A 121896-nucleotide genomic window follows, 5' to 3' on the forward strand; every position below is an offset into this window, starting at 1 on the left:
CCATTCTAAGCGATAATGGGCAAAGTCAGGTTTGCAGACTCGTCTGAGACGTGCTCACAAGTGAGATTTTTATTTGCTAATACATCTCATTATAATCTGTGTCATGTCACCCCTCCCTAACTCCCCCTACCCCCCAAATCACGTGGTGCAGAAGGTGTCTTATTTTATGCGCATTTTCCCAGTACGTATTTACCCTGTTGGATGCTTCCTTTACTCTTACACCTGTATTTAGATGACATTACAGCAGCAAAGTGTTTCTATACCGACACGCTTCTCAGCTGTAAGACATTGCACTGCGTTGCATCATGGCACTCGTGCAAAAACCCTGATGTCATGTGAACAGTTAAAAACACCTAGGGCAATAAAGCAAATAGACTTCTGCATCACTTTTATCTTAATATATAAAATCGAAAGGTTGGTACTAGCTGCGGTGAATGTGATTGGTCCTCAGCCTCTGGCCAATCAGATTGGTAGGTTTGACGTCACCCAACTGACACTCTCTTCCCCCTCGGGGACACACACACACACCTCTCTCTCTCTCCCTCCCCGGCGCTCACCTCTCTCCCTCCCCGACGCTCAGCTCTCTCTCTCTCCCCGGCGCTCAGCTCTCTCTCCCTCCCCGGCGCTCAGCTCTCTCTCCCTCCCCAGCGCTCAGCTCTCTCTCCCTCCCCGGCGCTCACTCACCTCCCTCCCCGGCGGGGGAACAGGCATTGGCCAGGCAGGCTGCAGCTGCCTCGCGGCGCCTTAGATGGCGGCGCCCGGAAGGACCCCCTTCCTCCCTCGCGGCGCCGAGTGAGAAGATGGCGGCGCCCGGAAGTAGAGGTAGGTGTCGCGTGTGTGTCGCTCTCCCACTTCCCCCCACCCCCCAGAGCATGCTCTCTGGCAGTGGCCAGTCAGACTGCAGCTGCCTCACGGCGCCTAAGATGGCAGCGCCCGGAAGGACCCCCTTCCTCCCTCGCGGCGCCGAGTGAGAAGATGGCGGCGCCCGGAAGTAGAGGTAGGTGTCGCGTGTGTGTCACTCTCCCACTCTCCCACTTCCCCCCACCTCCCAGAGCACGCTCTCTACGGCTCAACATCCCCGAGGAGCAGGAGGAGGGCGGCAGGGAGTTAATACCTCCTTTGTGCCACCGGGAGTCGGTGGAGGCCACGAGGGGGGAGAGAACCAGTGGCAGCCCGAGGAGCGCGGCATGCTGGCAGGTGGGGAAATGCAGGGGGAGGAATCCATGCCTTTGACGCCCCCCCCCTGCCTTTGACCCCCCCCCTGCCTTTGACGTCCCCCCCTGCCTTTGACGCGCCCCCCTGCCTTTGACGCGCCCCCCTGCCTTTGACGCCCCCCCTGCCTTTGACGCCCCCCTGCCTTTCACGCCCCCCAGCCTTTCACGCCTGCCCCCCTGCCTTTCACGCCTGCCCCCTGCCTTTCACGCCCCCCTGCCTTTCACGCCCCCCTTGCCTTTCACGCACCCCCCCCCTGCCTTTCACGCCCCCCCCTCCTTGCCTTTCACGCCCCCCCTCCCTGCCTCTGGGCAACGCCGGGTATATCAGCTAGTTTATTTATATAATGTGTTACCAGGAAGTAATACATTGAGAGTCACCGCTCGTTTTCACGTATGTCCTGGGCACAGAGTTATGATGACAAATACATAGTTACAAATACGGTTACATTAAATGAGCAGGGTATACATTATATACAAGACATTGCATGCACAGTTAGAGATAATATATATTATAGGCGTATGTAACAGTTACAGACCAGGTTAAAATGTTAGACAGCTTTAGGTTTGAAAGAACTTAGACTGGTGACGGCTGTGAGAGTCTCCGGTAGGTTGTTCCAGTTTTGGGGTGCACGGTAAGAGAAGGAGGAGCGTCCGGATACTTTGCTGATCCTTGGGACCACGAACAGTCTTTTGGAGTCGGATCTCAGAGGATAAGTGCTGCATGTGGTAGGGGTCAGGAGCGTGTTAGTATCACTGTCTTAGGAGGGGACCGGGTTACAGGCAGCAAACCAGGGAAGGGAAGATCTCACAATTTGGTGGAGTGTCAGCTTTATACCTGGAGGAGGGGCTTGTAAACCTGCCCCATAACAAGGCAGGTCCAGGTACTGAAAGGCATCACACCAACTGCATGTGACCCAATCAGGACCCTCCCCAGGCATGACACTCCCACTTGCCAGTCGGCCTACAACTGGACATGGTTACATTATAGTTATCCAGGCTGCAACTGGAAGCTAGGCCCTGTGCAGCAATTTAACCCCAACACTGCCTGTTCCTATCAGGACTTATAGTGTTGAGGCCAGTGGAAAAGCTATAGCCAGGAGCACTAGGCTACATCCTCCCCTTGGTGAAAAACTCCTCACGACCACGCATGATGAGCATAATTTATGCACCTCCAATAAATTGTGCCGGCCCACAGAATTACAGGACCACAGACCAATAAAAATACAAATATAACACATGCATAAGAGGAAAACATTGGTAGAACTGGTCTCTCCTAGGAGAACCCTTCATCCTGTGCAGTTACCCTAACAATCTTAACCCCGTAACCGCAAAACTTTAACTCCTTACCCTAAAAACCTTAACCCGTTAACCCCTTACCCTAACAACCCTAACGCTAATCCCCAGCCTCGGGGGCAGGAACGGCCAGAGGCTAGATGGCCGCGTATAAAAGTCCCACCCGTCCTTCTTCTACATGTAAGATAAAGGGATCTTCATTGGAATACACCACTCACCGACATCTACTAAGCGTGGGTGAGGGGTATTTGATTTTCAATGTATTCACCTGGCTTAATTGTTATAACCTGTTTCTGCACTTAATTTGGCACCATGTGACTTCATATGGTGTCTTATCCAACTGAGAAATAACCTTAACTGTTACCCTAACCATAACCCTAATAACCTTAACCCCTTACCCTAACCCTAATAACCTTAACCCCTTACCCTAATAACCTTAACCCCTTACCCTAACCGTAACCCTAATAACCTTAACCCCTTACCCTAACGGTAACCCTAATTACCTTGACCCCTTACCCCAACCGTAACCCTAATAACCTTAACCCCTTACCCTAATAACCTTAACCCCTTACCCTAACCGTAACACTAATAACCTTAACCCCTAACCCTAATAACCTTAACCCCTTACCCTAATAACCTTAACCCCTTACCCTAATAACCTTAACCCCTTACCCTAACCGTAACACTAATAACCTTAACCCCTTACCCTAACCGTAACCCTAATAACCTTAACCCCTTACCCTAACCCTAATAACCTTAACCCCTTACCGTAACCCTAATAACCTTAACCCCTAACCCTAATAACCTTAAACCCTTACACTAACCGTAACCCTAATAACCTTAACCCCTTACCCTAACCGTAACACTAATAACCTTAACCCCTTACCCTAATATAAAACCAGAGACATAACATAAAACACAGACAAAGCTCAGTGCACATCCAGAAAAACTTATATACGGTACAGTGCCTAAATATACATGTATAAATAACTAATAAATAAAATGGTCTTTTAGTCTAACATTTTGGCCAAATTGTTGTAAGCCCTTGAGCCAAACTTCACGGCAGACCACGTTCAAGGGTCCCTACACTAATATAAATTCTTAATAACCTGTGCATTGCCAGGAAGAATGATTTATAATAAATCTGTCAATATAAGTTGCAAAAGTTCTAAGTCTGATTGAAGCTTTTATTAACCTGTACATTACCAGGAAAAGCACTCTGTAATAGATTTGTCACAATCACACTGCATGCAGGCAAGTTCCCCTGATAGTTGGAGATGCCATGGAGTGAGCTTTTAACCATTTAAATGTGGGAGGGAGTGAGCTTCAATTGGATAGGAGGTTGCCACCCTCCAAAACAGCCAAGACTAGCTGCACAAGAATTATAAAACATACAGAACACCTACAAGCTCAAATTGAACCCCCAAAATACCCACAACATATATATAAGCATATAAGTTTCACAGAGGAGTGCTACTGAGCATGGCAATATAATTTAAAACCAGAGACATAACATTAAACAGACAAAGCTCAGTGCACATCCAGAAAAACTTATATACGGTACAGTGCCTAAATATACATGTATAAATAACTAATAAATAAAATGGTCTTTTAGTTTAACATTTTGGCCAAATTGTTGTCTGCCGTGAAGTTTGGCTCAAGGGCTTACAACAATTTGGCCAAAATGTTAAACTAAAAGACCATTTTATTTATTAGTTATTTATACATGTATATTTAGGCACTGTACCGTATATAAGTTTTTCTGGATGTGCACTGAGCTTTGTCTGTGTTTTATGTTCTGTCTCTGGTTTTAAATTATTTTGCCATGCTCAGTAGCACTCCTCTGTGAAACTTATATGCTTATATATATGTTGTGGGTATTTTGGGGGTTCAATTTGAGCTTGTAGGTGTTCTGTATGTCCTTACCCTAATAACCTCAACCCCTTACCCTAACCGTAACCCTAATAACCTTAACCCCTTACCCTAACCGTAACACTAATAACCTTAACCCCTTACCCTAACCCTAATAACCTTAACCCCTAACCCTAGTAACCTTAACCCCTTACCCTAACGTAACCCTAATAACCTTAACCCCTTACCCTAACAACCTTAACCCTTTACCCTAATAACCTTAACCCCTTACCATAATAACCTTAACCCCTTACCCTAACTGTAACCATAATAACCTTAACCCCTTACCCTAACAACCTTAACCCCTTACCCTAACCATAACTCTAATAACCTTAACCTCGTACCCTAACCCTAATAACCTTAACCCCTTACCCTAACCATAACCTTAACCCCTTACCCTAATAACCTTAACCCCTTACCCTAACCATAACCCTAATAACCTTAACCCCTTACCCTAATAACCTTAACCCCTTACCCTAACCGTAACCCTAATAACCTTAACCCCTTACCCTAATAACCTTAACCCCTTACCCTAATAACCTTAACCCCTTACCCTAACCGTAACCCTAATAACCTTAACCCCTTACCCTAACCGTAACCCTAATAATCTTAACACCTTACCCTAACCGTAACCCTAATAACCTTAACCACTTACCGTAACCCTAATAACCTTAACCCCTTACCCTAACCGTAACCCTAATAACCTTAACCCCTTACCCTAATCGTAACCCTAATAACCTTAACGCCTAACCCTAATAACCTTAACCCCTAACCGTAACCCTAATAACCTTAACCCCTTACCCTAACCCTAATAACCGTAACCCCTTACCCTAACCGTAACCCTAAACCTTAACCCCTTACCCTAACCGTAATAACCTTAACCCCTTACCCTAATAACCTTAACCCCTTACCCTAACCGTAACCCTAATAACCTTAACCCCTTACCCTAACCGTAACCCTAATAACCTTAACCCCAAGGTTATTAGGGTTACGGTTAGGGTAAGGGGTTAAGGTTATTACGGTTACGGTACGGGGTTAAGGTTATTAGGGTAAGGGGTTAAGGTTATTAGGGTTAGGGTAAGGGGTTAAGGTTATTACGGTTACGGTACGGGGTTAAGGTTATTAGGGTTATGGTTAGGGTAAGGGGTTATAGGACACATTACATGCGGCCGTGAAGCGTCAGCGGCTGAATGGCCGCATCGAAATGTTGTAGACCGAAGCAGGGGATCTCAGCAGCTGACTGGTGTAAATGTCCGTTCAGGGGAACCCCCCTACTTCCCGAGACACATACACATCCGAAGCTGCTTCCGTTCTCCATGCAGGTGTAAATCCCCTGCGTCACGCGGGAAAGGGGCTTGCTATAGGCCTGCGTGACACTGGAGCTTTAAACCTTCATCTTGTTTGGGGGGACGGTACTGGGGTTAGTAAGTATCTCGGGAAGCTGGGAGCGTCTCCAGAGCTGAAATTGACATGGAGACCCCCTGCTTCCTACACCATAAAAAACAAAACAAAATGGGTTAAAGCTGCAGTTCAGTCTTTTTTTTATTTTTTATTTATTTCAATAGTTCCATGTGGGCAATCTCTAATTACCTAAAGAACTGTATAGCTGCCAGTCAATTCATTCTCCATGTATTGATAGGCGAAATTTGGTGACATCATTAGTGAAGGGATCTGTTTTTCTTCTGCTTCTTTCTCTCAGTGGAAGCAATAAAAAGAGACTTGCGCTCATATGTGGTCTGTGATAAAATTAGTGACTTATAAATAAGATATACAATACAACCTTGATGGGTGAGGTTTTGTGCTGCTGGTCAGTGGGAATGGCTCAAACACCAGGCTACATGGAAACAAAAAAAAGAACAGCGCAAAAAAACCATTGTGTAGTATAATAAAATAATTATTTATAGTGTAAGGGTGAGTATTGCACGTACATCAACAAAAAGGGTTAATAGCATGACATGTTAGGGACATGTTACCACTCGGCAGGCACAGCAGGATACAGACACCGGTTACTGGACGTCCTCCCTCAGAATGCTGGTATCCGGTTTCGGAGTAAGCAGCTCAGCGTTGGGGAACCTTCCCGCGCCTTCACGGAGCCCTCAGCAGTTATTCTCAAGGGTTGATCGCCACGCTTCTTCCGGGTTGGTCCACTCCGGCGTGTGACGTCATCCGGCAGCGTCTCTCGGCCGGTCGCGTCTTTAATGCGTCACTGCTTCACGATAGACAGTCGAGCGGCAAAACAAGTCCCGAGCAAGTCCCGCAGTAAAACAAAAGTTCGAGTATAAAACCGCAATGAGGATATGAGTAAAGAGTGAAGGAACGCGCCCTCTCCTACGCGTTTCGTACTTCCGTACTTCGTCAGGGAATGATGGAGGAGGTTCCGAGGGCGGTTCTTATACGCTCAGCATTGCTGTTATTGGCCGGGCTAATTGCATTCAACTCCCCCCACCTGGAGAGACACTCAATCATCCCGTGGAGGGGCTCGGTCAACATAGACATTCTAATGAATTAACATACATGGGATAAAACACACTTATATTAATAATAAACTTTAATAGCATATATTAATGCGGACAGACTCTAAAAAATAAAGAGACAAAAATTAATCACACCATAAAATCACATTTGAAAAGATGTATAGTGCTATCTCCCAATTGTAAAAAATACCATAGATTTACATATGACTTCTAGCAAGTATATATAGCTTCATATGAAAATCTATATGATAATGAAATGGTCTAGGAATAGATCTTAAGGGATGGACATTGGTTGTAATAATTCGGAGAGAAAGGGTACCGTTATAAAACGTAAAAAATTTTTTACGTTTTATAACGGTACCCTTTCTCCCCGTTCTGATTCCCCCCCATGCGCACGTCCACGGACCCCGCCCCGCGCACTTACTGCACCGACACACTTTATTCGAGCAAATACCCGGTATGTACCTGGCAGATACCTGGAATGCGCCGCTCCTAACCTCTGACAAGCCCCGTTGCATTTGCCTTCCCAGCCTGGTTTCATGCCTGGCTGATGGGCGGCTGATCTGTTAAATGATAATGATTAGGATTTAATAGGCTGCAATGCTTCGCGTGTCTACCAGATGGCATAAATTCATGAATTGTAATGCAGTTTATATATATATACTGTGCAGTATTGCAGCCAGCGGGAATAAAATGCTTCAATCCCTGCTTGGAAAATAACTCAATGCACTCGGGCAGAAAACAGTCACAAACCTCAATACACCCGGGTATACCCGAATTCGTGGGACTAGCCAAGCTTGAATAAAGTGTGTCGCCAGTGTACACGGTCCTCCTCCACACACAGGCTGCGTCCTCGCTAGCGCTGAGCGTGCGGCGCTTGGCGAGGTGACTTGCATATATATATGCGAGCCCCCGCTCACGCGATGCGTAGGCGCGAGCACACACGCTCATCGGTGCTTAAACAAATTTTAGGCGGGGACGCTGCAGGGGAACCTAGAAAGTTTTTTAAAAAATTGTTTACTCAAGCGCCGGTGAGCGTGTGTGCCCGCCGCATACGCGTGCATCGCGTGAGAGGGGACTTGCATATATATATATATATATATATATATATATATATGCAAGTCACCTCGCCAAGCGCCGCCCGCTCAGCGCTAGCGTGGACGCAGCCTAATCCAAGCATCATTGGTCTCCTTGACTTCAATACAAGTTGTATGATTAACTTTTGCAGACCCCCCATAAAATGACTGTGTGATCTCATGCATCTCAAGTTGTCACTTCTTGCAGCTGATTGTGTGTGTGTGATTGTGGGTGGGTGATTGTGTGTGGTTGATATTGGGTGGGTGAGTGTGTGATTTTGTGGGTGTGTGAGTGTGTGTGTGGGTGAGTGTGTGAGTGTGTGTGTGTGTGTGGGTGATTGTGTGTGTGTGTGGGTGATTGTGGGTGAGTGTGTGATTGTGTGGGTGGTTGATTGTGTGTGTGGGTGATTGTGGGTGAGTGTGTGTGTGTGATTTTGTGGGTGTGTGGGTGTGGGTGAGTGTGTGATGTTGTGTGTGGGTGGGTGTGTGGGTGATTGTGGGTGAGTGTGTGTGTGTGATTTTGTGGGTGTGTGGGTGTGGGTGAGTGTGTGATGTTGTGTGTGGGTGGGTGTGTGGGTGATTGTGTGTGTGTGATTATGTGTGGGTGTGTGGGTGATTGTGTGTGTGCGTGGGTGATTGTGTGTGCGTGTGGGTGATTGTGTGTGTGTGTGTGTGTGGGTGGGTGAGTGTGTGTGGGTGATTTTGTGGGTGAGTGTGTGTGTGTGTGTGTGTGGGTGATTGTGGGTGAGTGTGTGTGTGGGTGATTTTGTGGGTGAGTGTGTGTGGGTGATTGTGTGTGTGGGTGATTTTGTGGGTGAGTGTGTGTGGGTGATTGTGTGTGGGTGATTGTGTGTGTGGGTGATTTTGTGGGTGAGTGTGAGTGTGAGTGTGTGTGTGGGTGATTGGCAGTGGATATTCAGAGTTGAGTGCAAATAGCCACACGGCTATTCACAGTTGAATACAAATAGCCGCACGGCTATTCGCACTCAGTAGAAAATAAAATGGAAAAAAAACATCCCAGCCAGGAATTGAACCCTGGTCCACTATGCTAATGGCCTGGAGCATAACCACTGAGCTATAAGACTTTATGATGCTTTTCGAGTGAATAAAGGCATAGAAGCCTAGTGAAATTACAGTGTTCATAGCAGCTCGGCTATTCGCACTCAGTAGGAAATAAAATGGAAAAAAATAAACACCCCTACCAGGAATCAAACCCTGGTCCACTCTGCTAATGGCCTGGAGCATAACCATTGAGCTATAAGACTTTCTGATGTTTTTGTAGTGAATAAAGACATAGAAACCTACTGACATTACAGTGTTCACGTCATGGCCACGCCCCCACAAACCTACCGCCACACCCCCTCCCGTCACAAACTTTCGCTCTCCCCTCAGACCGCAGATCGCGGACTAGCGCTGTGCATGCGCCGCCCCCCCGCCGGGCGCGTGTCACAGTGCTGACTGGGGACTCAGCCTAAAGCCGCGCTGATTACAGATGCAGGGGGTATAGAATGTCAATAGGGGAGTGTTCTGTCTTTTTTTTTTCCCATTTTATTTTCTACTGAGTGCGAATAGCCGAGCTGCTATGAACACTGTAATGTCAGTAGGTTTCTATGCCTTTATTCACTAGAAAAGCATCATAAAGTCTTATAGCTCAGTGGTTATGCTCCAGGCCATTAGCAGAGTGGACCAGGGTTCGATTCCTCGCTGGGATGTTTATTTTTTTTCATTTTATTTTCTACTGAGTGCGAATAGCCGTGCGGCTATTTGCACTCAACTCTGAATATCCACTGCCTGGGTGATTTTGTGGGTGAGTGTGTGGGTGATTGTGTGTGTGTTATTTCCCCGAACCTCCCCCCACTCAGGTGTGTGTGTCTGAGAGAGAGAGAGTGGGTCTGAGAGTCTGAGAGAGAGAGTGTGGGTCTGAGAGTCTGAGAGAGAGTCTGAGAGAGAGAGTGGGTCTGGGAGTCTGAGAGTCTGAGAGAGAGAGAGTGGATCTGAGAGAGTGAGAGTCTGAGAGAGAGAATGAGAGTCTGAGAGTCAGAGTCTGAGAGAGAGAGTGAGGGTCTGAGAGAGAGTCTGAGAGAGAGAGAGTCTGAGAGAGAGAGTCTGAGAGAGAGAGTGAGAGTCTGAGAGAGAGTCTGAGAGAGAGAGTGGGTCTGAGAGTCTGAGAGAGAGTGTGTCAGAGAGAGAGTGGGTCTGAGAGAGAGTGTGTCTGAGAGAGAGTGGGTCTGAGAGTCTGAGAGAGAGTGAGTCTGAGAGAGAGTGAGTCTGAGAGAGTGAGTCTGAGAGAGTGAGTCTGAGAGAGAGAGTGAGTCTGAGAGAGAGAGTGAGTCTGAGAGAGAGAGAGTGAGTCTGAGAGAGAGAGTGAGTCTGAGAGAGAGAGTGGGTCTGAGAGTCTGAGAGAGAGTGAGTCTGAGAGAGTGGGTCTGAGAGAGAGAGTGAGAGTCTGAGAGTCTGAGAGAGAGTGGGTCTGAGAGTCTGAGAGAGAGAGTGGGTCTGAGAGTCTGAGAGAGAGTGGGTCTGAGAGTCTGAGAGAGAGAGTGGGTCTGAGAGTCTGATTTCCCACCCCCCTGCCTGATTTGTGTGTGTGTGTGTGTGTGTGTGTGTGTGTGTGTCTGTGTGTGTGTGTCTGTGTGTGTGTGTGTGTGTGTGTGTGTGTGTGTGTGTGTACGTGCATGCGCACAGAAACCAACCCGCAGTCAGTCATAGTCACCCACCACCCAAGAGTCAGTCAGTCACCCAAAGAGAAGCAGTTCCAGCCATCACATTAGTGGTGAGTTCATTAAATGTTTGACCAAATATAGCAGGCTAATTTTTTAATTGATAATTTTGGATGGCCCTCGAATCTACTATATATTTCTGAAAGTGTTCTATGTGTTCGTGTCTGTATGTGTCTCCCTGTGTCCCTAGCGGCAATCCCATTGGCTCCCTTGGCCCGCCCCCGCACACCTCTCATTGGCCGGACACACATACACTCACACAGAGATACACACACACACAGGCAGGACACTGAGACACACACAAAGATACACACACACTGAGACACACACAGATACACACACACACACACACACACACACACACACACACACACACACACACACACACACACACACACACACACACACACACACACAGCACACACACACACACTGAGATACACACACTGAGATACACACACACTGAGACACACACAGATACACACACACACACACACTGAGATACACACACACTGAGACACACACAGATACACACACACACACTGAGATACACAGACAGGACACAGATAGACAGACAGGACACACACACACACATATACAGACAGGACACACACACACACCAACCCCCCCCCTCTGTCCCCCCCCCCCCCCATCACGTGCGCCGCCCTGCACCGGCCCCACACGGAGGGGAAGCGCGGCCCTCCTACCCCAGCCGCTCCCTTACCTCCCCGGCGCTACCTCCCCCTCAGGTAAGTCACTGCGCGTCCCGCCTCAGCTTATGGCGCCAGTAACTCTCCCATTTCAGGCGCAGCCTCGCGCCTCAGGCCCACACAGGCCCACACAGGAACACACAGGGCGCTTCCTGCCGCCGCCTGCACACGCCTCACTCAGCCGGACGGCACATCGGGGGACTGCCGGGGGGGGGGGGGGATGGAGCGCGAGTCACGGGGAACGGGGGGGGGGCGAGTCACGGGGAACGGGGGGGGCGAGTCACGGGGAAGGCGAGCCGTGAGTCACGGGGAACGGGGGGGGAGCGAGCCGCGAGTCACGGGGAAGCGACCACCCGCCAAACCAGCGGGGGGACGGACGCCCGGAGGGGGGGCATGCACGTACATAAATTATGACAATACATATGCCCACTGCTCTCCACCCCCCCCTCACTCCCCTTCCCCCCCCCACTCCCCTTTCCCCCCCCCACTCCCCTTTCCCCCCCCCACCCCCTCCCCTTTCCCCCCCCCCTCCCCTTTCCCCCCCCTCCCCCACTCCCCTTTCCCTCCCCACTCCCCTTTTTCCCCCCCCTCACCCACTCCCCTTCCCCCCCTCCCCCACTCCCCTTTCCCCCCCTCCCCTTTCCCCCCCTCCCCTTTCCCTCCCCACTCCCCTTTTTCCCCCCCCTCACCCACTCCCCTTCCCCCCCCTCACCCACTCCCCTTTCCCCCCCGCTCCCCTTTCTCCCCCCCCTCCCCTTTCCCCCCTCCCGTTCCCCCCCCTCCCCCACTCCCCTTTCCCTCCCCACTCCCCTTTTTCCCCCCCCTCACCCACTCCCCTTCCCCCCCCTCCCCCACTCCCCTTTCCCCCCCTCCCCTTTCCCCCCCTCCCCCACTCCCCTTTCCCCCCCTCCCCTTTCCCTCCCCACTCCCCTTTTTCCCCCCCTCACCCACTCCCCTTCCCCCCCCTCACCCACTCCCCTTTCCCCCCCGCTCCCCTTTCTCCCCCCCCGCTCCCCTTTCTCCCCCCTTGCTCCCCTTTCCTCCCCCCCCTCCGCTCCCCTTTCCTCCCCCCCCCTCCGCTCCCCTTTCCTCCCCCCCCTCCGCTCCCCTTTCCTCCCCCCCCTCCGCTCCCCTTTCCTCCCCCCCCTCCGCTCCCCTTTCCTCCCCCCCCTCCGCTCCCCTTTCCTCCCCCCCCTCCGCTCCCCTTTCCTCCCCCCCTCCGCTCCCCTTCCGCCCCCCTTTCCTCCCCCCCTCCGCTCCCCTTTCCTCCCCCCCTTTCGCTCCCCTTTCCTCCCCCCCTCCGCTCCCCTTTCCTCCCCCCTCCGCTCCCCTTTCCTCCCCCCTCCGCTCCCCTTTCCTCCCCCCTCCGCTCCCCTTTCCTCCCCCCCCTCCGCTCCCCTTTCCTCCCCCCCCTCCGCTCCCCTTTCCTCCCCCCCTCCGCTCCCCCCCCTCCGCTCCCCTTTCCTCCCCCCCTCCGCTCCTTTCCTCCCCCCCTCCGCTCCTTTCCTCCCCCCCTCCGCTCCCCTTTCCTCCCCCCCTCCGCTCCCCTTTCCTCCCCCCCTCCGCTCCCCTTTCCTCCCCCCTCCGCTCCTTTCCTCCCCCCTCCGCTCCTTTCCTCCCCCCTCCGCTCCTTTCCTCCCCCCCTCCGCTCCCCTTTCCTCCCCCCTCCGCTCTCCTTTCCTCCCCCCTCCGCTCCCCTTCCCCCCCTCCGCTCCCTTCCCCCCCTCACCCACTCCCCCCCTCCGCTCCCCTTTCCTCCCCCCCTCCGCTCCTTTCCTCCCCCCCTCCGCTCCCCTTTCCTCCCCCCCTCCGCTCCCCTTTCCTCCCCCCCTCCGCTCCCCTTTCCTCCCCCCCCTCCGCTCCCCTTTCCTCCCCCCCTCCGCTCCCCTTTCCTCCCCCCTCCGCTCCTTTCCTCCCCCCTCCGCTCCTTTCCTCCCCCCCTCCGCTCCCCTTTCCTCCCCCCTCCGCTCTCCTTTCCTCCCCCCTCCGCTCCCCTTCCCCCCCTCCGCTCCCCTTCCCCCCCCCTCCCCCACTCCCCTTCCCCCCTCCGCTCCCCTTCCCCCCCCTCCCCCCACTCCCCTTCCCCCCCTCCGCTCCCCTTCCCCCCCCCTCCCCCCACTCCCCTTCCCCCCCTCCCCTTCCCCCCCTCACCCACTCCCCCCCTGACCCACTCCCCTTTTTCCCCTCCCTCACCCACTCCCCTTTCCCCCCCCCTCACCCACTCCCCTTTCCCCCCCGCTCCCCTTTCTCCCCCCCCCGCTCCCCTTTCTCCCCCCCGCTCCCTTCTCCCCCCGCTCCCCTTTCTCCCCCGCTCCCCTTTCTCCCCCCTCCCCTTTCTCCCCCCCCTCCCCTTTCTCCCCCCCCCGCTCCCTTTCTCCCCCCCCGCTCCCCTTTCTCCCCCCCCCGCTCCCCTTTCTCCCCCCCCGCTCCCCTTTCTCCCCCCCGCTCCCCTTTCTCCCCCCCCCGCTCCCCTTTCTCCCCCCTCCCGCTCCTACGCACCGACATCACAGCCGCTGCACGCACTCAACAGACACCCGCCACACTCGACACATACCTGCCGCCACACACACCTGCTGCCTCCCGCCCCTACGCACCGACATCACTGACCCACCGCCTCACACCCTAGCAGGACCCCCACTCACAGACAGCACTCACAACCCACGCGCCACCCGCCGCCTCACACCCTAGCAGGACCCCCACTCACAGACAGCACTCACAACCCACGCGCCATCCGCCGCCTCACACCCTAGCAGGACACACGACTCAGATTTTTACATGTGTTATGTCACCAAAATATACATTGTACTGTGGTGTGTTTACAATAAACCATTTTTAAACAACATCGTATTACATTTTCTTCCATCTTTCTTTTCAATATTATTATCCAACCTTTACAACAAATAGTCATCTATTGTTCCACGATTTATAAATAATACTACCTATTACGCATTTACATCCCGGGCAACGCCGGGTCTCTCAGCTAGTGATTTTATAAATATCAAAATGGCCCGTGGCAGAAAAAAGGTTCCCCACCCGTGCTAGAGGGAGGACAGGGCTGACAAAGGGGTGTGCCAGGGCTTGTGACAGCACATGAAGGGGCAGTGCCTTAGCAAATGGCTGTTAAAATAGAATACAAGAAAATTGGTCTTTCAAAGTTGTTTTTTAAAAACAGAAAAGGCTAAAAGTATTTTTTCTTACTACAGAACTGATTTATTAAAAAAAACACACATGCAGGATATTGACTGAACTGCAGCTTTAATGTCTTTCTTAACTTTATTGCAGAAGTAGAAAACAACGGGTACTTGTAGGTGTAGTGTGAGTAGAGAGTGCTTCTCTATGTGGGATGCTTCTATGAGGTTAGACTACGGTGAGACAGAAAGGCCTTACCAGGGGTGGATGCAGACAGGTCTGTACTCACTGTGATCTTAGGGGGAAAAGGAAGTGTGAGGGAATTCTGGGTAGCAGGAATAGTCTTGGGACAGACTATCTGGAGACAAACAAGAGGGGAGGGCAGAATAGCCCATTCTGAGAAGAATCTCAGAGGTTGCTGTAGCAACTCACTGGCTGCCTGCTCACAGGCAGAAAGGGCAACATATTGATACATGACACAGGCAGGGTGTGTGTATGTGGAACAAATGCCTGCAGCTGAAATTAAGGAGCTGACAAGCAGAAGGGGGGGTCGGGCAGAATAGTGATCCTTGTTCCATGATAGTGAGTGCCTGTCTGTGTGTGTGTATGTGTGTGCCTGAGTGCGTGAGTGCCTGTCTGTGTGTGTGCCTGAGTGAGTGTGTGTGTGTGCCTGAGTGAGTGTCTGTGTGTGTGCCTGAGTGCCTGTCTGTGTGTGTGCCTGAGTGAGTGTCTGTGTGTGTGCCTGAGTGTGAGGATTTGAGGGGCTCAGCGGTTGAGGGGCTGAGGGCTGAACGGCTGAGGGGCGGCCCCACCCCCACCCGTTTTGGCCATGCCCCCCCCGCTCGCAAAAATGGTTCCTTTTGGACCGGAAAAAGCCCCAAGTGCCTTTCCACGCGCCGCCTGTCTGCAGTGCGGGCGCGTGGTCTGAGGCAGCGAGGCCTTAGCCTAAGGCTGCGGTCCCAGTAACAGCCTGTGCGCACGGCGCGGCGGGCACTGTGCGTGTAAGCACCGCCCCTCAATGGGGCTGGGCCCAGTACGCACCGTCACGCAGAAGGTGCAGCCTCGCCGTGCTGCAGGGTTTTTCCCAACTCAAATTGAGTTCAAACCTTGTGACGGGGGCGTGGCCAATGAGGGCGAACCAGCCGCGTGACGTAATGGCCACGCCCCCGCAAATCCCCGACCACGCCCCCCTCCCATCGCAAGATTCTCCTCTCCCTCACAGATCGCGGTTAGCGCTGTGCACGCGCCGCCCCCCCCCCCCCCCACAGACATTACTGGGACCGCAGCCTTAGGCTCAGGTCCCGCTGCAGGCTGCTGCACACGCGCCTCGCGTCTGGCGGCGCGTGGCACAGCTGAAAACCGCGATCTGCGGTCAGGGCCGTCTTAACGTATGGGCACGCTGGGCAGTTGCCCGGGGGCCCCACGCGCACCCACCAATGCTCTCCCCCCACCCGGCACCCTGGCTCGCTCTTAGGGTTGCCAGGTGTCCGGTATTTGGTTCCCGTGTCCGGTACTGTATATGAGAGATAATACCGGACATGGGATAGAGCAGGGCTGCTGCTGCTAGGGGGCTGGGCAGCTTCCGATTGGTTGCTGCTGTGTAATTCAGCCAATCGGGAGGTGGCAGGAGCCTGGGGGGTGGGGCCAAAGAGCGGAGGGAAAGCATGCAGCAGAGAGGTGAGGGTGTGTGTGTGTGTGTCTCAGGCCCCGGCCCATAGAGGGGTGAGGCGATCCGAGCCGCGCTGACGCTGAGGCTCGCCTGCTGAAAACTGGGCGATTTCATGCCCATACAGGCGAGCCAGCGGGCGCGATCGGAGCCAGGGGGCGGTGGTTGGAGGCGGGGCAGTGACGTCGCTGGGCCAATCGCCCGCGACGCACTGACGTCGACGTCACGGCGCGGTCGACACTGCTGTGCTGTGATTGGTGGTTTTCAGCAGACAGCACGCTGAAAAACAGCTTGGCGCTCGGCTGAAACCTCCATCTCCTCAGCACGCCTGCGGACGATTGTGTGAGCCCCCTCTCAAGGCATCCTCATTGAGGATGCAGGGGCTCAGCGCGGAGCGTCCGCACGCCTCAGCACGGCCTGTCCATCTATGGACTCGGCCTCAGTGTCGTGTGTGTGTGTGTGTGTGGTGTGTGTGGTGTGTGTGTGTGTGTCCATACTTTTCTTTTACTATACTAACAGTCTTCCCATTTTCAAGATCTATTAAAAATAACCAGCATTGTAAATGCTCAGAAAGGCTCCATAACTCAGCTCTCGTCACAGCAGCCATGCAATCTCTGCAGCACCCGTACTCACTGGTCATCCCCAAGAAGGCAGAGCAGGTTACTTATTCAATGGCATGATTTAATATGCAAGAGAAAGCTGGATTTTGAAGTCTAAATTTGAGAGCTACTGTACTCCTAATGACAGGGAGGAGGGGGGGCGGGGGTGAGGGGATGAAGTGATGGGGGGTAACAGAAGATGAAGGGAGGGGTGAGAGGATGAAGGGAGGGGGGATGGGGGGATGAGAGAGGATTAAGGGAGGGGGTGAGGACAAAGGGGGGTGGGAGGGTGAGAGGACAAGGGGGAGAGGATGCAGGGAGGGGGTGAGAGGACATGGGGGGTGAGAGGACAAAGGGGGGTGGGAGGGTGAGAGGACAAAGGGGGGAGAGAGAGAGGATGAGGAGGGGTGCAACAATCTTGGAATTGGTGGGAGGAGCAGTAAGATCAGTATTGCTCGCCATGTACAGTATGACTGCAGGTCAGTTATTTATAAATGATCTGACCATTACGTCATTTGTTATAAATTTCACTCCAAGCGTGCACCAATTTGCACCAATTTGCACTATTTCATATTCTATTTCCTAAAACAATCCTCGGAGGGGCGCTCCCTCCCAAGACTCCTCCCCAGATTTTTTACGAAACAGAATATAAATTGGTGCAAATTGGTGAATACTTGGAGTGAAATTTAGAACAAATGACATAACAGTCAGGTCATTTATAAATAACATTCTTCCCCACCAGCGATTCGCGAGCGCGTCGCACCTTTCACCATTGTGTCCAGTATTTTTGGACAAGCCGCCTGGCAACCCTACTCGCTCTCCCCCTGCCCGGCACCCCGGCTCCGCTCGCTCTCCCCCCGCCCGGCACCCCGGCTCCGCTCGCTCTCCCCCCGCCCGGCCCCCCGGCTCCGCTCGCTCTCCCCCCACCTGGCACTCCGGCTCCGCTCGCTCTCCCCCCGCCCGGCCCCCCGGCTCCGCTCGCTCTCCCCATGCCCGGCACCCCGGCTCCACTCGCTCTCCCCATGCCCGGCACCCCGGCTCCGCTCGCTCTCCCCCCGCCCGGCCCCCCGGCTCGCATCGCAACCACTCGCAGCCTAGCAGTGCAGCACTTCCGGTGCCTGCTGCTGCTAGTGAGCGCGTGGGAGGCTGGGAGCGACAGTGTAGGCCGGGCCCCCGTGCACTGCTCTGCTCGGGGGCCCCTAATGTTGTTAAGATGGCCCTGCCCAGGTCTGTTAGCAGCGATCGGGGGCGTGGCCTAAATGGGCCGGGTGGGTGCAGCCATGACAGGGGGCGTCAATACTTCTTATTATAAACGCAGAGTACCGATACTTTTTAGTTGCACATGCAGAGAACCCAGACTTTTATTTGCACTGTATTATGAAAGGGATTTATCCATGAAAGACTCGCCCCCGTTCTGTTTCCTAGAATATAACTCTGAGCCCGTCTTTCGCCTATTCAATCTTCTCCTCTCTAACTCAGTTAGAGTTGCTGCACTTTCATTGGCTCAGGCGATCTCCCCTCTTGATTGGCTCGCAGCGCACCATGTGACCGCGTCGCCGCAAGGGAAACACAATCGTGTTGTATCCCCTGCTGGCTGACGCGCCACAGCGCCTCGTGAGCCTTAACAGAAGGAGACCCCGGGGCCTGCAGCGACAGAGGTCAGTGACTGGTGCACACGCCGACATCACCACCGGGGATCTGGCCTAAACAATGGTTATCAACCCTCTCCTCGGGCAACGCCAGCTTTCAGGACCAGCCAATGGCATTTGCACTCAGGTTAACATAGCAAATCTGCATATGAGTGTGGGCTGAAGGTGCGGATCAGTGAGTAAAGACACTGACTCTATAAACAGCAAAGACATCCGAGTGTGGTTCAATTCCCGGTGTCGGCTCCTTGTGACCTTGGGCGAGTCACTTTATCTCCCTGTGCCTCAGGCACCAAAAACATAGATTGTAAGCTCCACGGGGCAGGGACTTGTGCCTGCAAAATGTCTCTGTAAAGCGCTGTGTAAAACTAGCAGCGCTATACAAGAACATGCTATTATTATTATTATTATTAATAATAGGATTTTAGTTTGGCTTTGAAGCAGAGCAGCAGAAGATTCCTGTTGGATCTCTTTATTATGGCTGCAGATCTGCAAACGCAAAGCTGCATCAGATGTACCAAGGGTTTGCCGCGGGATTCCTTTTTTTGATGAAATTCTTCAGGGCAGCCCAAAATATCCAAATCATTAATAATCTAATCACAAGAGAGATTATGTAAAGATCGCCAAGCATTGGGTTTCCTTGGAAACACCAGAGGTTCAGGAAATCATTTCAAGATCCATCAGTCATCTCCATTTACTGAATCCAGTTCTGTTTGACCCAGTTTTGTAGCGAGGGGACAAATACACAAGGAACAATCCCACATAGATGCCCCCCCTAACCCCCCCCAAAAAATATTGTCAATCATTTAACAATCTAATTGGCTTCCTTTAACAAATCTGACAGTGCTAAAAGCAAATGGTTTTGCTGCTTTTGTTTCTTTGGAGGTCAACTGCAAATTGCTTGAGGGTCAGAAAAGCAATAAAGATGAGGGGAGGGGAGAGAGGGGAGTTCTGCCCGTGCAAACTATTGTTAAACTCCCAGGGACATCAGGCAGAAGGGAGAAGCCACAGAAACCCAGACCCTTTTATTAAAAATACTTGCAGGTGTCAGATTTGGGTAGAAAAGGTATCACTCACCCAAACATGTCACTGGCATGCGTGGCTCACCCAAACATGTCACTGGCATGCGTGACTCACCCAAACATGTCACTGGCATGCGTGACTCACCCAAACATGTCACTGGCATGCGTGACTCACCCAAACATGTCACTGGCATGCGTGACTCACCCAAACATGTCACTGGCATGCGTGACTCACCCAAACATGTCACTGGCATGCGTGACTCACCCAAACATGTCACTGGCATGCGTGACTCACCCAAACATGTCACTGGCATGCGTGACTCACCCAAACATGTCACTGGCATGCGTGACTCACCCAAACATGTCACCGGCATGCGTGCACTTTGGTCCTAGGAGGAACAACCCTTTAACATGAGAAAATAAATGGCAAGCTCTTCGAAACAAGGATTCTTTGTGACCATGGAAAGAAGAATGGGGAACGGGCGGTAATTCTACAAATTAAGAATTTGTCCCTGACAATGCTCACAGCATCTGTGACTGAGTCTCGCTGATCCCGAGTCAGTCTCGCTGATCCCGAGTCAGTCTCGCTGATCCCGGAGTCAGTCTAACTGGTCCCGGAGTCAGTCTAACTGGTCCCGGAGTCAGTCTAACTGGTCCCGGAGTCAGTCTACAGTAGCTGGTCCCGGAGTCGGTCTCATCCCGGAGTCGGTCTCGCTGATCCCGGAGTCGGTCTCGCTGATCCCGGAGTCGGTCTCGCTGATCCCGGAGTCGGTCTCGCTGATCCCGGAGTCGGTCTCCCTGATCCCGGAGTCGGTCTCCCTGATCCCGGAGTCGGTCTCCCTGATCCTGGAGTCGGTCTCCCTGATCCCAGAGTCGGTCTCCCTGATCCCGGAGTCAGTCTCATTGCATTCTAGCAACAATGGAAAAAAACCCTAATACAACAAAAAACAAAAATGCCCAAAGCTACTTCCAATGTGACAAAAATACACAGTGAAGTACCTATATATCTCTTGTAAAAAGGGTCATTTAGTTGAACCCTTTGGCCAAAGCGTCTTAAGCCTGCTGCCACTTACAAGGCATGACCATAGCCGGGCCTAACACTCACCAGGGTTAAAATTCTTATTTACCTGTATAATTACAGGAAGAATGATCACATTGGATCTGTCATAACCTGGCAAAATGAAACTGACCTGCCAATTTGGTAAGTGGGGTGGGCTTAAGACCCTTTGGCCAAAGGGTAAAACTAAATGACCCTTTTTACAAGAGATACTGTATATAGGTATTGCACTGTGTATTTTTGTCACATTGGAAGTAGCTTTGGGCATTTTTGTTGTATACATTTAGCCATGCCCACTAGCACTCCTTTTGACACTTATATGTATATATATATATATACAGGAATGTATTATATATTGTGACAAACAGCTTACTCCGGGGCTCCGCCGCTTGTCCGGGACTGTTAGAACACGGTCTTTTAGGGTAGGTTAAATGAGGAGGCGTCACGTACTGTTCCTTTAAACAGGCTATGCCTGGTTTGTTCAGTCCCAGGCACTGAGACTGCCACAGTGCATACAACAAAACACATCAAAACTAAAGCTGCTCACCTGAGCGATAACTTAACTTAGAATTCCCTAACTCAGGGTGGAAGTGGCTTTTCCACTTTCCAACAACAAAACAAGGTACTTTTGCAGTCTTAGCCAAATGAACAGAATGATTGAACCTGTGTGGGGAAGAGGCTTCTCCCCACTGTAGTACAGCAGCCTTCCAGGCTCTGGGCAAGAGAGGGAGAGCAAACAGGAAATCAGTCTTACATACTTGATTTCTAATTAGACAGGTGACAGAAATCAGGAAGGCAGACAAACTCTGGTCTGGATCTCTCATCCCTCAGTTCCAGCGCTTGCCAAACTGTGGGATGGAGTGCATGTATTATAAGGCTGCACTCCCAGGCCAGACAGGATAGAAACTGTTCAGTATCCTGGGAGAGCTATATATGGAATTTATTACCATCCCCTGGTTTCTGTCACATATCCTCCCCCCCAGCTCAGACCTCGAGGGATGAGCGACCATGGATATTAGGGAGTGCATCCTTGACAACCCGTCAGCATTGCCATGTTTGTGCCCTGACCTGTGTTCCACAGAAAATTTAAAGGGTTGTAGGCTTAGGAACCACCTGGTCACTCTAGCATTCTTTTCCCTGTTTTGACACATCCAGGTAAGGGGTGCATGATCTGTGACCAACCGGAATTTTCTCCCCAACAGGTAGTATTTGAGCGTCTCTACAGCCCACTTTATTGCGAGACACTCTTTCTCTACTATGGAGTAATTTTTCTCCTGGGGATTGCCAATCTTCACTATGGATTACCACATCATCCAGGTAGGCGGAAGCATACCGAGCATGTGGTTTTAAAATTTTATCCATCATTCTTTGGAATGTGGCGGGAGCTCCATGTAAGCCAAAAGGCAGCACCCTATACTGAAAGAGGCCGTCTGGGGTTGAGAAGGCTGTCTTTTCTTTTGCCCTTTCTGTGAGGGGAACCTGCCAGTACCCTTTTGTTAGGTCTAGGGTTGTGAGATATCGGGCTTTGCCCAGTCTCTCTACAAGTTCATCTACCCTGGGCATAGGATAAGTATCAAATTTTGACACCGCGTTTAGTTTCCGGTAGTCATTACAAAACCTTGTTGTACCATCTGGCTTTGGGACTAAGACTATAGGGCTGTTCCACCCACTTTGGGATTCCTCAATTACGCCTAGTTTTAGCATTTTTTTAACCTCTAAACTTATAGCCTCTCTTTTGGCCTCTGGGATTCGGTACGGTTTAAGGTTAACTCGGACCCCCGGTTCAGAGACTAGGTCATGTTCAATTACGCTAGTTCTACCTGGCTGTGTAGAGAAGATTTCTTTGTTTCTTCTCACTAAATTCTGAACCTCTTGTTTCTGATGAACGGACAGGGTTTCAGCTATGCTAACCTCTGGGTCAGTTTCTTGACTCTCTGACGGACCTGGGGTTACTAGGGTTGACAAGACTTCTCTATCTTTCCAGGGCTTGAGTAGGTTTATATGGTAAATTTGCTCAGGTTTCCTCCTACCTGGCTGTCTTACCTTATAATTTACTTCTCCCACTCTTTCCAAGACCTCATATGGCCCATGCCATTTAGCAAGGAATTTACTCTCCACGGTGGGAACCAGAACTAGTACCCTATCACCTGGAAAAAAAATTCTGACCCTAGCACCCTTATTATACGTATTCCTCTGTGCTTCTTGAGCTTTCTCCATGTGTTCCCTCACTATGGGTAGGACTGCAGCAATGCGGTCCTGCATCTGGGCAACATGCTCTATTACACTTCTGTAAGGGGTAACCTCGTGTTCCCAAGTCTCTTTGGCTATATCCAGTAAGCCCCTTGGGTGTCGGCCATACAATAGTTCAAACGGGGAGAAGCCTGTGGATGATTGGGGAACTTCCCTAATGGCAAATAACAGGTACGGTAACAAACAATCCCAGTTTTTCCCATCCTTATCGACCGCCCGCCGTAACATGCTCTTTAAGGTTTTATTGAACCTTTCCACTAAACCATCTGTTTGTGGATGATAGACTGAGGTTCTGAGATGCTTGATTTTTAGGAGTTTACATAGCTCTTTTGTTACTTGGGACATAAATGGTGTTCCCTGGTCAGATAGAATCTCTTTAGGAATTCCGACCCGGGAAAACAGAACTACTAACTCTTTTGCTATGTTTTTAGCAGAGGTGCTACGTAGGGGAACTGCCTCCGGATATCGGGTGGCATAATCTAATATTACCAATATATGCTGATGTCCCCTAGCAGACTTTATTAGGGGTCCTACTAGATCCATAGCAATCCGGTCAAATGGTACCTCTATTATGGGAAGGGGTACCAATGGGCTGCGGTACGCCTTGAACGGGGCGGTGATCTGACATTCTGGGCATGAGGAACAATAATTCGTAATTTCTGCCAGAACCCCAGGCCAATAGAAGCTTCGGAGAACCTTTTCCTTTGTCTTTTCCACCCCTAGGTGTCCCCCCAATGGATGACTATGTGCGAGGTGTAATACTACGTTACGGAATGTCCGTGGTACCAACAATTGTTTAGTTGTAACTGATTTCCTTTTATCAACCCGATATACTAGGTCATTCTCTACCTCGAAGTAGGGGTAAGCAAGTGACCTATCTGGTTGGCCATGAGTACTATTCTGGTCCCGTATATTTCCCCTTGCTACCGCTAATGTGGGGTCCTCCCACTGGGCCTTCTTAAAACTCCCAGGACTGACCTCTAGGTCAGCGAGGGTCTTATCCGGTTCTGGGGTGGTAAGTGTCTGATCAACATCTTGATTTGGGGTATTCCCTACCAAAGTAGTGATGGGGAAGGGAATTTTACAGCACTCCTCCTTTTCCCCCTTCTTATTTGGGCCCTCGTCAACCTCCATTTCTGAAAAAGGGAAAGGATTTGTTTCTTCTAATACTTAGTTATGGTCCGCTATTGAACTCTGGGCGCTATTCTGAGCGGGGGACCACATTTTTAGAAAATGGGGAAAGTCGGTCCCTATTAACACATCATGTGCCAGTTTGGGTACAATACCCACCTTGAAATCTAAAGAACCAAACTCTGTTTCAAAAAAAACATCAACAGTGGAATATTCATGATTATCCCCATGTATACAACAAATTGCCACTCTTTGTGAACTGTTTCCCTGTTTCTTCTTAATGGGCAAGAGGTATTCGGACACTAGTGTGACCATGCTCCCAGAGTCAAGAAGTGCCCGAACCCTCTTACCATTAACCTTTACAAATGCCCACAGATGGTTATTCAAGGGGTCCTCTGGGCTAGGGCCCATACATTGGGACAACAGCGAATAAGGTTCCACGCTGTTGCATTGCATGGGCTCATCATTTAGTGGGCAGATTTTTGCTGTGTGGCCCCTCTCATGACAATTTACACATTTAGGTACATAGTCTGTGTCCCACTTAGAGCCTTTTCCCGGCTCCCCATGTTGGCTATTGCCCTTAGTGTGCGAACCACTGTTGCTGGTGCTGCGTGAAGGTGGTCGCCGCTCTTCAGCGCCCCTTAACCCCGGTACCCTTTTACCGTCTCTGGAAGAGTCCTGGAACCTCGGGTAGTGGGGTTGCTCCACGACTGTGGGTTGCGGGTGCTCTTCTGCTGCATTGTACCTTTCTACGAGGGCCACAAGCTCATCCGCATTGTGGGGGTCACTCCGACTGACCCAACGGCGTAAGGCAGAGGGAAGTTTCCTCAAGAACTGGTCCATGACCAACCGTTCCACGATGTGGCTTGCTGAGTTGATCTCGGGTTGTAGCCACTTCCGGGCGAGGTGGATGAGGTCATACATCTGGCTTCGGGTGGCTTTATCCATCGTGAAGGACCATGCGTGAAACCTTTGGGCGCGAACAGCCATGGTTACGCCGAGGCGGGCGAGGATCTCGAACTTCAATTTTGCATAGACGTTAGCTTCGGCTGGCTCTAGATCAAAGTAAGCCTTCTGGGGTTCGCCGCTTAGGAAGGGTGCGATTAGACCATCCCACTCAGCTTCTGGCCATCCCTCTCTCTGTGCCGTGCGTTCAAACGTGAGAAGATAGGCTTCCACATCATCCGAGGGTCCCATCTTCTGAAGGTAGTGGCTTGCCCTGGTCATTTTCGGAACTGGGGCTGCCTCTGCCAGTGGAAGGTTACTGATAGTCCCCCTCAGGATCTCGAGTTCCTGCTGTAAGCCCTGAGCGAACCGCTGTTGCTCCTCTCTCAGCAAGCGGTTTGTCTCTTGTTGGTTTGCATTAGTCTCTTGTTGGGCTATTAACAGCTTTTGCTGGGCTTCATTCGCGTCTTTCTGGACAGCGACATTGCGTACCAGCGCACTCACCACGTCTTCCATCTTGTTTGGAGAGAGAGGAAAAAAAAACTTTTTTTTTTTTTTTTTTTTTTAAAGTTCTTTAACCCACAGACCTTTTAGTGTTCTACCCGCATTCTCCACCATATGTGACAAACAGCTTACTCCGGGGCTCCGCCGCTTGTCCGGGACTGTTAGAACACGGTCTTTTAGGGTAGGTTAAATGAGGAGGCGTCACGTACTGTTCCTTTAAACAGGCTATGCCTGGTTTATTCAGTCCCAGGCACTGAGACAGCCACAGTGCATACAACAAAACACATCAAAACTAAAGCTGCTCACCTGAGCGATAACTTAACTTAGAATTCCCTAACTCAGGGTGGAAGTGGCTTTTCCACTTTCCAACAACAAAACAAGGTACTTTTGCAGTCTTAGCCAAATGAACAGAATGATTGAACCTGTGTGGGGAAGAGGCTTCTCCCCACTGTAGTTCAGCAGCCTTCCAGGCTCTGGGCAAGAGAGGGAGAGCAAACAGGAAATCAGTCTTACATACCTGATTTCTAATTAGCATGACAGGTGACAGAAATCAGGCAGCAGACAAACTCTGGTCTGGATCTCTCATCCCTCAGTTCCAGCGCTTGCCAAACTGTGGGATGGAGTGCATGTATTATAAGGCTGCACTCCCAGGCCAGACAGGATAGAAACTGTTCAGTATCCTGGGAGCCCTATATATGGAATTTATTACCATCCCCTGGTTTCTGTCATAATATATATATATTATATATATATATATATATATTATGTGGTAATGGTTGGGGTTTCTCAGAGCTTGTTGGGAATCTGTGTATTTTGTTAACTGTGTGCAGCTGGTCTCAGCTGCTTATGGGAGGGTAGTGGCCCCTCCCCCCCAAAGGTTTATGCTTGCCCCACCCCACTTTCCAAGTTGGCAGGTCAGTTTCATTTTGCCAGGTTATGACAGATCCAATGTGATCATTCTTCCTGTAATTATACAGGTAAATAAGAATTTTAACCCAGGTGAGTGTTAGGACCTGCTACGGTCATGCCTTGTAAGTGACAGCAGGCTTAAGACGCTTTGGCCAAAGGGTTAAACTAAATGACCCCTTTTACAAGAGAATATATAGGTATTGCACTGTGTATTTTTGTCACATTGGAAGTAGCTTTGGGCATTTTTGTTTTTTGTTGTATACATTTAGCCACGCCCAGTAGCACTCCTTTTGACACTTATATGCATATATAATATATATATATATATATATATATAATATAATATATATATATATATATATATATAATGTGGTAATGGTTGGGGTTTCTCAGAGCTTGTTGGGAATCTGTGTATTTTGAAGAAAAAAAACTAAGGGCCTTATGCAGAGAGGAACGTTATTTAATGTGAAAACGGCAAGAAAATAGCCACAGAATTGGAGCAAGTTATGGTCGTATGCAGAAAGCTGCGTTACCTAATTTTTCTGATGAGATTCAAAATTGCCAAGTTTTTCTGGCTAGATTGAACTCACTATAATATAGGGCAGAATGGCGAGTTGCAGTGCATCTATGCTACCTGCATACCACCCTATTTTAACATGGCGAATTTACCAATCTCTCCACGTGTTTGGCAATTTTTAAAGTAAAGAAACCTGCTGTGGAGAATTTTATGAATCTCTCCATGTTCTCTACAGGAGAAGCTTCTCTGGGAAGTATTTTCTCCAAAATATGGTGCTATTTCCCTTCTCTATCCTCTCTGCATAAGCCCCTAAATCGGTATTCTTTCATGAAAATGCCACTATTTGGGCAAGAACCCCCAAATCTCAGCGCAGGAATGTCCTCTCTCGCGTCCCTGATTTTCTGTGACTCTCACGGATTTGGAGTCAGTCTCGCTGATTTTTAGCATCATCTCACGGGCCCCAATAAAGTCTCCCGCCTAACCCTCCCAGATTCTGCTCTTTGCCGGCTGGGAACTTGCAGCAATAATTCTTTGCCATTTGCAATGCGCTGCGAGCCTCTCCGGGGCAGCAAATAAAGGCGTTCAGAGCCAGAAATAAGCCAATCAATACGTGGAGAGCAACGTGCCTGTATCAGCTCCTCTCTGCCGCCTGCATAACAAAAGCCCGACAGCTGCTACTGCTGCTGCATTCAGAGCTGATGCAATTATACCAGTGAGAGGGGGATATGTCACCCTGGGAGGGTGGACCAGAAATTACAGGAGAGGAGATTCTTTACACAACCTCTGTCTCCTCTCCCTACGCCAGTCCTGTCTCACACACCTTCCCCATCTCCTCTGCAGTGGCCCACACCCTGCCTTCTCTGCATGGGAGAGAGAGAGAGAGGTACTGCTGACATCACACAAGGATGACAGAGCATCACCAGTGGCTGCCTCCTTATCAGCAAGTGGAGCTGCACTAATGCATTGACTGTGCAGTGCGCAGCCTCCCAGCTCCTGACACAGCAAGCAAGCCTGTGTGTTCTTGTAGCAGGAGAGATGCAGGAATGCATCTAGGGCTCATACTCTGAGTACCCCCTCTCTCTCATCCCAGGAAGGCCCCCCCCCCCGTCCCCTTCTCCCCCTTTAATATCCTTTAATACGTGCATACTGTACGTAGATATACACAGTGCAGGGATCCTGGGGATTTGCACAAAGGAGACGGAAGGAGGATGCCAGTGGTGTCCACGACAGACGAAGGAGCACCACAGAAGGATGTCAGGACGTTGCAGGCTGAAGCAGGTGAGGGGGCAGGAGGGTGGGCACGGGGGGTTGGGTGTTTGGCTGCCTTGACCTGGGGCAGATTTAGAAACGCAGAGGTGTCCGACGGGGGATTAGGACTGGCAATCCTGCAGCTAAAACAGGCGAGAGAGGGGGGTGGGGGGAGGAGAGATCAGGTCTGCACTGTGGGGGGTGGGGAGGAGGAGGGGGGGAGGAAGAAAGGGAGACCTGGGCAGGGATTTGCTTATCTGCGTAGGTGAGGGCTTGGGTAGTTATGGCCCATCATGTATTCTCCACCAGCATGCAGCATGCAGCTATGTTGCAGTCCAGTCCTGACCCTATCAGCCCTCTATAGGTAAAGGGGTATTAAAATGTTAAGTTGCCCCGGCCTGAAAGATTCAGTTGCCTTCCCCAGCTACAAATCGGCTTCCTTAGGTCTCATATCCAGTTTCCCCAGGACTGTCGGTCCAATTGCCCCAAAGCCTCAGAACTCCATCAGCTCACTGGGCCTCAGAACTACAATTACCCCAGGCCTGAAAGGTTCACTTCTCCCAGGCCAGTCTGCAGCTTCACATGGCCCAGTTACAGCCATCTTCAAATGTCCAGTTGCCCTGGCATGGTATGTATATTTGCCCCAAGCCTAAGTACTCCAGTGAACTGGACCTCATAGTTGCAATTACTCCTTGCTTGAAGCAGATGCCCCAGTCCTTAAAGCTCCAATTGCCTATTTACCCCAGTCTTCAAACATTCAGATGTTCAAGTCCACAAAATGTCCAATTGCCCCACTTCCCAAATGTCCAGTTACCTCTAGACTCAAGCGCCCAGCTGATTCAGGCTTCAAGTGTCCATTTGTCCCAGGCCTCACATAGCCACTTGCCCCAATCCTCAAACATCCACTTGCCTCAGTGCTCAAATGTCCAGTCGCCCCAGGCTGTCCATGTCCTGTTGCCCCAGGCTGTCCATGTCCTGTCGCCCCCGGCTTCACATGTCCTGTTGCCCCCGGCTTCACATGTCCTGTTACCCCAGTGGCTCCAGGTCTTCCATTTCAGTTGCTCTTCAGGCCTGTGAGTCCCAGTTTCCCAAAGCCAGCCCGAACCAGTTGCCCTGGTCTCACTGCTTCAGTTGCCACACAGCCTAGCGGCAGCCCAGAGATAAGGGCTGTCTCAGCCAAAGTGAGGGCTGCAGATTGGGAGGAGGTTTTCAGGGAGAGAGAGGAGTGAGTAGGAAGAGTCAAACTTCTCATGAATACATTTCCTATTCATGGCATATACATTCAGGGCACCATGCAGAGGGCATCTGCTGCCTCCTTCACTCCCGGCTCAGTCTGTGCATACAAACAAGAGTCTCGTCTCACCGGGGAATAGTTACATAATATAGGGGGGAGGAGCGGCTCAGTGAGTAACGACACTGACTGGCACTGAGAGTTTGAAGCAGGGGAGCCTGGTTTAATACCCGGTGTCGGCTCCTTGTGACCTTGGGCAAGTCACTTTATCTCCCTGTGCCTCAGGCACCAAAAACATAGATTGTAAGCTCCACGGGGCAGGGACCTGTGCCTGCAAAATGTCTCTGTAAAGCGCTATGTAAAACTAGCAGTGCTATACAAGAACATGCTATTATTATTATTATTATTATTATAAAGTGTAAATGGCCGGGGTGCTCAAAACCAGGAGAAATCCGCTTAGCTCCAGTAATAATAACCGACGAATGCTCCTCCGATAACAACTAACATCGTCTACGCTCTGATATTCTCTGATTTTTTGCAACGCTGTCTAATAGATTTCAATGGAGCCTCACTGATAAAATCAGCACTTTAGCACTAAGCAAAACGTGTTGCTGACCCCTGGGACAGCAAAGGGGTTTTAATACCATCTCTCTGGTATAAATATGATGGTACTAGGGGGTAGTAGCATTAATTTTCTACTTACAAACCCACAGGAATGCTGCTTTTTAGTTTTAAACTGAGCTGTTCCACCTGCTTTTCTAAATAAAGCAGTATTTTTTTTTTTTTAATAAAGGTTCTGGCCTTACCGTTTTTAAAGTGTAAAAATAAATAAATCTATAAACCTTTATTACATATGTTCCAAAGAGCTTCGCCCAATGTTTAAGCTGGTGTAGAATATCTGGAAACTATGCAGTGTCCCCCTACTGCTTCGAAGACCCTTTGACCACTTGAAAAGTATAACGATACACCAGATATTATGATACGTGTTGTGTTTCTATGAAGAGGTTAACTCCCAGATCTAGTGCAGTGTCACTCCCAGTATCAAGTTCTAGCAGCGGGAGTGTTTCACGCTTGGTTATAAGAGAGAGGTCCCACTGGGTGTATGCAGGAAGAATCATAAGGAGGGGAGTTTGCCTGAAGTGTCTCATGGTTGGGTCTCCTACTAAAATGGTCCCAACAGTTAGCCAAGAGTAGCTCCCCAAGTGAGAACCAGAGTCACAGGACCAGTGAGCACAGAGAGGACCTCAGAGGAGAGACTGCTCCCTCCCCATAGAGGACGTCCATCCATACCACTCCGCCTGACCATAAATCTTGGCGCATTCCCTCCAACGCCCCAAGTCAGTGGTGCCCCTGTCCGGAGGGAGCATGGAAGCCCCTCTGTCAGGAGAAGTTATTGCTGTCGCTGTTACTGATTGAAAGACTATATTTTATAGGCGGTCACTGGTGTCCTCCGACAGTCGTTACTGGCGCCGCCATGCCTGAACCCCATGTTACTGCAAGCTTGTTGGTGACCACATGCCATCGCTCCTTCTGGATTACTCCAGTGCCTATTGACCGCTGCCCATGCTGCTTATCACCTCCCATCTGGCTACACACACACACACACATAATATAAATCTTCAGAAAACTTGGGGAGCGCAGGTACCGAAAGGGGAAAGAAAACAGCATTGGTAGGCAATAATCTAGGAAGGGAAAGCGGGGAGAGGTGGAAGGAGACAGCGTCTCGACGATTTCACCACCTCGCTGGTCTCAGCGTCTCCCGTAACGTCACCGCGTCACTCCCGGCAGACGGCACCCAGGTGCAGGAAATAACGTGAGGACCACACAGCCAGTTCCCTCCTCTCAGAGCGTGTCCAAGAACCACCACCCTACGTGTTTCGCATTCGGCTTCGTCCACTGCTCCTGACCAAGCCGCGTGCGACACACGTGGAGTGGTGGTTCTTGGACACGCTCTGAGAGGAGGGAACTGGCTGTGTGGTCCTCACGTTATTTCCTGCATCTGGGTGCCATCTGCCGGGAGTGACGCGATGACGTCACGGGAGACGCTGAGACCAGCGAGGTGGGGAGATCGCCGAGACGCTGTCCCCTTCCACCTCTCCACGCTTTCCCATCCTAGACTATTGTCTACCAATGCTGTTTTCTTTCCCCTTTCGCTCCCCAAGTTTTCTGAAGATTTCTAGATTGGAAGCAATGGAACAAATTCTGATTATTTTTTTGAGCTGCATGTTTTGAATTTGAGATCACTTATTGGGCACTTGCATCATTTTATTTATAATACTTTAAATCACCATTAATTTCACTTAGTGACTATCCAGCACTTATTATTGTAATATTTAGCACTATACAGTATTTAACTAGGAGTGCCTTGTTTACACACAAATATATATATTTCACATTTTGTGGTTGAAATGCTATTAAAAGGTATTATTAGTGCACTTGATTCCAGACGTGTCGGTTATAGAAGAGCCCAAGCTTTATAGTATTATTTATATGCTTCATATACCAATTTAAAGCTGCAGTTCAAGCTGCCGTTTAAAAAAAATATATATATTGTTTTCCCCGTTCAATATGTGCATCAATACAATCTGCACACTGACAAGTGATTAGCTAAGCTGCAGATCGATCCGTTCTCCTGTAATCGACTGTAATAGATTGCTTGCTCAGGGTTATTTAATTCAGTTCTTGCACAGCATTGTGGGCAACGTAGTCCAGCAATATTATGTGACTGGGCAGTTACTAGATATAATTTGTTCATTGCTAGAGAGAGGGTGGGGCTCAAGAGCCAGAGCCTATCAGAAGGGGAAGGGGGCTGTCACTTTGGAAATGCTTCCTACATTAGAAACATTAAAAATGTCTTTAAAACATTCTTTTTATATATAAATGCTACAAGTATTTTCTCATAGTACAGAACTGATTTATTAAACACAAAAAAACACACATGTAGGATATTGCTTGAACTGCTGCTTTAAGGAGAGAAAATTACAGATCATATTTAATGTAAATGCTGTTAATACATAAGCTTTGAACGCGTGCGTAAATAAGAAAGTAGTGGTACTCTTTACTCCTCTGTATCCTCACTCTCTGATCACTGTACACATTGGCCCATATTCACTATGCAGACACTTCCAGCGTTGGAAGACACCTTACAACCCATTGACTGGGATAAGGACAGCTTAGTAGATATGGGCCATTATGTGTTATGGTCACCGCCGCACAGTCTCTGTGACAATATGCCAGGCACCTGTATGTGTCACTAAATCCCTCCTCTGTGTACAATGCATCTGTATATCACTGTACAGTGGTCTTCTGTGTGACCGCTATACATCAGTGTCACTAACTCGCTGTACTATTCGCTCAGTCCATGCCTCACCTTGTCACTATGCAATACCTCTCTCACTGTACCATCTCTCTCTGTATATACCACCTCTCTCTGTATATAACTGTCACGAGTGACCAGGCATTTACACCTTTTTACCGGGATCATTCATTGAGCAGAACCAAGAAGTAAAACAAATTGTCATTTACTCCATCGAAACAGACGTACCCACAGTGGATTACAATTATACAGAGGAAAACACACTTACTGGGGGATCTGGGCTACAAAACTCATTTTTCCTGGTTGATATAGCACAGAAAACAAGGTCTTTATAAGGTCCTTTAGATGACCGGGACTAAGCCTGAAAAGTCCTGGAACTGATCTGGGCAGGCAGGTCCTGCCGCCACAGCTCTTCCCACTCGGGAGGTGTTGAAATCCCTTGACCGGGACGAGTACCAAACGTCCTGGTACTCTTTTTTGGGTTGCAGTTCCAGCCGCGACCACTACGTTCGATTTTCAGAACAATTCCAGCCCCGAAAAGTCTGAAGCCGGCTCGCGTCTATTTCTCTCAGAGCATCTTTTGGTCGGTTCAAATCTGCCGCTGCTGTCTTGACGCTTGGAATCTCCTGAGCTGATTGGCTGCTAGGTTTCTTATAGGATGTCAGTCCCATTCACAGAATTCCTCAGCCAATCAGAGCGTGGGAATTTTGCCACCAGCCTATCAATGTTTTGCCGGTACCCTGAAGCTAGGTGGGCACGTTTTTCAATTCTGCAAAGGGGCATGCGCCAAACTGGCACCTCTGCCTCTTAGCAGAGGCAGACCTTTATTAGTGAGCCTGGTTACCCCTTCACCGTCACAATAACATACCTCTATTTACATAAATATATCTGTACCCTTTCTCTCTATATATACACACACCATACATCTATATATCTATATACTGTATATATATATATATATATATATATATATATATATATATATATACACTATAATATATATATATATATATATATATATATTTTTTTTTTTAAACATTGTATGTCCCTGTGTCTAGGGGCAATCACATTGGTCCTTTGGCCCGTCACTCCGCCTCAGGCCAATGTGATTGCTCCCTTGGCCCGCCCCCGCACACCTCTCATTGGCCTGCGGCCAACGCTCAACACACCTACACCACTGGCACACTCTCCCAACACTCACTGAGCTTTGGGACGACGCTTCACAGCACCTAACCCTCACTGCTCTCACCTCAGAAAAAAACTACCCTCACCGCCTGCTAGCACCTCAGAAAAGAACTGCGGAATACACAACAACACACGACCTCAGGTACAGGCTCTTCTTATATGCCATCTCTGCAGTTTACACACACACCACCCCTCCCGCAACACTCCCCACCCTCAGCCAACAGCGCACGGTGACCTCTCGGCCACGCACACCGGCCTGCACCTCACGCTCACGGACCGCACACCGACGCCCACCGCCTCTTCACCCCCCCCCCCCCAACCAATGCACATCACGAGCGCACGCCCTCCCGGTACCGCAGGCCCTCTCCCGGTACCGCACACACTCCTGCCTACCCTGCCACCACCCCTCCCCTTCAACGCACGTCCTCACCTCAACCCTTCATCCAACAGCGCACGGTGACCTCTCGGGCCCGCACACCGGCCTAGGGACCGCGGACACACCTCACGTTCACGGACCGCACATCGACGCCCACGCCTCTTCACCCTCCCCCACTCCCCCTTCACCACCAATGCAGATCACGAACGCACGCCCTCTCGGGACCGCAGGCCCTCTCCCGGTACCGCAGCCACTCTCCGGCCCGCACACACTCCTGTCTACCCTGCCACCACCCCTCCCCTTCACCTCATGACAAGCACGCCGGACCGCACGTTCACCACCACAACACCACACCCCCCCCCAAAAAAAACACCCTCTGCTACTCACTTTGAACGCCACAGCCCCTCCTCGGTACCGGACAACGCCCGCATCTTCATACACACCCCTCCCGTACGCATCAACTCCAACCCCCTCCCCCCCCACCGTACGCCACAACTTCAAAACACCCTGACCGTACACATCCACTAGCCCACAACACACTCCCGTACGCATCACAACCACCCCCTCACGGACGCCTCCCGAACAATACTACCAGATGCCGCAACAACCCCCCCTCCCGTATGCCGCTACAACCCCCCCGCCAGTAGCCCGCAGCCCCCCCACACGACCCTACCCCGCAACACCCCCCCTCCCGTATCCCGCAACAACCTCCCGTATCCCGCAACAACCTCCCTCCTCCCGTATCCCGTAACAACCTCCCCCCGTATCCCGCAACAATCTCCCCCCCCTATCCCGCAACAACCTCCCCCCTCCCGTATCCCACAATAACCTCCCGTATCCCGCAACAACCTCCCAACCCCTCCCGTAGGCCGCAACAATCTCCCCCCCCCGTAACCCGCAACAATCTCCCCCCCCCATCCCGCAACAACCTCCCCCCTCCCGTATCCCACAATAACCTCCCGTATCCCGCAACAACCTCCCCCCTCCCGTATCCCGCAACAACCTCCCCCCTCCCGTATCCCGTAACAACCTCCCCCCTCCCGTAGCCCGCAACCCCCCCGCACTTCCTCCCGTAGGCGCCAACCCCCCCCAACCCCTCCCGTAGGCCGCAACCCCCCTCAACCCCTCCCGTAGGCCGCAACCCCCCCAACCCCTCCCGTAGCCCGCAACCCCCCCCACCCCCTCCCGTAGGCCGCAACCCCCCCAACGCCTCCCATAGGCCGCAACAACCCCCCCACCCCCTCCCGTAGGCCGCAACCCCCCCCAACCCCTCCCGTAGGCCGCAACAACCCCCCACCCCCTCCCGTAGGCCGCAACAACCCCCCTCCGGGGGCCACACACCTCACCTTCACTGTGCTGCCACATAATTGCTTCACAATACAAGATAGGAGCACAGCTTCAATTCAACAACACGTCCTGCCACATGTCTGCTTGCCTACACAATATAGGCTCACAGCGTCACTTACACACAAACACACACCCAACACTCAGCCACACACCCAACAGGCAGCCACACAACAATCACTCACCCACACAACACTCACCAACACAACACTCACACACACCCAACCCTCCTGTGCTGATACGTCACACAAAACAACACTTCAACACCCCCCTACCCCCCAACCACGCCACAACCACCGCACAACGTACGCTGCCGCATATTCAACACACCTCCCCTACCCAACGCCTCAACACACACCCTCCCGGATGCCAAACCCCCCCACCACACCCTCTCCGGTGGAAACACACCTCACCTTCACCGTGGGGGCAGCCACACTACACTCAACACAATGCAGATTGCTACGTCTATGCCCCCCTCCCCTTGCGCCTTAAACACCCCCCCCCCCGTAAAACGCAAACCCTCCCCCAAACGTGCGCACCAACACTCCCCCTCCGTTGGCACCACACCTCCCACAGTCAGTCAGGTCTTCGTTGTAATAAAAGATATTATGAACACAATGCAAACATTCATCACACACACACCCAACACTCCAACATACACACACCCAACACTCCAACATACACACACACACACACACACACACATCACTCATACACCCAACCACCCAACACTCACACATCCACCCAGCCAACACACACCCACCACTCACACAAACACACCCACCACTCACACAAACACACCCACCACTCACTGACACACCAACCCACCCACCACTCACTCACACACCCACCACTTACTCACACACCCAGCCACCACTTACTCACACACACACCCACCCACTACTCACACAAACACACCCACCACTCACACACACACACACACACACACACACACACACACACCACTCACTGACACAACCCACTTACAGCTGCCGTCAAATACACTACTATCAACAATGGACCTGGACATGTTTCAGGAAAGGTTGAAAAAATAACATTTTGTGAACTAACAACCGTAACAAGTAACATACACTTTGCTAAGTTGTGCTCAGGTACATGTTCTTTGTACTGTTGTTTGTTTACAAACACACTTTTCCCAACTATTACATAAAATTTACATTCAATTACAATATTTCTTTACACATTATTATACAACATTTACACATAATTATTCAGGATTCATATCCCGGGCAACGCCGGGTCTCTCAGCTAGTATATATATATATATATATATATATATATATATATATATATATATATATATATATATATATATATATATACTGTATATATATATATATATACACATCCCTCTGTATATAGTATACCTCTATATACATATACATACATATACATATCTAAAACAAAAAGTCGAAGTGCATGCTCCACAACACAATGATTTAATAAATTGTGATGAAAAGGGAGAGAGGATAAAAAACACTCAACGTGTTATAAATGTAATATAATGAGACAAATGATTATATAGCCAAATAAGAGCCCTGTATGCAAATTCTTACTAAAAATGATGGGGGGGAAATTCCTGATTGCTCAGTTTTCTCAAATGTTCACAAAATAAGAAGAGACAGTGTTATAGATATTCCAACACTAGAAATATAAACCCCAAAGTCGTGGTTAATGTGGTTCATATGTATATGTAAATAGAGGTATGGTATATACAGAGGGATATATATATATATATATATGTAGTATGGTTAGTCCAGACTGCCTCTCTGCCTCCTGTCACGTAAGTCCTTAGTTGATCTAGGCTGTGGCAGGGTATCCTAGGGGCATTGACCCCCCTCATGCTGACTCTCTGAGGGACATGAGGTGGTGACACAAGGGTCTGTGTGTAGCCAATCATTGTACAGACCTTGTGCCCTCCCCTTCTGTTGCATCAGAGAGGAAGGGCTAAATTATAGCAGTTCTACTCCACCCCTCCTAGGGAGAGGAGGTGTGGTGTGTGCTGCTCCTCCCGACTGGGAGTGAGACATGCAGTCAGTCCCTCTTGGGGTGACCGAGTAAGAGAGATTATAGGCCTCAAGTCTACCAGAGAGCCCAGCACCATCCAGAGGCCTGGGACCCTCTGACATCTATCTGCATGCGCTGTATAACATCTGCAGTGACTGCTCAATAACGCATCCCTTTTTGTATACCCCTGCCTGAGTCTACAGTGTATTGGGCAGGGATGTGGAAGTGTCTCTGTGACTGCTCAATAAAGCATCCCTTTTTGTATACCCCTGCCTGAGTCTACAGTGTATTTGGCAGGGGTGTGGAAGTGTCTCTGTGACTGCTCAATAAAGCATCCCTTTTTGTATTCCCCTGCCTGAGTCTACAGTGTATTGGGCAGGGGTGGGGACTGTCTCTGGGAACCCTGGAGCCCACTGGAGCTGGAGGCGCTGACACCATGGGAAGCAAGTAAAATCTACAAAAGCCTGTCCTGTTTCCCCACACCATCGCGGACCACTCAGCTCTCCTGGACCCTCACAGGTATGCACGCACCACAGACAGCAGTAACCAGCAGTACATCTTCCAGAGAGGGGGGGAACTGTGTTACAATTGGAGGCGCTGCTGAGATGGGCACAGGACAGGACAGGCTTTTAGGACTTGAACAGCACTGCCGTTTAGAGGACTGTGCTTGGCAGTGAAAGAGGCCAGGGCCGGGCCCCTGATTCTACCCCAAGGACCTCAGGCACCCATTTTGTATTAAGGCAGGGGAGGGGGGGAAGAGACTCTCCCTGAGGCGACACCAAGGAACCAAGGAGGGGGGGCCTAGACCCTTTCCAAGGACAGAACTTTGTTGGGGTGAGCCCCCGAGGGTATGTTATCGGGGAGCACTGTTACCCTTCATCGTATCCAAGACAGGGCAAGGACAACCCTTACCACATACCGTGAGGACCCCTGGGTACCTATGCACGATGTACTGTGCAACTTGGGGCGACCTCCCGAGTGCATGTTACCGGGGAGCGCTGTTACCCTTCATCCTATATTGAACATGGGCCAGGGCCTTCACAACCTACCATGAGGACCCTTGGGTACCAATTCACATAGACTGTGTTTCTGGGACAGGACCTTTCAGGCTCTGGGGACCCCATGCACCATGCACCATGTACTGTGGTATTGAGGGCGTACCCGGTAGGAAAATGATCCCGGGAGCATGAACCCCATATCTGTTCTACAAGGGACGGGCCCCTTAAAGTGTATCGTGAGGGACCTTGGGCACCTTTATTATGTAGGACTGGGCTGCAGTCTAAAATGCAAAACCAAAGTTGCAAGCTTTTCTGCAAATGAGTTGCAAGCTTTTCTGAAAATCAGTTGCAAGCTTTTGGCGCCACGTCCAGGCACCGCCCCTCCAAGTGACTGGCTCAGCCGGAGCCATGTCACACTACTATTTGCACTGCCCTGCCCAAATTCCCTGGGGGCCAAGTCTGATCATCCAATCGGAGCCTGCCCTTGAGCTGGGAGGAGTCCGCAACCTGCTGCACCCACCTCAGTTCCACGGAGCTGAGCAAGAGAGAGGAACCACTGCACAACCCTCTGTACAATACCTCAATCGCTACCAGTGCAGCGATGGACAATCTGGAGGCTACTAATTACAATCTCCCAAGAGGTTATCTCGTCGTCCGGTTGAATGGCCAGATCCACCTTGGGTGCCTCTGCCCGCACTGCCGGCTTCCAGGAGGCAATGCCAGCTTCAATGCGTGGTGCCAACACTGTGGCACCTTCTTTATGTAGCCTGCCAGCCCTTAGGCTCCCGCCCTGTTCGTGCCAATTGACCGGGCTTCCACACCAGCCCGTGCGGTCCCCATGGTATGTCCTACTGCGGTCCCTACTGCTGGCCTGCCACCTCATCTTTTCCGGTCTACCCTGACCTCTATGCCACAGAGGATGTCGTGGGCCCGAGTGCCCTAAACAACGTGCCCGGATGCAGCCGTAGTCCGGTGCCAGAGACGACCCCCATGTTCCCGTTGCTGCTGGTTCCAGGACCGTAACCGGTATCGACACTACCTGACTACCGGGAGGATGAGGACAATCCAGAGGGTGTTGGGTGCGCCTCCCCTGGCGGTGTGAGGGTCAGCAAGCCCCGTGCCGGTAGTTTCCAGGGAAGGCGAGGTGCCCCGACATCGTGTCCTGGTTGAGGTGTCCTCCCCTGCCCCAGATGAAGAAGTGCCCAGCTGCGCCAGACCTGCGGAGAAAAGATCCTCTCCCACCTGTGCTCTGCGGCCGCGTTCCAGTTCTGAGTCATCCGTCCAGTAAGCCATGGTGATGCCGGAGCCCCGGAGGAGACCCGCGCCTGAGGAGGATGACGGCGCTGTGAAGGACCTGTCGGTAGCAGAACCTGTGGAGCCAGTAACCGTCCCTTACCTTCAGATGGGTGAGACTCCTACCGCTTACCCCCAACAGGATCCAGTTGCAACCTATCTGGATGAGGAGCAGCCAGGCGGGGCCTTGTTCGGCGTGCTGCAGGGTGACGTACTTCCGGTTCTACCGGATGTGACGTCGTCGACGCCGCCGAACTCGAGCCAGACTGTCGCAGAGACTCGTGAGACTGTCACAGCCCACTTACGTCACCAAGATGGTATCTGCGAAACCTCCTGCTCCACCGCCAGCTCCAACAGCGGTGAGCTCGGGACTGATCCCTGCTGATGCCCCCTGCTATGGGGCTCAATGCAAGGGAAGAGGTCACTGTGCCCCTGACGTCACTCCCCTACCACCCCCACGGGCCATGGTAAGTCCGCACTATATGGACAGGCCCTGGACATTGCTAGGCCCCAGTCACCGGCCCCAGTTGTTCATGCCCTGTCACTGGCCCTACCCACTCCTGCCCCTGCCCAGGCCACTGTCACTGATCCTACCACCTCCACCTTTGTGCTTTCACCGTTCCCATGTGGCATGTGATATGTCACCTGGGTTATCCCCTGATTTGAGGGATTGGTCTTTTGGGAGGGGGGATAGCAAATCTGACGATTCGGAGGGAGAAATACCTGTGTCCCGCTGTTTTAAAAGGTCTACGTCTCGGGGATCTTTCAGATCTTTTAGGGAATCATCCAGATCACAATCTCAGCAGTCTAATACCTCTGGAGAATTTCCCCAGGTATGCACTAGGCCAAGTAGTTCCAGGCCTGAACCTTTGTCCGGGGAACCTCTTAAGTGGTGGGATGCTATGTTCCAGGGCTATGTCACCAGCATGGATAGATGTATGAAAGGAAGAACCTAAGCAATACGGATTTCTGCTATAAAAGTGATTTAATGAAAGCCAGCGCATTATCCTCCAAAACTACCCGCATGGATAGAACCAGGTTCTTGTTGGTAGATGGTCCCATTGTGGATCATTGGTGGGGGGAAAGTCGCTACTCACCTGAGGATACAGCTGAAGCCATTCGCCAACGGCTAGGAGAAATTAATTTAGGTGTTAGGACACCCAAGGTCCCCTCTATTCTATACCAGGTGGTGGACCCTGAGGAACCTAAGTTTTGGGTCTTAGCTGCCCGCAAAATACTAAGGCTTTGTCGAGCTGACAGGGCGATAAAAAACAGGTACCGTTACTCTCACGGGCATGACTTCCGTTATGTCCCAGAACCGGTCATGCAAGCGATAGATGACAACTGGCATGATTGGCTCAAGTTGGCCGTCACTGATTACCTCCAATCTAAAATGAGTGTCAAGGAATTTATTAAGGATTCCCTCATATGTTCCATCATGAGAGAGTGGCTTATAGGGACATGTGTATTCATGCATAGGGTAGAAGTCCAACAGCAAGCTGGCTGCCCCTAAGGTATATTCTGTGTGGGTAACGGATTTTGAGGGACGGGTAATTCAAAAGCCTGATCCCAAGTATTACGATTAGTGCCCCCATGCTCTTCATATTAGAAGAGTTGGAGATATATCATCGTTGTAAACAGTGGATGATTTGGGTCCTGGCATGTAATATATTTTCTGAAGATCAATCCGCAGTGCCCATTTCCTTGTTTTCTTTCTTTGGATAAACTTATCGTAGGGATAGCATCAGTACAACGCCTTGGATCTGGAACCCCGGCATTTATGTACTTAACCCTCTTACTACTGAACTTTAAAAATGAGTGCTACGATATAGGATTTCATCTATCGAAATAAGGGGAGACACACAGAAAATCAGTGAGTTGAGAGGCCTGGCATCGCCCTGTTGGGCACTCGGATAACAATATGCCTCTGTTGAATTCTCACTACGAAATGAAATGGCACAGTTGAGGAAGGAAAATGAATTGGTGCTGTATCAATGAGCCTCTGTGTGTAACACAATAGTAGAAGAGACTGGTGTTAAGTCGTAAAGGTGCTAGTTTGCTAGTTACTGGTGGTGATAAGCGGTGAGTGAGCTGAGAATCAGCAGTCAGGGTGAAAGGGCCCATATGTACTAAGCACTTTCCTGGCACCGAAAGACATTTTATGGCACAGTGGTAATGTGTCTTCCAGCTCTGGAAGGTGCCTTATGGCAGAAGACTGCTTAGTAAATATGGCCCACAGTTGTCTATTCACTGATCACTACTTGCACCTATACCTGGTCTGCTCACATTATTATTATCATGTATTTATAATGTGCCAACATATTCCGTAGTGCAGTACAATAGGGTTGGAGGGGAAAAAAAATCAAAATTAAACATTAACATACATTGTCACAGTAGGTAAAGAGAGTCCTGCTGCAAGGAGTTTACAGTCTATAAGGAGCGGTAAGTGGAAACATAAGGCACAGGGGGATAGGAAGGTTAGTGTGTTTCATATAGCTGCTTATGTGAAGGAGTTGGGGAAGCAGTAAGTGGCATTGTGCGGAGGTAGAGCTGTGAGAGCAGGTAATGTGTGAGGGAGTTGGCGATGGGGAAGCAGTAAGTGTGAGTGTGCGGAGGTAGAGCTGTGAGAGCAGGTAATATGTGAGGGAGTTGGTGTTGGGGAAGCAGTAAGTGGGAGTGTGCGGAGGTAGAGCTGAGAGAGCAGGTAATGTGTGAGGGAGTTGGGGAAGCAGTAAGTGGGAGTGTGCGGAGGTAGAGCTGTGAGGGCAGGTAATGTGTGAGGGAGTTGGTGTTGGGGAAGCAGTAAGTGGGAGTGTGTGGAGGTAGAGCTGAGAGAGCAGGTAATGTGTGAGGGAGTTGGGGAAGCAGTAAGTGGGAGTGTGCGGAGGTAGAGCTGTGAGAGCAGGTAATGTGTGAGGGAGTTGGTGTTGGGGAAGCAGTAAGTGGGAGTGTGCGGAGGTAGAGGTGTGAGAGCAGGTAATGTGTGAGGGAGTTGGGGAAGCAGTAAGTGGGAGTGTGCGGAGGTAGAGCTGTGAGAGCAGGTAATGTGTGAGGGAGTTGGTGTTGGGGAAGCAGTAAGTGGCAGTGTGCGGAGGTAGAGCTGTGAGAGCAGGTAATGTGTGAGGGAGTTGGGGAAGCAGTAAGTGGGATTGTGCGGAGGTAGAGCTGGGAGAGCAGGTAATGTGTGAGGGAGTTGGCATTTGGGAAGCAGTAAGTGGGATTGAATGGAGGTAGAGCTGTGAGCGCAGGTAATGTGTGAGGGAGTTGGTGTTGGGGAAGCAGTAAGTGGGAGTGTGCGGAGGTAGAGCTGTGAGAGCAGGTAATGTGTGAGGGAGTTGGTGTTGGGGAAGCAGTAAGTGGCAGTGTGCGGAGGTAGAGCTGTGAGAGCAGGTAATGTGTGAGGGAGTTGGGGAAGCAGTAAGTGGGATTGTGCGGAGGTAGAGCTGGGAGAGCAGGTAATGTGTGAGGGAGTTGGTGTTGGGGAAGCAGTAAGTGGGATTGTGCGGAGGTAGAGCTGTGAGAGCAGGTAATGTGTGAGGGAGTTGGTGTTGGGGAAGCAGTAAGTGTGAGTGTGCGGAGGTAGAGCTGTGAGAGCAGGTAATGTGTGAGGGAGTTGGTGTTGGGGAAGCAGTAAGTGGGATTGTGCGGAGGTAGAGCTGTGAGAGCAGGTAATGTGTGAGGGAGTTGGCGTTGGGGAAGCAGTAAGTGTGAGTGTGCGGAGGTAGAGCTGTGAGAGCAGGTAATGTGTGAGGGAGTTGGTGTTGGGGAAGCAGTAAGTGGGAGTGTGCGGAGATAGAGCTGTGAGAGCAGGTAATGTGTGAGGGAGTTGGTGTTGGGGAAGCAGTAAGTGGGATTATACGGAGGTAGAGCTGTGAGAGCAGGTAATGTGTGGGAGAGTTGGGGTTGGGGAAGCAGTAAGTGGGAGTGTGCGGAGGTAGAACTGTGAGAGCAGGTAATGTGTGAGGGAGTTGGTGTTGGGGAAGCAGTAAGTGGGAGTGTGCGGAGGTAGAGCTGTGAGAGCAGGTAATGTGTGAGGGAGTTGGCGTTGGGGAAGCAGTAAGTGTGAGTGTGCGGAGGTAGAGCTGTGAGAGCAGGTAATGTGTGAGGGAGTTGGTGTTGGGGAAGCAGTAAATGGGATTATGCGGAGGTAGAGCTGTGAGAGCAGGTAATGTGTGAGGGAGTTGGGGAAGCAGTAAGTGGGAGTGTGCAAAGATAGAGCTGTGAGCGCAGGTAATGTGTGAGGGAGTTGGTGTTGGGGAAGCAGTAAATGGGAGTGTGCGGAGGTAGAGCTGTGAGAGCAGGTAATGTGTGAGGGAGCTGGCGTTGGGGAAGCAGTAAGTGGGAGTGTGCGGAGGTAGAGCTATGAGAGCAGGTAATGTGTGAGGGAGTTGGGGAAGCAGTAAGTGGGATTATGCGGAGGTAGAGCTGTGAGAGCAGGTAATGTGTGAGGGAGTTGGTGTTGGGGAAGCAGTAAGTGGGATTATGCGGAGGTAGAGCTGTGAGAGCAGGTAATGTGTGAGGGAGTTGGAATTGGGGAAGCAGTAAGTGTGAGTGTGCGGAGGTAGAGCTGTGAGAGCAGGTAATGTGTGAAGGAGTTGGTGTTGGGGAAGCAGTAAGTGGGATTGTGCGGAGGTAGAGGTGTGAGAGCAGGTAATGTGTGAGGGAGTTGGTGTTGGGGAAGCAGTAAGTGGGATTATGCGGAGGTAGAGCTGTGAGAGCAGGTAATGTGTGAGGGTGTTGGGGAAGCAGTAAGTGGGATTATGAGGAGGTTGAGGTGTGAGAGCAGGTAATGTGTGAGGGAGTTGGTGTTGGGGAAGCAGTAAGTGGGAGTGTGCGGAGGTAGAGCTGTGAGAGCAGGTAATGTGTGAGGGAGTTGGTGTTGGGGAAGCAGTAAGTGGGAGTGTGCGGAGGTAGAGCTGTGAGAGCAGGTAATGTGTGAGGGAGTTGGAATTGGGGAAGCAGTAAGTGGGATTGTGCGGAGGTAGAGCTGTGAGAGCAGGTAATGTTTGAGGGAGTTGGAATTGGGGAAGCAGTAAGTGGGAGTGTGCGGAGGTAGAGCTGTGAGAGCAGGTAATGTGTGAGGGAGTTGGGGAAGCAGTAAGTGGGATTATGCGGAGGTAGAGCTGTGAGAGCAGGTAATGTGTGAGGGAGTTGGAATTGGGGAAGCAGTAAGTGGGATTGTGCGGAGGTAGAGCTGTGAGAGCAGGTAATGTGTGAGGGAGTTGGAATTGGGGAAGCAGTAAGTGTGAGTGTGCGGAGGTAGAGCTGTGAGAGCAGGTAATGTGTGAAGGAGTTGGTGTTGGGGAAGCAGTAAGTGGGATTGTGCGGAGGTAGAGCTGTGAGAGCAGGTAATGTGTGAGGGAGTTGGTGTTGGGGAAGCAGTAAGTGGGATTATGCGGAGGTAGAGCTGTGAGAGCAGGTAATGTGTGAGGGTGTTGGGGAAGCAGTAAGTGGGATTATGAGGAGGTAGAGGTGTGAGAGCAGGTAATGTGTGAGGGAGTTGGGGAAGCAGTAAGTGTGAGTGTGCGGAGGTAGAGCTGTGAGAGCAGGTAATGTGTGAGGTAGTTGGTGTTGGGGAAGCAGTAAGTGGGAGTGTGCGGAGGTAGAGCTGTGAGAGCAGGTAATGTGTGAGGGAGTTGGGGAAGCAGTAAGTGGGAGTGTGCGGAGGTAGAGCTGTGAGAGCAGGTAATGTGTGAGGGAGTTGGGGAAGCAGTAAGTGGGATTATGCGGAGGTAGAGCTGTGAGAGCAGGTAATGTGTGAGGGAGTTGGAATTGGGGAAGCAGTAAGTGGGATTGTGCGGAGGTAGAGCTGTGAGAGCAGGTAATGTTTGAGGGAGTTGGAATTGGGGAAGCAGTAAGTGGGAGTGTGCGGAGGTAGAGCTGTGAGAGCAGGTAATGTGTGAGGGAGTTGGGGAAGCAGTAAGTGGGATTATGCAGAGGTAGAGCTGTGAGAGCAGGTAATGTGTGAGGGAGTTGGAATTGGGGAAGCAGTAAGTGGGATTGTGCGGAGGTAGAGCTGTGAGAGCAGGTAATGTGTGAGGGAGTTGGAATTGGGGAAGCAGTAAGTGTGAGTGTGCGGAGGTAGAGCTGTGAGAGCAGGTAATGTGTGAAGGAGTTGGTGTTGGGGAAGCAGTAAGTGGGATTGTGCGGAGGTAGAGCTGTGAGAGCAGGTAATGTGTGAGGGAGTTGGTGTTGGGGAAGCAGTAAGTGGGATTATGCGGAGGTAGAGCTGTGAGAGCAGGTAATGTGTGAGGGTGTTGGGGAAGCAGTAAGTGGGATTATGAGGAGGTAGAGGTGTGAGAGCAGGTAATGTGTGAGGGAGTTGGTGTTGGGGAAGCAGTAAGTGGGAGTGTGCGGAGGTAGAGCTGTGAGAGCAGGTAATGTGTGAGGGAGTTGGTGTTGGGGAAGCAGTAAATGGGATTATGCGGAGGTAGAGCTGTGAGAGCAGGTAATGTGTGAGGGAGTTGGGGAAGCAGTAAGTGGGAGTGTGCAGAGATAGAGCTGTGAGCGCAGGTAATGTGTGAGGGAGTTGGTGTTGGGGAAGCAGTAAATGGGAGTGTGCGGAGGTAGAGCTGTGAGAGCAGGTAATGTGTGAGGGAGCTGGCGTTGGGGAAGCAGTAAGTGGGGGTGTGCGGAGGTAGAGCTATGAGAGCAGGTAATGTGTGAGGGAGTTGGGGAAGCAGTAAGTGGGATTATGCGGAGGTAGAGCTGTGAGAGCAGGTAATGTGTGAGGGAGTTGGTGTTGGGGAAGCAGTAAGTGGGATTATGCGGAGGTAGAGCTGTGAGAGCAGGTAATGTGTGAGGGAGTTGGAATTGGGGAAGCAGTAAGTGTGAGTGTGCGGAGGTAGAGCTGTGAGAGCAGGTAATGTGTGAAGGAGTTGGTGTTGGGGAAGCAGTAAGTGGGATTGTGCGGAGGTAGAGCTGTGAGAGCAGGTAATGTGTGAGGGAGTTGGTGTTGGGGAAGCAGTAAGTGGGATTATGCGGAGGTAGAGCTGTGAGAGCAGGTAATGTGTGAGGGTGTTGGGGAAGCAGTAAGTGGGATTATGAGGAGGTAGAGGTGTGAGAGCAGGTAATGTGTGAGGGAGTTGGTGTTGGGGAAGCAGTAAGTGGGAGTGTGCGGAGGTAGAGCTGTGAGAGCAGGTAATGTGTGAGGGAGTTGGTGTTGGGGAAGCAGTAAGTGGGAGTGTGCGGAGGTAGAGCTATGAGAGCAGGTAATGTGTGAGGGAGTTGGAATTGGGGAAGCAGTAAGTGGGATTGTGCGGAGGTAGAGCTGTGAGAGCAGGTAATGTTTGAGGGAGTTGGAATTGGGGAAGCAGTAAGTGGGAGTGTGCGGAGGTAGAGCTGTGAGAGCAGGTAATGTGTGAGGGAGTTGGGGAAGCAGTAAGTGGGATTATGCGGAGGTAGAGCTGTGAGAGCAGGTAATGTGTGAGGGAGTTGGAATTGGGGAAGCAGTAAGTGGGATTGTGCGGAGGTAGAGCTGTGAGAGCAGGTAATGTGTGAAGGAGTTGGTGTTGGGGAAGCAGTAAGTGGGATTGTGCGGAGGTAGAGCTGTGAGAGCAGGTAATGTGTGAGGGTGTTGGGGAAGCAGTAAGTGGGATTATGCGGAGGTAGAGCTGTGAGAGCAGGTAATGTGTGAGGGTGTTGGGGAAGCAGTAAGTGGGATTATGAGGAGGTAGAGGTGTGAGAGCAGGTAATGTGTGAGGGAGTTGGGGAAGCAGTAAGTGTGAGTGTGCGGAGGTAGAGCTGTGAGAGCAGGTAATGTGTGAGGGAGTTGGTGTTGGGGAAGCAGTAAGTGGGAGTGTGCGGAGGTAGAGCTGTGAGAGCAGGTAATGTGTGAGGGAGTTGGGGAAGCAGTAAGTGGGAGTGTGCGGAGGTAGAGCTGTGAGAGCAGGTAATGTGTGAGGGAGTTGGGGAAGCAGTAAGTGGGATTATGCGGAGGTAGAGCTGTGAGAGCAGGTAATGTGTGAGGGAGTTGGAATTGGGGAAGCAGTAAGTGGGAGTGTGCGGAGGTAGAGCTGTGAGAGCAGGTAATGTGTGAGGGAGTTGGGGAAGCAGTAAGTGGGATTATGCGGAGGTAGAGCTGTGAGAGCAGGTAATGTGTGAGGGAGTTGGAATTGGGGAAGCAGTAAGTGGGATTGTGCGGAGGTAGAGCTGTGAGAGCAGGTAATGTGTGAGGGAGTTGGAATTGGGGAAGCAGTAAGTGTGAGTGTGCGGAGGTAGAGCTGTGAGAGCAGGTAATGTGTGAAGGAGTTGGTGTTGGGGAAGCAGTAAGTGGGATTGTGCGGAGGTAGAGCTGTGAGAGCAGGTAATGTGTGAGGGAGTTGGTGTTGGGGAAGCAATAAGTGGGATTATGCGGAGGTAGAGCTGTGAGAGCAGGTAATGTGTGAGGGTGTTGGGGAAGCAGTAAGTGGGATTATGAGGAGGTAGAGGTGTGAGAGCAGGTAATGTGTGAGGGAGTTGGTGTTGGGGAAGCAGTAAGTGGGAGTGTGCGGAGGTAGAGCTGTGAGAGCAGGTAATGTGTGAGGGAGTTGGTGTTGGGGAAGCAGTAAGTGGGAGTGTGCGGAGGTAGAGCTGTGAGAGCAGGTAATGTGTGAGGGAATTGGAATTGGGGAAGCAGTAAGTGGGATTGTGCGGAGGTAGAGCTGTGAGAGCAGGTAATGTGTGAGGGAGTTGGAATTGGGGAAGCAGTAAGTGGGAGTGTGCGGAGGTAGAGCTGTGAGAGCAGGTAATGTGTGAGGGAGTTGGGGAAGCAGTAAGTGGGATTATGCGGAGGTAGAGCTGCGAGAGCAGGTAATGTGTGAGGGAGTTGGAATTGGGGAAGCAGTAAGTGGGATTGTGCGGAGGTAGAGCTGTGAGAGCAGGTAATGTGTGAGGGAGTTGGAATTGGGGAAGCAGTAAGTGTGAGTGTGCGGAGGTAGAGCTGTGAGAGCAGGTAATGTGTGAAGGAGTTGGTGTTGGGGAAGCAGTAAGTGGGATTGTGCGGAGGTAGAGCTGTGAGAGCAGGTAATGTGTGAGGGAGTTGGCATTGGGGAAGCAGTAAATTGGATTATGAGGAGGTAGAGCTGTGAGAGCAGGTAATATGTGAGGGAGTTGGGGAAGCAGTATGTGGGAGTGTGTGGAGGTAGAGGTGTGAGAGCAGGTAATGTGTGAGGGAGTTAGCATTGGGGAAGAAGTGGGATTTTGCGCAGGTAGAGCTGTGAGAGCAGGTAATGTGTGGGAGAGTTGGGGTTGGGGAAGCAGTAAGGGGAATTGTGTGGAGGTAGAGCTGTGAGAGCAGGTAATGTGTGAGGGAGTTGGTGTTGGGGAAGCAGTAAGTGGGATTATGCGGAGGTAGAGCTGTGAGAGCAGGTAATGTGTGGGAGAGTTGGGGTTGGGGAAGCAGTAAGGGGAATTGTGCGGAGGTAGAGCTGTGAGAGCAGGTAATGTGTGAGAGAGTTGGTGTTGGGGAAGCAGTAAGTGTGAGTGTGCGGAGGTAGAACTGTGAGAGCAGGTAATGTGTGAGGGAGTTGGCGTTGGGGAAGCAGTAAGTTGGAGTGTGCAGAGGTAGAGCTATGAGAGGAGGTAATGTGTGAGGGAGTTGGTGTTGGGGAAGCAGTAAGTGGGATTATACGGAGGTAGAGCTGTGAGAGCAGGTAATGTGAGGGAGTTGGCGTTGGGGAAGTAGTAAGTGGGAGTGTGTGGAGGTAGAGCTGTGAGAGCAGGTAATGTGTGAGGGAGTTGGTGTTGGGGAAGTAGTAAGTGGGAGTGTGTGGAGGTAGAGCTGGGAGAGCAGGTAATGTGTGAGGGAGTTGGGGAAGCTGTTGGCGGTCGTCCGCGTCACTTCCGGTTTCGGATAATTCCGTTTTTCGGAGCCGTGGGTGTGGGGCAGTCACTGGAGCTCACATGGCCTACTCAGTCTCAACCCTACGCGTTTCGCTTCGAAAGAAGCTTCCTCAGGAGTCATATTGACTATTAAAAATGGAATTATCCGAAACCGGAAGTGACACGGACGACCGCCGGAAGTGACGCGACGCAGTCCGGGAGACTAGAGGAATCGGGCCATCTATAATTCTTATGTGTACATGCCATTGTGTTCAAATATAAGTGTGATACTATTCGTTATAATATAACTTATATTGAACTAACAACGTTGCACTAAGAGTGTGTTCTTCTTATATTGAGGACAAACGCGCTGTGTCCACCTGAGCTGGCCATCCATCGGGTTAAACCATTGCTGTTGATTCACTGGGAAAGTGTGAGTCCCCATTTCTGTTTTTTCCAAAGATGTCTCCTATTTAAGAAAATACTACACTATATATTGTTTATATCTTTTTCAAATACGGTAGTATCTGCGCTCCCCAAAACCTACCTTTGAATGAGTGATGCCCCAGCTCTTGTTGCAATAAAACGTAGCTTGATAGCAGTAAAATGAGTATTTCTTGAGTATTTTTGTTTTTTTTTCGGGTTTCCTTTTAGCTCATCTTTGCTCTGAATTACTCCCAGAGCTCACTGTGCATCTGATGACTCACAAATAGACTCGGGCAGATAAAGGACATGTATAATGTCACTCGGAGAGAACGGGAAATCCCTTTACTTACAAAAAACTGCACCCAGCGGTGTTGCAAACAGGGTTATTATCACCTGGTCCCAGACTCAAAGCACAGCATCAAACAGTGCGGATTCCTGGGAAGAAAGATGTGAAGGTGCAATTCAACACATAGAGGGTTTTTCTAAAGTCTATATAACATTGAAACAATGGTGCACATCAAAGGGCATTCATTAGCATCCTACTACAGTCTTACATAGACTGCTCTGTTCTCTCACCGGTCCCGAGACCTACTGTCAATGCATTTTTAGTGAGGGTACAGCTGCAATTCATGGCAGAAATGGAATGGTGAGTTATTGGGACTGGGAGTGGAATACTCAGGCCTCTATGCACTAAACTCCACGAGATTCATTCATGTGACCTTATTCTACGGTAGTGTCCTGTGTATAGTAATGCTATATCCACTAAGGACAATAAACGTCCCGTTAAGTCGTGTTTTCTCTTGTGAAGCGCGTTAACTGGAACAGTCATTAGTGATAATGAGGAGTTACCATGTAATCTTCTGCTTATTAAAGTCCATTAAAGTGAACGTGGGGACTTCACATGACATGATTTATGTCACGGCTAAATAACGCATTACGCACTCTCTGAAATAGGGCTGGATCTATGTAACGACACAGTTAGACATTAGTAACATAACGTTAATCCGGGGGTTAATGTCCCGCTCCTCTCTCTCTCTCCACTCCAGGAAAAGCCATGTGTTAGGGTCTGGATCAGAGACACAGGATTTACATAGCGTCACGCAATGTTATCCTACAATAACATGACGTTAACCCTCCGGTAATGAGATGTAATACGGCTGTTGGTTTCTGCTTGTAAATAGCTTTGTGTATACGGTGTTAGCACAGGGAATATAACGTCCTTTCCGGTTTTAGGTAACGTTACTTTATGTGGAACGATGTAACAAAGCTTTATGAATCAAGGCCACAGTGTAAGATTACCATATGACAAGCAATGGTGCAGTGGATCAAAACACATCTGCCCACAATATGGCTTAGTACACAGACTGCTTTGTTGATAAAAATAATTAAAATACATCAGAGCAGACATATACTGTATGTATGGATGTGTATATATGTATATTTATATATATGTATGTATATATATATATATATATATATATATATATATAAAACTGAAATGTTTGTCTGTGGTGTTTGTGCGTTTGGGATTGGTTGGCCCCTCTCGCTGGCAAGCTCTCCCATTGGCTATGGGGCGGGGTTTGCGGGTCGGGGTGACGTCACACACAGGGGCTCACAAGCAATCTGCAATACTCCTCACTCGGCCGCTTGTCCTCACTGCAGGTAATCTCCCCCGGCGCTTCTCCTCCTCACCCCGCGGCTAGCCACACTCTAACCAACCCCCAGCGCTTCTCCTCCTCACCCCGCGGCTAGCCACACTCTAACCTCCCCCAGCGCTTCTCCTCCTCACCCCGCGGCTAGCCACACTCTAACCTCCCCCAGCGCTTCTCCTCACCCCGCGGCTAGCCACACTCTAACCTCCCCCAGCGCTTCTCCTCCTCACCCCGCGGCTAGCCACACTCTAACCTCCCCCAGCGCTTCTCCTCCTCACCCCGCGGCTAGCCACACTCTAACCTCCCCCAGCGCTTCTCCTCCTCACCCCGCGGCTAGCCACACTCTAACCTCCCCCAGCGCTTCTCCTCACCCCGCGGCTAGCCACACTCTAACCTCCCCCAGCGCTTCTCCTCCTCACCCCGCGGCTAGCCACACTCTAACCTCCCCCAGTGCTTCTCCTCACCCCGCGGCTAGCCACACTCTAACCTCCCCCGGCGGTTCTCCTCCTCACCCCGCGGCTAGCCACACTCTAACCTCCCCCGGCGCTTCTCCTCCTCACCCCGCGGCTAGCCACACTCTAACCTCCCCCGGCGCTTCTCCTCCTCACCCCGCGGCTAGCCACACTCTAACCTCCCCCAGCGCTTCTCCTCACCCCGCGGCTAGCCACACTCTAACCTCCCCCAGCGCTTCTCCTCCTCACCCCGCGGCTAGCCACACTCTAACCTCCCCCAGCGCTTCTCCTCACCCCGCGGCTAGCCACACTCTAACCTCCCCCAGCGCTTCTCCTCCTCACCCCGCGGCTAGCCACACTCTAACCTCCCCCAGCGCTTCTCCTCCTCACCCCGCGGCTAGCCACACTCTAACCTCCCCCAGCGCTTCTCCTCCTCACCCCGCGGCTAGCCACACTCTAACCTCCCCCAGCGCTTCTCCTCCTCACCCCGCGGCTAGCCACACTCTAACCTCCCCCAGCGCTTCTCCTCACCCCGCGGCTAGCCACACTCTAACCAACCCCCAGCGCTTCTCCTCCTCACCCCGCGGCTAGCCACACTCTAACCTCCCCCAGCGCTTCTCCTCCTCACCCCGCGGCTAGCCACACTCTAACCTCCCCCAGCGCTTCTCCTCCTCACCCCGCGGCTAGCCACACTCTAACCTCCCCCAGCGCTTCTCCTCCTCACCCCGCGGCTAGCCACACTCTAACCTCCCCCAGCGCTTCTCCTCACCCCGCGGCTAGCCACACTCTAACCTCCCCCAGCGCTTCTCCTCCTCACCCCGCGGCTAGCCACACTCTAACCTCCCCCAGCGCTTCTCCTCACCCCGCGGCTAGCCACACTCTAACCTCCCCCAGCGCTTCTCCTCCTCACCCCGCGGCTAGCCACACTCTAACCAACCCCCAGCGCTTCTCCTCACCCCGCGGCTAGCCACACTCTAACCTCCCCCAGCGCTTCTCCTCACCCCGCGGCTAGCCACACTCTAACCTCCCCCAGCGCTTCTCCTCCTCACCCCGCGGCTAGCCACACTCTAACCTCCCCCAGCGCTTCTCCTCACCCCGCGGCTAGCCACACTCTAACCTCCCCCAGCGCTTCTCCTCACCCCGCGGCTAGCCACACTCTAACCTCCCCCAGCGCTTCTCCTCCTCACCCCGCGGCTAGCCACACTCTAACCTCCCCCAGCGCTTCTCCTCCTCACCCCGCGGCTAGCCACACTCTAACCTCCCCCAGCGCTTCTCCTGCTCACCCCGCGGCTAGCCACACTCTAACCTCCCCCAGCGCTTCTCCTCCTCACCCCGCGGCTAGCCACACTCTAACCTCCCCCAGCGCTTCTCCTCCTCACCCCGCGGCTAGCCACACTCTAACCTCCCCCAGCGCTTCTCCTCCTCACCCCGCGGCTAGCCACACTCTAACCTCCCCCAGCGCTTCTCCTCACCCCGCGGCTAGCCACACTCTAACCTCCCCCAGCGCTTCTCCTCCTCACCCCGCGGCTAGCCACACTCTAACCTCCCCCAGTGCTTCTCCTCACCCCGCGGCTAGCCACACTCTAACCTCCCCCGGCGCTTCTCCTCCTCACCCCGCGGCTAGCCACACTCTAACCTCCCCCGGCGCTTCTCCTCCTCACCCCGCGGCTAGCCACACTCTAACCTCCCCCGGCGCTTCTCCTGCTCACCCCGCGGCTAGCCACACTCTAACCTCCCCCGGCGCTTCTCCTCCTCACCCCGCGGCTAGCCACACTCTAACCTCCCCCGGCGCTTCTCCTCCTCACCCCGCGGCTAGCCACACTCTAACCTCCCCCAGCGCTTCTCCTCACCCCGCGGCTAGCCACACTCTAACCTCCCCCGGCGCTTCTCCTCCTCACCCCGCGGCTAGCCACACTCTAACCTCCCCCAGTGCTTCTCCTCACCCCGCGGCTAGCCACACTCTAACCTCCCCCAGCGCTTCTCCTCCTCACCCCGCGGCTAGCCACACTCTAACCTCCCCCGGCGCTTCTCCTCCTCACCCCGCGGCTAGCCACACTCTAACCTCCCCCAGCGCTTCTCCTCCTCACCCCGCGGCTAGCCACACTCTAACCTCCCCCAGCGCTTCTCCTCCTCACCCCGCGGCTAGCCACACTCTAACCTCCCCCAGCGCTTCTCCTCACCCCGCGGCTAGCCACACTCTAACCTCCCCCAGCGCTTCTCCTCCTCACCCCGCGGCTAGCCACACTCTAACCTCCCCCAGCGCTTCTCCTCCTCACCCCGCGGCTAGCCACACTCTAACCTCCCCCAGCGCTTCTCCTCCTCACCCCGCGGCTAGCCACACTCTAACCTCCCCCAGCGCTTCTCCTCACCCCGCGGCTAGCCACACTCTAACCTCCCCCAGCGCTTCTCCTCCTCACCCCGCGGCTAGCCACACTCTAACCTCCCCCAGCGCTTCTCCTGCTCACCCCGCGGCTAGCCACACTCTAACCAACCGCCAGCGCTTCTCCTCACCCCGCGGCTAGCCACACTCTAACCTCCCCCAGCGCTTCTCCTCCTCACCCCGCGGCTAGCCACACTCTAACCTCCCCCAGCGCTTCTCCTCCTCACCCCGCGGCTAGCCACACTCTAACCAACCCCCAGCGCTTCTCCTCCTCACCCCGCGGCTAGCCACACTCTAACCTCCCCCAGCGCTTCTCCTCCTCACCCCGCGGCTAGCCACACTCTAACCTCCCCCAGCGCTTCTCCTCCTCACCCCGCGGCTAGCCACACTCTAACCAACCCCCAGCGCTTCTCCTCACCCCGCGGCTAGCCACACTCTAACCTCCCCCAGCGCTTCTCCTCACCCCGCGGCTAGCCACACTCTAACCTCCCCCAGCGCTTCTCCTCACCCCGCGGCTAGCCACACTCTAACCTCCCCCAGCGCTTCTCCTCCTCACCCCGCGGCTAGCCACACTCTAACCAACCCCCAGCGCTTCTCCTCACCCCGCGGCTAGCCACACTCTAACCTCCCCCAGCGCTTCTCCTCACCCCGCGGCTAGCCACACTCTAACCTCCCCCAGCGCTTCTCCTCCTCACCCCGCGGCTAGCCACACTCTAACCTCCCCCAGCGCTTCTCCTCCTCACCCCGCGGCTAGCCACACTCTAACCTCCCCCAGCGCTTCTCCTCCTCACCCCGCGGCTAGCCACACTCTAACCAACCCCCAGCGCTTCTCCTCACCCCGCGGCTAGCCACACTCTAACCAACCCCCAGCGCTTCTCCTCACCCCGCGGCTAGCCACACTCTAACCAACCCCCAGCGCTTCTCCTCCTCACCCCGCGGCTAGCCACACTCTAACCTCCCCCAGCGCTTCTCCTCCTCACCCCGCGGCTAGCCACACTCTAACCTCCCCCAGCGCTTCTCCTCCTCACCCCGCGGCTAGCCACACTCTAACCAACCCCCAGCGCTTCTCCTCCTCACCCCGCGGCTAGCCACACTCTAACCTCCCCCAGCGCTTCTCCTCCTCACCCCGCGGCTAGCCACACTCTAACCTCCCCCAGCGCTTCTCCTGCTCACCCCGTGGCTAGCCACACTCTGACCTCCCCCAGCGCTTCTCCTCCTCACCCCGCGGCTAGCCACACTCTAACCTCCCCCAGCGCTTCTCCTGCTCACCCCGTGGCTAGCCACACTCTAACCTCCCCCAGCGCTTCTCCTCCTCACCCCGCGGCTAGCCACACTCTAACCTCCCCCAGCGCTTCTCCTCCTCACCCCGCGGCTAGCCACACTCTAACCTCCCCCAGCGCTTCTCCTCCTCACCCCGCGGCTAGCCACACTCTAACCTCCCCCAGCGCTTCTCCTCCTCACCCCGCGGCTAGCCACACTCTAACCTCCCCCAGCGCTTCTCCTCACCCCGCGGCTAGCCACACTAACCTCCCCCAGCGCTTCTCCTCCTCACCCCGCGGCTAGCCACACTCTAACCAACCCCCAGCGCTTCTCCTCCTCACCCCGCGGCTAGCCACACTCTAACCTCCCCCAGCGCTTCTCCTCCTCACCCCGCGGCTAGCCACACTCTAACCTCCCCCAGCGCTTCTCCTCCTCACCCCGCGGCTAGCCACACTCTAACCTCCCCCAGCGCTTCTCCTCCTCACCCCGCGGCTAGCCACACTCTAACCTCCCCCAGCGCTTCTCCTCCTCACCCCGCGGCTAGCAACACTCTAACCTCCCCCAGCGCTTCTCCTCCTCACCCCGCGGCTAGCCACACTCTAACCTCCCCCAGCGCTTCTCCTCCTCACCCCGCGGCTAGCCACACTCTAACCTCCCCCAGCGCTTCTCCTCACCCCGCGGCTAGCCACACTCTAACCTCCCCCAGCGCTTCTCCTCCTCACCCCGCGGCTAGCCACACTCTAACCTCCCCCAGCGCTTCTCCTCACCCCGCGGCTAGCCACACTCTAACCTCCCCCAGCGCTTCTCCTCCTCACCCCGCGGCTAGCCACACTCTAACCTCCCCCAGCGCTTCTCCTCACCCCGCGGCTAGCCACACTCTAACCTCCCCCAGCGCTTCTCCTCCTCACCCCGCGGCTAGCCACACTCTAACCTCCCCCAGCGCTTCTCCTCCTCACCCCGCGGCTAGCCACACTCTAACCTCCCCCAGCGCTTCTCCTGCTCACCCCGTGGCTAGCCACACTCTAACCTCCCCCAGCGCTTCTCCTCCTCACCCCGCGGCTAGCCACACTCTAACCTCCCCCAGCGCTTCTCCTCCTCACCCCGCGGCTAGCCACACTCTAACCTCCCCCAGCGCTTCTCCTCCTCACCCCGCGGCTAGCCACACTCTAACCTCCCCCAGCGCTTCTCCTCCTCACCCCGCGGCTAGCCACACTCTAACCTCCCCCAGCGCTTCTCCTCACCCCGCGGCTAGCCACACTAACCTCCCCCAGCGCTTCTCCTCCTCACCCCGCGGCTAGCCACACTCTAACCAACCCCCAGCGCTTCTCCTCCTCACCCCGCGGCTAGCCACACTCTAACCTCCCCCAGCGCTTCTCCTCCTCACCCCGCGGCTAGCCACACTCTAACCTCCCCCAGCGCTTCTCCTCCTCACCCCGCGGCTAGCCACACTCTAACCTCCCCCAGCGCTTCTCCTCCTCACCCCGCGGCTAGCCACACTCTAACCTCCCCCAGCGCTTCTCCTCCTCACCCCGCGGCTAGCAACACTCTAACCTCCCCCAGCGCTTCTCCTCCTCACCCCGCGGCTAGCCACACTCTAACCTCCCCCAGCGCTTCTCCTCCTCACCCCGCGGCTAGCCACACTCTAACCTCCCCCAGCGCTTCTCCTCACCCCGCGGCTAGCCACACTCTAACCTCCCCCAGCGCTTCTCCTCCTCACCCCGCGGCTAGCCACACTCTAACCTCCCCCAGCGCTTCTCCTCACCCCGCGGCTAGCCACACTAACCTCCCCCAGCGCTTCTCCTCCTCACCCCGCGGCTAGCCACACTCTAACCAACCCCCAGCGCTTCTCCTCCTCACCCCGCGGCTAGCCACACTCTAACCTCCCCCAGCGCTTCTCCTCCTCACCCCGCGGCTAGCCACACTCTAACCTCCCCCAGCGCTTCTCCTCCTCACCCCGCGGCTAGCCACACTCTAACCTCCCCCAGCGCTTCTCCTCCTCACCCCGCGGCTAGCCACACTCTAACCTCCCCCAGCGCTTCTCCTCCTCACCCCGCGGCTAGCCACACTCTAACCTCCCCCAGCGCTTCTCCTCCTCACCCCGCGGCTAGCCACACTCTAACCTCCCCCAGCGCTTCTCCTCCTCACCCCGCGGCTAGCCACACTCTAACCAACCCCCAGCGCTTCTCCTCACCCCGCGGCTAGCCACACTCTAACCAACCCCCAGCGCTTCTCCTCACCCCGCGGCTAGCCACACTCTAACCAACCCCCAGCGCTTCTCCTCACCCCGCGGCTAGCCACACTCTAACCTCCCCCAGCGCTTCTCCTCCTCACCCCGCGGCTAGCCACACTCTAACCTCCCCCAGCGCTTCTCCTCCTCACCCCGCGGCTAGCCACACTCTAACCTCCTACACATCTACCAATGTAGAATTGTACATTGTCACATGTTTTACATATACAAATACTTTAAAAGAAGAAAAAAACGGGGTGGGGGGGGGGGAAAGTAGTAAACATATAAAGTAAACTAATTAGGAAAGCACCTCTGTGTACAACAGAACAGGAATTGCTGTTGCACAGAGGTGCTAGCCTAATTAGTTTACTTTATTTGTTGCCTAGCAACAGCTTGTTGTCTAGCAATGCCCTGTTGCCAGAACTTTGGTGCCGATTCTATACAATTGGTGTCTGGGCTAAGGGATATATTGCCCACATTTTACACCAGTCTGCATCTCGCCAAACGTCCCTGCTGGGACCGAATCGTTGAATCTACGTCCCAAATAACCGTTCTTGATCAGAAGTCCATGAGAGCGCCGTCAAGTGCATCTTTATACTCCAGCCATTCCTGGTTTCATGTCCACCAACGGCAGCAAAACCCATGGTTATTGTGAGGGCTCTTTCCCCTCTTATATATCAGTATAAACTCTGCCATCAGCTGCCCAAATAGGCAGAGAAGGGTGCAATTATTGTGCCAACGCAACGTCTGCAGTGCCGTGTGGCTATGAAGGACTGGGTGAATGTGTGTTACTGACTCCTAGCAGATCAGTTATACAATAATTAAATGTAAAGCTGTTTTGTGATAAGCACAAGATGAAAGGTAAGAGCAGTGGAGCTTATAAACAAGATCAGCATTTAAGCAGCCGGTGGGAGGGAAGCCGATACCCACAGCGCAGGGTTGTCCTCTAAATCAGGGGTGGTCAACTCCAGCCCTCAAGGGCCACCAACAGGTCAGATTTTAGGGATATCCCTGCATCAGCACAGGTGGCTAAATCAATCCCTGCTTCAGCACAAGTGGCTCAGTCTTTGACTTCAAGCCTTAAACTCTGACCTGTTGGTGGCCCTTGATTACAAGTTGGCCACTGCTGCTGTAGTCCTTTTCTTCACCATGATCACAGGGTTCCTTGGGAAATCCTCCAGTGGTTAGCAATTGTGGAGAAATGTTGATTTCCAAAAATGTTTGTGGATCCTCTTGAACCTGATTGCTACTGAGATTCTAGAACAAAAGTTCTGTACCTGAAAGCCCATGTGAAAGAACCCCACCTGCTTGGGGGACTTCGGTTGTTCTGGTTTTTAGCTGGTCATATGCATCATTTGTATATTTTCTCCTTGATATAAGTGACATTATCCCCAAATGGAGGACAAAGAAAGTCCCATCATTTCCCTCTTCAATCCTCTTTATATGAGCTTTGGATCAAAGGGGCAAAGAGAGAAATTGTCTTGGGCCATATTTACTAAGAAGTGTTACTCCAGAAGATAACGTCTGTGATGGAAGACACCTGACAGCCCATTCAACTGAATGGGCCATAAAAGACTATATTTACAAAACAGTGTTACTCCATAAGGCATCTTCTATGCCAGAAGACACATTACAGCCCAGTCCCGCTGTGTGACAGTGAGACAAAGGGCCATACTTACCAAGACATGCAACTCCAGAAGACGACATCTGTTATGGAAGACACCTTCGCGTGAATGAGTCATAATGGGTTACTTCATGAGATACTTTCTGTGCCAGAAGATACGTTACAGCCCACTCCCACTGCGTAACAGTGAGACAAAGGGCCATACTTACCAAGACATGCAACTCCAGAAGACGACGTCTGTTATGGAAGACGCCTTCGCATGAATGAGTCATAACGGGCTATTTCATGAGATACCTTCCGTGCCAGAAGACTCAGTACTGCCCTGTAAGAGGACATGTGCAGAGGTATGCAATGGAGACTGTTTTAAGGTGAAATTAAATAAGGCTTTGATTGCGCCTGTTTCTTTAACACAAGAAAATCATCCAAACTTATGCAAATAAGGGGTCAAACAAAGCTTCTGTTCCACTTAGGAGTATTTCTAGTTAAACCTATGCAGTCAACAACTCCCTTTAGATTAGCATGTCTCCCAGCCCCAAACATATATCTTGATATGTGCAGATATACAAAAAGTCTTAGAAAGTAAAGTCTTATCTGTTTCTTGTAGGGGAAGGCTTCTTTGTTCTCCAGGTTTTAGAAGTCCTTTCCCCTGTGTCTTGCTGGCAGCGTGAAGTCTCTGGCAGGCTCAAGACGTCTGTTCCTATGGTCAGTCCCACAACTTGTGAGACTCAGGAAAAATCTCACTTCCTGTCTCAAAGGCAGGCTTTTCTAACAAACCTAATCAGCCAGGTGGTGTTGGTTAATTGACTACCAGCAATTAACCACCACACTGCTGGATTAGAGGTACATTTCCTGAACAGGGATAAATCCCCTGTTACATACCTCCCCTGTTTGTGGGAAGCTCAGGCTTGCCACGGCCAAAGCCTATCCTTCCACTCTCATTCGAGATATCTCTGTGACTTGAATGGGAGTGGATAGAGGAAGAGAACCCTCAGTCCCGCTGGGATTGGAGCCCTTTCTCCAGTTTATTCGTGTCTCCTTCCGAAGGTGCTTGAAATCAGCACTCCTCAGTCGCTCGAGGAGGACTTTTTCCAAGTATAGTCTTTTTACTGCGTGCGCGGTCATGAGATTTCCCTTGCGTCGGGTGCTCCTCTTATTGTAGGCAGTGTATGGCATCAGTTGCAGAGCATTTAAAAACAGCCCTTTGAGTTTTCCGCTCTTGAAGCTGTCTCTCTGCACTTTTTCCACTCAATGGAGTTGCTAGTTCAGCTTCTTTGGGATTGAGTTGCAATTCCACATCCACTTCCAGAGAATGTCCCATCTTTTCAGCTTCATCAGCTAAGGATTCTTCTGGTTTTGATTCAGCACGTGTACCTTTTTTTGTTGCCTATTGGGTGGCTGAAGGTTTTGCTAATGCTTGTTTAGGCGGTTCAAATTTTGCAACCTTGTTTTTCAGACGAGCGGTATTCCCAGCTCTCACTGTACCCTTGTCTTTATGGGTTTTTGTGGCTGTGGGATACTGACGCTTGGTCAGGGTCAATACTTGTCCTTGTAGAACTGTAATCTCATCCACGAGAGATCCCTGTTTTTTGAGTGCGTCTTGCAAGTCTCTTCTCAGGGAATTTATCTGCACACTTTGCTTTCTCTGAGCTTGCTTCCACATTTTCATTGTATTGTGAAGCACTGTGAATTTCTTTGCTCGGGTCACAGTTACTTGTCTCAGTTTCTAGACCTTCTTGTGCTCCGTCTTGTGCCGAGTCACCTGGGCTCTAAGCTTGGCCTCTAGCGATGCCTGCAGAGTTTGCTGCTTCTCCTCGGCCTTCTGGAGGTGCGTACGCAGACCTTGCAGTTGGTTCTGCAGTCGGTGCTCTGCTTCAAACTTCTCCCAAAAGTTTATTTATTTCTTTAAGCTCGTGCAGCTTTTCATTCTTTTCCTTGACGAGGTCTGTCAAATGAGAATTTTCTTCTTTCAGTTTTAAGTTTTCTCTTTTTGCAGTCTCTGTAATTTTTAGGGCCTCCATGTATCCCTCCTTTACGCACATCTGCTTTGAGAATGGCAGTCTCCTGGCGGGAGACTTCCATATCTAGGTTGAGGGTCTGAAGCTCCTTCAGAGAGATTTTGAGATTCATATTAAGACTGAGGTTAGTTTTTTGAGAGATATCCAGCTCCTCAGTGAGACTGTGAAGTTCCTTTTTAGAGACTTCCAGTTCTGTGTGGCAGGTGCCGATCTCATGGTGTGAGGCATCCAGTGCTGTGCGGAGTGTACTGTATGAACCTCCTTCTGGGATACGTCCACCTCTGTCCGGACACTGTTGACCTCTTGTTGTGGGGCATTCAGTTCTAGGCAAAGACCGTGAACCTCTTGCTGAAAGACTGTAATCTCCTTCAGTGCCTCCTCATACTTCCGCTTCATCTTAGCCATCATTTTATCAGATTGGCTCTGTTTTTCCACCATGGTAGCTTTTGTAGTGTTTGCAGCATCTAGCTCAGTCTTGAGATCGTCCAATTCTGTCCTGGCCAAAGAGTAAATTGTGAGCACATCTTTCTGTAGCTTCACGTTTTTTTCTGTAGCTCTGTGTAATCATCTTTCTTTTGTTTCAATTGTTCACGAAGCATATCACAGTCATGCCTGGCATTTTTCAGGGCATCTTCAGGGCTGGTCAAGGGATCGACACTCACTGGTTCCGGCTCCACTTCCCTGGGATGGTTGGTTGAGGGTTCCTCACTGTTGGCACCGGACAGACACTTCTTTGGGGTACACGACTTCTGCCTTGGGCCCTCTGGACATTAGGTTATCCGCAAGACGAATTCTCAATTTTCTCTAGGCTGCAGGGCAACTCGGTCCCCCTTTTCCTCCACAGGATCTGCGGACGTGTCTGTTCCTTCCACGGTAAGTGAAGAACCGCTTTTCTTTTTCTATTTCCGCCTTTTTGTTTTGGATGACTCCGTCCCATCAGGAATACTGGGGTCTCCTTCTTTATTTGATACTTCAGCGGCTTCATTGTATATGCCAGGCTTTTGTTGCAGTTGCGTTAGCTGACAGAAATATTTGGTGATCTCCTGCTCCCGCTCTTTCTCCTGCCGATCATATTAGTCATCATAGAGAGCGGTCTTTTCGGTTCGTGCCGAGTTCAGGCACCCCCACCATTCTTGGGGTGTTTTGTGGGTGTGACTCGGTGCAGGTTCCCCGTAAGAGATGTCTTCCTCTTTATTGGACTGGAAGGGCCACTCTTCCGTGGGGTAGGGTTCCTTACAGGAACGCTGCATCTTGTCCTCCATTTTGGGGCTATCAGGTGTAATTTTCTTCCTGCCCTCAGGAGGCGCTATTGCAGCTGTTGTCACTGTATTTGCTAGAACCCCCAATTGTGGTAATCCTACAGGTGGGCATATTTTGCTTGTAGAGGTCGTAGCTCTCACAGACATCTCTGTAGACTTTTTCTTTTTCTTTCCTTGGGTAAGTTTTACAATATCAGCAGTACTGTGCACGCATTCTCTCTCATTAGGTATACTGGATGTGCAGTTGCTAGGTAAAAACTTCTATTTGCTTTACACCATTTACTTGCTAGGTGCAATCCCTCCGCTTCAGCAAAATAATGTTGTTTTCTGCTTGAGTTCAGTAATTTTCAGTCTCAACTTTGGGTATTATGGCATTTACTCTTCACACTTTGGGTGCCTGTTTTACTCCCAAAATACATAGACAGACTTTACTTGCAGAAAAAAAAAAATATATTCTTTGCAGTGGAATATTTCTTTCACTTCCGGCAGGGCGTCTCAACACTCAGCAATTGGCTTTGGGATACCTTTTACACAGCTCAGCAATTCCTTTTTACCCTCAGCACTTGTTTACTGAAAACTGCTTCAGCACAGTCTTGCATCAATTTTCACACTTTTCTGCATATACTCCATTCACAGCTGGTAGTCCTATGCGGTGTGGCAGCCTTTACTTGCAGAATCAGTACCGCTCGTGAGTCACCATCTGTATTCACTGCTTCAGCAAAACATTTGAAAACAACAAACGCCTATCCCTTTTAAGGGCTAACTTACTTCTTGAACCCTGACTACGACTGGAAGGCAAAACCCCTATTTCAATGACCATATTACACTTTATAGTGATTTATGGTCCCAAGGCTCAACAAAGTATCCGGCCGTTCCTCCTTCTCTTACCGGGCACCCCAAAACTGGAACAACCTACCAGAGACTCGCACATCCACCACCAGTTTAAGTTCTTTCAAATCTAAGGCTGTCTCACATTTTAATCTGGTCTGTAACTGTTTCATTCGCCCATAATATATATTTTCTTTAACTGTGCATGCAATGTCTTGTATATAATGTATACCCTGTTCATTTATGTAACTGTATTTGTAACCATGTATTATTTGTCCTAACTCTGTGCCCAGAACATACTTGCAAACGAGAGGTAACTCTCAATGTATTACTTCCTGGTAAAATATTTTATAAAGAAATAAATAATAAAATAGGCAGGTAAGGTTTACCTGCTTCCGCAGTCTCTCTCTCTCTCCTCTTGGGATTGGGGAAAAGAGTCCATCTGTGCAGTGTAGATTTCCTGCCTGGATGTGTATCCCTTTAATTCTGGTCTCTGCTGCATGAGATTCTTTGTTTATGTTGCTCAGGCTGTTTGTTGGCAAAAAGCACAAAAAAAAATTCACAGGCAATCTCCGGGGCCCCTTTTAACTTCAAGGGCCACCTCTCATCCCACTTCTGATGACAATATGTAAGAGGACATGTGCAGAGGTATGCAATGGAGACTGTTTTAAGGTGAAATTAAATAAGGCTTTGATTGCGCCTGTTTCTTTAACACAAGAAAATCATCCAAACGTATGCAAATAAGGGGTCAAACAAAGCTTCTGTTCCACTTAGGAGTATTTCTAGTTAAACCTATGAAGTCAACAACTCCCTTTAGATTAGCATGTCTCCCAGCCCCCAAAAAAAGTCTTAGAAAGTAAAGTCTTATCTGTTTCTTGTAGGGGGAAGGCTTCTTTGTTCTCCAGGTTTTAGAAGTCATTTCCCCTGTGTCTTGCTGGCAGCGTGCAGTCTCTGGCAGGCTCAAGACGTCTGTTCCTATGGTCAGTCCCACAACTTGTGAGACTCAGAAAAAATCTCACTTCCTGTCTCAAAGACAGGCTTTTCTAACAAACCTAATCAGCCAGGTGGTGTTGGTTAATTGACTACCAGCAGTTAACCACCACACTGCTGGAATAGAGGTACATTTCCTGAACAGGGATAAATCCCCTGTTACATGCCCAGTCACTTGAAGGGGTCACAAAGGACCACATTTACGAAGCCATGCTGGAAGTTTTTGCAGAGTAGCACTGCTGAGTAAATATGGCCTACAGTGTGCCCGCCATGCATCGTGGTATTACAAACAGATTAGTTATAGGTGGTACTACTTTTTAACGAGTTCTCAGGTATAATCATTATAGATGGGTGAAACCGTAGCGCAGATTTGCAGTGGCGTTGAATTTTGTACTTTCCCGGCTAGCAAAAAAAAAATCACAAAGATATGAAATTTTGCCAAAAACTGCCAACCGCGAATATTTTACTTACAGAGGACTCACAAAATGGCGATTTAGCGAGGAAAAACAATTCTGTCGAAAGAAATTGGACTTTGTTTCTTTGATAAATCTAGCGCTGATTTATATACAGTATAGCACTATTTTTGTAGCTAAAAGACCAGCAAAATGGCCACTTTTCAAACATATATAGTGTGTGTGTGTATATATATATATATATATATATAGAGAGAGAGAGAGAGATTCCCACACCACGTAGCAGTCTCTTTTTGTCACAATTGAAGGCTGGAAACACTATTTACAGGGATTGAATCATACAACAGGCCCACCATCCCTTTAAGTCAAAACAAATCATAAAATAAAATACCTATTCCTGTTAGGGAAAATAACTTAACTTTTCTTCAGCCCTTTCTAATGATAGCTGGCCAACTATACTGGTTCCCAGCTTAAAAAATGCCCTGGCATATGCAACAATGTATACAGTCTCTGCACAAAATAATAAAGGGTTTTCCTTATCTGTTAGTCCATTGGAGCAGACGTCCCGGTTTCAGCACGGTCTATCCTCCTTCCTTAGGGGAACTCTGCCCCATGTGAGCTCAGAGAAACTCTCCTCTGTAGATCCAATGTCTAGGGCTGTGCCAGCCTTCCTTCTTTAGCTGGGGAGCACTTCTCTGTCACCCTCTTTGGGACAGCAATCTCTCACTCTGTATCTCTCAACATGTGTCTTTCAGGAGCCCAGCCTGATTAATTAGGCAGCAGCTGCATTAGCCATTCCAGGGAGGATTAACTCTCTGTGAGCTGGAAAGCACACTTACTGCACTGTTCCAGCACCTAGAGATACCTGATGGTATCACAATATATATATATATATATGTATGTGTATATATATATATATATATATATATATATATATATATATATATACAGTGCTCGACAAATACGCATAACCGCACGCCTGTGGTGAGTGGATTTAGGCCGCTGGCGAACCGTGCTGCGACTCTATGAATTCCCCTGCTCGCGCCATTTAAATAAATAATCCCCCTCCCTGATTGGGCTGACGCGGGGAAGAGGGCCGGCTGGCAGCTCTGGGTTAGCCACTTCCCCTGATCTCCTCCCCCCCTGCCCCCGATCTCCTCCCACCCCTGCTCCCGATCCCCGCGTGCTGCCCGGGGCGGGTGGTAGGCCGGCGGGGTCCCCACTTGCTGCCCGGGGCGGGAGGTCGGCTGGGGGGGTTCCCGCTTGCTGCCCGGGGCGGGAGTTAGGCTGGGGTGGTCCTCGCTTGTTGCCCGGGGCAGGAGCTAGGCTGCTGCGGCAGCGGCGGTGTCCGCCTCTGGAGGGGGTGCGGCATCCGCTTCAGGGGGGGTGCTGCGGCTGCGTCCGCTTCCACTTGGGGGGGGGGGGGTGCTGCGGCGGCGGCATCCGCCTCTGGGGGGGGGGGGGGGCGGCGGTGTCCGCTTCGGGGGTGGGGGGATTTTTTTGTTCGGCGAGTAGATTTTTGGGTGATTTGTCGACCACTGTATATATATTTATATATATAGAGGTGTAACCCTGCTTCCCGCCCCCCATACTCTACGGTGGTGTCTAGGGTGCATGAGGGCAGATTACATGCGGTGTGGTGGTGCATACCTGTGAGGAACAGGAGGGCCTGAGCTTCCCGCGATGTTATTGGGGAGCCAGGACCGGGCTTCTGGGGTGGTAGCCTCCATGATCTCTTAGTGGTGCAGCGCCTCCATCTTCTATACTCCCAGGAATATGGGACAGGACCTGTATAGAAGAACCCCTTCGGTCCCAGGGTAATAACTTCCAACTCACACACAGTCTTTGGTACAAAGGATAGTCTCTTTATTGGCAGATCAGCAACTCCCAAATGTAGTGGCGTCCAGCAGCCGCAACAACATCAGCAAAGCCTTGCTAATTACTCCGCTCTCCTCCCCCACAAATATTTCCTCCTCTCCTTCCCTCCAAGTCTCTCCTCCGACAGGATGGTCTGGGCTGGGGCTTCAATACTCCACGGCCCACCTCCGAGGTTATCCTCGCGGTGGGGCTTGGATTCTCCCCATCACCCCAGGCAGGGGGGTGAGGGGCATTGGTCCACCAGGTCTATAATGCTATCAGCTCTACTCAAAGTGGCTGAGTCTCTCCACTCCTCGCTCTGCTCCTGCACGGCTGTGCAGGTGAGACCGCGGTCTCCCCCAACTCCTTGGACCGATCCGCAGGAATCACTACTCAGACAGTCCCACGGCAGACTCGCAGCATACTCGTCACTTACAGGAGTTGGCTGCTAAATATAGAGCTAGCCCCACCTCTTGTGATGTCAGCAGAACCTCCACTCTTGCTCACGCCTGCAGCAGAGTCCAGGCCTGCATCTACTACTCAGGGCAGGGCTATGAAGGGGGAAAACCCATGATGATTACTGGTGCCTGATCTTAACAGGACTTACCACAGTAGAAGGGAGATAGGTATAGCCTGTGCTGTTTACAGGGGGCTACACAGGGCTTGACAAATCAACCAAAAAGCTACTCGCCAAACTAAAAAAGCTACTCGCCCCCTAGCCCCGCCCCTAGCCCCACCCACACTTTAATAAAAAAAATTGAATCAATTTCTAATATCTAACGAACAACATTTGTTTTTGACATAACAGTTTATTTATTTATACTTTACTACAATTACTACTTGTTACATAGTTACGTGCGTGCGTGCGTGTGTGTGTGTGAAAATGTCAGTTGACCTCACTAATCTAGAAAAAAAAGCCAGATATGAATGACTAGATTCCAGCACCCCTTAACCAGTGTCTGGATGTCCCCGCTTCGCAATTTTTGAAGCAGCAATCCCGCCTGGGATCTTACCTGATCCGCAGTCCCTTAATGTCCAGGTACCCTCATTCCTGCAATGTTATACATTGGAGGGGAGGTGTTCCCTACCTGTCTTCTGGGTTAGGGGGGATTCCAGTGTCTCCCATGTGAAGCTTGAGAGTCAGATCTGGAAGAAAGCAGTATAGGTTATTTCAGTGTATGTATAGGGCAGTTAAGATATATAGGGTAAATAAGATATCCAGCTGTCAGGGTTTGGCTGTCACGCTCCACCCTTCCCAGTCTCTCATTTCTCTCTATCCAGAGAGAGCAGGGATCTGCGGCCGATGCTGTGCCCGGTGTGATTCCCCCTACAAGTTTATATTCTGTTTATATTCTGTGTGCCATAGACTATTCAGTGCACTTTCCTTTGTAGCTTTGAAGTAAATATTGCATCCTAGAATCTTTAACGCATGCATATTTTAAGTGAAACTTCTTTGTCTTTTGCCACAGAAATTGTATTTGTGATGGTGATGTTTTTAATTAAAAATCAAAACACAATTTCAGTGACAAAACGCAAAGAAGTTTCCCTTAGAACGTGCATGCGCGGCACACACCCCTGTTTTAACTATTTGCACTTCTATATTTATACTAAGTGTGAATTCCTTGTGTCTGTGTGAGAGTCTGTGTGACAGCATGTGTGACTGTGTGTGTGTAGTCTGAGTGACTGACTGGCTGCGTGACTGACTGGCTGCGTGACTGACTGGCCGCGTGACTGACTGGCTGCGTGACTGACTTGATGCATGACTGACTGGCTGTGTGACTGACTTGATGCATGACTGACTTGATGCATGACTGTCTTGATGCATGACTGACTAGCTGTGTGACTGACTGACTGGCTGTGTGACTGACTGGCTGTGTGACTGACTGACTGGCTGTGTGACTGACTGATTGGCTGTGTGACTGACTGATTGGCTGTGTGACTGACTGACTGGCTGTGTGACTGACTGACTGGCTGTGTGACTGACTGACTGGCTGTGTGACTGACTGACTGGCTGTGTGACTAACTGACTGGCTGCGTGACTGACTGACTGGCTGCGTGACTGACTGACTGACTGGCTGCGTGAGTGACTGACTGGCTGTGTGACTGACTGACTGGCTGCATGACTGACTGGCTGTGTGACTGACTGACTGGCTGCGTGACTGACTGGCTGCGTGAGCGACTGACTGGCTGCGTGAGCGACTGACTGGCTGCGTGACTGACTGGCTGCGTGAGCGACTGACTGGCTGCGTGACTGACTGGCTACGTGACTGACTGACTGGCTGCGTGAGCGACTGACTGGCTGCGTGACTGACTGACTGGCTGTGTGACTGACTGACTGGCTGCGTGAGTGACTGACTGGCTGCGTGAGTGACTGACTGGCTGCGTGAGTGACTGACTGGCTGCGTGACTGACTGGCTGGCTGCATGAGTGACTGGCTGCGTGAGTGACTGACTGGCTGCATGACTGACTGGCTGCGTGACTGACTGGCTGGCTGCATGAGTGACTGGCTGACTCTGTGGTGACTGACTGGCTGCGTGACTGACTGATTGGCTAGGTGACTGGGTGGATGACTGACTGACTGGGTGGATGACTGACTCACTGGATGGATGACTGACTGACTGGATGGATGACTGACTGATGGGTGGATGACTGACTGGGTGGATGACTGACTGACTGGGTGGGTGACTGGGTTGGTGGGTGACTGCTGAGAAGGGAGTGGGCCCACCTGTGCAGCAGAGTTCGGTGTGGTCCAGGCGGCTGATCATCGTTATGGCCTACTTCTGGGGTCCTGCAGTGCCGCGGGTCACCGGGCAAGCCTGGCTCTGGTCGTGTATACTCCCATCCTCCGTGGCGCAGGACCTTCGCGCTCCAAACACTCCACCTCCCCTACTGGCCGCTCTGCTCCGAGGCCGCCTCCATCTCCATGACGTCGTGATGTTACGTAGCGTGCCATTGGCATGGCAACACAGTGTCATTTGACGCCGCGCTGTCATTTTTAATGCAGAGGAGAATGCCGGTAGACTAAGGAGGAAAATGCCGGTAGACGCTGAACCACGCTCTTACATATACAGTCCTCGACAAATGCACTCGCCTGCTCGCCAGGGGCGAGTGCATTTTACCCGCTGGCGAGGTGCTTTGGCGGGGTGCTGCGGTAGCGTGGTTCAGCGTCTACCGGCATTTTCCTCCTTAGTCTACCGGCATTCTCCTCTGCATTAAAAATGACAGCGCGGCGTCAAATGACGCTGTGTTGCCATGCCAATGGCACGCTACGTAACATACATACAGTTGCCATGCCAATGGCACGCTACGTAACATACATACATACATACAGTTAGGTCCGGAAATAATTGGACACTGACACCATTTTCATAATTTTGGCTCTGTACGCCACCACAATGGATTTGAAATTAAATTAAACAACCGAGATGCAATAGAAGAGCAGACTTTCAGCTTTCATTCAAGGGGTTGAACAAAAATATCGTATGAAACGTTTAGGAATTGCAACCATTTTCATACAGAGTCCCCTTATTTCAGGGGCTCAAATGTAATTGGAGAAATTAACACAATCATAAATAAAATGTTCATTTTTAATACTTTGTCGAGAATCCTTTCCAGGCAATGACTGCTTGGAGTCTGGAACGCATGGACATCACCAAACGCTGGGTTTCCTCCTTTGTGATGCTTTGCCAGGCCTTTACTGCAGCTGTCTTCAGTTGTTGTTTGTTCGTGGGTCTTTCTGCTTTAAGTTTTGTCTTCAGCAAGTGAAATGCATGCTTGATCGGGTTGAGATCAGGTGATTGACTCGGCCATTGCAGAATATTCCACTTCTTTGCCTTAAAAAAACTCCTGGGTTGCTTTCGCAGTATTTTTTGGATCATTGTCCATCTGTAAAGTGAAGCGCCGTCCAATATACTTCGCTGAATTTGACTGAATCTGAGCAGATAATATATACCTATACACTTCAGAATTCATCCGGCTGCTTCGGTCTTCTGTCACTTCATCAATAAACACTAGTGACCCAGTGCTATTGTAAGCCATGCATGCCCATGCCATCACACTGCCTCCACCGTGTTATACAGATGATGTGGTATGCTTCGGATCATGAGCCGTTCCAAGCCTTCTCCATACTTTTTTCTTCCAATCATTCTGGTACAGGTTGATCTTAGTTTCATCTGTCCAAAGAATGCTGTTCCAGAACTGGGCTGGCTTTTTTAGATATTGTTTGGCAAAGTCTAATCTGGCCGTTCTATTCTTGAGGCTTATGAATGGTTTGCACCTTGTGGTGAATCCTCTGCATTTGCTCTCGTGAAGTCTTCTCTTTATGGTATACTTGGATAATGATATGCCTACCTCCTGGAGAGTGTTCTTCACTTGGCTGGATGTTGTGAAGGGGTTTTTCTTTGCCATGGAAAGGATCCTACGATCATTCACCACTTTTGTCTTCCGTGGACGTCCAGGCTTTTTTGTTTTGCAGAGCTCACCAGTGCGTTCTTTTTTTTTCTCAGAATGTACCAAACTGTTGATTTGGCCACTCCTAATGTTCCTGCTATCTCTCTGATGGATTTTCTTTTTTTTTGCAGCCTAAGGATGCCCTGTTTCACTTGCATTGAGAGCTCCTTTGACCGCATGTTGTGGGTTCACAGCAACAGCTTCCAAATGAAAATGCCACACCTGGAATAAACTCCAGACCTTTTACCTGCTCAATTGATGATGAAATATCGAAGGAATAGCCCACACCTGTCCATGAAACAGCTTTTGAGTCAATTGTTCAATTACTTTTGGTCCCTTGAAAAACAGGGGGCTACATATTAAAGAGATGTAATTCCTAAACCCTTTCTCCAATTTGGATTTGAATACCCTCAAATTAAAGCTGATAGACTGCACTTTAAGCCCATATTAATTATTTAACTGTAACTTGGATTTATTTTGCTACACAGCCGAAATAACAAAACTTGTATCAGTGTCCAATTATTTCCGGACCTAACTGTGTGTATATATATATATATATATATATATATATATATATATATATATATATATATATATATACACACACACATACTCACACACAAACTACTTATCAAAGTCTCTAGACTGCAAAGCTGGGTGCAAAAAGTGCTACAAAAATAGCATAATATTTATCAATGGGGTTGTTTTTTCTCAATAAATTTAGTGCTCTTTTTTTTTACCAAGTTGTGTATTTGGGAAAATAACCCTCTATTTCAGAGTTTTTCAACCCTTGGGTTCCCCAGGTCTCCCTGCAATTTTCAGGCCATTTAAAAATTGTACCAAATACAGACGCATATATAATGCATCAGATCTCAGACGCGCTATTAGAGAGCGTTGAGGTTCCTTACAATGCATCAGATCTCAGACGCGCTATTAGAGAGGGTTGGGGTTCCTTACAATGCATCTGATCTCAGATACGTTATTAGAGAGGGTTAGGGTTCCTTACAATGCATCTGATCTCGGGCGCGCTATTAGAGAGGGCTGGGTTCCTTACAATGCATCTGATCTCAGACGCGCTATTAGAGAGGGTTGAGGTTCCTTACAATGCATCAGATCTCAGACGGGCTATTAGAGAGGGTTGGGGTTTCTTACAATGCATCTGATCTCAGATACGGTATTAGAGAGTGTTGGGGATCCTTACACTGCATCTGATCTCAGACGCGCTTATTAGAGAGGGTTGGGGTTCCCTACAATGCATCTGATATCAGACACTATTAGAGAGGGTTGGGGTTCCTTACAATGCATCTGATCTCAGACACGCTATTAGAGAGGGTTGGGGTTCCCTACAATGCATCTGATATCAGACACTATTAGAGAGGGTTGGGGTTCCTTACAATGCATCTGATCTCATACACGCTATTAGAGAGGGTTGGGGTTCCTTACAATGCATCTGATCTCAGACACGCTATTAGAGAGGGTTGGGGTTCCTTACAATGCATCTGATATCAGATGTGCTATTAGAGAGGGTTGCGGTTCCTTACAATACATCTGATATCAGACACTTTTAGAGAGGGCTGGGGTTCCTTACAATGCATCTGATCTCAGACACGCTATTAGAGAGGGTTGGGGTTACTTACAATGCATCTGATCTCAGGCGCGCTATTAGAGAGGGTTGGGGTTCCTTACAATACATCTGATCACAGTCACGCTTTTAGAGAGGTTTGGGGTTCCACAGAATTTCACACAGGGTTCCTTAAGCAAAAAAAAGGTTGGAAACCACTGTGTCTATTTGCTATCCAAATACATTTGTTCTACTAGACTCCTGGCTAAGTAAAATACTCAGTTGTACACATTTAGTGATTTCTGGCTAAGTTTCCTCACAATTTTATTGCCAGCCACAAATCCAGAATCCCCCAAATTCTCCAAAACTTGTGCTAAAGTTTCCCCTATCTCAGCTGTGGCTTTTTGAAGAGTATTAATAAATTGCTGATCTGCATGATGGTATCATGGAAGCATGGCCTAATACAAATGTTTCCTTCTCGCTGAAATCCTTACTGACTATTATTATTATTATTATTTCTACTGTACCAATTTAAAAAAAAGTGCTTTACCTATGTTATAAAATGTTTGTATTTATTTTTTTATAGGGTTGTCTCCTGTGGGTTCCACTGCTTCAACTCCAAGTGGTGACCCTACCACACCCAAGGCTTTAAGTCCGATGCAGGATTCTCCACTAGCAAGCCCTGAGTGTGATACAGGCGGAGCACTGGCTTCATCATACCTGCAAGCTAAGGAAGGAGACAGGCCTCAACCAGAAGGGGCGAGTAGTGAAACATCTGCTGGAGGTGCCACCAGCATTTTGCAGCTGTCCTCTGAGTCTTCAAAAGAGTCCACTTTACCCGTAGGGCAGGAGGCAGTGGAGACGCATAAATCATGTGTTTCAGCTGATGCACTGAACCAAGACACATTGGATACTAGAATTGTAATGGGGGAGGAAACCTATTGCAGCAATGAGGAAACGGGCACTATAAAGAAACTGGACAGCTTGATTCCCGATAATGAACCTGCTTCCGTGGACACATTGGATGGAGCACCGATGCACTCATACGATCCCAAGGCTGAAATGCCCGAGGGAAATTCTGGAGAGGAAAGCAGTGATAGAGAAGTCATTGCCTCCGCGTCTTCTGATTTGCACTTGGAATACAAAGAATCCCATAGAGAGTATGCTCTGAAAAGAAGCTTCTTTTCGCAGGGTGAAGAAGCAGCGGATGTGCCTTTATTATCCCCTGAACCCACCAAAGAGCTAACCAGCAGTCCTATAGAGAGTGAGAACCAGTCCTTACCAATAAAATCCACATGTAATATGGATTCAGACCTATACACGACTGCTCCTTCCACTCCAACAAAAAACATGTACTCGCTCCTTAAGCATCCTCCCTATTCAAAGGATGGGACCAGTGATGAACAGAATGACCTGGAAAATGAAAGTTTGTGTTCTTCTCCCACATCACCATCAGGATCATACATTACTGCAGAAGGGGGAAGCTGGGCTTCCTCGGGTACATCTACAGGATCTCCTTCATGCTCCCCAAATTTAATGGCTGAGGCAGATACAATGGAAGCCCCCAATGCTTACACGGACTCGTTGACTGCTCATGAAGAGGGCCCGTGTGAAGATCCATGTTGCATGTCCCCTGACATCCTAGGGGAAGAGGACATTTCAGCCCTTTATGTTAGAAATATTCAACCTCAGGACCTCTCTCCAGCCAATGAAGAGGTAACAGATGCGGACCCAAGTGATGGCCAAACCAGTGGAGAAGAGGAGGAGGATGAGGAGGATGAAGAAGAATGGGAAACTGACTTTGCACCATCTTTTACCAGTATCCCTCTGTGTTCTGAGTTTGTTAATGCAGGTGCACTAGGTGCTTTCTCTTCTGTTCCCTATCAAACGGAACATGAATCTAGGGCAGGCTGTTCTTCAGAAATAGAAGAGACCTTACAGGCAACAAGCTCAGAAGAGCTACCTTCTGAATTACCCAGGGCTGACCTGCAAAGTGCTGAAAATGATCATATGATCCCTGCCGTCCTGCTGCCCTTCCAGGGAAGTTTGATTTTCGAAGCAGAATCAATGGAAATTACCTTGTTCCCTCAAGGTGAGTCAGCTGAGAATGAGGTCATTTATGGAGAGGAAGATGATGATAGCACCTCTGCTTCCTTCCTGCATTCTCTGTCGGAGGCCTCCATCAATGAAGGGGTGGACGAGTCCTTTGCTTACCAAGACGACACATCCGAGTCCTCAGATTCGGCGTCCTATGACGGAGAAGCAGATGAGAAACGATACAGCACGGAGCAGTACGCCTTGACAACTGATTCTGTTCCACAAACCGAAGAAACCCCAGCAGGACCCCTCCAACCCAAGCACGAATCCTCCAATTCTGGGTGTGAGAGCGAGATGGAGACGTCTTCTGATCTATCTGATACGGATGATGAATGTGCAGTGTTTACAGCAATTGACGTGGATGTTGGAGACCTGGCAAGCGCAGGAGAGCATGCTATGGATGAGGCGAATCCCAGTTTTAAAGACCTCGGAGAGGACACTAATGACAGCGAAGACAAAGAAATAAATAGTGATCAGGAACAGGAAGAAAGTGACGGTTTACCCCTCTTAGCACAAGGTCTTTCACTACCAGAATCTGAAGAGGCTCACACCACCCAAGACAGTTCAAGTGAACCTGAGGAATATGGCACAAGCAATGCCTCCCATGAAGAAAAAGACAGAGAGCACATTAGGAGCACCTTAGTACTTACTTCTGAAGCTCTCACTGCATCTCAGTTTGTTAGTCCATCAGTATCAGAAAGACTGGAAGAACGAGAAGGGGAAGTAAGGTCATGGTCTGATAGCCCAATAGAGCAACAATCTTCATCATCAGAACTAGATGAGGTCCTCCAAGCAGGAATTGATCATGTTGGTGAATGTTTGATTGCTTGTTTTGATACTGATGAAGAGCTTGATACTCTGCCCCTACTTAACACAGCTGCGCCAAGCATGAGAGAAGAAAGACGAGGATATGAGCAAAGTGGAAGGCAATCCTCTATGGCTATTGGTGTGTATGAGGATGCACCTGAATTCATTGCTCAGGCTGAGGCATTTGACTTAGGGGAGCATGTTGCAAAGTCTGATTCAAGAAATGGGCATGATGCAGTAGAGGCCTTAGCGACAGAGGAGATACTTGCTCCTTGTACTACAGAAGCACAGGATTTAGGCAGATACGAAAGGGCCTTGCAAATAATGGAACTAGAAAGGCAAGATGATGAGACAGAAGTTACCTTGCAACAATACTTCCAGGAGTCAGGAGAGGACAGATTAGAGGATATGCCTGAAGAAGAGTGCCTTTTTGCATGCTATGACTCTGATGATGATCAGGAAGATGGCGTTCCTCTTGACCGACACTCTCTCATCACTCAAATATACAGACAACAAGGGGCAGCAACAGCTAATTATGTTATAAACCGATCATCCCATGGCCCAGATTCTAGCATCTCTGGAGCATTTATGGAAGAGACCCAGGGAGAGGAAACGTATGCAGGACTGACTTCTACGGCCTCTACATATCAACTTGCTAGCTCAGATACTGAAACACATGATAAAAAGGACACCCCAGGCCCTGTAATATCCTCAGGAATTTTATCTGAAAGAAATTATCAAATTATAGTGTGTAAGAATGAGGAGGAACAAGAGCAGTTCACGGTTGACAGAGAGTTGGATAACATGACCACAGAATCTATCACAAGTGAAATGCCTATTGAAGTAACAGATGGCAACATTCCACTCTGCGTCAATCAAGAGCCCAGAGAGATCAGCGTGAACTTGGAAGAAGCAACAAAAGACAATATATCTGTTCTTAACGCAGAATCCAATACTGAAGAGCTAGGCTCCACTGTAACAGCCCGTATGCTGCCAACACTATCCGAAGCTTCACCATCACCACTGACACCTGTGACAATGCATGCAGAAGGTTCAGCTGAATTACAGATGGGATTAAGTTGGTCTACATCAGCCACAGAACCTTCAGAGGACCACGGAACAAATGCTAATACTCAGAGTAAGCTGGACAAATGCCCCTATGTGTCTAACATAGAAGAGTGTAACAAAGATTCGCCTGAAGATAAACTTTTAGAGGACAAGGACGCAATAGTTGAAGATCAGCTGAAGCAGCAGCTGCAAAGTGAAGCGAGTGGAAATAGTGAACTGCCGGCAAATGAAGAGGGAACACACAGAGTGGCTGCCGACCAGCCTGTGTCTAAAGAGCCACCGGATCGGGACCACGTTACTCAGTGCAGTGAACAAAGCCGAATTTGTGGGGATAGCCCACCCCTTCCTGAACTACATGCCAGTAGTGATTCAATCCCTCTTCAGGATGCCACTACTTCTATTTTGCAGCAAAGCAACATCTCCAACTTGGACCTGGAGACCAATTTAGGGCGTGATCCTCTTTTAGAAGTGGACAGGGCACAGGATGATAACTACGTAGCTGAGATTTCTTCATTGGAATGTACCGTGACAAACCAACCAGTGTCTGAGGCCCAGAAAGACAAAGAGAAAACAAGTGAAGAAGGTCTTGTGCTTGACGAGCTGACAGATAGAAACATTGCCTTGCAAAATAAGATGCTATGCCCCGAAAGCACAGACTGTAGTATCCCAGCAATTCCTGATGCTACATTGGAAGGGGAAAACGTTCTAGATACCAGTGAGAAATCCTCAGACAAGCAGCTCAGCTCACGTTCCCCAACTCATGCGGCTGTTTCCTTGACTGCAATTCAAGAGGAGAGAGATACTGGATTAGAAAAGGATTCCACAGGAATAACCTCACTTTCCACTGGTTATGCAGCAACCAAAGAGCTTAGGGAACAAGGAGATTATGAGTCACCTACACATTTTGAAGATCAAGTAGAAAATAACTTGAGCATTGAAATATGTGGTACACAGCACGTGGCAGGTAATCAACATGCTGGTGCTTTTGGACCTGGTGATGTTGTCCACTCGAAGGACTCTGATAGAAAGGCACAAGACACATTAGGTCCTATTTCTAAAACACCAGAGGGACAGAGACCCACTCGGGAAGAATATTCAGGGATAAAAGGCATGGACACGGCTCTGTGTCTAGATAACGTAGGGAAAAAGGAAGCAAACATCTCATCCGTTTATCTCAGCCTTCATTCTGCCAGTGCATTTTCAAAAGATACTGCTAAGCTAGGAACATCCAAACCAGAAACGTCCAATGACTTTCAAGAAATGACCAGGCTGCTGCAAGGTTCCTTTGGTAAATTGGATGCTTTGGATTTGAGTACCAGGTCTGGCTGTTCTGAAAACAGTATGTCCAGACCCAAAAGTAACACTACCAAGGTAGAAGGTAATGATGGGTTTGCATCTGATTTGTTAGGTGATAAGAAAGTGAAGGCAAAAGATGCCAAGAGGAAGCCAGATGTGATGGCTTATGTACGTGCTCAGGAGAGACATCATGAAACCCATGGGGCTGAGGCATGTCAAAATAAGAAAGTGTTGTCTAAGAAAAGCCCAGCTGAAGAGGTCCTCAAAATGCACCCCAGTGATGGACGTGAACGTGGTGATTTCATGGTAGCAACTAGTTCAGAGAGGTCTCATGCTATTTTACTTAGTGAAGATCGGACACAAAAGGACAAAGCAGGAACAGGTTTCTACTACACAGATGACCATGGCAGGACAGGAGAAAAAGCTCACTTGGAATCGCATGGCTTAACGGATCAGCTGCCATGCCATGTGCTAAAGATGCAAGGTGAAATATGTAATGTGGCAGGCAACACTGAGCCTGACCGAGGTCTAAGTAAAGAGTCTTCTGAAGAGCTGGTCTCAACAGATTTAATCAAAAGGACGCAAGAAGACCGGAAACCGCACTTTGTGAAGTTGCTGGACTCTAAGCTTCACTCACCCCTGCATGAAAGTCTTCAGTCTGGAACTGCACTATCCCCCATCCATAATCTCCAAGACCGTGGTGAACCTGCTCTGCATATTTGCTCTGGTGCCAGTAAAGTGCCTCCCTTGTCCACCAGTCCCCTAGCTGACCACAAGGCGCAGGACAAAAGAGAAGCCGTGCTCCTCCTCTCTTCGGAAGAGAGCTCTGGGAACCTTTATGCTGAGAACATGCTGTCTGCGGTGGATTCTAAGAAGCTTTCATTAGGTAATGTTTTCTTGTTCCTTTTCTGTATCCTCTTGGAGAACGCTTTTAGGGTTTGGCTCTGCAAATTGTAGACATATTCCTAGGTCTTTCATGCCTTGACTTAGTGGCACTCAAACCTCTCCTCAAGGCCGTGAGCCAGACCAGGTTTTTTTGGGGGGAAAAAACAGCCAGTATCCCATACATATAAAGATAAGCGAAACCCTTAGTCCAGGTTTGCAAATGTGTAGAAGTTTGGAGCATTAAATGTGGCAAATTTGCCAGAAATTGGCAAAAGGGAATTTCCTGGTAGAGCGGCCATATGATGCTGCTTTGCCACGACCAAATATCCGCCGGTGTTTAGCCATCACTCAGCCCGCCACTGGTACATCTCTCTGCTGGCTGTTCAGCCACCAAGGTATTCCCTTAACCTTACCCTTTACCCTAAAAACCCGTAATGTTAACCCCTAATACTAACGCTACCCCCTACCCTAAAAACCTTACCCCAAGTCCTTACCTTAACCCCTTACCTTAAACCCTTATCCTAAACCTCTACCGTAAAAACATAACCCCTTACCTTAAACCCTTTACCATAACCCCTTACTCCTTACCCTAACCCCTTACCCTAACCCCTTATCCTAAGCCTCTACCGTAAAAACATTACCCCTTACCCTTAACCCCTTTACCGTTAACCCAGTGATTCCCAACCTTTTTTGTTTGGAGGAACCCTTGAAGTATTTAAAAAAAATAAATAAATAAATCGGGAAACCCCTATCTGGCTGACACATATTAGGTTCATTTCACACCTCACGAGCCACCTCTAATTCCCACCCTCTACCCATGTATTTCTCTCCCCTCCGTCTCACTCACTCTCCCCCCTCCCGCCTCAATTACCCCACTGTCACGCAATCCCCCCGCAAAATACATACCAAAAAAAACCACCACCCCTAAATACATATAACCCCACCCCGCAATACATAATAAAAATACCCCGCTCCCGCTAATACATATTAAAAATGCCCCCGCCAATACATTTTTAAAAGGCCCCCACCGCCCCAATACATTTTAAAAAGACCCCCACCGCCCCAATACATATTAAAAAGACCCCCACAAGACATATTTAAACAATCGGGCTGCATGGGTAAAATCCTCATCCTCATAATTTCTCCCCCAGCACCCCTCATCATCATCCTCATATCTCCCCCAGCACCCCTCAACACCATCCTCATATCTCCCCCAGCACCCCTCATCATCATCTTCATATCTCCCCCAGCAGCCCTCATCATCCTCATATCTCCCCCAGCACCCCTCATCAGCCTCATATACCCACCCCTCTGCATCTCCCATCACCCCCCTATATCTCACATCACCCCCCCCTGTATCTCACATCATGCCCCCCTGTATCTCACATCACCCCCCGTATCTCACATCACCCCCCCTGTATCTCACATCACCCCACCTGTATCTCACATCACCCCCCCTGTATCTCACATCACCCCCCACCTGTATCTCACATCACCCCCCCACCTGTATCTCACATCACCCCCCCACCTGTATCTCACATCACCCCCCCTGTATCTCACATCACCCCCCCCTGTATCTCACATCACCCCCCCTGTATCTCACATCACCCCCCCTGTATCTCACATCACCCCCCCTGTATCTCACATCACCCCCCCACCTGTATCTCACATCACCCCCCCCCCTGTATCTCACATCACCCCCCCCTGTATCTCACATCACCCCCCCACCTGTATCTCACATCACCCCCCCTGTATCTCACATCACCCCCCCCCCTGTATCTCACATCACCCCCCCTGTATCTCACATCACCCCCCCCCCCGTATCTCACATCACCCCCCACGGATCACCCCCCATAGCTCACAAGCCAAGCCGCTGCCACGGATTACCCTCTCCACCCCAACCCCCCCCCCGCCTCCGTAGCTCACAAGCCAAGCAGCCGCAGCAGCCGCCACCATGGATCTCCGTCCCCCGTAGCTCAGAAGGCAAGGAGCAGCCGCCGCGGATCTACCACCTCCCCCCCTCCCCCCTGAGCTCACAAGCCAAGATCTCCCTCTCCCATCCCATATGCCTACCTCGGGCAGAGGGCGGCAGCGGTGGGCAGGAGGCTAGAGGCGGCGAGGTCTGCATGCGCACTATACTGTAGCAGCAGGCACCAGAAGTGCCGGACAGCCAGAGCGCGCTCCTACGGAGGTGGAGGGAGGGGGAGAGCCAGGAAAGCCGTCGCGGGACGCAGTGAATGCGGAACCCCTGGGACTGCTCCACGGAACCCTGGCTGGGAATCACGGCCTTAACCCCACACCCTAAACCCCTTACCTTAACCCCACACCCTAAACCCCTACTGTAAAAATATAACCCCTTACCTAAACCCTTATCCTAGGCCTCTACCGTGAAAATATAACCCCTTACCTAAACCCTTATCCTAGGCCTCTACCGTGAAAATATAACCCCTTACCCTAAACCCCTTACCTTAACCCCTTACCTTAACCCCTTACCTTAACCCCTTACCTTAACCCCTTACCTAAACCCCTTACCTTAACCCCTTACCTTAACCCCTTACCTAAACCCCTTACCTTAACCCCTTACCTTAACCCCATACCCTAAACCCCTACTGTAAAAATATAACCCCTTACCCTAAACCCCTTACCTTAACCCCTTACCTTAACCCCTTACCTTAACCCCTTACCTTAACCCCTTACCTAAACCCCTTACCTTAACCCCTTACCTTAACCCCTTACCTTAACCCCTTACCTAAACCCCTTACCTAAACCCCTTACCTTAACCCCTTACCTTAACCCCATACCCTAAACCCCTACTGTAAAAATATAACCCCTTACCCTAAACCCCTTACCTTAACCCCTTACCTTAACCCCTTACCTTAACCCCTTACCTAAACCCCTTACCTTAACCCCTTACCTTAACCCCTTACCTAAACCCCTTACCTTAACCCCTTACCTTAACCCCACACCCTAAACCCCTACTGTAAAAATATAACCCCTTACCTAAACCCTTATCCTAGGCCTCTACCGTAAAAACATAACTCCTTACCCTAAACCCCTTACCTTAACCCCTTACCTTAACCCCTTACCTAAACCCCTTACCTTAACCCCTTACCTTAACCCCTTACCTAAACCCCTTACCTAAACCCCTTACCTTAACCCCTTACCTTAACCCCTTACCTTAACCCCTTACCTTAACCCCTTACCTTAACCCCATACCCTAAACCCCTACTGTAAAAATATAACCCCTTACCTAAACCCTTATCCTAGGCCTCTACCGTAAAAACATAACTCCTTACCCTAAACCCCTTACCTTAACCCCTTACCTTAACCCCTTACCTTAACCCCTTACCTTAACCCCTTACCTAAACCCCTTACCTTAACCCCTTACCCTAAACCCCTTACCTTAACCCCTTACCCTAAACCCCTTACCTTAACCCCTTACCTTAACCCCTTACCCTTAACCCTTACCTTAACCCCTTACCTTAACCCCTTACCCTTAACCCTTACCTTAACCCCTTACCCTAAATCCTTATCCTAAGCCTCTACCGTGAAAACATAACCCCTTACCCTAAACCCCTATCCTTAGCCCCTTACCCTAACTGCTAAATTAACCATTACATTGACTTACCTTGGTGGCCGTGTGTCCAGCAGCGGAGCGACTGCGGTGGAGGGACCCTCGGCAGGTTGAAGGCCGGCGTAGACTTGGTGGCGCCCCAATGGCCGTGATCAAATGTCCCATTCCGCCACACGCCCCCCCCCCCATGTTTGGAGGGTCACAGGGTGTACCCTTAGTGACGCTCTCGCGGGTGGGAGGATGTTTGCCGGAAAAAAATAAATAAATACGTACAAACGTTAAAAAAAACAAAACAAAAAAACAACACAAAAAAGTGGCGTTTCAATAAATTGCTTCAAATATTCTGCCAAACTCAGACAGCGTAACACATCTGTACAACCCGGAGGGTACGCGGAGGGGCGCGAGTCACTGCTCCGGCGGGGCAATTCTGGAGCGCTGGCTTCTTCTCTAATACACCACATGCGTTTTCTCTGCCTGGCGCTGAAGCTGCTGATACAAAGAACCCGCAGCTCTTCCCATTGGTTTGCTCACAACTCTATTCCTAAAGCACAACATCAACACATTTTAATTAGGTTCCCAATCTCTTCAGATTAAACAAAATATACAGGGCAGACGTGCGCTCTGAGCCCTTAACTCAGGGGGGGGGGGGTGGCTAAACTCCAGTCCTCAAGCCCCCCCCTCCCAAACCCCCCCAACAGGTCAGCTTTTCAGGATATCCCTGCTTCAGCACAGGTGGCTCAATCGAAGACTCAGCCTCTGATTGAGCCACCTGTGCTGAAGCAGGGATTGATTGAGCTACCTATGCTGAACCTGGGACTGATTGAGCCACCTGTGCAGAAGCAGGGATATCCTGAAAACCTGACCTGTTGGGGAGGGGGGGGGGGGGGGGCGTGAGGACTGTTTTTTTATATGTATAGTGTAGTCTGAAATAATGTATTTATGGTAAACATTGAAGGTATTGTGGGTGTTTAAAGTGCATAAGGAGACATGTCCTGTTAACATATCACAGCAACACAACCGCTACAGTTATTAAGCCCTACAGGTGGAGTGGCCAACTCCAGCCCTCAAGGGTCACCAACAGGTCCGGTTTTCAGGATATCCAGGCTTCAGCACAGGCGGCTCAATCAGTCATAACGACATAACGATTGATGTTTTCCTACCACTTCTGCTGGGAGGCTGCTACTTGCATCCACTACCTTTTCACCCAATCCCTAAAATTTCAGAGCTTGATTCTAGCGAAGGGACATGCTGGTGTCCAGGCGCCTTACTGAGGCCCTCAATGCATTTCTCTCATTGTTACCCACTTTTCTACCACAGAGTAGGGACACATTATTTTTTCGTTGACGTTCAGAAAAACCCGCCACTCGTTTTCCACGTTTAAGTTACAGTATTTGACCATGTTAAATTAAGCGAATATTCTGAAAATAACAACTTTAAAAATTGGAGAATATTCAAAAATCCTGAATGGAAAAAAAATGCAAAAATTGGAAAAATATTCAGGGGGAGGGGGGGGGGAAGTCACACATTTCCCTGAAAATGTACAAAAAAAGAAACGCGCATCGGATTTTGCCGCATTCGTACATGTCTATTAGTGAATAAATGTTGATTCCTGTATGTACGGTCATTTTGGTCAGGATATTTTGCCGCCACCATATCTCTGCCGGCGTTTAGCCGTCACTCACCTCGCCGCCGGGACATCTCTCCGCTGGCCGCTTCGCCGCCAAGGCAAGCCCCTAACCTTACCCTAAAAAAACCCTAATCTAAACCCCCTAATACTCAGGTTACCCGACCCTAAAATCCTTAACCCGTTACCCTGATCCCCTACCCTGAAACCCCTTAACCTAAAACCCATTACCTTCAGCCCTTACCCATATCCCCTACCATAAAAACCTTAAACCCTAATCCCCTACCCTAAATACCTCAACTCATCCTAAAACCCCTAACCCTAAATCCCTTACCCATATCCCCTACCATAAAACCCTTTACCCCTTACCCTAAAAACCTTAAATCCTAATCCTAATCCCCTACCCTAAATACCTCAACTCATCCTAAAACCCCTTACCCATGACCCCTACCCTAAAAACCTTAACCCCTTACCCTAAACCCTAACCCTCTCCCCTAAAACGCCTACCCTTAACCCCGTACCCTAACCGCTAAAACCCCTTTAAATTAACTTACCGGCGAAACAGCTGGCGTCCGAGTGTCCGCCGGCGGAGCGGCTGCGGTGAAGGGTCCCTCTGTGGCGCCGACGTGGTCACGGCAAAACGTCCCCGCCAACAAATGTCTGATTCCGTGGTAATTGGGGGATGTGTATGGGCTAATTCCCGGGTGCGTGTCGGCTTACGTTAACGGTTTCCCGGAAACCTAACCGTATATTATTTCCAGCCGTTCCGGAAAGAAGTTCCCTGCCCCCAGAACCGCACTCTGAGACCCCTCTCCCCGGCAAAGCACCAGTAGGAATGCGACTATCCCCAGTGGAAGAGCAGGCGGGGAAGAAAAGCCACTTCAGCTCCACCCTGTCCGATCCCAGCTTGTCGAGTGAAAGCGAGCGGACCTCCCGGGGCTCGGAGATGCACCTGCTCAGGGAGACCTCAGGGGTCACACTGCTTGGTATCACCAAACCGCTGATGAGGCCGCGAGGCTGTGAGACTCTCAGTCACAGGGGTAAGTGAGGCCGGGGGCCTTAGCCCCTATATCGTCTTATTTATCAAATATTTTACCATTCTGCTGAGAGTTACCTCCTCTCATATATGTCCTGGGAACAAAATAATGTTGACAACATTACAAGTTATAGTTACAGCAAATAAAAATACCACTTGTGAGCATTTTTTACAGGGTCCGACCTTAGCCATTTTGGCGCCCTGTGTGGAATTTTTTTTGGTGCCATACCACCGCCTCCTTCCCCCCCCCCCGTGTCGGCAGCCTTGAGAGCCCTCCCCTTTCACACCAGTATTTCTCTCCCCCCTCTGTCTCTCACGCTTCCCCCCTCTCTGCCTCATTCTCCCAGCTCCCTCCTCTCACTCTCCCCCCCTCTTCACACTCAGTTACCCCTACTCCCCTGGCCACACACACTATTCCCCCAAATACCCATACAACTCCACCCCCCACACACACACAATAATTACCCTGCCCAATACAAAACATCACTACCCCCTCAAACACCACTAGCCCCCAAATACATACACCACTAACCCCCCAAATACAAACACCACTAACCCCCCCAAATACAGACACCACTAACCCCCCAAATACAGACACCACTAACCCCCCCAAATACAGACACCACTAACCCCCCCAAATACAGACACCACTAACCCCCCCAAATACAGACACCACTAACCCCCCCAAATACAGACACCTCTAACCCCCCAAATACAGACACCACTAACCCCCCCAAATACAGACACCACTAACCCCCCCAAATACAGACACCACTAACCCCCCAAATACAGACACCACTAACCCCCCCAAATACAGACACCACTAACCCCTCCCCAAATACAGACACCACTAACCCCCCCCCCAAATACAGACACCACTAACCCCCCAAATACAGACACCACTAACCCCCCCAAATACAGACACCTCTAACCCCCCAAATACAGACACCACTAACCCCCCCAAATACAGACACCACTAACCCCCCAAATACATACACCACTAACCCCCCCAAATACAGACACCACTAACCCCCCCAAATACAGACACCACTACACCGACCCCCCAGATACAAACACCACTAAACCCCCCAAATACAGACACCACTAACCCCCCCAAATACAGACACCACTAACCCCCCAAATACATACACCACTAACCCCCCCAAATACAGACACCACTAACCCCCCCAAATACAGACACCACTACACCGACCCCCCAGATACAAACACCACTACCCCCTTCCCTTCCCAAGATACATTTACCACCACCCCAGATACAATTACCCCAAATACAATTACCGCCCCAAATACAATGACCACACACCCCCCTCCCCAGATACGATTACCCCCCAAATACAATTACCATTCACCCCAAATATGTTACCCCAACCAACCCCCCTGCCCTCAAATACAATTACCCTCCAAATACAATTACCACACCCCCCTTAATACAAAATGACCACTTACCTCTGGCCTCCGCTTCCGTCGCTGGGCCCCGGCTCTCCCCAGCTGCTGCCTCCTCTTCCTACGCTGTCCTCTCTCTCCTGCTGACTTCAGGGGGCACCCAGCTTCCGGCATGCACCGGCGGGAGAGAGAGTAGAACGTGGGAAGAGGCAGGCAGTGCACCTGGGGAGAGCCGGGAGCAAGGGTCCGACGGCGTCAACCAGAGGCCCCCCACAGCCGCCAGGCCCGGGACACATCATGGCTCTCCCCCATTGGCGTCCCTGTCCCCAGGCGTGCACCACAGGGCTGGATTTAGGGTATATCAATAGGCGCAGTCCTTCAGCGCACCCCCCCCCCCAATTGCTTGGCGCCCTGATCGACCGTGCCTATCGATCTACCCTAAAGCCGGTCCTGCCAGACTGGTCTGCAAACCTGCCTTTCCCCATTATCACGTAGCATACAATGCTCCCACTGCAGCCAGGGATTCTGGGTAATGACATGCAAATGAGCACAGACTCAGACTAATTGTTCCAGAAGGGGGGTGTTTGGTAAGAGAAGGAAGAGCCACCGGATTATTTATTGAACTTTGGAACTGTAAGCAGGTTCCTGGTGGTGGATCTACCTTCTGTGTACAGTAGGGGGTTAGAAGCCTGCTTTATAAGCAAGAAAGCACAGAATTACTACTCTATTGGAGCAGTATAAAAGCATGTGTGGGCCCCTCTGGAGGTAAAGGTGTATTATAAGATATCTTAGTCCCTAGCTGCTGTACTTCTGCTAATGCTACATGTTTTTTTGTCACAGGTTCGTGCAATGACTCAGAAAGCAATGACGGATCTCTCCCTGAGCTGGAAGAAGCAGACTTGACAGAACCTCGGACAGCGACCAGCCAGGTACTGACCAAAGTCTGACATCCACACACGTTAGCAGTGTCATTGGCTTTCTTAGGAATATTCAATCATCCTTAAAGTAACTCTTCTATTTGGTCAAAAAATGAATATTATCAATTTTTTCTGCGGTACAATGAATTCAACCATATCAACTAATTATGTATGTGTAAATGTATATCTTTATTTATATAGCGCCTACAGCTGTACTCAGCACTTTACAAGAGAGACAATACAGTACAGGGAATTATAATACTATACTTGCAATGGAGAGCTTGCAATCAAAGTGGATTGTTGGGAGATTTACTGAGAAAGCATTTGTATGTATGTATGTCTTTATTTATATAGCGCCATTAATGTACACAGCGCTTCACAGTAGAGGGAATAAGCACAGTGGATGGCAGTGCTTGGCTACAATGGTTGGTGGGAGCGACTGTGGGTGTGGGACAGTGGCCATGAGTCCAGGTTATTGAAGTGCTTTATGTAAGAGGTGAGTTTTAAGATTTGACCTAAAGGTGGGGACAGAAGGTGCTTGGTGTATACTGAGTGTGAGGGAGTTCCACCGGTAAGGGACAGTGAATGGAAAGGGGAGAGGGAGAGAGAGCGCAGTAGTGGAGAAAGGGCTGGAAAGGAGACAGTTATGGGTAGAGCGCCATAGACGTGCAGGGGCATAGCGAGAGATCAAAGCTGAAATGTAGGATGGAGCAGATGAGTGGAGAGCCTTGAGGGTAAAGAGGAGAACTTTGTAGGTGATCCGGAATTTCATGGGAAGCCAGGAGAGGGATTTAAGGAGGAGAAGTTGTCACTCAGTTGGCTTCCTTATAAAAATTCAATGACCAGCATACTTTCACTTTAAAAACTAGTCGAAGACGCAAGATTGACACTGTTTGCTTGTTCTCCCAGCTGGCCTGTAAGCTTTATCTATAGCCATCCACCTATTAGTCAACTTTTTTCAGGTGAAAAGAGCTTGATCAGAGCGAGGAGAACCAGGAGCATTATAACAGGAACATTATCAGTTCAATTCCCTAGAGTTCTCTGTTTAATCTCACACACGCACATTCGCCACAGACAGCAGCCCACACTTTAAGTGTGAACTTTAATTTCAATGTAAGCTGCTCAGCCCTACTGTGAAATCAGCCTGCCTGAGATGGGACCGTTGTTGGTCTTGCACGAGCCCAAGAAACAAAAAATATCAGTCGGATCCAAATCTCTAGACTCGAGAACGAGGCATTGCAGGCGGATCCAAATCTTTATACTCGAGAACGAGGCATTGCAGGCTGGATCCAAATCTTTATACTCGAGAACGAGGCATTGCAGGCGGATCCAAATCTTTATACTCGAGAACGAGGCATTGCAGGGAGATCCAAATCTTTATACTCGAGAACGAGGCATTGCAGGCTGGATCCAAATCTCTAGACTCGAAAACCCAACATCGCAGGCGGATCCAAATTTCTAGACTCGAAAACGAGGCATTGCAGGCTGGATCCAAATCTCTAGACTCGAGAACGAGGCATTGCAGGCGGATCCAAATTTCTAGACTCGAGAACGAGGCATTGCAGGCGGATCCAAATCTTTATACTCGAACGAGGCATTGCAGGCGGATCCAAATCTTTATACTCGAGAACGAGGCATTGCAGGCTGGATCCAAATCTCTAGACTCGAGAACGAGGCATTGCAGGCTGGATCCAAATCTCTATACTCGAGAACGAGGCATTGCAGGCTGGATCCAAATCTCTAGACACCAGAACCCACATCGCAGGCAGATCCAAATCTCTAGACTCAAGAACGAGGCACTGCAGGCTGGATCCAAATGTCTGGACTCAAGAACGAGGCATTGCAAGCAGATCTAAATCTCTAGACTCGAGAACGAGGCACTGCAGGCTGGATCCAAATCTCTATACTCGAGAACGAGGCATTGCAGGCTGGATCCAAATCTCTATACTCGAGAACGAGGCATTGCAGGCTGGATCCAAATCTCTAGACACCAGAACCCACATCGCAGGCAGATCCAAATCTCTAGACTCAAGAACGAGGCATTGCAGGCTGGATCCAAATCTCTGGACTCAAGAACGAGGCATTGCAGGCAGATCTAAATCTCTAGACTCAACAACGAGGCATTGCAGGCAGATCTAAATCTCTATACTCGAGAACGAGGCATTGCAGGCAGATCTAAATCTCTATACTCGAGAACGAGGCATTGCAGGCTGGATCCAAATCTCTATACTCGAGAACGAGGCATTGCAGGCTGGATCCAAATCTCTATACTCGAGAACGAGGCATTGCAGGCTGGATCCAAATCTCTAGACACCAGAACCCACATCGCAGGCAGATCCAAATCTCTAGACTCAAGAACGAGGCACTGCAGGCTGGATCCAAATGTCTGGACTCAAGAACGAGGCATTGCAGGCAGATCTAAATCTCTAGACTCAACAACGAGGCATTGCAGGCAGATCTAAATCTCTATACTCGAGAACGAGGCATTGCAGGCAGATCTAAATCTCTATACTCGAGAACGAGGCATTGCAGGCAGATCTAAATCTCTATACTCGAGAACGAGACATTGCAGGCAGATCTAAATCTCTATACTCGAGAACGAGGCATTGCAGGCAGATCTAAATCTCTATACTCGAGAACGAGGCATTGCAGGCAGATCTAAATCTATAGACTCGAGAACGAGGCACTGCAGGCTGGATCCAAATATCTATAGACTCGAGAACGAGGCATTGCAGGCTGGATCCAAATCTCTAGACTACAAGAGGTGTTAATGTCATCACCTGGTGACCTATCGACCACTGAGATTCTGCGATCTTACCTTGTGACGTTGATGTCCTGCAGGAGGTCAGTACATGAAATCAAGTGGGTTATGAACCGGAGGACCTGTTTTTTTTTTGGCAGGTTCAGCCTGGTTTCTCATCCTAAACACAAATAGCAGCAAATTACACGTGTGAGCAAACATTCTTCCACTATAAAGCCAATTTTTTTTAAAAGAACAGGGAAACCACAGTTTAAAGGGCTATTTCTATATTGTCCGAAGCAGTCGTTCGAGTCATTTTCTAAATGAACATTACTATTGACTTCATAGAGGATTTACAACCAATGGCCGCTTCGGATTATATAAAATAAGGGCTTAAGGTGGAAGCTTCAAAAGAAATAATATAAAGCAAAATATTTAAGAAAGTGCTAGTCTGTGTTAGAATAATGTCACCTTATTCCTTGTTCAAAAAGCTTCCAATACTTCAGAAGATTGTTGTTCAGCAGACAAAGTTATAGTTCATTCTTACAGCATTACTAACAGATGTAAGTTCAATCAATGACGATAATATGTGCTCTCTCTCTCAGGGAGAACAGGAAACAAAACGGAGGTGCACAACCCAAGTAACCTCCACCAGGCAAGGTAACAGCAGTTAAAACACTCTAACGCGTTTCACGCAGGAGGCGCTTTATCAAAGAGACTAGTCATAGCCTAGAGTGAAACGCGTTAGAGTGTTTTTTTTAATCATTTTGTGCCTATAAATAGAAGTTTTAACTGCTGTTACCTTGCCTGGTGGAGGTTACTTTGGTTGTGCACCGCCGTTTCGTTTCCTGTTCTCCCGGCGCTGCTGTGTGGATTGGAGCACGCCCTGCAGTTCAAGCCACTCTGCCTACAAACTAGAAAGACAGCGAGTACTGCCACACTGTGTATGCATCATGAAAATAAGCTATGCTATTGGCTACCACTACTTATTCAATAAGATTGCTGTTCTTCCATCAAGCTATTGTGCTCACTCATTGTATATACTTGTTACAATATTTGGGACAGAGGAACTGCTGCCTTATGTAATTTGGTCATTGCTTCATTTTCTATGGACATGTGCCTATGTTGTGGGTTTGGATGCACTGTTTGGGTTTACTTAACACTTAGTTTACCCTGGTAATCATCTTGCTCCTTCTCTCAGATGGTAATGATAGAACAAAGAGAAAAATGTTTGTGTTCTGTCCCAAGCTCACTGTGGCAAGTGAGTAGACGCAGGCAGCTTAACTCAATCCCATATACCAAGCAAGGGGAAGCGTCTTATTTGCTGAAGTGTTTATTGGACAACAACAATGCAAATAAAAAGGAAAAAAGGTACTGAGGGAAATCACTGTGGGAAGGGAACAATTGAGGGAAAGGGGAGCTAGGATGGCAAGTGAGATAATGCTAGGTAATAGGTTTAGCTATGGTATCAAGGATAGCTATGGTATCAGGGATAGCTATGGTATCAGGTATAGGTAAATTACAATAGCTTTGCAGAGGAGTTGAGTGAGGCGATTGCTTCGAGATGGCTGCTGGCTGAAAGAGGAAGCATGCTAGCCTGGACAAGCAGAAAATTAGGCAAGGACTATGCCAACTAGCAAGGGGAAGAGGGGCAGTCCAACTCACTAAGAAAAATGGGTGTTGCCAAGGCAACTGGCTGAGAAGCCAATGAGGAAGTAACAATGTTGTAATCTTAGGCCAAGCTTATAGAGCAGGAGTTGCTGCATGCACGCGCACGTCAAGCACGCTTCTGTTATAGTGCTAGCAGCCTCAGAACAGGGAAAAACACACAGAGAGGTTCCAGGACAGTTTGTCTCTCACTTTGCAGCTTAGATGTTTCTTGCAGAGAGAGATCTTAGAGAGCGTGAGCTGATCAAGATGCAACTGTATTTATTGATCACTAACTCCGCCCCTTTTCTCCTCGTGCTTTCTCTAACAAAGAACTTTACAATATGTTAGACTAGGCCTGAAATGCGACCTGTAAGCCAACCTCGAACATCTGCTCTGCATTAAACCTTACCTGCCATTCATCTCTTTTGGCTACATTGGAATTCTAAACCTGACCACATATTCTCATTCAATTGTCTTGATATAAGTTCTCATTCATACATTTTAATATAATAAACATATTTCTAACAGCCTGCAATACTTTCAAACTTCTCTTAAGGGACATCCAAAATGTTTATTTGCTAAAAGTGCTCTTCTGGATGAGTGGCCAGCGTTACCTTCTTTGTATTCTTGGGTCTGAATATATTTGTCCATGGAAAAGTATTTTCCGCTGTCGGGCCAGACATGACCCCAAAGCAGCCGAGACAGGATGAATGAGAAAAGAGGACACGCTCTCCAGTGGCGTCTCTCTCAGAAACTGATGAATCGGAAGGGACAGTCCATGGCTGGTGACATTGCAGACAAGGTCCTAAAGCCCCTCACACCTGTATTATATCAAAGACTTGCTGATCTTCCAGACGATTTGTCAGAAATCAAAACGCGACAATTTCATAGCCACCCTTCCAACTACACAAATTAGAAACGAGGATTTCTGATTGTATAGGACCTGCTGTCCTCACAATATTCAGCAGAGAGAGGATACAGATTTGGGGACAAAAGTTGACAAATTGGAAAATAGATCAAGAAGAAACAATTATATAAGATTCCTTGGAGTTTTGGAATCTATCCAGGGAAGGGATCTACAGCACTCATATTTGTGTCAGTGGACCTCCCTAAGTTACTGTAGTTGGATAACAATAATACTACATTTCATTTGGAATGACCGCATCGTATTGGTCTAAAAAAAACCTAAGGCGCGCCCGTCTCCTTCCAGACCTGTGACAAGAAACGCCAATATGTTTACGTAATCTGGGAACCTTTTCAGAAAATGCCTGAGGTGCTCCTCGGAAAAAAAAACAAGACTGATTTTACAAGACTTTTCTATTGATCTTATTTATTTATAAAATGTTTTTAGCAGGAACTCATACATTGAGCCTTACCTTTTCAATACTTTTCAAATATGGAAAAAAAAAAACCCCACGCGTTTCACCCCTATTTGCGTTAGAGTTCTACAGGGGGCTTATCCCTTTTTATCCATTTCTTGTCTATGACTTAATAAAATAATTTTTTTCTGCAATAGCACAGTCCAGCCTTATACTTTTGTCTAGCGGTGCCCGCTGACTTTCTCTCGTCATTGAGAGGTTTTCCTTCTGACAGCAAGCCCAGCCAGGAACTGCGAGACCCAGTAAGTGATTTTCAAGTTTCTTCACGGAGTTGCCCCAGGTGAATTGGCCATATATGCGGGACTTTACAGACAAGGGTCCGGTGCCGGTTGAGAGACCTCCACCGGTCACCCCTGTCTTATTTATTGATTTCTTATCGCTAGGCCACTTCCCACAATAGGGGTTTAAGTTGTCAGACTTGGCTTCGTTTACTTATGTATATCACAGCTCTCACTCCAAAGAATCTGGATGTATTGGCAAAATTGATATATTATAGACTTTGGTATTTCATACTCTGCAGCACTCGTCATTTTGGGGGGATCGTTTACCCCTATCTACTCCTCAGTACTTTTCAAGTATGTCCTGGGCACAGAGTTATGATGACAATGCATGGATACATTAAGTGAGCAGGGTTATACATTATATACAAGACATTGCATCAACAGTTAGAGATCCTATATGATTATAGGTGTATGTAACTGTTACAGACAAGGATACACTTGTGTTAGAAGAGGTAGAATAGGCCTGCAATGTGCTGTGTTAGAAGAGGTAGGCTAGGCCTGCAATGTGCTGTGTTAGGAGAGGTAGGATAGGCCTGCAATGTGCTGTGTTAGAAGAGGTAGAATAGGCCTGCAATGTGCTGTGTTAGAAGAGGTAGGCTAGGCCTGCAATGTGCTGTGTTAGGATAGGTAGGATAGGCTGCAATGTGCTGTGTTAGAAGAGGTAGGATAGGCCTACAATGTGCTGTGTTAGAAGAGGTAGGATAGGCTGCAATGTGCTGTGTTAGGAGAGGTAGGATAGGCCTGCAATGTGCTGTGTTAGGAGAGGTAGGATAGGCCTGCAATGTGTTGTGTTAGGAGAGGTAGGATAGGCCTGCAATGTGCTGTGTTAGAAGAGGTAGGATACGCTGCAATGTGCTGTGTTAGGAGAGGTAGGATAGGCCTGCAATGTGCTGTGTTAGGAGAGGTAGGATAGGCCTGCAATGTGCTGTGTTAGGTGAGGTAGGCTAGGCCTGCAATGTGCTGTATTAGGAGAGGTAGGATAGGCCTGCAATGTGCTGTGTTAGGAGGGGTAGGATAGGCCTGCAATGTGCTGTGTTAGGAGGGGTAGGATAGGCCTGCAATGTGCTGTGTTAGGAGGGGTAGGATAGGCCTGCAATGTGCTGTGTTAGGAGAGGTAGGATAGGCCTGCAATGTGCTGTGTTAGGAGAGGTAGGATAGGCCTGCAATGTGCTGAGTTAGGAGAGGTAGGATAGGCCTGCAATGTGCTGTGTTAGAAGAGGTAGGCTAGGCCTGCAATGTGCTGTGTTAGGAGAGGTAGGATAGGCCTGCAATGTGCTGTGTTAGGAGGGGTAGGATAGTCCTGCAATGTGCTGTGTTAGGCAAGGTAGGATAGGCCTGCAATGTGCTGTGTTAGGAGAGGTAGTATAGGCCTGCAATGTGCTGTGTTAGAAGAGGTAGGATAGGCTGCAATGTGCTGTGTTAGGAGAGGTAGGATAGGCCTGCAATGTGCTGTGTTAGGAGAGGTAGGATAGGCCTGCAATGTGCTGTGTTAGGAGAGGTAGGATAGGCCTGCAATGTGCTGTGTTAGGAGAGGTAGGATAGGCCTGCAATGTGCTGTGTTAGCAGAGGTAGGGTAGTCCTGCAATGTGCTGTGTTAGAAGACTGTAACCAAGCAGCTGTAAGAGCAGCTTTGGGGCGACAGATGTACCACTGCAGAGGGCGGTTTAGGACGTTTGGCCGTGACCAAACCTCCACCGGCGGTCCACCTCCACACATGCAACCGCCAGGAGAACTCGCCACCGGGACACCTCGCCGCCGCACGTGATGTCGACGACGCATCTTTAAATGTCCTCGGAGCCGCACGCGACATCTTTAAATGGCCGCCACTGTCCTCGGAGCAGTGAAACATTTAAATATGTCATCTTTGACGGCGGGGAGTTCTCCCGGCGGTGACGTGTGATGGTGGAGCACCCGGGAGCGGTTTGGTCGCGAGCAGCCGCCGCTGTCCTCGTAGTGGCGTGGGACATTTCAAGATGGCGTAGTTGACGGTGTGGTGGTGGAGCGCCGAGGGGGGGAGGGGGAAAGGGGCTGACTAAACACATAGCAGCAAACAATCCCAGATGTTAACCCTTATCACTCTGGTTCTGTGCAGAGGGGAGCAGCTCTTGGGGAGGCCTTCCAGGCGTCTGCCTTTGGGGTGACGCAGATGTAGGCTGAAGGGGTTCTGAATTAAACAAGCTGACTAAAAGAAGAAGGGTGTTTCAGCCTGTATGCACTGAGCTGAAGCAGATGAGTTTTTTACGTCTTTATGTGAAATTTGCCACGCCTTTTATAGTAGCAGAAGAAGAAGAGTTCCCGTTATTAGACACACAAATGTCTAATAGTAGATGGGTATTCCTAGAGCATGGGGTGGTAACTCCAGTCCTCAAGGGCCACCTACAGGTCAGGTTTTCAGGATATCACTGCTTCAGCACAGGTGGCTCAATCAGTGGCTCAGTCAGAATGAGGATTGGAGTTGCCCACCCTTGTCCTGGAGGGTCATTTTGTACAATGAACCCACAGCATTGTTCGATGTTTATGCGCCTAATGAAAATAACAAGAAATTGCTGGAGTTTGGTCCTGGGAGGTGATCTCAGCTCATTGAATACGATCTATTTAAACAAAATGACTGCGTTGTCTGCTACAAAGTTAAACAGCCCGTTGACATACAATGCATAACAAATTGTTCTGGGCTTGCTGATTTGCGGAGAATGCTATGGCCGTTGGAAAGAGATAATAATAATAGCATGTTCTTGTATAGCGCTGCTAGTTATACGTAGCGCTTTACAGAGACATTTTGCAGGCGCAGGTCCCTGCCCCCGTGGAGCTTACAATCTATGTTTTTGGTGCCTGAGGCACAGGGAGATAAAGTGACTTTCCCAAGGTCACAAGGAGCCGACACCAGGAATTGAACCGGGCTCCCCTGCTGCAAACTCTCAGTGCCATTTACTCACTGAGCCGCTCCCTCTCCAAGGCTCGTCCAACTATGTGCAGAATGTATTATTTCCCAGTGTGCTCATCTCTTGTTTACAAAACAACCCAAGGTTTGTCTTCCTGATCACACGTCATTTATTTTTTTTCTGTAGTTATATAATGTTGCAAAAAGATCGATCTTCTGCCTTTCCTTATAAACTGCTAGGAAATGAAGTTTCCAAACCCCGTCGTGAAGAATGCTGATTCCCATACGTTTTAGGAAGCAGCCAACTAAATGTTGACTCGACACTTTTTTGGAGATGCTGCTAAAACGGGTTTGAGGGTCAAGATAGCTACATACTGTATCTAAAATCAGGGACACGGAAGGGGAGAGACACATGTTCTTTTATTCATGAGTAAACTCTCTGAAACGTACACAGCTTTCGAGATACTGAGATGTCTTTTATAAACGCAAACATATCATTATAATAATTTTTTTAGAAGAAATGGACAATACTCTAATTAAAATAAATACAAATTCTCTAGGTGTGGTAATAAATCTGGAAATGTATCATGTAATCTGGTCTCATCGAAATGCCAAAGTGTTTGCACCGGCACTAAAAGACAGTCAGGGCTTTAGAACGACAGATTCAAACAAATATCTTGTTAGGTTTTAAGGAAATACCTGCTTCAGCACAGGTGGCTCAATCAGTCCCATGCGTCAGCACAGGTGGCTCAATCAGTCCCATGCTTCAGCACAGGTGGCTCAATCAGTCCCTGCGTCAGCACAGGTGGCGCAATCAGTCTCTGCTTCAGCACAGGTGGCTCAATCAGTGGCTCAGTCTTCAATTCAGCCACTGATTGAGCCACCTGTGCTGAAGCAGGGATATCCTTGAAACCTGACCTGGTGGGAGGGATCTTAAGGACTGGCGCAGATGACAGCTTAATAGCCAGAAATAACCATCGCTAAGCAGCACGAGATTTTCTCCCGTGTTTGCTCTTATTAAAAACGTTTTATTTTTTCACCCTCTGCGTTTATTCATTGAAGTGGCGCGGCGACTTTTTGGCTTTTTTTGCCTCTTTTTCTCTGCATGGTGGCGTAGGGAGGTTTTTCCCCCCACAATTAGTGCAAAAATGTGCCCAATTCTACAACACTGTAAACAGGGGTGCCACCATCTACTGAAGGCCAACCCGGAGACGCCATTTTTACATTTTGCGCTTACCTTCTTTGGCGGCGTCTCCCTGGCATCTTCTGGCACTGCTCCAACATCCTCCGGCATCTCCTGCTCCAACCCGTAAATATGGCTGCGCGGCGTCACATGGCGCAGGGTTGCCATGACAACGGGACGCTAAGTGCCGTCACGCAGCGTCAAGTTACCATGACAACGGGCCGCCTCACGTAGCGTCTTGTTGTCATGGCAACATGCATCACGTGATGCTGTGACGTCACGTAGCTCCCCCCCGTTGCCCTGGCAATGCTGCGCCATTTGACGCCCTGTGCGGCCATGTTGAACGGAGTTATAGCAGGGGAGGATGCCGGGAGGACTCCGGGGCCGCCGGGAAATTCCTCCGCCACCGCCGAACTCAACCACAAGCCACCACCCGGAGGTTTACGGAGCAAACCCGGAGCCGGAAGATACGTGGTCAAAACCCGTAGTCTCTGGGTCAAACCCGGAGTGGTGGCGACCCTGCCTGTAAATAATCTACATACATACGGTGAGACACAGAGAAAATGCCAATACTTCGGCTTCTTCATACAGAGACCACTGCGTGATGTTTCAGAGACTTAAATGTGACCTGATAAACTCCTATGTGCTTTCTGTATTGACCATACACAGTATAGCAGGGACGGGCACCTCCAGCCCTTAAGTGCCTTCTGTATTGACCATACACAGTATAGCAGGGGTGGGCACCTCCAGCCCTTAAGTGCTTTCTGTATTGACCATACACAGTATAGCAGGGGCGGGCACCTCCAGCCCTTAAGTGCTGTCTGTATTGACCATACACAGTATAGCAGGGGTGGGCATCTCCAGCCCTTAAGTGCCGTCTGTATTGACCATACACAGTATAGCAGGGGTGGGCACCTCCAGCCCTTAAGTGCTTTCTGTATTGACCATACACAGTATAGCAGGGGTGGGCATCTCCAGCCCTTAAGTGCTGTCTGTATTGACCATACACAGTATAGCAGGGGTGGGCATCTCCAGCCCTTAAGTGCCGTCTGTATTGACCATACACAGTATAGCAGGGGTGGGCACCTCCAGCCCTTAAGTGCTTTCTGTATTGACCATACACAGTATAGCAGGGGTGGGCATCTCCAGCCCTTAAGTGCTTTCTGTATTGACCATACACAGTATAGCAGGGGTGGGCACCTCCAGCCCTTAAGTGCCTTCTGTATTGACCATACACAGTATAGCAGGGGTGGGCACCTCCAGCCCTTAAGGGTCGTGTCACGGGAGAGACCAGGACTAACACACCAGGGATCAATTCGCCAGACAGAAACACAGAGTTTATCCAATTAATTTATTGGGAAAAGGAATATCCACAACTATGTATAGTAAATCAACACAGACACAACTGGGAAAGCGGGTATCCGAGGTACAGGGAACTCCCTAAAGAAATGTTCCCTTTTCTGTCTCCCTGCAGCGTGTCCTTTATTAAAAGCAGTCGTATTTACCCCAACGTCACAGGCCGAGCCACCTATGCTGAAGCAGGGATTGTATTGTATTGTATGTCTTTATTTATATAGCGCCATTAATGTACGTAGCGCTTCTCAGTAGTAATACACGTGGTAATCAAATAAATAACAAATAATATAAATAACAGGTCATGGGAATAAGTGCTTTAGACATAAAAGTAACATTAAGGAAGAGGAGTCCCTGCCCCGAGGAGCTTACAGTCTAATTGGTAGGTAGGGAGAACGTACAGAGACAGTAGGAGGGAGTCCTGGTAAGTGCGTCTGCAGGGGGCCAGCTTTATGTATCATGTTCAGAATATCCACAGTGCTATTCATATGCTTCTTTAAGCAAGTGTGTCTTAAGGTGGGTCTTAAAGGTGGATAGCGAGGGGGCTAGTCGGGTACTGAGGGGAAGGGCATTCCAGAGGTGTGGGGATACCCTGAAAACCTGACCTGTTGGTGGCCTTTTGATGACTGGAGTTGGCCACCCCCCGCTATACAGTGTACCAGCCATCATCTCATTAATAGGGTAGGACGGGATTCTACTGTATGTCTAAGTTCCCCATGCTCATTGTTTGATGACAGTGGAACATTTCTGCTGATGTTAGCTGCAGAAATCTCCCCCCCACCCCCCACCGTTATGGGCCTTGAATTAGCTGCAGAAATCACCTCCACCCCACAACCCCAGCCCCCCCCCGAGATGGGCTTGGAAGTTAGCTGCAGAAAGCACCTCCACCCCACAACCTCCCCCCCCCCCCCCCCGAGATGGGCCTTGCACTTAGCTGCAGAAATCACCTCCACCCCACAACCCCCCCCCCCCCCCGAGATGGGCCTTGCACTTAGCTGCAGAGATCACCCTCCCCCCCCCCCCTCGTGGGCCTTGCACTTAGCTGCAGAGATCACCCTCCCCCCCTGTGGGCCTTGCACTTAGCTGTAGAGATCACCCTCCCCCCCCCCCCTGTGGGCCTTGCACTTAGCTGCAGAGATCACCCTCCCCCCCCCCCCTGTGGGCCTTGCACTTAGCTGCAGAGATCACCCTCCCCCCCCCCCCCCCCCTGTGGGCCTTGCACTTAGCTGCAGAGATCACCCTCCCCCCCCCCTGTGGGCCTTGCACTTAGCTGCAGAGATCACCCTCCCCCCCCCTGTGGGCCTTGCACTTAGCTGCAGAGATCACCCTCCCCCCCCCCTGTGGGCCTTGCACTTAGCTGCAGAGATCACCCTCCCCCCCCCTGTGGGCCTTGCACTTAGCTGCAGAGATCACCCTCCCCCCCCCCCCTGTGGGCCTTGCACTTAGCTGCAGAGATCACCCTCCCCCCCCCTGTGGGCCTTGCACTTAGCTGCAGAGATCACCCTCCCCCCCCCCCTGTGGGCCTTGCACTTAGCTGCAGAGATCACCCTCCCCCCCCCCCCCCCCTGTGGGCCTTGCACTTAGCTGCAGAGATCACCCTCCCCCCCCCCTGTGGGCCTTGCACTTAGCTGCAGAGATCACCCTCCCCCCCCCCTGTGGGCCTTGCACTTAGCTGCAGAGATCACCCTCCCCCCCCCTGTGGGCCTTGCACTTAGCTGCAGAGATCACCCTCCCCCCCCCCCTGTGGGCCTTGCACTTAGCTGCAGAGATCACCCTCCCCCCCCCCCTGTGGGCCTTGCACTTAGCTGCAGAGATCACCCTCCCCCCCCCCCCTGTGGGCCTTGCACTTAGCTGCAGAGATCACCCTCCCCCCCCCCCTGTGGGCCTTGCACTTAGCTGCAGAGATCACCCTCCCCCCCCCCCCCCCCCTGTGGGCCTTGCACTTAGCTGCAGAGATCACCCTCCCCCCCCCCTGTGGGCCTTGCACTTAGCTGCAGAGATCACCCTCCCCCCCCCTGTGGGCCTTGCACTTAGCTGCAGAGATCACCCTCCCCCCCCCCTGTGGGCCTTGCACTTAGCTGCAGAGATCACCCTCCCCCCCCCCCTGTGGGCCTTGCACTTAGCTGCAGAGATCACCCTCCCCCCCCCCCCTGTGGGCCTTGCACTTAGCTGCAGAGATCACCCTCCCCCCCCCCCTGTGGGCCTTGCACTTAGCTGCAGAGATCACCCTCCCCCCCCCCCCCCTGTGGGCCTTGCACTTAGCTGCAGAGATCACCCTCCCCCCCCCCCTGTGGGCCTTGCACTTAGCTGCAGAGATCACCCTCCCCCCCCCCCCCCTGTGGGCCTTGCACTTAGCTGCAGAGATCACCCCCCCCCCCCCCCCTGTGGGCCTTGCTCACATTTTCTGCTTTCATTCCTCATTCCAATCGCATTTCTTTTTTATCGGTCTAATTTGAGCCCTGTTACTACCTCGCAGCCGCACAGAGCTGCAGGGGGCTGGCGTTCTGCAGAATATCTGTGCTCCTGGTGCTCGTGATTCCTGAGACACGCGCGGGTGAAGGTCCTTCTCTGACGCCTGCGTTCTGCTCTGGTGTTGGCAGTTCGCTACTCGATGTGCGTCATATAATTATTATCATTTATTAGTAATGCACCAACACATACTGCGGCGGAGTTTGGGGGCGGGTGGAAACACGAAGAATAAAATGACCACATTGACATGCGGTAACGGGGTAAGGAGGCGTCTAAACGGATAACTATAATAACACGGACAGGTGCCGAGAGGGATAACCCTACACTATAAACTGTGAGACTGTCGTCTTCATTGCCATTTCAACGGAGCCTAAAGCTTCCCTGATGTGGATATTAAGTTGGGGCCAATGAGAGAGTAAGAAAGGCATGTGGGGGAGCAAGAGGGAGGCAAAGCCCCTTATTCAATATGGTCTCCTCCTGGTCCCACGCAAGTCCCATTTAAGTGAATGGAGCTGAAATGTTTCCTAACAATGAGAAGTTGTCTTCACTGTATATTGCACGTGTGCCAAACAGAGAGAAAGATAGAGACAGACACACTGGAAGACTCGCCTTCATTAGGGGGGAATTAGGGCGCACACTAGTGGGTCAAAGAACCAGAACGTAGCTGCACATATTGCAACCCTCTCGGTGCAGAACGATGCACTACAAGGCCGTGTTAAAGCACCAGAAGGCTCAGCAGCGATGCTAACCTCGCTCCGCAGGCCACACTGTACTGCGCAGATATAATCCCACTGTTATATATCTGCACAACCTGTGCATCAGTAAGTTGGAGACGGTTCCCTTAGTAATCATCAAGATGGGGTATACACAGCGCACACTGTAACACACTGAGGTATACACAGTGCACACACAGTAACACGGTTACATATACATGTAACACCTTTCCACCACCACCACCACCACACCCACCCCCACACTTACATAAGTGCCGGCATGTGGACAACCCTGGGTCAGAAAGTGGATAGGATCTTGTCACTTGCTCCTGGAATTAGCAGCTGTGGTGGCCATTCACAAAAAATGCTACTCAGGTGCACGCAGGGACCAGGCAGATCTCAGTCCAGGATCCTCTGAATAGTCTTCCACACAGCTCCAGGGGCTCTGCACACTCACGCTACGCATTTCACTCACAAGAGCTTCATCAGGGTTTTTTAAAAAAAGGAGGAGAGTGGAAGGTATTACCCATGGAAACTTCATCAGAAGTTGCAGGACAAGGAGGAAGGTATTACCCATGGAAACTTCATCAGAAGCTGCAGGACAGGGAGGAAGGTATTACCCATGGAAACTTCATCAGAAGCTGCAGGACAGGGTGGAATGTATTACCCATGGAGACTTCATCAGAAGCTGCAGGACAGGGAGGAAGGTATTACCCATGGAGACTTCATCAGAAGCTGCAGGACAGGGAGGAAGGTATTACCCATGGAGACTTCATCAGAAGCTGCAGGACAGGGAGGAAGGTATTACCCATGGAGACTTCAACAGAAGCTGCAGGACAGGAAGGAAGGTATTACCCATGGAGACTTCATCAGAAGCTGCAGGACAGGGTGGAAGGTATTACCCACGGAAACTTCATCAGAAGCTGCAGGACAGGGAGGAAGGTATTACCCATGGAGACTTCATCAGAAGCTGCAGGACAGGGAGGAAGGTATTATCCATGGAGACTTCATCAGAAGCTGCAGGACAGGGAGGAAGGTATTACCCATGGAGACTTCATCAGAAGCTGCAGGACAGGGAGGAAGGTATTATCCATGGAGACTTCATCAGAAGCTGCAGGACAGGGAGGAAGGTATTACCCATGGAGTATGTGATGGCAGATACAGTAAATATCCGTAAGAAAGAGATTAGACTTTTAGAAAGGAAAGGTATACAGGGATGTGCCGGATAATTGAAAACAGGAAGGATGTTGATACAGGGAGAAATTGGATTGCCATTACTGGGGTCAGGGAGGATTATTTTCCCTTATGAGACAGCATTGGCAAATGTTCCACTGGGGATTTTGGATCAATTGAACTAAAAATATAGGATGAGAATCTCACCCAATTAGAATTGAACAACGGTTGAACTCGATGGACATATGTTTTTTCCACCTAATGTATGATGTGACAAACAGATAAACATCCAGTACGTAGCTGATATGCTTCAATTCAGCAGGACCGGGGAAAAAGGAAACATATTCATTTTTAACCAGATGCAAATAAATAAAACTGTTACTTTAAGGGTGATTGAATCTTTATACGGAAACCAATTACACTAAGTTTTTTTTTTTAAATGAACTGCTACATAGGGCTACCCCTTTAAGAACTGCTATGTGGGGCTACACCTTTAAGAACTGCTATGTGGGGCTACCCCTTTAAGAACTGCTACGTGGGGCTACCCCTTTAAGAACTGCTATGTGGGGCTACACCTTTAAGAACTGCTATGTGGGGCTACCCCTTTAAGAACTGCTACGTGGGGCCACCCCTTTAAGAACTGCTACGTGGGGCCACCCCTTTAAGAACTGCTACGTGGGGCCACCCCTTTAAGGCTGCGCTTATAGTGCCTGGTGACGGCGACGGCGCTCCAAAACAAATCCATTGAATCAGTCGAAAGCGCTTATAGTAAGCGCGACGGAGTGACCAAAAATTTTGAAGCCGGATAAATTAGATTTTTTAGAAACAGTCGCCACATGTGACTGTCTCTAAACCAATCAGAGAGCGCGGCCCACCCCCTTAGTGACGTCACTGGCCTTGTCGCCAGCGACATCGCTTAAAACTAAAGTTTAAACGCGGCCTAAGAACTGCTATGTGGGACTAACCCTTTAAGAACTGCTATGGGGTACTGCCCCTTTAAGAACTGCTATGTGGGACTGCCCCTTTAAGAACAGCGGAGCCCTTTAAAAATATATTGTAGCACAGTGGTATAATATGATTATTAGTACACCATGAAACAAGGGTTAGGTCGCGTCCAGGGTTGTTGCTTGCTGGCGGAGGCGCGCTTCCGCTCGGCCCTGAGCCCCTACAGCCGCAATGAGAGCGGCTTTAGTAGGGGCTCGCCTACGCTTCCGCAAGCGCGCGTAAGCGCAGGTCTTAGGGAAATTTTCAATCTTCGCGCTTGCCGGAGCGCAGGGCCGGTCACGTGAGCGGTTCGCCCAACGAGGGCGAACCAGCTCAGTGATGTCACTGGCCCGCCTGCCGACACCCCCCCGGACGGCGCGCTGTCTAAGGCCAGGGAAAGCACCCGCTTTCCCTCAGCCTCAGCGCGCCTCCGCACGCCAGGATTAACCATGGCCGAGGCCTAAGTGGAGCTGTCACTTGCTCCAGTACAAGTTGAGACAAGTGAACTGGAGATTTAAAAGGACAGCCTCAGCGCCCTGAGAGAGGGGGGGGGGGGGGAGAGGCTGTCTCATACACTACATATCATGAAAGCACTCAGTCATGTAGCATCTCATTGACCGTTATTAACACATCATAAATAAAGATATGTTTAATAGTATTTTCATTGAGACCTAAAACCCTAATGAGATGTATTACTGCCATTAATAACCCACAATATATAACATGCAGTTGTCAGTGGGGGGCTCATCTCTGATTGACGAGAAAATAGTGTGTGCTGCCGTAATCAGGGCTGTGCAGCTTCTGGAAACCCCCCCCCACTGGCGGCCATTTTTAAAAACCACAAAATATTACAGTATTTATTTTTTTAACAATATTTCTGACAAATAAAAAACTGGGAGTGTGCATTCAAAACACACAAAAAAAGGAAATGGTCATTTAATTTATAAATTAAAAAAAATATAATGTTAGTCAATTAAGGTATTTAAAAAAAAATAAAACAGCTTCAGATTTTACAGCTTGGGTTTCTTTGTTCCCGGGGGATGGGGACGTTAGAAGGAACATTACATTGTATGCTACCCATATCCATTTGTATTCTTGCAGAATCAGCTGGCTCATTGTGTGGGCTCGGGGGAAGAATCTATTAGCAAAGCCAAGCAGAGCCGCAGTGAGAAGAAAGCCAGGAAGGTGAGTGAATAATACATGAGTTCACTGCTGCTGATCTCAGGATGAACATTCTCCATACAGGCCTATTCCTCTAATGTAATGACTGCACTAATCCTGTATGAGGTATCATTATTACTGTATTACACCTGGATGAGGTCTCTTACAGTATATATAATGTGTATTACACTGTATGAGGTCTCTTACAGTATATATAATGTGTATTACACCTGTATGAGGTCTCTTACAGTATATATAATGTGTATTACACCTGTATGAGGTCTCTTATAGTATATATAATGTGTATTACACCTGTATGAGGTCTCTTACAGTATATATAATGTGTATTACACCTGTATGAGGTCCCTTACAGTATATATAATGTGTATTACACCTGTATGAGGTCTCTTACAGTATATATAATGTGTATTACACCTGTATGAGGTCTCTTATAGTGTATATATAATGTGTATTACACCTGTATGAGGTCTCTTACAGTATATATAATGTGTATTACACCTGTATGAGGTCTCTTATAGTATATATAATGTGTATTACACTGTATGAGGTCTCTTATAGTGTATATATAATGTGTATTACACTGTATGAGGTCTCTTACAGTATATATAATGTGTATTACACCTGTATGAGGTCTCTTATAGTATATATAATGTGTATTACACTGTATGAGGTCTCTTACAGTATATATAATGTGTATTACACCTGTATGAGGTCTCTTATAGTATATATAATGTGTATTACACTGTATGAGGTCTCTTACAGTATATATAATAACTGTATTACACCTGTATGAGGTCTCTTACAGTATATATAATTACTGTATTACACCTGTATGAGGTCTCTTACAGTATATATAATAACTGTATTACACCTGTATGAGGTCTCTTACAGTATATATAATAACTGTATTACACCTGTATGAGGTCTCTTACAGTATATATAATGTGTATTACACCTGTATGAGGTCTCTTATAGTATATGTGTATTACACTGTATGAGGTCTCTTACAGTATATATAATAACGGTATTATACCTGTATGAGGTCTCTTACGGTATATATAATAACTGTATTACACCTGTATGAGGTCTCTTACAGTATATATAACTGTATTACACCTGTATGAGGTCACTTACAGTATATATAATGTGTATTACACCTGTATGAGGTCTCTTACAGTATATATAATGTGTATTACACCTGTATGAGGTCTCTTACAGTATATATAATGTGTATTACACCTGTATGAGGTCTTTTACAGTATATATAATGTGTATTACACCTGTATGAGGTCTCTTATAGTATATGTGTATTACACTGTATGAGGTCTCTTACAGTATATATAATGTGTATTACACCTGTATGAGGTCTTTTACAGTATATATAATAACTATTACACCTGTATGAGGTCTCTTATAGTATATATATATATATAATGTGTATTACACCTGTATGAGGTCTCTTACAGTATATATGTGTATTACACTTGTATGAGGTCTCTTACAGTATATAATAACTGTATTACACCTGTATACGGTCTCTTACAGTATATATAATGTGTATTACACCTGTATGAGGTCTCTTACAGTATATATAATGTGTATTACACCTGTATGAGGTCTCTTACAGTATATATAATAACTGTATTACACCTGTATGAGGTCTCTTACAGTATATATAATAACTGTATTACACCTGTATGAGGTCTCTTACAGTATATATAATGTGTCTTACATATGTATATGGTCTCTTACAGTATATTACCCCAAATATTCCCTACCCTACGCCAACAGGAGCGTCACCCCAGTAGGAGGACTCAAACTGACTGTTTAACATCCGTGGTTGCAGAGTAATCAATAAATGCTGCATAGCTCCACTTCCCATGTCCCGATAACAACCAGAACCCCCGAATCACCAGGGCGGAGTCTTAAGGAGCTAGGAGAGAGGTCAAAGTTAAAATTACAAGGTCGTCCTACAAAAGGAGAAGGGGAATGTTAGCCCATGGCGGGCACTACCGTGCAAAGCAGACAAAGGAATTAAAAAAAGACAATTATAATCTTTTTTTCTAAATAGAGGTGAACTGAACAATCTGTGAAATAGGCTAAAAATGCTGTATTAACCCCCCCCCCCCCCCCCCACCATTTTTCTATGTTGCTTTACCAGTGCTTGGGAAAGTAGGATATTTGTCTGGCCTGCCTTGCAACCTAAGCCCCTCTCTTGTTACATAATGATTTCTGTTAATGGGTTAATGGTGTTACATTTGATTGCTCTGCCTTCTCCCAGGCCATGTCCAAACTGGGTCTCCGCCAGATACACGGCGTTACCAGGATCACCATCCGCAAATCCAAGAACATCCTGTTTGTCATAACCAAGCCGGACGTCTTCAAGAGCCCCGCATCCGACATCTACATTGTGTTTGGTGAAGCCAAGGTGAGTATAACCCAGATCAACATTCAGAGCTTTATATGGGTTATAAGTGTAGAAGTCTCATTCATTCTTCTTGTACAAACCAACGTGTGCACAGTGCAAACTGTAAGTAAAGGTGGGAGTCACAGTGCAGACTGTAAGTAAAGGTGGGAGTCACAGTGCATACTGTAAGTAAAGGTGGGAGTCACAGTGCAGACTGTAAGTAAAGGTGGGAGTCACAGTGCACACTGTAAGTAAAGGTGGGAGTCACAGTGCAGACTGTAAGTAAAGGTGGGAGTCACAGTGCACACTGTAAGTAAAGGTGGGAGTCACAGTGCATACTGTAAGTAAAGGTGGGAGTCACAGTGCAGACTGTAAGTAAAGGTGGGAGTCACAGTGCATACTGTAAGTAAAGGTGGAAGTCACAGTGCACACTGTAAGTAAAGGTGGGAGTCACAGTGCAGACTGAAAGTAAAGGTGGGAGTCACAGTGCATACTGTAAGTAAAGGTGGAAGTCACAGTGCAGACTGTAAGTAAAGGTGGGAGTCACAGTGCAGACTGTAAGTAAAGGTGGGAGTCACAGTGCAGACTGTAAGTAAAGGTGGGAGTCACAGCGCAGACTGTAAGTAAAGGTGGAAGTCACAGTGCAGACTGTAAGTAAAGGTGGGAGTCACAGTGCAGACTGTAAGTAAAGGTGGGAGTCACAGTGCAGACTGTAAGTAAAGCTGGGAGTCACAGTGCAGACTGTAAGTAAAGGTGGGAGTCACAGCGCAGACTGTAAGTAAAGGTGGGAGTCACAGCGCAGACTGTAAGTAAAGGTGGGAGTCACAGCGCAGACTGTAAGTAAAGGTGGGAGTCACAGTGCAGACTGTAAGTAAAGGTGGGAGTCACAGCGCAGACTGTAAGTAAAGGTGGAAGTCACAGTGCAGACTGTAAGTAAAGGTGGGAGTCACAGTGCAGACTGTAAGTAAAGGTGGGAGTCACAGTGCAGACTGTAAGTAAAGGTGGAAGTCACAGTGCATACTGTAAGTAAAGGTGGGAGTCACAGCGCAGACTGTAAGTAAAGGTGGGAGTCACAGCGCAGACTGTAAGTAAAGGTGGGAGTCACAGCGCAGACTGTAAGTAAAGGTGGGAGTCACAGTGCACACTGTAAGTAAAGGTGGGAGTCACAGCGCAGACTGTAAGTAAAGGTGGGAGTCACAGTGCACACTGTAAGTAAAGGTGGGAGTCACAGTGCAGACTGAAAGTAAAGGTGGGAGTCACAGCGCAGACTGTAAGTAAAGGTGGGAGTCACAGTGCACACTGTAAGTAAAGGTGGGAGTCACAGCGCAGACTGTAAGTAAAGGTGGGAGTCACAGTGCAGACTGTAAGTAAAGGTGGGAGTCACAGTGCATACTGTAAGTAAAGGTGGGAGTCACAGTGCAGACTGTAAGTAAAGGTGGGAGTCACAGTGCAGACTGTAAGTAAAGGTGGGAGTCACAGTGCAGACTGTAAGTAAAGGTGGGAGTCACAGTGCAGACTGTAAGTAAAGGTGGGAGTCACAGTGCATACTGTAAGTAAAGGTGGGAGTCACAGTGCAGACTGTAAGTAAAGGTGGGAGTCACAGTGCAGACTGTAAGTAAAGGTGGGAGTCACAGTGCAGACTGTAAGTAAAGGTGGGAGTCACAGTGCAGACTGTAAGTAAAGGTGGGAGTCACAGTGCATACTGTAAGTAAAGGTGGGAGTCACAGTGCATACTGTAAGTAATGGTGGGAGTCACAGTGCAGACTGTAAGTAAAGGTGGGAGTCACAGTGCAGACTGTAAGTAAAGGTGGAAGTCACAGTGCAGACTGTAAGTAAAGGTGGAAGTCACAGTGCATACTGTAAGTAAAGGTGGGAGTCACAGTGCATACTGTAAGTAAAGGTGGGAGTCACAGTGCAGACTGTAAGTAAAGGTGGGAGTCACAGTGCATACTGTAAGTAAAGGTGGGAGTCACAGTGCAGACTGTAAGTAAAGGTGGGAGTCACAGTGCAGACTGTAAGTAAAGGTGGGAGTCACAGTGCAGACTGTAAGTAAAGGTGGGAGTCACAGTGCAGACTGTAAGTAAAGGTGGGAGTCACAGTGCAGACTGTAAGTAAAGGTGGGAGTCACAGTGCAGACTGTAAGTAAAGGTGGAAGTCACAGTGCATACTGTAAGTAGAGGTGGGAGTCACAGTGCAGACTGTCAGTAAAGGTGGGAGTCACAGTGCAGACTGTAAGTAAAGGTGGGAGTCACAGTGCACACTGTAAGTAAAGGTGGGAGTCACAGTGCATACTGTAAGTAAAGGTAGGAGTCACAGTGCAGACTGTAAGTAAAGGTGGGAGTCACAGTGCAGACTCTAAGTAAAGGTGGGAGTCACAGTGCATACTGTAAGTAAAGGTGGGAGTCACAGTGCAGACTGTAAGTAAAGGTGGGAGTCACAGTGCATACTGTAAGTAAAGGTAGGAGTCACAGTGCAGACTGTAAGTAAAGGTGGGAGTCACAGTGCAGACTCTAAGTAAAGGTGGGAGTCACAGTGCATACTGTAAGTAAAGGTGGGAATCACAGTGCAGACTGTAAGTAAAGGTGGGAGTCACAGTGCATACTGTAAATAAAGGCGGAAGTCACAGTGCATACTGTAAGTAAAGGAAAGGTGGAAGTCACAGTGCATACTGTAAGTAAAGGTGGAAGTCACAGTGCATACTGTAAGTAAAGGTGGGAGTCACAGTGCAGACTGAAAGTAAAGGTGGGAGTCACAGTGCATACTGTAAGTAAAGGTGGGAGTCACAGTGCAGACTGTAAGTAAAGGTGGGAGTCACAGTGCAAACTGTAAGTAAAGGTGGGAGTCACAGTGCATACTGTAAGTAAAGGTGGGAGTCACAGTGCATACTGTAAGTAAAGGTGGAAGTCACAGTGCAGACTGTAAGTAAAGGTGGAAGTCACAGTGCAGACTGTAAGTAAAGGTGGAAGTCACAGTGCAGACTGTAAGTAAAGGTGGGAGTCACAGTGCAGATTGAAAGTAAAGGTGGGAGTCACAGTGCAGACTGTAAGTAAAGGTGGGAGTCACAGTGCATACTTAAAGTAAAGGTGGGAGTCACAGTGCAGACTGTAAGTAAAGGTGGGAGTCACAGTGCATACTTAAAGTAAAGGTGGGAGTCACAGTGCAGACTGTAAGTAAAGGTGGGAGTCACAGTGCATACTGTAAGTAAAGGTGGGAGTCACAGTGCAGACTGTAACTAAAGGTGGGAGTCACAGTGCATACTGTAAGTAAAGGTGGGAGTCACAGTGCAGACTGTAAGTAAAGGTGGGAGTCACAGTGCATACTGTAAGTAAAGGTGGGAGTCACAGTGCATACTGTAAGTAAAGGTGGGAGTCACAGTGCAGACTGTAAGTAAAGGTGGGAGTCACAGTGCAGACTGTAAGTAAAGGTGGAAGTCACAGTGCAGACTGTAAGTAAAGGTGGGAGTCACAGTGCAGACTGTAAGTAAAGGTGGAAGTCACAGTGCATACTGTAAGTAAAGGTGGGAGTCACAGTGCATACTGTAAGTAAAGGTAGAAGTCACAGTGCAGACTAAGTAAAGGTGGAAGTCACAGTGCAGACTGTAAGTAAAGGTGGGAGTCACAGTGCATACTGTAAGTAAAGGTGGGAGTCACAGTGCAGACTGTAAGTAAAGGTGGGAGTCACAGTGCAGACTGTAAGTAAAGGTGGAAGTCACAGTGCATACTGTAAGTAAAGGTGGGAGTCACAGTGCAGACTGTAAGTAAAGGTGGAAGTCACAGTGCATACTGTAAGTAAAGGTGGAAGTCACAGTGCATACTGTAAGTAAAGGTGGGAGTCAAAGTGCAGTGCATACTGTAAGTAAAGGTGGGAGTCACAGTGCAGTGCATACTGTAAGTAAAGGTGGAAGTCACAGTGCAGACTGTAAGTAAAGGTGGAAGTCACAGTGCATACTGTAAGTAAAGGTGGGAGTCACAGTGCATACTGTAAGTAAACGTGGAAGTCACAGTGCAGTGCATACTGTAAGTAAAGGTGGGAGTCACATTGCATACTGTAAGTAAAGGTCTGAGTCACAGTGCAGACTGTAAGTAAAGGTGGGAGTCACAGTGCAGACTGTAAGTAAAGGTGGAAGTCACAGTGCATACTGTAAGTAAAGGTGGAAGTCACAGTGCAGACTGTAAGTAAAGGTGGGAGTCACAGTGCACACTGTAAGTAAAGGTGGGAGTCACAGTGCATACTTAAAGTAAAGGTGGGAGTCACAGTGCAGACTGTAAGTAAAGGTGGGAGTCACAGTACATACTGTAAGTAAAGGTGCGAGTCACAGTGCAGACTGAAAGTAAAGGTGGGAGTCACAGTGCAGACTGTAAGTAAAGGTGGGAGTCACAGTGCATACTTAAAGTAAAGGTGGGAGTCACAGTGCAGACTGTAAGTAAAGGTGGGAGTCACAGTGCATACTGTAAGTAAAGGTGGGAGTCACAGTGCATACTGTAAGTAAAGGTGGGAGTCACAGTGCATACTGTAAGTAAAGGTGGGATTCACAGTGCAGACTGTAAGTAAAGGTGGGAGTCACAGTGCATACTGTAAGTAAAGGTGGGAGTCACAGTGCATACTGTAAGTAAAGGTGGGAGTCACAGTGCAGACTGTAAGTAAAGGTGGGAGTCACAGTGCAGACTGTAAGTAAAGGTGGGAGTCACAGTGCATACTGTAAGTAAAGGTGGGAGTCACAGTGCAGACTGTAAGTAAAGGTGGGAGTCACAGTGCAGACTATAAGTAAAGGTGGGAGTCACAGTGCAGACTGTAAGTAAAGGTGGAAGTCACAGTGCAGACTGTAAGTAAAGGTGGGAGTCACAGTGCAGACTGTAAGTAAAGGTGGGAGTCACAGTGCAGACTGTAAGTAAAGGTGGAAGTCACAGTGCAGACTGTAAGTAAAGGTGGGAGTCACAGTGCAGACTGTAAGTAAAGGTGGGAGTCACAGTGCATACTGTAAGTAAAGGTGGGAGTCAAAGTGCAGTGCATACTGTAAGTAAAGGTGGGAGTCACAGTGCATACTGTAAGTAAAGGTGGAAGTCACAGTGCAGTGCATACTGTAAGTAAAGGTGGGAGTCACATTGCATACTGTAAGTAAAGGTCTGAGTCACAGTGCAGACTGTAAGTAAAGGTGGGAGTCACAGTGCAGACTGTAAGTAAAGGTCTGAGTCACAGTGCAGACTGTAAGTAAAGGTGGGAGTCACAGTGCAGACTGTAAGTAAAGGTGGAAGTCACAGTGCATACTGTAAGTAAAGGTGGAAGTCACAGTGCAGACTGTAAGTAAAGGTGGGAGTCACAGTGCACACTGTAAGTAAAGGTGGGAGTCACAGTGCAGACTGAAAGTAAAGGTGGGAGTCACAGTGCATACTGTAAGTAAAGGTGGGAGTCACAGTGCATACTGTAAGTAAAGGTGGGAGTCACAGTGCAGACTGAAAGTAAAGGTGGGAGTCACAGTGCAGACTGTAAGTAAAGGTGGGAGTCACAGTGCATACTTAAAGTAAAGGTGGGAGTCACAGTGCAGACTGTAAGTAAAGGTGGGAGTCACAGTACATACTGTAAGTAAAGGTGGGAGTCACAGTGCAGACTGAAAGTAAAGGTGGGAGTCACAGTGCAGACTGTAAGTAAAGGTGGGAGTCACAGTGCATACTGAAAGTAAAGGTGGGAGTCACAGTGCAGACTGTAAGTAAAGGTGGGAGTCACAGTGCATACTGTAAGTAAAGGTGGGAGTCACATTGCATACTGTAAGTAAAGGTGGGAGTCACAGTGCATACTGTAAGTAAAGGTGGGAGTCACAGTGCAGACTGTAAGTAAAGGTGGGAGTCACAGTGCAGACTGTAAGTAAAGGTGGGAGTCACAGTGCATACTGTAAGTAAAGGTGGGAGTCACAGTGCAGACTGTAAGTAAAGGTGGGAGTCACAGTGCATACTGTAAGTAAAGGTGGGAGTCACAGTGCAGACTGTAAGTAAAGGTGGGAGTCACAGTGCAGACTGTAAGGAAAGGTGGGAGTCACAGTGCAGACTGTAAGTAAAGGTGGAAGTCACAGTGCAGACTGTAAGTAAAGGTGGGAGTCACAGTGCAGACTGTAAGTAAAGGTGGGAGTCACAGTGCAGACTGTAAGTAAAGGTGGGAGTCACAGTGCAGACTGTAAGTAAAGGTGGAAGTCACAGTGCACACTGTAAGTAAAGATGGGAGTCACAGTGCAGACTGTAAGTAAAGGTGGGAGTCACAGTGCATACTGTAAGTAAAGGTGGGAGTCAAAGTGCAGTGCATACTGTAAGTAAAGGTGGGAGTCACAGTGCAGTGCATACTGTAAGTAAAGGTGGAAGTCACAGTGCAGACTGTAAGTAAAGGTGGAAGTCACAGTGCATACTGTAAGTAAAGGTGGGAGTCACAGTGCATACTGTAAGTAAAGGTGGAAGTCACAGTGCAGTGCATACTGTAAGTAAAGGTGGGAGTCACATTGCATACTGTAAGTAAAGGTCTGAGTTACAGTGCAGACTGTAAGTAAAGGTGGGAGTCACAGTGCAGACTGTAAGTAAAGGTGGAAGTCACAGTGCATACTGTAAGTAAAGGTGGAAGTCACAGTGCAGACTGTAAGTAAATGTGGGAGTCACAGTGCAGACTGTAAGTAAAGGTGGGAGTCACAGTGCAGACTGAAAGTAAAGGTGGGAGTCACAGTGCATACTGTAAGTAAAGGTGGGAGTCACAGTGCAGACTGAAAGTAAAGGTGGGAGTCACAGTGCAGACTGTAAGTAAAGGTGGGAGTCACAGTGCATACTTAAAGTAAAGGTGGGAGTCACAGTGCAGACTGAAAGTAAAGGTGGGAGTCACAGTACATACTGTAAGTAAAGGTGGGAGTCACAGTGCAGACTGAAAGTAAAGGTGGGAGTCACAGTGCAGACTGTAAGTAAAGGTGGGAGTCACAGTGCATACTTAAAGTAAAGGTGGGAGTCACAGTGCAGACTGTAAGTAAAGGTGGGAGTCACAGTTCATACTGTAAGTAAAGGTGGGAGTCACAGTGCAGACTGTAAGTAAAGGTGGGAGTCACAGTGCATACTGTAAGTAAAGGTGGGAGTCACAGTGCAGACTGTGAGTAAAGGTGGGAGTCACAGTGCAGACTGTAAGTAAAGGTGGGAGTCACAGTGCAGACTGTAAGTAAAGGTGGGAGTCACAGTGCAGACTGTAAGTAAAGGTGGGAGTCACAGTGCAGACTGTAAGTAAAGGTGGGAGTCACAGTGCAGACTGTAAGTAAAGGTGGGAGTCACAGTGCAGACTGTAAGTAAAGGTGGAAGTCACAGTGCAGACTGTAAGTAAAGGTGGGAGTCACAGTGCAGACTGTAAGTAAAGGTGGGAGTCACAGTGCAGACTGTAAGTAAAGGTGGAAGTCACAGTGCAGACTGTAAGTAAAGGTGGGAGTCACAGTGCAGACTGTAAGTAAAGGTGGAAGTCACAGTGCAGACTGTAAGTAAAGGTGGAAGTCACAGTGCAGACTGTAAGTAAAGGTGGGAGTCACAGTGCAGACTGTAAGTAAAGGTGGGAGTCACAGTGCAGACTGTAAGTAAAGGTGGGAGTCACAGTGCAGACTGTAAGTAGAGGTGGGAGTCACAGTGCAGACTGTAAGTAAAGGTGGAAGTCACAGTGCAGACTGTAAGTAAAGGTGGGAGTCACAGTGCAGACTGTAAGTAAAGGTGGGAGTCACAGTGCAGACTGTAAGGAAAGGTGGGAGTCACAGTGCAGACTGTAAGTAAAGGTGGAAGTCACAGTGCATACTGTAAGTAAAGGTAGGAGTCACAGTGCATACTGTAAGTAAAGGTGGGAGTCACAGTGCAGACTGTAAGTAAAGGTGGAAGTCACAGTGCATACTGTAAGTAAAGGTGGGAGTCACAGTGCAGACTGTAAGTAAAGGTGGGAGTCACAGTGCAGACTGTAAGTAAAGGTGGGAGTCACAGTGCAGACTGTAAGTAAAGGTGGGAGTCACAGTGCAGACTGTAAGTAAAGGTGGGAGTCACAGTGCATACTGTAAGTAAAGGTGGGAGTCACAGTGCATACTGTAAGTAAAGGTGGGAGTCACAGTGCATACTGTAAGTAAAGGTGGGAGTCACAGTGCATACTGTAAGTAAAGGTGGGAGTCACAGTGCATACTGTAAGTAAAGGTGGGAGTCACAGTGCAGACTGTAAGTAAAGGTGGGAGTCACTCTGCTGTGTAAGAATCTTTAGGAATGAATTGGTTAGATATTCTGTTTCTGATGCAACGAATGTATAAAAGTATAGGCTAAAAATGTACCTCGATCAGTAAGATAGCTTTCTAATGGGTCGAAATGACTGTTTTCTTGAAGTCTTGTTCAATATATCTAAAATTACATTACAATATTCTTTTTTTATTGGCCTCTTAGGAAAACTAGAGGAAAATCCTTGCTGTGCTAAAACTAACAATAAACACAATAGTTCCTATAATAAATACTAAGTGAATGAATCCTTAGGGTGCGTAATGACGTGCCTTGAACCTCACAATGGCCGGCACTCTGGGGCCCCATATGATAAGGGAATGTCCTTTCAATTTTGTTTGCCCTCTAGAGGCAGATTACAGTCATCTCTCCACTTCCGTTCCGCGCCAATAAGGGATGGTCTCAAGCATGTGATCGCTACCCCCAAGCAGTCACGTGGTTGTGATCCCAGAAGACGTAGGTGCCGCTGGTCTTCAGGCATGGAAAGGGTTAATAGAGATGTAGCCTACAATAGTAATAATCCCCTCAGAAATAGACCATTTCTGAATCAAATGAAGAAAAAGAAACCATAATGAACAAAAAAACATGTCTAAAGTGCCACCTCACGCACCTCCGTTTGCTCTCAAAATGGTTGGAGAGTTAAGTTCTGTGATGGTGTCTTTGGCTGGACAACGAGTAGGGATGCTGCTGAATCTTACATCTCAGGGCAGCTTCTTTGGCCGGACATAACTGGGAGGTAGCAAGTCAGCTTAGCCTGCGAGTGACTGCAATTGGGTGGCCGTTGGCAGGCCGCTACTTTGGTGCCCTATTTTCTGGGGGTCTCCGCTTCCCTCGCATCTCAAACTCTCCCATTACAGATCGAAGATCTCTCACAGCAAGTCCACAAGGCTGCCGCAGAAAAGTTCAAAGTCCCCATGGAGCACTCCCCCCTCATCACGGAGACTGCTCCCACCCTGACTATTAAGGAGGAGAGCGAGGAGGAAGAAGAGGTAAGGGCAGGAATCTCAGATCGTCAAACTGATGACTCATTGAAATGTATTCATTACACTGCTAATAGTGCCGATCTGCACTAGAACAAGGAAACTCCCATTATATTATATAGCATTGAATGAGCGTCCAGCTGTAGCACAGATGGAAAAGAAAAAAAAAACCTTAGCACGCTGGAAGAAAAGTATTGTGAGAGAGCAGGAAGCCAGTTACCAGGAGGTGGTACAGACAGAAACCCATTGTGTATCTGCATATCTTCTACCAGAGATTGGTTCATTTAAAGGAAACTAATCTATGCCTGGTTAGTATTTCTCGAGGTAACATTACAACTTTTTCAGTCCTCACACTCGGACCTGCATTAGAAAGATTGCAAAGAACGCCGTGCTGGTCCTTTCTTCCATGTAGTAACAAAGGAGGAGAGGGAGTAGGGGGTATGACACCTTTTATTGGATCAACAAGTAGTTGATCTGTTACAAGCTTTCCAACCTCTTAGGCTAAGGCCCCGCTCCCAGAGTCAGCGCACCCGCACTGCAGATAGGCGGGGCGCTGACATACACAGACCGCGATATGCGGTCTGTAGGGAGCGGGAGCCGGAGTGGGAGGTGGGCGGGAGTGGGAGGCTTGACAGGGAGGGGGGGCGTGGCTTGAGCGGAGGGACCCGCTACTCTCCCCCCCCTCCCTCCACGGACTCGGGCTGGAGCTGCTGCGGGTAAGTTTAAACACACACACACGCAGGCACTCATACATATATACACACACACACACACACACACACACACACACACACACACACACACACAGGCAGGCACTCACGCACTCATACACACACACACACACACACACACACACAGACAGACAGAGGCAGGCACTCACGCACTCGGGCACACACATACACACACAGACAGGCACGCACGCACTCAGGCACACACACAGAAAGGCACTCACCTGCTTTCACTCCACACTCCTCCCCGCTCCCCGAAGCCTCTCCTCCTCCCGAAGCCTCCCCTCCCCATTGGCTCACAGCCACACCACGTGACGCGTCAACGCTAGGGAACACCATTCTCTTGTGTCTCCTAGCGGCTGACGCGCCACAGCGTGTAGTCAGCTGTGCCGCCAGGGGGGACCGGGACCGGCTCGCGAGGATTCCCCTGCTGGTGGGGAACTCGCGACATGGCCACCCGCGCCAACGAGCGCAGCGGGACCGAGGCCTTAGGTAACCCTGATGAAGGACCCGGAGAGGTTGGAAAGCTTGTAACATATCAACTACTTGTTGGGCAAATAACAGGTATCATACACCCCCTACTCCCCTACTCCCCTCTTTGTTACTACATTAGAAACATTGGAATCACCACTTAATAGGTCATCTCGGATCGGGCATCAATGTCATGGTATTGTGGGGTACGAGGGACTACTGTTTATTTGTATTTTTTTTCCATACCAGGAATACCACAACTTTTTATTTACAAAGCTACAGTTTCATTCCTTTTTGTAGATTAAAACTGATTTTATTTTAGAAATACTCCCTCGCATTCTGCATTTAAAACAATGAATAATCCTTTCTTAAAAATAAAAGTTCAAAACGCGTTTCCCCTGGACGTGTCGAATTTCTTAAAATCGGAGTATTGCTACATTATCTAAATGCTACTGCACAGAGTAATGCGATTACTATGAATTTTCTTTCGAAGAACGTGCTGGAAGACAGCCAGGTTGGTCAATCTTTCAAGGTTTGTAACCTCTTAATTTAGAGGTTGAAAGGGAAACTGAGATGTTCTTATTTTCCCCCCCATGATTCGGTTAACTTTAATTGTTGATGTAATTTATGGACGAGCGAGAGAGGCCGAAGTGAATTCAGATTAATTGCTCATCTTTGTGACTTCGGCTTTTGCAACCACATGAACGTGTCTCCGTCCTCGGTGTAGCCTACGTAAAGCCCAGAGGTCCAGATTTAACAAATGGTACTAAACGTTGGTGCACGCTAAAGCCCTTTCATTTCAACGTGGCTTAAGATGCTCTTACCCTTAACCTTCTTTAGGAAGATGAGGCCGGAGAGGATGGGTTTGTGCTGTTCTAGCAGAAACCACAGAAGTGCTTAATGAATCAGAGTCCCTGCAGCGTCCAATGGCACAGCAAGCAGCATGGAGCCTAGTGGCAAAAGGGGGAAGGGTATGGTAGCTGGAGGGTGGACTCATCTTCTTTAGCATGGAGATATGGTCATTTTAAAATGTACGCAGTGCTGTATGGGACCCTAATGAATTTGCCTAAATCTCTGGGAGATGAAGGGCCACTGCTGAAGCGTGCAGCTGCGCTGAGCAGTAACCATGCAGACATCGCCCGCCTGTGCAGGAGTCCTCACTGCTCCCTCTGTGTTGTAGGTGGATGAGACCGGGCTCGAGGTGAGAGACATTGAGCTGGTGATGGCACAAGCCAACGTGTCCCGTGCGAAGGCCGTGCGGGCGCTCAGGCACAACAACAATGACATTGTGAATGCCATCATGGTAAGGATGCTGGGAATAGACTATGGACATCTCCAGGGATCCGCTGTCCCACCCCACACACTGCACTACTGTACCATCCAAATGACACAGGCCTGGCTATCGTTTCAAATCTATATAAGACAAGTGGTATCTTACAATTACACGTCACAAACTCTCTAATGGCCCACAAACCGATTACGGTTTAATAAATTACCCAAGTCCCAATACTTCTCCATAAACACATCTACTGTTTTGCTGACTGTTACCCCAGGGTGCTCAACTCCAGGTTTTCAGGCTAATCCAGCTCCAGCTTCCCCTCCCCCCCACAACAGGTCAAGTTTTCAGGATATCCCAGCTTCAGCATAGGTGGCTCAATCAGGCTCAGTGGAGGTCTGCACCACCTGTGCTGAAGCAGGAATATTTTGAACACGTGACCTGTTGGGGGGGGGGGGGGAGAAGCTTGAGGATGTGAGTTGGACCCCCTGTATTATCCTATTGACAGATTACAGAACACTTCTACAATCCTAAAAACACAAACATAGAAAACATCTGACGATGCTATAGAACCCCTTGTACTGTCCAGTAAACCCATTAAAGAACTCCCTGTATTAGTCTATTAACCCATCACAGATTATCTCTCCTGTGCTACAATGATCTCTGTAATGTAATGATCCCTGTAATGCGGGGAGGCCCTAGCAGCATCTTCTTCCCTCCTCTCCTCCATTCCAAAAAATCTATTTCCATCCCGAGTCACACCGCCTGTCCAAGTCCTATTCCTTCCCCCGTCTCTCGCGAGACACTATTACTAAACTTACCGTAGGAGACACACAAACGTAGAAGTCATCCATGTCACAATCTCCATATGTACCTGAAGGTGCAGTGAACCGCTGCTGGGCAGCGAAACAATATAGACTGGTGTGCATCCTTGTGTTTACCGACCAATTGCCACTGTATCCAACGGATGCGGTTCAGTCTGGATGCTCTCGGAGTTGGAATTTTCCCGTTTTACTTGGGGTATCCGGAAAGGTGCGCGTGTCGTGCCTCATTATCCCTGAAGCGTTAGGACTTGTGTTTAAAATGTTCTTCCTATGTTTCTTCACAGGAATTAACAATGTAGCTGCTGGCCAGATCGCAAGACATCACTGTATCCTTCACCCACCTCTGTCCCTGCCTCACTGTATAGATGCACAGTTACTCCGTTTAACAGTTCCTTATTAGACTTGCATATAGTCCTACTAGTTTGCACCGATGATGCTGCTCAATAAAACCTGCCTGATATACCTAACGACCCTGGTTTTAATTCTTGTAACCGCCAGTCTGTCTGGTTTCTTTTAACTAGGCATATACTAATATGGCAAAAAATAAAAAGCCCTCAGCCGTTTAATGCATCGTCTGCCCCCGTCAGCCATATAATATATCTGTCACGGGAGACCAGGACAATAACACGAGGGATCGGAACACTAGACAGAACTGCAGAGTTGAACAAAAGTGAATTTATTGGAAAATGTTTCCACAAACCTCCAGTACATAAAACGCGCACACAAACTCTCACAACTGGGGAACAACCTAAAATCCTAGGTGAAGGGACTTCTGTGCAGAAGTTTACCCCGATACATGTCCTCAAACTCGTGGTAGCATAGGCAGTCCTGCCTTGTACGCTGCTAGCCAACAGTTTTAATGTTTAAAACCCTCCACAAGTCTCCGGAACACCCTCGGACAGCTTCGGATATTCAAAGGATCCACTTCAGCTCTCGGAGTATGCTGCAACAAGTCTCTAGAACCAAAGTTGGGTTCCTTCTCATATATCCTTCAGTCGACTTAACCAACATGGAGGATGGAGGGCCGGTCAATCCCAGAGCGGATTGTCTGTGTGGTCCAATCAGTGAGTGAGGGCTTGCCTGCATGGGACCAATCCCTAAGCGAGTAGACACATGGACGCACTTGTCAAGCGGGGCATTTAAATGGAACCATGAGAATTGCACCAACAGGGCACAGTCCCGGCAAAGGTTCCCCGTGGTCCTTCCAATACCTGCTGTAATGAGAAGCTACTCTGTGTCTGGGCCAAACAATGGTCCCCCCCTGTGGGAAGCCACTTCCCCCACA

The 121896-nt window shown here is 49.6% G+C and overlaps 1 protein-coding gene across 1 annotated transcript; it reads left to right on the forward strand.

The window, feature by feature from the left end:
* Positions 1–27482: 27482 nt before the first annotated feature.
* LOC142487948 (uncharacterized) lies at positions 27483–121078 on the forward strand. The gene is made up of 9 exons (XM_075588115.1): positions 27483–28051; positions 73573–79140; positions 85099–85377; positions 87618–87706; positions 105599–105682; positions 107961–108107; positions 117190–117321; positions 119692–119814; positions 120896–121078. The coding sequence occupies exons 1-9, from the start codon at positions 27982–27984 to the stop codon at positions 120908–120910; spliced, it is 6507 nt and encodes a 2168-aa protein (XP_075444230.1). The 5' UTR covers positions 27483–27981; the 3' UTR covers positions 120911–121078.
* The last annotated feature ends 818 nt before the right edge of the window (positions 121079–121896 follow it).

This window comes from Ascaphus truei, chromosome 2 (genome assembly GCF_040206685.1).
Source record: "Ascaphus truei isolate aAscTru1 chromosome 2, aAscTru1.hap1, whole genome shotgun sequence".
Taxonomy (NCBI): Eukaryota; Metazoa; Chordata; class Amphibia; order Anura; family Ascaphidae; genus Ascaphus; species Ascaphus truei.

Excerpts from the sequence above, each read along its gene's own strand:
- LOC142487948 (XM_075588115.1), top strand. The coding sequence starts at position 27,982 with ATGCCAGTGGTGTCCACGACAGACGAAGGAGCACCACAGAAGGATGTC. Across the intron at positions 79,141-85,098 it reads TTCTAAGAAGCTTTCATTAG|CCGTTCCGGAAAGAAGTTCC; the intron begins GTAATGTTTTCT and ends TATTATTTCCAG. Across the intron at positions 105,683-107,960 it reads GTGAGAAGAAAGCCAGGAAG|GCCATGTCCAAACTGGGTCT; the intron begins GTGAGTGAATAA and ends GCCTTCTCCCAG.